General features: G+C 44.3%; 1 protein-coding gene across 1 annotated transcript; it reads right to left on the reverse strand.

Annotated features, from left to right (window-relative positions):
• Positions 1-17,753: 17,753 nt before the first annotated feature.
• Positions 17,754-118,971, reverse strand: LIMK1 (LIM domain kinase 1). The gene is made up of 16 exons (XM_066599733.1): positions 118,796-118,971; positions 91,710-91,806; positions 47,394-47,532; positions 47,105-47,214; positions 46,256-46,426; positions 40,775-40,880; positions 40,555-40,679; positions 37,801-37,984; positions 36,097-36,183; positions 33,359-33,490; positions 31,273-31,332; positions 30,771-30,836; positions 29,270-29,405; positions 27,358-27,413; positions 27,043-27,200; positions 17,754-25,256 (listed from the first exon to the last, which is right to left on the reverse strand). Exons 1-16 carry the CDS (start codon positions 118,851-118,853, stop codon positions 25,094-25,096), a joined length of 1,848 nt encoding a protein of 615 aa, XP_066455830.1. The 5' UTR covers positions 118,854-118,971; the 3' UTR covers positions 17,754-25,093.
• Positions 118,972-143,814: the final 24,843 nt, after the last annotated feature.

Here is a 143,814-nt window from a genome sequence, read left to right on the forward strand (position 1 = left end):
CCTTAGATTGCTGAGTCTATTGCTTGGCTCTGGGTCACTGGCAGCTGCTCTTTATCGCCTCTTTCTCTCTTTCCATGTCTATTGTTTCTCCTCATCTCCTGGTTTCTTTCCTCCTGTTCCCCTCTCCCAGGATACTGCAGATCATGCAGCATACTGCCTTATAGAAACTCTGTACCGGATGGTGACCATAAAAGTATGACCAATACCCTTCAGAATAATGCACTGTCTTTACTTCAAATGCAAACACTGGAAAGGGTCTTAAGGGGATAGATATGTGCTAAAAAAAATATTGCAGATGGCTTGGGTCAAGGGTGTTGTAAATGTCACCCTGACCAAGTGTCCCGGAGATTGTCCCTGTTTGTTTGTCAGTATGAACGTAATAGAGAATACAGCATTCTGCAAGTTCAATGCAGCTTTTCAATCAGGGGCATACATAGAAGTCATGGGGCCCCATAGCAAAATTTAGAATCCCCCCTCAACCCATCCTTCCTTCTCAAAAAAAATAAGAATGATATCAGAGGCAGAATATCTGTGAGCATATTTACGGCAGGTTTAGATACCGCAGCTCATCTCTGGTATATATATAAAATAAATGCAGTCACCATATAATAGTCACATATTGGTGCTACAAAGTCTCCCCACTATGGCCCCACATGGTATTATTGCCCCCTCTCTGTGGCCCCACAAGGTACTAGGATCTCCTCTCTTTGGCACCACATGTTATTAGTGTCTCCTTTCTCTGGCCCCACATGGTATTAGTTTGCCCTCTCTGTAGCCCCATGAAGTACTAGTTACCCCTCTATGTCCCCATGAGGTACTAGTATCCCCATTCTGGCCCCCATGAGGTGCTAGTGTCCCTTCCCTGTGTCTCCCCGTCCTTTGAATATCTGGCCAGCAGCACAAGTATCTTACAGTACTGCTGCTGGGGACACTTCTCTCTCAGTCAGTGCAGGCTGCTCTTCCCCCTCCTCCTTGCTCTCAGTGTAGTACTGCTGAGAGAGGGGAAGAGGCAGCCTGCACTGACAGAGAGAGAAGCATCCCAAGCAGCAGTACTGTAAGATACTGAGACACTTGGCCGGGCATTCAGGGTAATGGGAAGATGAGTCAGTGGTTGGACAGGGGGTGGAGCCTTGTCCAATGGGCCCCATAACAGTCGTGTTGTCTGCCTACTGTCATCAACCCTCTATGTCCATACTGAAGTAAATGATTAAAGGGGTTGTCTAATGTTAGAAAAACAAAGATGCTTCCTTCCAAGCACAGTGCCATCCTTGTCCATAGTGTTGAATGGGGTACTACAACACAACTCTAATGAAGTGAATGAAAGCTGAGCTGCAATACCAGACACAACCCACGGACAAGGGTGGTGCTCTGTTTGAAGGAAAGCAATCATGATTTTCTAATGGTGGACAACTGCTTTAAGTTATCAGTAATATTATCACAGGGCATGGATGAGACTGTAGTGTGTACATGGTATAGCTGGGAAGAATGATATATTGCCACATACCCAGAGGTGCAACTTAAAGCTTCTAGGCCCCAATGTAAAACCTGTAACAGGGCCCCCAACTATAGAGCTTTGTTAATTGTACTCTGCTTCCTATATAGAGAATAGAGGCATTATGGGCCCCCTAAGGCTGCTGTGCCCGGGTGCAACCACATCCCCTAAAGTTACGACAGGGCACATACCCCAGACTACATATCTGTTCTTGATTGCTGATTAGTGCCATACTGGCTAAATGGGTTGCTTTCTAAATGGGTGGTGGGTGTAGGGGGTGGAGTCAAGATTGACTGGGGGGGGGGGGGTGACGCCCCCTGTACCTGATTGGCTGGAGTGCTTCTTTGCCTTCAGGTCCTGCAAGGCCACTACACTTATTTAGACAAGGCATACAGCGGGTGCCGCCGCTGCATCCCCACAGGCCGAGCTGTGTGCAAGTGCGTTCCCTGGCAGCGCGAGGTGCAAGTGTGCTCCCTGGCGGCGGCACAGAAGCGACGGCACTTTCCTTCTTAGCTATCAGCAGGGGATCGGCCGTCAGGGATGACACAGGCGGCTGCCGTCACTGAACACACAAAGGCGGCTGGCGCGATGGAGCACACAGGCCAGCGCCGGCACGGAGCATGCAGCCACCGGGCTGGATGGAGCCATGAACCGCCGGGCAGGACACAGGCGTTCGGCGGCTCAAGGCAAGGAGGCAGAAGGTGGTGGGTGGGTGGCAAGCATAGCTGAAATCCTGGGGCGGACAGAGCACACCAACACGCTGCAGCCGCTGGATTGAATTGTTGCTGCCCTGGAAGGTTAGGCAGACAGTTCCTTGGCTTCTTACCCTTACTTCATTACATGTAAATACTGCCGTGTTACAGCATTTACATGTATTCATGTAAGGTTAACCCTTTCCAATCCACTGTCTGACCTCTGAAGACATTATGATTTAAGGCTGCACAGCTCCGCTGTTGGTAGACATCCATCAGGGTTCTCTTACTGTATATTGCCAGCCTCTCTGCTGTCAGAGCCTATCCAATGTGTCACCTCATGCAGTACTGGCTTTAGCCAGCAGATAGCGCTGTTGTATAACCGCAGAAAAAGAGTAAGCCCCCTTGGAAAACAAGGATATAAATTGGATTGGAAAGGGTTGAGAAGCGAAGGAACCTTCAGCCTAAGCCTGCAGCGCTGCCACTAATCAATCCACAGTGTGCAGCTAGGACCTTCCACACTTGACCCTATCAGGGAATGGGAGCGTGAGAGGGGCGTTCCTCCTGTCAAACCCCTAGCTTCCGGTGGCGTCAGATACGCTAATATCTAGGGGGTGTTCTTCTGAGGGTTTACCAGAGGAGACAAAGGAGGTTCACGCTCATCTGCTGGAATGTGATTAAGTGGTCTTAGTTATAGGTGCCCCTTTTTTGTGGCAGAACTACTTACATCAAAATTATGGAAACTTTTTTAAAACAGTGATGTTTGATGGCTCATAGCTCCAGTTTATTTTGGAATATATCTGTAGTGGCCCGAAGTCTATATTTCTGGCCCCTCCATAAATGTCATCGTTGTCATGTCTTCAATGTGGATGCACTGTGCAAAGTGTCTTGTCTGCTCTTATATGTATTGCACAGTTGCAGCATGTGAGATGTTAATCTCTGAAAGTGCCTGAGATATATCTGGAAACGTATCCAATTATGTCCTATCATGTGGTATGTTAACCCCTTAAGGACATGGCCTATTTTGGGCTTAAGAACACAACGATTTTTGGCGGATTTTCATCTCCATTTTTCAAAAGCCATAACTTTTTTACTTTTGTGTCGACACAGCCGTGTAAGGGCTTGTTTTTTGCGTGCCGAACTGTAGTTTTTAATGGTGCCATTTTTGGGTACATTGACTATATTGTAAAACTTTTTTTTTTTTTTATCATAACAGGGAGAGAAAACGCATCAATTCTGCCATAGATTTATTTTATTTTATTTTTTTACAGCGTTAATCATGCAGCATAAATGATACAATACATTTTTTCTGCGGGCTGCTACGATTACAACGATACCAAAATTCTTATATTTTTTTAGGTTTTTCCACTTTTCTGCAATAAAAATCCTTTTTTCGGAAATCTTTTTTTTTTCTATATCGCTGCATTCAAAGTCCTGTAACTTTTTTATTTTTTTATGTAAAGAGCTCTATGAGGGCTTATTTTTTGCGAGACGAGCTGTAGTTTTTATTGGTACCATTTTGGGGAATATACGGCTTTTTTGATCAGTTTTATTGCATTTTTTTGGGAGGCAAAATGCTAAAATTTAGCTTTTGGCCTCTGTTTTTTTAGCTTTTTTTACGCTTTTTGTCGTACAAAACAAGAAGTGTGTTCAACATTTTGTACACGTCATTACGGACGCATCAATACCAAATATGTGCCATTTTAATTTTTTTTTACCTTTTTTATGCTAATATGAGAAAAAGCACAAAAAAGGTGTTTTTTTTTACATTTTTCTTTTTTGCACATTTTTATTAGCTTTTTTTTACACCATCTATGCCCCTCTGGGGACTTAAAGCACAGCACTGATGATCGCTGTGATAAGGCATGGCAGGACTTCTGTCCTGCCATGCCTTATCGCTTATACAGAGATCCCAGGCACTGGCAACACAGGAAGGCCGGGCTCTCTGCGATTATATCGCGAGAGCCCGGCAACTTCACAGAGGGAGCGCGCTCCCTCTGTGAACCTTTCCCATGCCGCGATCTATATAGATCGTGGCAGGGAAGGGGTTAACAGCAGGGGGCGCATCTCCGATGCACCCTCGCTGCTGCAGCGAGAGGCCAGCTATGACTGACAGACAGTTCCCACTGCGGGATAGAGCGAGATCAGTCATGATCTTGCGCTATTCCTATAACGTAAGGGTACGTCATGGGGAGGGAAGGGGTTAAACCCTATAAATGTGAGTGTCTGAGTGCGAGAAAGGGCTTCTGTCATCTACTACGGTTGAATGTGGAGTGCTGGCCACATGTGGGTAACTTCGACCCTCATGTGGTGAAGTGATGGAGGAAGAGGAGAGGTATCCTGAGGCCTTCTATTCCAGGTACCACCTCTAAAGAGCGACTGAAGTGAAGAGTCCACTGCGCAGAGCTGCTTGCAAATACTCAGTGAGTGCCTCTACTCCCATCCTCCTCCGGAGTGTTCCCTTTCCAGGAGTGGTACCTTACAGATAACGTGGCCACTAGGACCGGTGTCATCCTGTGTCTTCTCCCTGACCTCACATTCTTCTTAGACCAGGGATGATCAACCATGACCTGCAGGCCACATTCGACTCAGGATTGCTATGAATGCATCCCAGAGGAGCGCATTGGCCATTTACTGGACCAGGAAAATTCCTGGTGGGTTGACCGTTCTGTAGACCGGCTGCTGCGTTTCATTATATACAGGGCCAGCCACTGTCAGTTACAACTACTACTGTGTGCGACTATGAAGTAATGGAATACAGGGACACTGCCATGCAATGGGGAGGAGCCTCAGGTGGGTATTATTTGATTTAGAACCTAAGGATACGTTTGAATGGTGGAATTTTAACATGTGCGAATTCCGCCCCCCAAAATTGTGCAAAATATGTGGTTTTTCTACTGTGGTTTTTGCAATGGATCCACACATGGATTTAGCCCTGTCAATGCGCAAAATCATGTGCAAAATTCAGACACGTTTCATTAGTGTTTGTATATTTAATATGTGGACCAAGACAACTCTTCTTCTGTGGCCCAGAAATGCAGTAAGGTTCAAACCCCTGATTATGACCATATTCTTTCAGTCTGCACCAAACTCAACTTCATGCCACCTTGAAACAGTTCACTGAATGGCTGTGATTGGTGCATCAAGCGCTGGCTCTGAGTGGCTGAATGTGGTGCTTGAGAGCCAATCAGAGCAATCTCTTGCTGGAGGCGAGGTTTTCAACCCTGTTACCAGCAAGAGATGTTTCCTTCAGCGCTGACAACTGCAAGCAAGCCTGCCCGAAGCTCCGGAGACCAGCGGGAGGGACCTGGACAGCGCCTGATAGGTGAGTGTAAGACACCCCCCCAAAAATAAGACCGTGCGCCTCTTTTAGGGCAAAAATATATACAATACAGGGTCTTATTTTCAGGGAAACGTGGTAGGTAAGAAAAATTAGGTTGAAAGATGCCTAAAGTGACGATCTAGGGTTTGCCACATTTAAAGGGGTTGTCCAACTGTAAACTATTGATTGTCTATCCTCAGGATAGGCTATCGACAGTAGATCCTGCTGCCCAGGACGTCCAGCAATCAGTTGTTGGTCAGGCCAGTGTGCTGGAGCTCTGTCTCGTGGGTTGGCTTGGTATTACAGCCTAAAATCCCATACACTTCAGTGGAAACTTTCCTATAATCCAAAGCTGGGCCATTACAGTGAGAATGGAGCTGTCTGCAGAAATCAGCTTGGCGCACTGGCCCAAAGAACAGCTCATTGGTGAAGGTCCCATGCGGCAGACCCCCACCAATCTACTATTGACTGCCTATCCTGAGGAAAGGTCATCAATACTTTGAACTGGACAACCCCTTTAATGTGGCTTTTTTTTACAAGTTTTGGGCCAAAACAATATAAAAGCAATGTACTTACCATGGGGCCAGAGAGCGGTTTCGGCATTCAGGCTCCACAGCATCTGACAGGTGACATCGCTGGGCCAGAAGACCAAGTGACATCATATAAACCTGTCACATGGGCTTCTAATACAGTTGACCCTGGCAGGTTTATGGGACATCACTGATGACATCCCTGGCCTTCTATTGGTTGCAGCTGTCACATGAGTAAACAACTACACGATCGCCAGCCAAAGTAAACAGAAGACCGGACCAGTGGAAGGAGAGCATTTAGGCAGTGAAGGGGTGAGTAAATATGTTTTTCTTTTTTTACTATACTTTTTTCCCCCACTATCACCAATGTAGTATTAACCTGGGAAACCTGGAAAACCCCTATAAGCGATGGCATGAAATATTTTTATTACATTTGGGCTACACAACCAAAACTCATTACACTATCTGAGCCAGATTAAGGTTGGTGGGGTTGAGGTCCCAGAGATCTGATCCCCCCACCCCCTATCATATATACATATAGGGGATGTGGTCACACCTGCACATGGCTTCCTCCACTGACATCTATAGGAAATACCATATGGGGACAGCTGAACCATTGGCTTCCCGAGTGCGACTTCCCACGGGCGTATGTGCAAAAACGCTCGCGATAGTGTGACTTTTGGCACTACGAAGGATATACTATCACACGCGTTTTAGTGCTTTTTACTGCACTTTTTGCACTGACAGGGATTGCTCACATCAGTGTGAATGATTTAGAAAGCTGTGCAGCCTAATTAGCGCCCGGTGTTTTCAATTACCTGCAAAATTGCGTAGCTCATTGCGCAATGTTGTAGGAATTGACTGCGCATTTTCTCACCCCTATAGACTCCTATGGTGCCTTAGGTGGCCAACGCATACAAAAATAATGCATGTTGCGTTTCTTTCTGTGCATGAGCCAAAGTGAGGATAAACCATTGAAAACAATGGATTCTATTCTCTGTGCATGGTGCGAGCATATTTTGCATGCACAAATGTGCCTGTATGAGCCCGCCCTTAGGGCTTCTTCAGATGGGCATATGTGCAACGAAGCTCGCTGCTATGGGGCATAGTTGCGCATGAACCATCTTTTTTTTCTCAGACTATTCAAACTCTGTGCTATTGCGTGCAAGTTTGCAAAAAAAGCAGAATATAGGTCCTACATAGAGATGAGCGAGCATACTCGCTAAGGCACATTACTCGAGCGAGTAGTACCTTAGCCGAGTATCTCCCCACTCGTCTCTAAAGATTCGGGGGCCGGCGCCGGTGACAGGTGAGTTGCGGCGGGGAGCGGGGGAAAGGGGGATCTCCCCTCCGTTCCTCCCCACTCTCCCCCGTCGGCCCCCGAATCTTTAGAGATGAGCGTGGAGATACTCGGCTAAGGCACTACTCGCTCGAGTAATGTGCCTTAGCGAGTATACTCGCTCATCTCTAGTCCTACACTTTCTTTCTCACATGTAGGATAAACTACATGCGAGAAAGATAAGGCAAGTCCTATCTTTTCTCGCCTGTACTATGAACGGGCGGAAGTACCGCTAGTGAAGACGAAATGGGACAAAATCTCGCCAATCTGTTTAAGCCTTCAGACTTTGAAAGAGAGAGCGAAATACATTGCCGACTTTTCACCTCTTCTGGGCTAGATAGGATCACTGAACCACCATCATGGAGAATAGGAGGTGGAGACCCAATAGTTCCACAAGATGATAAAGACCCAATGGCGTGAGTCTCGTGTCCACGTGATAAACAGTTTGCACTGTGAAGTATTTTCAGACTTACCTCATTTCCTTTGGAACAAGTTCACAAATGATGTCATAAAAGAGAAAACAAAGAGTTAATACAACATGAGTTATCTAGCCTAAAAGTCTTATGTCCTGCAAGAAAGATTCATTGTCTACCATGTTTCCCCCAAAATAAGGCCCACCTCTAAAAAAAGCTGTATCCAGATTTTTGGGAGGGGAATGCTTGAAATATAAGCCCTACCCTGAAAATCAGCCCTAGCTACACTACATGAAGGGGAAAAATAGCAATACTTAACTAGTAGGCGCCATCAGGGTCCCTCCCGCTGGTCTCCACAGTTCTAGCACGCTTCCTTGCAGGTCTCAGCCGCTGACTGCAGTGCTCGATGAACCAATCACAGTCATTCAATGCAATGGCTGTGATTGGTTCATCGAGCGCCACAGTGATTGGCTGAGCCGCGGTGCTCGAGAACCAATCAGAGCAATCGCTTGCTAGTGGCGGGGTTTACAAACCCTATTACCATCAAGCGATCTTCTCTCTGTGCTGAAAACTGCAAGAAAGCCTGCCGGAACTGCGGATTCCAGCGGGAGGGACACTGATGGTGCCTGCTAGGTAAGTATAATACAGCCCACAAAAATAGGACCCTGTGCCTCTTTTGGGAAAAAATTAATATAAGACAGGGTCTTATTTTCAGGGAAACACGGTATGCTTTAATTTCAAAGCATCACGGTAATCACAGCAGAACGTTCCTATTGATTGCAATGGGGCCTCGCAGACCCGCGCTCGAATGGAGCATTTTTAATGCCATGATTTTCGGGTGCTGTGTACTTTATTTTCCCGCGTTTTCTTGCTTTTTAATGCGCCTTATCATCCATCGCACCAGTAAGATCGCAGGATAACGCCGCAATCAAAATTGAGTCGTTTTGCCGACGCTGTGTGTGAGAATGGCCTTAGGGTATGGCCACATGGAATGGAAATGCTGTGGATTTCTCACAGTGGGATAGGGGCGGCTTCAGACACCTGTATTGGTAAAGCATACGCACACAATGCGCAAAAAATTGAACGCATTGATTTCAATGGGTGCGTTCTAATGAACGGCTTTTGTGCACACATTCCCTCCATGCGCAAAAGAATAGGCCCTGCTCTGTCTTTAAGCATATCGCACAGCAGAGGCCCTCATAGAAGTCCATGGGAGGGGTGGAAATGCGTAATAAGCAGTACAATTCCATAAAAAACGTCTTCCATCATAGTACGGACGTTCCTGGCTCGAATGCTGTTTTCCTGTTTCCATGACACAACAAGTGGAAACTCCGGATGTGATATATACATGACTAAACCGAGCTGTCTGCGGCCACCAGTAGGGGGAGCTCAAACCCTCACTGCATATGGATTTATGCAACTTTCATTGCAGCCTTTAATACAACTATGACTCCTATGAATTTGCTGTGAATTTTGAGCACGTTTTACTGTATGACTTACCTTTTAACCACCAAACAACAGGAGAGGCCGCTTCACTTTCAAAACCTAAAAGATATGAAAATGCTGAAGAGCCATCTAAATAGAGAACTGCAACTTCTAGCACAGTAACGTTCCTTTAATGGACTTTTCCAACACTTTTATTGATGACTGAGGCCCCCTTGACACGTGCATTCTGCGCATTTGTGTGCGCCTGAGTGCTGCTTTATGTGGAATGAACAATGATTTTGTGAGCTAATCGACGTATTTTACGGTATTTTTTTTTTTTTGCGTGCACAGCAAAATACGCACCGACTGAAGTGGCTAATTAGTCTAATGAGTTCCACATGTGTTCTTTTTCTGCGCAATTACATTGAAATCAATAGGTTCTATTCTCAAATTTTGTGTGCGCAAATATGCCAGAGTGAAGCCGGCCTTATCCTCAGGATAAGTAATCAATATCACATCAGCGGAGTTATTTCCCACTGTGCAAAGTCTGGAAATGGTGCTGCTGGCTCCGTCCCATTCAAGTGAACAGGAGAGAGCTGCAGTACAATTTTGAGCCACAGCACAGCAGTTCCTGCAAAAAGCTGATCAGCAGGGGTGCCGGGTGTCAGACCCGCAGGTCTGATATTGCTAACCTACCGTGAGGGTAGCTCATGAATAAAAGAGTGCTGGAAAACAGAATATAGCTGGGTGTCTGGTCACTTTTCTGCATCTTCATCCCTCATTGTAGTGTAGCTGCTCTGTACAGAACAGGACAGAGTCACAAGGGTTTTGTAGATAGCTATCTATGGTCAGCAACTCATCTAATCCACTTACAAGTCTGCTACTTCCAGTTCTCTACCCCTTTTAAGAAATTGTGCCTCTGTTGAGTATAACCATCAAGGCTTGTGCCTGCTTGTAAATAAATATTTTGGTTGTCTTCTCGCTCAGTTTCTGCAGTATTTTGTCAGGAAATCTACATCTCATAGCGCACAAAGTCACACCCTGCACACACAGATAGTAGACAGGTAAAGGGGTTATCAGGATTAACCCTTTCCAAACCAATATGTATCCTGGTTTTCCTAGGGGGCTTACTCTTTTTCTGCTACTATACAATGGTGCTATCTGCTGGCTAAAGCCAGTACTGCATGAGGTGACACGTTGGATAGGCTCCAACAGCAGAGAGGCTGGCAATGTACAGTAAGAGAACCCCGATGGATGTCTTCCAACATTGGAGCTGTACAGCTTTAAATCATAACATCTTCAGAGGTCAGACAGTGGATTGGAAAGGGTTAAACTAATGAGGATGTATCCTCAGGATAGGTCATCAATAGTTTATCAGCAAGGATCCACCACTCAGGATCCCTACCGATCACTGTGGGTTTTCTTTAAGCACTCTGTTTTCTATCAATTGTGACAAAACTGACATCACTTGTGCCTTCCCGCAGCACCTATCTTCCCGCAGTTTTTTCAAGCTCTTGCACTATGGTTCGGAGTTTGAATGGCTGTCAAGTCAGAAAAAAACCTTGTTCATGCGCAACTACACTCCGTAACAGTTGTGCATACGGCTGCCTAAAACTGCCCTCAACATGCACATAGCACAGACATATGACTCACACACGCACCAAAAACACATTGAGGGCGGTTGTGCATGAACAAGGTTTTTTGCCAGTCGCTCAAACTCTGCACCATAGCGCAAGAGTTTGGGACGAAAAACGCAGAAGATAGGTTCTGCCCTGTCTTTCTGGCATGTAGCTAATACTACATGCATTAACCCCTTAAGGACGCGACTCCATTTTTTTCCATTTTCGTTTTTTCCTCCTCCCTTTTAAAAAATCGTAACGCCTTTATTTATACATTGACGTCGCTGTATGAGGGCTTAATGTACCATATAAAGTACTGAAAAACTTTTTAAAAATTCCAAGTGGAGTGAAATTAAAAAAAAAACTACATTCCACTATCTTTGAGTGCGTCTTGTTTCTACGGCGTACAACGTGCAACAAAAATGAACTGATAACTTTATTCTAAGGGTCAATACAATTGCTACTATACCAAATACATATAGGGTTTTTATTAGATGTACTACTTTTATTTTTTTTCAAAGGTTTTTAACTTCTTTAAATTATTTTCTGTCACCATTTTCTGACAGCCATAATTTTTTTATTTCTCTGACTACATAGTTGGGCGAGGGCTCATTTTGTGCGGGAAGTCCTGTAGTTTCTGCTGGTATCATTTTGAAACACATCTGACTTTTTAATTGCTTTTTATTGCATTTTGCTTGGAGACGTGGTGATCCAAAAAAGCGCAATTCTTACCCCATGCGGGGTAAATAATGCGTTACTTTGATAGATCAAACTTTTACGGACGCAGCCTTTCCAAATATGTATGTTTGTTTTATTTTTTATATTCTTTTATTATAAATATGGCAAGGCGATCTCATCGCAGGGGGCCGTACCAGAACCCCAGACATTGGTCGGGGCATTTAAATGCTGCTGTCAGAATTGACTGTGTGATTTAAAGGGTTAACAGCTTCGATGATCCGCCCTGCCTATTGGAGCTCTTGTGGGCAGGTCACAGCTGTAAGAAACAGCATGGTGTTGACCCATGTTGTATGGAGCGAGATCGACCTGCGATCTCCCTCCAGACACGCTTTACAGCTGCAGGATGTAACTGTACGTCCTGTAGTGTAAAGGGGTTAAAAATACGGCAGGTCCTATCTTTTCTCAATTGTCACCCCATGTACACCGTATCAGCCAATGAAAGCCAGCGCTCGATTAACCAATCACAGCCATTCATTGAATAAAAAAGATAGGTCTTGCCCTAACTTTTGGCCACTATCAGCTAACAGCTCCCATAAAAGCCTATGGGAGCTGCCAGCAAGGGGAGGGTCTTTAGCTTCTCTGGGAGTTTTTATTGCCATGATCAGCTGGCAAAGGGAGAGGAAGAGAGTTTAACATTGCTAAACTCTTTCTCACCGACCGATGGAATTCCGAGCTGTGGCGTATACAACGTATGCGTCATATACGCCGCACCTGGCCATGTGAATGGGTGAGAAAACACACAAGATTGGTGGTGGATTTTTCTTATTCATGCAAATTTCGGCCATGATGCGGGCAGCCAAAAATCGCAATGCCCATGTGAAAGAGGCCTAAGTTTTGCTCTTCACTTGACAGCAGAAACGTAGTGGTCAATTCAATGTGACATTCTGGTATATTACTTAACTTTTACTGACCTACGAAGATCTGTTCTTGTTCTTCCAACTCAGGACTTGTTGAAGATGTTCCTCTATTGAATGGGCTGTCTCTGAGCAATGTATATCTTCCTTCCTCACCTTCATGTTGTTGACAGTCCTCCATTGTGTCAGGGATTGCACTCACCCTATGAATTGTTTGGAGTGGCCCACTTAGTGGGACATCAGCTAGGGTTCTTCGATCCAGTCTGACTACTTCCACATTGTTTTGTGTCTGCATAGAACTATCAGTTATAACTGGTTTGGTAGAAACTGCCCCCAGAGCACTACGGCGGCATAGAGCAGAGCTGCCATGAAGAATTGCACAACTTGGATCTACTGGAGATCCGTCCTTTGATCTTGGTGTCACCCTGGATGATGCATACTGTTTCTCCAGTAACTGTTTTCTCCATTCAGTAGCCTTCATCTCAGTTTGGTTACTTTGTTGTATAGCACACACTAGCAAACTTGATCTTGGGGTTTGAACAGAAGCATTAACGTTCCTGTGTACTTGTACAAAGTTATGTGCTTGTGTTTCTTCTTGTGTTGGAGTTTTTGCTAGGTTTGGCTGGACTGACGCACATTTGTCTTTAAGCTCCCCTTTAGTGTTTGACGACATGTTTCTGTCTTTGTCCTGAGCATCCATGATGAGGAAACTCCAATTCTGAGAATCAATGAAATAATGCTTTGATTACTACAATATAGCATCTTAATAATGGGTTGTGGCAAGTCATAAAGTTATCCATTATCCACAGGATAGGGAATAACTTTATGATGGGCGGGGGTCGGACATCTTGACCCTAGAACATTCGCAGAGGTGACTAACACAGGGGGCTGATGTCACTTACACATCGTCTAATACGCAGCCAGCAACTTCAAAATAGACCCACGACTGGCATGGCAGCAGCAATGCGCCTGAGTAACTGTGAAATAACTGTCCAAACCAGGGGCGTAACTATAGAGGATGCAGGGGATGCAGTTAGGAGCCTTAGGGGGCCCATAAGGCCTCTATTCTACATATAGAGAGCCCACTACTATGAATAAAGCATTATAGTTGGGGGCCCTGTTACAGGTTTTGCATTGAGGCCCAGGAGCTTCAAGTTACGCCTCTGGTCCAAACATATGTACAAACTCCCCTGGAAAATGCTGTATTTGGTCTATTCCAACTGTTTTAACAGTTTCTTGTGTCTTCCATATTTGCTACAACTGTAATGGGGTGCAGGTTATACAGGATTAAAAAAAATACACGGTTACTCAGAAACATTGCCACACCTATCCACAGGTTGTGTGTAGCATTTAGTTCATCTTTAGAGTGCAATCACATGGGCAAGAGCGGGTCACCCTGACATTCTACATCGAGCCCTCGTTTTTACATCCACAATGTTAGGGCATGCCTTGTACAATGGCTAAATGTCCATGTACAGCGAAGCCTCACCTTCCAGTAGGGGCATAACTATAGGGTTGTGGTTGAACCCGAGCCCAGGAGCCTTAGGGGGCCATAAGGCCTCTCGTCCCCATACAGGGAGCCCAGTACTATGAATAGAGCATTATAGTTGGGGGCCCTGTTACAGATTTTGCATTTGGGCCCAAGAGCTTTATGTTATGCCACTACACAATAGGGGATCAGCAACCCAAACATATGTACTGTGTGTTTTAGACACTTTGGGTGCCTCACTAGATAGTTTTGAACAGTATAGAAAAAAGCAGCGTGGTTTAAAAGGCATCACATTGCACCAAAATTTGACACAAAATATCGGTCAAAGTAATGCAAGCAATTGGTGGCATAAGCAAAAGTATCCGCCATGTCTAGCAAAATATGCCACATCTATCACAAAGTGTGCAAAACTGGTATCATTTGCCTGTCTGCCTAGTTTAAGGGCGCCTTCACACTGGACGATTGCAGCTATTGCCCGCGGGTGTCAGCTGTAATCTCCCTCCATACATGTCCTGCAATGGCAGGACGTAAAAACACTATTGGGCCGTCACTAAGGGGTTAAAATGCCTACCTTTCCTATGTGGGAGTGGAAGACAGCGCACATAACCATGGTTTGTAATTACTAGCGCACTGGACATGGAAGCTGCATCTGAGGGCCCCTTATTATGTGAGTGGTCCGCCTTCACTTATATTGGGGAGTCACAGATGATTGTAAGTTTCTATCAATTACTGTGGAAGAGCAGAGAAAAAAGTAGGGATACACAAGGAGGGAAAGCCAACCAATAAAAAAGTAATCTTTCCATTTTTGGAACATTTGTGAACATACCGTAGTAGATTGGGGACCCATTCACAGTCTTGCACTGGTGGCCCATTGTTATTAGTTAAACTCTTACCTCTACAGAAGTATAGACTATCCACGAATACTATTTTCCTTTTATGTATTTTTCTGTCCCTCGGGTTGTCCATTGTCTTTTTCTTCGGTTCTGTTATTTGCTTGTCTCTCTTATTCCAGTGATCTTCCCTTCTTCCGAAGTACTTACTTCGCCCGCACTATTATTTGTGTGTACTTTCTTCTTTCTACGTTTTTTTCTTTGATGTGCACCATCGTATATTATATGTTTCATTTCGTTCTTGATTGCTACGGATTTGTGTAGCCAAATGAATAGAGATGAGCGAACGTGCTCGTTTAGGGCAATTACTCGAATAAGCATCGCTTTTTTTCGAGTAACTGCCTACTCGGGGGGCGCCGGGCGGGGGGGGGGGGGAGGTTGCGGGGGGAAGAGAGAGAGCTCCCCCCTGCTACCACCCGCTCCACCCCCCCCCCCCCCCCCGGCACCCCCCAAATCTTTTCGCCCGAGTAGGCAGTTACTCGAAAAAAGCGATACTCGTTCGAGTAATTGCTCTAAACGGGTACGTTTGCTCATCTCTAAAAATGAACTTTGGAAACAAGTGTGCAGATCCATATAAGGTAAGGATCGATACAAACGCAACAATCGAAGATTGTTCCTTACATCCTGTTCCTAACCCTACAAAAGACCATGCTAAACAGGGGTGACCACTCTGGGAAAGGTGATCTCACTCCACAATCTGTAACTCTAATCAGGGCTGCCAAGCATCCATCCATCCAGACTGATAGTCCGTATAAATAGTGTTTTTTCACTCTAACCTCGCATCACAAAGAAGAATGTGCGATATCGCCATTGTTTTCAATGGGGCCGGCAGCTATTATTTTCAATGGAGCCCGTCCCTCTCTAGCCAACCAAGAGTGCCAGCAGTGTGGGAGAAGCCCTAGCTGAGAGTAAGATACATGCAGTGTGTACCCAAATACTGAGTGACATCCTTGAAGTTGAGATGTCCAAGTCAATAGACTAAGTTAGCCCAATGCTTCTTCTGCCACCCCGAGTGACTGTCTGTTTGCAACAGTTCCTATTTTGACTTTTCTATAAGTTGAAGAGCCATTGTTCTGCCTCAAGAATGTGGCCTTGGCTTATTTCTTGGTCCACCCATCTAGAGAACCTGCACCGACGCATCCCAGTCCACAGTTGTACCTGTCCGCTCATGTGAAGCTGTTGTAGTCCCTTCTCCATTTGGGGTCTTACCAAAACCTTTAAAAATGAACTACATTTATTTTCAAAATGTGGTATTATCTTGTATTTTTTTGTCACAATTAAAATACAGATCAGTTGACTTGACATATAATCTCTAGCTTTAAAAATATATATTTTATTGTGATTTTTGGTGGAGTTGTACTGAAAAAAACTGAAACACGAGGTTTGCAAACCTCCCCTTCATGATTCCTAAAGTTCATTTCTAGCTTATTTCTTCAGTGCAGATTGATACGCCTTTCAGAGGATAGGGAAAGCTTCAAGACAATGGCTTCTAGTGGCTGTTGGTTGTCAGCCAGGATCTGTAACCTCTCCAGAGGACCAAGGTGACAACCAATAGTTTATATAGAAAAGCTAGTACTGGGGCTGGTTCATCAGTATGGCTTTGTTCATATGGTACATTTTTTGTTGCATTTAGCCAAAACTGATATTGCATAACAAAAAGATGAGAACTATAAAGAGTTGGGCTGTGTTCACACGATAATTGGGATTTGCATAAGGCAAATATGTCAGGAAATTCTATTAACCCTTTGCAATCCAATTTTGGATTCAGGGTTTCCTAGGGGGTTTTCTCTTTCTGCCATTATACAATGGCACCATCTGCTGGCTAGAGCCAGTACTGCAGCATGTGACATGCTGGAGAGGCCCCCAAAAACAGAGCGGCCGGCAATATACAGTAAGAATACCCTGACGGACGTCTTCCGACATCAGAGCTGCACAGGCTTCAATCAGAATTTAGGAAGATGTCAGACAGTGGAATGAAGAAGGGTAATGTATAGAGTAGCATAGATTTCTATTGGCAACCCTGTTGGTGGTGGGGTTGGTGCATTACCAGACTGAATTGCACCCCTATACCTACATACCTAATGATAATTTGGCATTAAAAGCGTTATGATAACCTAACTGCAATGTACTACAATGCTGCAAATTAAATTATCACGAGGCACCAGTCATGTTAATGATTGCTACATCTGGACATGGCTGTGACTATCTACTGAACTGCAATGGTTGGGTAACCTCAGTGAGCAATCAGACTGCCAGGACTGGGGAAGACCACCACGGCTGACCTTGTTTCTGGAGAACGTTTGGATAGGAGCTCCATAGCTGACCGTTGGGTTTATGCCCTTAAACTGCTGATGTAGAATGCACCAATGATCAGGGGATGTTCTGAAGGAAAAGTAGAGACCCCGCTATACACCAACACCAGCAGAGGGTACAGGTAATCAGTGATGGTCCCGACAAAGTGGCAAGGCTGGAGTGCAAGATGCAAAGCATTTTTCAGCACTTTTTGAAGTGCGTTGAACCCACTAGGTTGTGGAGCTCCAGAATTAAAGATAGTACTACAAGCATACGTTGGCAGCACCTATGGTACGTGGGGCAGTTATGTTTGTGTAGGTATGAGGACGGAGATGCATTGATGCTAGAGTTTTTTGTGTGCCTTGCCATTCCAAAAACGCTATATATTGTAAGTATGATTTCTGGTCAAAGTTAACATGGAGTGACAAACAACCATTGTTTAGTAAAGTTCCAGTTTTTATATCTACTAGCTCCGCCTTCATCTGTTAACGCCGCGCCACACAGAACACCACCACCTGATTCACCACCAAGCTCACAGAATCCTAGCATCTGGTCGGTTTACCTGTGTGCGCCAGCCCTGGCACCAGCAGCACATACCTTGCCTTTAATGCATTTTTCCCCTCCAAAGGACAAAGAAATACACAGAACGCAGAGCAGATACCGGGACAACTTCATGTATTCAGATTCATTTTTTTGCAGCAAAATTGAACATAAAATTAACAAGTTCTTAGTGAAAAAGAACAACTTAAAAGTTTTTCTAAAAGCAGTGTAGTTTCTGAGAGCAACAGTTTACAGTACAAAAATGTGCAATATCATCTGCATACAACCTGCTATTAGCTGCAGAGGAATTATTCACTTCTTCACATTGTGACTCTGGTTTGTGGTGGTACAAAAGAATCCTCAGGAGAATTTAAAGAGAGTCCGTTGGGTCCTCTAAGCCAGGGGTCCCCAACTCCAGTCCTCAGGGACCACCAACAGGTCATGTTTTCAGGATTTCCTCAGTGTTGCACAGGTGATGTAATTATTATCAGCGCCTCAGACATTGCCACAGGTGTTCTTACTATAGGATATCCTGAAAACATGACCTGTTGGTGGTCCCTGAGGACTGGAGTTGGGGAACACTGCTCTAAGCTGCCGGGCAGCAGGATATAGTGATTCCCAGTGATTTCAGCAATGGAGATGATTCCAGTGAAGCTCATGTATATTCATATAAACAAACTCCATCCTACCCCCCTCCATATGCTGATTGGCAGGACCCTTTGTATGCACAGTAAAGGTGCTTTTACACTGGAGCGATAGTAATTCAGCAAATAGAGGCAGAGCGTGCTGGTGATCGCTTCCAGCTGCCCACCCCCATTCACCAGGAACAGGCAGTTGTAATTAGATGAACGACTGCCTGTTTACCCTGAGTGAGAAGTTGCTCATTAGTCGCTTTGTTTTCAGCTCACAGAAACAAAGGGTCTAGCGACTAATGAGCAATTTCTCGCCCAGCTCCCTGTCAGGTCCCGCTTTTACATGGGACGACTATTGGTCAAAATCACTCACTTGAGAGATATTCCAGCCGATAGTTGGCCTATGTTAAAACACCCTAAGGGCTTATTCAGACAACCGTATATCGGCTGGGTTTTCACGTCCGGCCGATATACGGTTTCCCTCTCTGCAGGGGGAGGAGGCTGGAAGAGCCGGGAGCAGAGCACTGAGCTTCCGCCCCTCACCACTATTTGCAATAGAAGGGGGCGGGGCAGAGCTAAGTTCTGGAACTTAGCTCTGCCCCTGTCCCATCCCCTCCCACTGCAAATAGTGGTGAGGAAGCTCACTGCATTGCTTCCGTCTCTTTCAGCCTCCTTACCCTGCAGAGAGGAACACCGTATATCTGCCGGGCGTGAAAACCCGGCCGATATACGGTCGTCTGAAGCAGCCCTAACACAGAAGAACCTGTCAATCAGGATTTGGAGGGAGGAGGTGGGTGGGAGGAGTGTGCATATTCATGAGCTTCATAGGACTACTGTCCAGCTCTTCAAAGTTTCAAAACTAAGATTGCAAAACCACTAAACCAATCCGTATAACTGAGAGACTGCTGAAATCAGCATATCTGTATACCCTGCTGCCTTCAGCCCAGACTGCTAGGGGCCCTGACAGCTTCCCTTTAAAGTGACTGTCCACCTTGTATCATCATGTTATTTTAAGGCCAGCATTCAGGTCAGAGCTGCGTTTTCTCAGATACAGAGCTCCAAAATCCCTGTATACACATTCAATTAAATGGTATAATTCTGGCAGCCTCCATCTACCTTTAGGGGGAGCTTACTGAATACTGTTTTATTACTGATTACAATGTGTAAGTTTCCATTCCATTAGCTGAAGGAGGCCAGAATTTTAGAATTCAACTTCATGTTTGTGCAGACGTCTGTATCATTAAGACAATGCTCTGACTCCATATCAATATGCATTAATTGAATTTTGAACCAAATCAGATGAAAAATCAAAGTGATCTTCAAAGTGGACATTCACCTTAAAGCTGCCGCAGTAAAACCCTCTCACCTGCACATAATAAAGGTAAAAATGTTGTGGCCTCAACAAATAAAACGTATTAATACCAATGACCCACATTATGCTGGGAATTGTTATTTCACAACTGCTGGAGAGTCCCAGGTTGCAGACCACTGGTGTAATATAAAGAGGACCACAGCATCTGCATTCAAGTGAGAAGAGATAGAAATGTACAGTAACTGAAAAATTTTGCTATTCAGTTCTGTATAGTAGATCAAGACTTAAGAACAATAACTGATATGAAGTCTGGCTTGTTTCAATGGTTGGCATTTGGTTGCGTGCTGATGACCCATTGAGTACAACTGGAACTTGATGGCTATAGACATGAAACCTTCATTAGACAGATATCTATTTTCCCAAGTTTCCCTTTAAAAGTGTCTGTTTGGCTCTTCCAAATAGATATGTGATTGAAAGGAGATAAGGGGTTGCCAGATACCGTACATCTCACACCCCTCAGGCTTAGACATGTTAAAATCATGGAGATGCTGGGCATGGTCAGGCTTCTCCATATATACGATTGTCTACAATCTGCCAAATAAAGCTCTCATGTCAATAACTAGCTTGATATAGTGAAATCAAAGCGATTCCGGAAATCATTATTTTTGAGAGCTGTGCACACAATGTATTGTCGGTCAGTAGGAATTCTTAGAACCACCAAAAATCAGAGTTCTGGAGATACACATGACGGGAGGTCACTATACGGTGGTACACGTACGCATAACCCAGGTGCGACAGATACACAATGTAACAAAACCTTCTACGTAGCAACAAAAATCATATATTTCTTAAAGGGTACAACACTAGTGATTGGACAGCTGCTTCAGAATGTATGACAAAATATCGGTCTCTATTACAGACTGTGATGGTCAGTGGGTTTCTCTATATGTGCTTAAGTGTCTTCTAAGTGGAAACTGTGACTTCATGGCGTGTTGTTACATGGCATCCATACAAGTATCATGGCTATTACCTGTGATTGTCCTGTAGAAATCATTGATTGTTGTCAAACTTCAAACTGTCATCTACCCTCTTTTATGGATGTTGGGGAAAGTCAAGACGTTACTGTGTACAGTCTTAAAGGGTACATCTTCTGAACATCTCACGAAGAGGTATTCCAAGATATTATCAGTGGGAAGTTGTGAGGTATAACCTTTAAATGGGTTGTCCAGTTGTAAATATCTAAGGATAGGTCATCATTAGTGGATTGGCAAGAATCAATCACATGGGACTGCAGCTGTTTGCTGGGTTGGTGCACTCATGCACTGAGCTGATTTCTGAAGGAAGCAGACAGCTCCGTTCTCTCTGCAGTGGCCAGGCTCAGTACGGCAGGCCAAATTACCATTAATTTCAACGGAACTTGGCTTGCAGTACCAAGTCGTGCCACTGCAGTGGAAACTGAGCTGCTTGCTTCTTGCAGAAACTAGGTTGCTGCACAAGTGAACTCTCTACATATGATTATCAAGGTTCTCATGGGGATGGATCCCTGTCAATTTACTATTGATGACATAGCCTGAAGATAGGCCATCAATAACGGTAGTTTACAACTAGACAATCCATTTAACTGCTAGCATAAAAGACAGAGGCCCATTTGGCTTTAGTCAGCTGTACCTAAAGGAAGTGTGTCAAGTCTTTTATGGTTACTAAATAAAACACAGAATTGGGGACTATTAGGGTAGACTTAGCCTGAACCACAAGATGCAGTATATTTCGCACCAGAATCTGCACGGCTCTGTATGGATTCTGATGCGGAATTGAAAATTACTTACTGTAATTCTGCTGATAATTCCACATCAAAATCCACAATGAGACTTGTGGGATTTGGTGCAGAATTCATAGCAGCGGATTAAGGTGCAGATTTGGGTGTGTAATGTGGACTAATTCCACCCATATGAAAGGTCCCTAACACATATTCCAACAGACCTTTGTAGTAGCAGATAGACTATTCTTTGCAAACAAAAAGTAATTTTATACTTTATGCTAATGAGGTTGCAAGTCCTAAACCTGGTAAGTGCTCCAGCTCTCAGTAAACGCAGCCCAACACTATCTCCTTGGCTTTGATTGACAGCTCCACCATTCAGCTATGTCACTGTTCTCAGCACTGAAAACCCTGGCACATGTGGGTGATAGAGGTGGCGCATGTATAGTCTGTCAGTGTGGCTGTTCTCCATAGCAAGAGTACCACGCATGTGCTGAGCAGGGATGTAGCTGAATGTTGGAGCCATCAATCAAGGCCATGGGAGCAGTATTGGGCAGTGTTTACTGAGGAGAATTGGAGCACTTGACAATGCCCTTGAAGCACAAATTAGTATAATCTATCAAAGTACTTTTTGTCTGCAAGGAACAATCTATCTGCTCCTACAAACGTATATTTGAACATGTTAAAGTCCCCTATGAGGCTCTGTTATTCATTTAGTAGCCATAAAGGACCTGACGGAGTCCCTTTAATTTCTACATCTGTTGATGGAGGTGCATCATGGTTCCACTTCAATGGGAATCTTACCAGCTTCACTCATGGACAAGGAAATGTTTAAATGAAGCCACATGAAGCTGAAGAGGTAAGACGCGATCTTCATTTTAGCAATACAGGGTTCTTAGCATGCAGCTTCCCATTGATAATACTACTGGGATCATATCATTGAGATATCAGAAGATGTTCAGAGGTCCACACACCCTCAAAGCTGACCATAGACAGAAATAATTGTTGGCAAAACGTTCTTTTGCTCACAATTAAAATGGATGATTGCCCTATTACCATGGTCAATTGTTTCATGAGGGGGCAGACGATTTCAGCAGCCCTTCTCTTGTGGGAGGCAATACTGCTGCACAGAAAAAGTTCTAACTTTCCGAACTACTTCCCAGACGTCAGTCCTTAAAAGAGGGTCAACTGTCCACATGGTCATTAGATTGTTAGTAGATCCATACAAAATGTATAGGATATCATGAAAGATATCAAATATATACATATGGGTCATTTCAGGGTCTATTCACGCATAGCAGATGTGTTGCAGAAACATTTTATATTGGAAAATCTCTTCCATCCATCTGAAGGGGTTGTTTCTGCAGCATGTGCCTGGATTTCTGCAAACTCCATACAGGTGAATAGGATATTTCTGCGACACTCTGCCATGTGGGAATTCACAACCGCTGGGGAGTCCCAGGTCCGCATAACATTCTGCGTCAAAATCTGCATCATTGATTTGGGCTTTGATGCAGATTTGTAGCAGACTTCACCCCTTCAATTAATAGGATGAGATCAGCTGAGGATCCCCATCAGAAACCATGTCAAAATGCACACCAAATGGTGCAGATTTTGATTCGGATCCACATCAAAATCCGTTATGTGTTAACGTACCTTCAGACAGTTTGATGAACTAGTTATGAAAGTGAATTGTTCTGAACAGGAAGCTAAATAAGACAGTTGACATTTGTCTAGGAGGCTCCTCCATTGCAGATTATCACAATCGACTAAAACAATAGGGTAGCATGTAGCGCTACTTTTTCCAGTAACAAGACATACATCCACACCTCAACCAATGGATCCCATTATAAGTTAAAGGGGTTGTACCAGAATCACACGTTATCACCTATTCACAGGATAGGGAATAACTTGCTGATCTGTGACAGTCCCCACCAATCCCGAAATGGGGGTCCTTCTTCCCCTGTCCTCCTCGCTGCTGGATTACTGCATCCTCTGCAGTAAGGAAGAAAATGCATGGAGCGCTGGTCATGCAAGGGTGCTGGCGCTTTATTCATTTTCAATGCCACTGCTGGAGATATCCTAGTTGCAAGTACTTGGGTATTTCTTTCAGCTCTATTGAAATGAATGGAGTGCCAACCACACATATTGGGCCAGATCTTCATTTATTCTGACGTCACTGTGGAGGGAGAAGCAATCCCAGAGTGACAGATAGAGGGAGACACGGGTCCCCCATTCTCAAGATTGGTGGTGGTGGGGGGGTGAGCTCAGTAGCGAGACTCCCACAGATCAGCAAGTTATTCCCTATCCTGTGAATAGGGGATAACTTATGATTTTGGTACTGACCCTTCAATGGTGTCCATGTTGTCTGTCGTGTGATGTCACAGTCTTATGGCCACTGCACAGATGTGAACAGAGCCTAAGATGCTGAAACACTGCCCTCGTTATGTATCCTAGGAGCTTGGGCTGCAAAATCCTTCATCTTCAGATTCTGCAAACCTACATTCACTATGATAGAAAATGCATGTGTACGTTTAGTTCACTCTGCGGTGAGGAGGAAATGGAACATTGTCAATAACTTAATTGCAAATTCTAAGGCCAAAATTGCATCAGAGAAATTACATTAATTAAAAAAAAAACATTTTCCTCATACATAATATAAGGCAAAAATGTGGATTATTTTCAAATGTGCAAAACTGCTGCACTGAGGAAAAATGCACACTAGGGGGTGCTGCACACAAAATGGAAATGACTATGAAGTGCACTTACAGAACGCTGCAAACATAGAAAATGAGAAATGGAGGAAGCCTGGAAAAGCTTCCCTGCAGCTACGTTGTTTCATCCCTAACAGCTGAACATCTATGACATAAGATGTGTGCATCATACTGGCCTTTCTATACTACACCTAACTGTAACTATATTGTCACATCAGAACGGTCGGCGTCCTTTTAAGCTATAGCGAAACGAACACAGAAGAGGCCAGTATATAAGTCATCTTAGCACTAGGGTGTATATAGTCGCCTACGGGTGCTGCATATATCAACAGTAATGACGTGTAGACATAAGAATGCTGGTGGTTTATAAAAGCTGAGAACCAATCTAGAAGTGCTAAATGTGTAGACGAAGAACATTAAATAAAAGTAGAAGATGTCTTTTGTGTGTGTAAGACAGGGAGATCTACTTCACAGATTCTTCACCGTTCTCTGCCCAAGTGCAGAGACCGAGCCTGACTCGGGCCGACGGCAAAAAAAGTAGTAGTCCCTTCTTGGCAACAAGAACAAGTAGTCAAAGACAACAGGCTAAAGTCACAGACATTGGGAGGATATGTACAGAAAGCTATGCACAGTCTAAATATACAGATGGGTATTTACACAAGGTGCAGAATGCTCCTTCGCATAAAAAGGTTGACAGAAAAGGACGTCATGCAGGGAGGATGTGATGCGATGACGCCCTGAAGGACAACATATATTCACTACCAGAGCTGAAATAGTTTGGAAAGTGCCACATTAAAAAGCCAGCTTCACCCTTGCCAGTCCAAGACCCATTACCAGCTTACTTAACGCAGTAGGCACCCAGTGGAACTACATCGTCTTTGGATTCCCCTCGACGCTCACAGTCAGTGGCAACAACTTCTGGCACAGCAGGACCCATTCTTAAACCAAGGATCCCCCAATCCGTGCAAGGTAAGCAGTATGAGCGCCCCGCCAACACACGCAAGGTGCCATGTCTCCTGGGTTTCTTCATCCTTCAAGCTGAGGTTATTCGGGGACTTCAGCGTGTGCATGCAAGGTGCTATCTCCTCTTCTGTAAATCTCCCAAAAACCTTTCTCCAGCTGCTCAAGATGGGAGCTAAGAGGCAACTGCAAATTCAAGTGCCTGAGGAGGGAATCCAACCAGAGTTGTAGCTGCGAGAAGCTTGGCCTGTAAGAGAGTTGAAGGTGAAATAAGACGTGAAGTTCCGGACAAGAGCTGCATTCACAGCACCGCAGCTTTCTTATTGCGCCATTGATTGGGCTTATTTTTGTGTGATGAGCTGTAGTTTTTATTGGTACTATTTTTTGGCAGATATGGCTGCCTGTCCACAGACGTTGCGATATTCCCCGGCGGATCTCCGCTGTAGGAGCCGCCCGGGAGCAGGAGATTCGCAGCATGCTACGACTTGCCGCTCACGAGCGGAGAATCGCTATGATTTGGACGTTAACCCATGATCATATGATCGCTATGATAATACATTGCAGTATGTTTGTGCTGCAATGTATTAACACTGTTGCTAGCAATCAGAAGCCATGGCAGACCCGGACACCACGCAATGGCGTCCAGTTGCCACGGCAACCCATCATTCTGCTGCGATAACATCATGGTGGGCCGATGACGTCACAGAAATTGAAATTTTACACGCTGCATTCAACATGGAGAGCGGCATGTAAGGAGTCAACGGCAGGGATCTGTTATCTCACCAAACTTCTGCTGGTGCAGCAGCAGGCCAGCTGTCAGTCACAGCTTCTGTACCTGTGCCCTGCACTAGACATTAGTTTCCCTTAAATACCATCTGCCCAGGACGTAAACTTTTGCGCAGTGAACGAGGTTAATTTGCGCTTATATCGGCACACAGTACTGTACTTTTTGTGCACACTTTAAGCGTATTGCACATTTGCACAGCTATTGAGTGCGCAAATGCAAACTTCTCATAGACTTCTATGGGGACCTTGGTGCGCAAATACACAGGAAAATGGACCAGGTCCTATTTTTTTCACACGTACAAACTGTGAATGCTAAAAGGGTTCATGAGAACAAACCCATTGACATCAATGGGTTCTATTCTCTGCTCATTGCACGCAAATACGGTCGTTCGATAAAGCCCTTGGAAGAAGATGTATGCGTCATCATTCAGCCACCCCAATCATATAGCAAGAAGGTAAGTACTGAGATGCCTAAATCAGAATACAAAGCTCAACCTAAGGACTTATTCACATGAGCATGCTTTTAGGCCACTATAGGCACGTAAAAAGATTGTGGCTATACTGCACTAAAAATGGCGTGAACGGGCGATTTCCAGCTATTAAGTCCCGAGCTTAATCAGCAGTGAAATTGCCCGTTCACAGATTGGGAGCTGCTTGTTGCGTGTTCTCCAGCTCCCATAGGAGAATATGAACACTCCAGAGCAGTATGCACCAAAGATAGGTCCGGTTCTATCTTTTCACACACCACGGACCTTAGCTGCCAGCATTGCAGTCACATGTCTTTTCTTTGTTAGGAGCAAGCTTTTTCCTTCATCTGAACGGTTCTGTAGGAAACCATTGGTTCTATTAGACGCGATCCTTTCATGCGCCTACATTGCGCTAAAACCACGCTCGTCTGAACGAGGTCTAATTTTTAGCTGGACTTGAAAATAGTTGTTTCCATATGCAACCTGGAGTTTACACAGTTTTCAAAAATACTGTCCTCACAATTAAGGCCTCATTTACACTGAATATAAATTTGGGTCCACAACACAGTGCCGAATGTGGAGGTATATTGCGTATTTGGTGAATTACGCTCGTGTGCGCCCAAGCTTACATATAGAAAATGGAGGCAGTGAATGCAAGTGTGAATGGCGCATAAAGATGTAAATTCCTGTTAAAGTTGCTTCCACTAAATGCCAGATGTTGAATTTCTGCATATTGACGTCAAAATGTGACCATGTAGTTACAAATGGGTTGTAACCTACCTTTTCTCGGGGTCTAAATCACAGCATAATACTGCACTGGGAAAGAATCCCGGTGGGCAGCTTGAGGGACAAAACCGATCCAAGAAGGCGCGAACATTCAGCCCAAAATCCATGGTGCGAGGGAGATAATCAGGGTCTGCATTCACAAGGCCAATAATCTAAAGAGATCGGAGAAAAGATGGTTAAATCCTTAATTGTACAGGTTACTACAGAAACTGTGATATATCAGCAACATCTATTAAGATCAGTTGAGAGTCAAAACCAAATAAAAAGCAAGGTAAGGGAGTCGAAAAGCAAAAATGTATATATGATTACCTCACAAAGGACAATCCCAAAGGAGAAAACATCTACAGATTCATCGTAACTTCTTCCTGCAAAAAAGGAAGGAAAAGCAGATGAGACGACGTCATGGCCGACTTGTTGGTTCATATTACTATCTAAGCATGTTATACAGAGATATGTCTACATTTACATGCAGTATAATGTATTATCTTTTTCTATATAAGCCTATTGGGTTTCTATAGACATCGGGGTTGGACTGGCCCAATAGTGGGTTCTCCAGTGTACCCATGATCTGACCTGTGTCCCATCAGCAGCAGGGTGCTTATCAACTTGTGGGGTTAGTGCACAATTACCTATCAATCCTAATAGCTGATATGGCCTGTCGGCAATGATAACAGCATGATATATAAAAAGGGGGTATGACATTGATTTGTATTACTAAACTGTGCTCCCTCTGGCACTCTAATTTACACTGCAGGCAATAAAAATGTAAAGAATTTCTAACTTTTCAGAATAAACTGCCATGTGCGTACATGAGGAATAACACGTTTTCTGGCCATTATACGAGTTGTATCCCATATTTTCCCCTCTGCAGGGTGTATATCTCATTCTCCATCCTCTCAGAATTGGTGGAACTAGCCTGGCTGCTGTGTATTGTTCTGTAGACTGTACACAATGAACTGCCAGTTCTGCTCTCTAACTGTCTGTAGCACACACACATATCATGTTGTAGGACAGTATACATCAAGAGTGAGCAGTGGAAATCCAATTTCTGTAGCTAAAAGACTGTGAAGACTAACTTACTATTAGCTTACAGGCGGGGTCTGTGTGAGTATTTCCTTCCCTCCTCCACTCTGCTCTGAGTCTGCTCTCTATATAATTCAATGACTAGGATGACTCCTCCTTCTCCTTGACCCTGTCCTAACTTCCTAGGGTCTCCTATCAATTATTAGACAACTGACTGAACAGCAAAGTAAATACTAGTTTTGCCATTTATCACACTGGCTATCATATACATACAAGTTTTGTGAAAAGCTAGTGACCATTTAAAGAGGTTGTCCAGATTGAAATATCCCTACTTGTCAAAAGGGTCCCTGGACAGCAAGCTAATACCCCAGCAATCAGCTGTAATCTGTGCGGAAATATGGTAGTGTTCAATTTGCCTGCAGCCCCATCGAGGGGAAATTAATTATTACACAGTGTCCAATAAAATATATGGGTTCTCTATATAAAAGATGACCTGACAGTTGCTCCAGAGTGAGAGACACTCTTTGCAACCGCTCTACTCATACTGTGTGAGGATCCTGAACGGGGGACCCATTTTCTATTAAAGAAGTACTCCGGGTTTTTTGGTCCTTGAGAGATCCATCCCAGTATCAATGACTCCTGCTGTGAAGAATCCAGTTCTGTAGGTCGTATTCTCCATGCTGTGTGTTCTGCACTTTCCTTCCAGCCTCCAGGTCACATGAGCAGCACTCTGACAACACTCTGTGTCCTGCAGTTAATGGGGCAGATTTATGACAACTGCCTAAAAGAAGAGCTGTCTTTCTTGCCCACAGCAACCAATCACAGTGAAATTTTCATTCTGCAAGAGCTGCACTGTGATTGGTTGCTATGGGCAAGAAAGATCGTTTTTCTTTTAGACAGTTGTCATAAAACTGCCCCATTAATTGCAGGCTACAGAGTGTTGGCAGAGTGCTGGTCATGTGACCTGGAGGCAGGAAGAGAATTACAGAATAGACAGCCTGGAGAGGACGAGCTACAGAACTGGGTTCTTCACAGCAGAGGTCACAGATACTGGGATGGATTTCTCAAAAAGAGAAAACCCAGAGTCCTTCTTTAACTCAGAACTCTATAATAGGATATATGAAACTGGACAAACTCATTAATATGCAGCGTGAGATTTAATACATGAACATCATATTAGCTTGGAATTCTTTGTCACCATTTATCATTTCAGGTGCCATCCAATATGGATTCCCCACCACAGTGTAGCGTTTCCTTCGATCTTTCCGAAGGTCTCGAGCTTCTTCTGAGATTAGTCGGGCCAAACCAAAATCTGCCACCACCAAGCTACCATCCTGTAGGTCAAAGATATGTACATGATAATTAGCACATTCTCTATACATTGATATACTGTAGATGGAAAGTATATTCATGGCTATGTTGTAATAACTATATTCTACAGCTTTCAGTTGCCAAATGTACTCTTGGGTCTGTTCCTTGGTTATGGGACAAAAGATCACAATTTTTCAAATATTTTAATGGGACATGTAACATTTTACAATTAATTGTCTATGTGAAAAGTAAATAAAAACAAATTATTTCCTACTTTCTATTAATTATTCTATAGAAAAAAACATCTTAGCTATACTAACAGTAAGGGCAAATCCAGGTGGATGTTTGAATTTGGATGACAAAGGCATAGTGGACCCTCTATCTACCCCACTGAGCTTGACAAGTGTAGACAAAGTTTACCCATATTGTAATGCCCCTGTCCTTAAGCCCACTGGGCTTTAGCATTTGTACAGCCCTGCTTCCTAGGAGAGACATGGTGCCTTTTGTGAGGAAGATGAAACTTTGGCATCATTGGACTTTCCAACAGGACAGTGATCCTAAGCATATTAGTGAACTGGAGGCCATTCCCCACAAGGAGTGGACTACGATTCCTGACTTGCTGCCAGAAATTGGTGTCTGGTTATGCATCATGTTTGCAGTAGGCCATAACAGCAAAAGGGCGCTCTAAGTACTAAAGATGTTTGCTAAGAAGGGGTTGAATAATTCTGAGACTGAAGTAGTTATTCAGTAGGTATTTTGTGTTGAATGTGGAAAAAACACTAGTTATATAAGGCTGGGGTCACACTAGGCATATTCCCGCCGGAAATACCGCGGTTTGGCCGCAGCCGAAACCGCGAGATCTCCGCTGGGAGAACCGCCGCGGGAAGACCCGCGGCGGCTTTGAAGCGGCCCGGCCGCTCGCTCTTCCGCTGTGGCCGGCGCTCCCATAGAGGAGAGCGCGGCCGCAATAAACAATAAATAGACATGCTGCATCTTCTGAAGCCGCAGCTGTGGTCGCCGCAGCCGCGGCTTCAGCCAGACTTACCGCAGCAGATTGGCCGTCCCGTGTGGACGAGATTTCTGAGAAATCTTGTCCACATGGCTGGCTAAATCCGAGATTAGCGGCCACAGGCGGATTTGCCGCGGCGTAATTCCGCGCGGAATTTCCGCGGCAAATCCGCCCTGTGTCAATGCAGCCTTAGTTGTGTTGAGCTATTTAAATTGCTCTTGTTTGATTGCTTTTTTGCAAACAGCTGAAAGTTTGTAAATTTGGAAAATAAACCTAATTTGCAATAGAGTCTGAATAACTTTGATTGTAGCTGCTAGAGCATGTACAATACAATTTTCGTTCTGTGTGCAGTTTGTATGGGCAGCTTTGGCTGTCTTACCTCTCGTACAAGGCAGTTGTGAGAATTCAAGTCCCGATGAATTATATTCATTGAGTGGAGGTAGGTCTAGAAGTAATTGTGTACATATATTAGAAATATTGGATACATCGTTCCTGCAAAGAGACTAGATAGATAGATAGATAGATAGATAGATAGGAGATAGATAGATATGAGATAGATAGATATGAGATAGATAGATAGATAGATAGATAGATAGATATGAGATAGATAGATAGATATGAGATAGATAGATAGATAGATATGAAATAGATAGATAGATGAGATAGATAGATATGAGATAGATAGATATGAGATAGATAGATCGATAGATATGAGATAGATAGATAGATAGATATGAGATAGATAGATAGATATGAAATAGATAGATAGATATGAGATAGATATGAGACAGATAGATAGATAGATAGATAGATAGATAGATAGATAGATAGATAGATAGATAGATAGATAGATAGATAGCTATGAGATAGATAGATCTCACCATTCCAGCTGCAATATCTCTTGCAAGACGGACTCTCTGGTTCCAGGGATATTGAGCATCCTAAAAGTACATAGAAAGCTAAATAAGTTGGGTGCTATATCACATATACCATGACATTTTCTTAAGCAATTAAAGAATGATATTTCAAAATGTACAATATAGTAATTTATTTCCAAATGCCGGCCTAAGCCCTTTGGTGTCTACAAATCTAAATATTGCCATGGATACAAGATTATTGGTTAGCTGGCACTTATTGGCTGGCAATTTGGCAGTGCTGAATATGGATGCTTTTTCTATGGAGGGAGTAAGAGCTACTGGAGGCCAGAAATCTTGGAAAACTATAGATGATCAACTGAAGAGTCATCAGCCTGAGTGGTCTGGTGTTCAATGATATTAGACCGTAATCATAGTGAAACAAAAACATCAAGGTCAGTGAGGAGCGACTCCTCTGGCCCCAAAAATATATATTACTTTTTTAATGAAGAAAGCTACCTCCCAGCCCCAGTTGACACCTGCGGGCAATAGCCACGATCGGGCGTTCGGCCGATCGTGGCTAGTAACCCTTTAAAGGCATTTAAAGTCCCCGAACGCTGTTGGGGGGTCCTGCTGTGAGATCAGGGGAGCCGTGCAGGTGTCATGGCTGCCGGGGGCCTTCTGAAAGGCCCCAGGGCTGCCTTGAGAGACTGCCTATCAAGCCATCCCTGTGGGGTGGCTTGATAGGCTGACTGTCAGAATGCAGTATGACGTAATGCTATAGCATATGTCATACTGCAGGAGCGATCAAAGTATCGCATACTGTAGTCCCCCAGGGGGACTTAAAGGTAAAGTGAAAAAAAAAAACATTAAAGTTTTTTTAATTGTAAAAAAAAAAAAGTAACAAAAGTTTAAAATACCCCCCTTTTGCCATATCTATAATTAAAACGTCTAAATATTAAAATAAAAAAACATATTTGGTATCACAGCATCTGTAAAAGTCCGATCTATCAAAGTAGTGCATTATTTACTCCACACGGTGAACGTCGTCCGAAATAAAAAAATAAAGAAAGCCAGAAATGCACTTTTTCAGTCACCCTGTCTCCCAGACAAAACGCAATAACAAGCAATCAAAAAGTCGTACGTATTCCGAAGTAGTACTAACGGAAACTACAGGACATTCAGTAAAAAATGAGCCATCGCTGAACTACGTCGATGAAAAAATAAAAATGTTATTGCGCGGACAAGATGATTGCAGAAAATAATTGAAAAAAATTAAATGTCCTTGAAAAAAAAAAGAGTAGTATAGTAAAAAAAAAACAATACAAGTTTGGTATCGTAGTAATCGTACCGACCCATAGAATAAAGTCACCATGTCATTTTTGTTGCAGTTTGTGCGCCGTAGAAACAAGACGCACTGAAAGATGGCGGAATGTCATTTTTTTTTTGTTTTACTCCCCTTAGAATTTTTTAAAAGTTTTTCAGTACATTACATGGTACATTAAATGGCCCCATTGAAAAATACCACTCGCCCCGCAAGAAACAAGCGCTCATACAGCGACGTCGATGGATAAATAACGCAGTTATGATTTTTTTAAAGGGGGGAGAAAAAAAGAAAATGGGAAGAAAAAAAACGTTTTCATCGCTGTTTATTCCATTTATTTAGGCAAGGACTAGTCATGTACAAAGATGGCAGAGCTTGGTCCTTCACTAGACCGCCAGCTGCCATAACAAGCCATCGGCACCCCATAATCGTGTTGCAGTGTGGTGGCGGATAAGCCCTCTCCCATTAACCACTTAGATGTAGCTATTGGCTATGGCATCTAAGGGGTTAAACATCTGGGATCTAAGTTATTTCTAATCCTGGTCATTGCTGCAGTGTCATGTGTAATATACAGCTGACATCTGCTGTGGATTGAACATGCTCAGCTCCTGACCCGACATTATCACAGTACTGTGCACATATGACAGATTGTAGGAAGAATGTACGGTATATGGCAGGTGTTGGAAAGAGTTTATTAAAGGAGTGACACAATGTAGGATATAGTGCATAACCTCACAGAATGTTGTAAGCAAATGCCTGCTGAAATGCAAGGAATTAGAAATCACGCACCATCCCCTTTATCACCCGGCGCAGGGTCCCTCCAGGGATGTACTCTGTGATGAAATTCAATCTCTTGTCCTTATAAAGTACGCCTATAAACCTCAGGACATTGGGGTGCTCCAGACACCGCATTACTTTCACCTGCAGGGCAACACAAAATAAACAATTGATTACCTAAATGATATTATATTGTTACCCAAAGATAATTATATGTCCCTGAAGACCACCAGATGATGTCTCCAGGGCAAGGACTTGGGCCTTTGCGATGTCCCACCTATGGTGTTGACTGGATATTCCCGTCTCGGGCAACCTTGACTAAGATGAGAATAGCCATCTGTATGCCGTGGCTACTGGTGGTTAGGATTACAGAAACAGCTAAACTGACTGTTATACACAAAAGGGAAAGGTGATATCTCTGGTGATGTCATCACATGCACTGGTGCCCTATAGTGTAACTACCTGTCCATGTCCCTGACACTTTCGCCCCTGTTGTCATCAGTACTGGTGTCACTAAGTCAATGACAACCTATTATGGACCTTAAATAGATTGTCCGAGTTATATAAAGTTTCTCTGAATCATGAAGTGTAACAAACAACTAACTGCTCCCTGCTGACTCTCCGCCACCAGCTCTTGTCTCCACTGTGACATCCCGGAAACCTGTCATTGGCTGCAGAAGCTTGTTTTTACATGGCTCAAGGTTGCTAGCAGCCTGTAAAGAGGACAGTAGAATGGAGAATTGAGCCAGCGGGGAGAGCGAACAGGGGAGCGGCGAGTATTAGCTGTTGACATTTTTCATGATGAGGAAGCCGTTTAGAGCAAGTTTATATAACTCGGACAATCCCTTTAAAGAAGCACCATACTTTAGGCATGGGCCAGCCTTGCTCCTGTGTGTGGCCATCAGGACTGTCTCCTCCTGTATTCTTTTTTCCTTTTTCTCCAAGCAGTACAGCCCTGTCAAAATCACATTCTCTTTTTCTTCTTCCCTGGAAGCACATTCCCCCCACTCACTGCAGCAGCACTTCCTTCCCGCTCCTAACAACTGTAGCAGCACTTCCTCTCTACTTCCACCAATTGCAGCAGCACATCCTTCCCACTCCCACCAACTGTAGCAGCACTTCCTCTCTACTCCCACCAACTGCAGCAGCACATCCTTCCCGCTCCCACCAACTGTAGCAGCACTTCCTCTTTACTTCCACCAACTGCAGCAGCACATCCTTCTCGCTCCCACCAACTGTAGCAGCACTTCCTCTCTATTTCCACCAACTGCAGCAGCACATCCTTCCCGCTCCCACCAACTGTAGCAGCACTTCCTCTCTACTTCCACCAACTGCAGCAGCACATCCTTCCCGCTCCCACCAACTGTAGCAGCACCTCCTTTCTACTTTCACCAACTGCAGCAGCAGATCCTTCTCGCTCCCACCAACTGTAGCAGCACTTCCTCTCTACTTCCACTAACTGCAGCAGCACATCCTTCCCGCTCCCACCAACTGTAGCAGCACTTCCTCTTTACTTCCACCAACTGCAGCAGCACATCCTTCTCGCTCCCACCAACTGTAGTAGCAGTTCCTCTCTACTCCCACCAACTGCAGCAGCACATCCTTCCCGCTCCCACCAACTGTAGCAGCACTTCCTCTTTACTTCCACCAACTGCAGCAGCACATCCTTCTCGCTCCCACCAACTGTAGCAGCACTTCCTCTCTATTTCCACCAACTGCAGCAGCACATCCTTCCCGCTCCCACCAACTGTAGCAGCACTTCCTCTCTACTTCCACCAACTGCAGCAGCACATCCTTCCCGCTCCCACCAACTGTAGCAGCACCTCCTTTCTACTTTCACCAACTGCAGCAGCAGATCCTTCTCGCTCCCACCAACTGTAGCAGCACTTCCTCTCTACTTCCACTAACTGCAGCAGCACATCCTTCCCGCTCCCAGCAACTGTAGCAGCACTTCCTCTTTACTTCCACCAACTGCAGCAGCACATCCTTCTCGCTCCCACCAACTGTAGTAGCAGTTCCTCTCTACTCCCACCAACTGCAGCAGCACATCCTTCCCGCTCCCACCAACTGTAGCAGCACTTCCTCTCTACGTCCACCAACTGCAGCAGCACATCCTTCCCGCTCCCACCAACTGTAGCAGCACTTCCTCTCTATGTCCACCAACTGCAGCAGCACATCCTTCCCGCTCCCACCAACTGTAGCAGCATCTCCTGTCTACTTCCACCAACTGCAGCAGCACATCCTTCTCGCTCCCACCAACTGTAGCAGCAGTTCCTCTCTACTTCCACCAACTGCAGCAGCACATCCTTCCCGCTCCCACCAACTGTAGCAGCACTTCCTCTCTACTTCCACCAACTGCAGCAGCACATCCTTCCCGCTCCCACCAACTGTAGCAGCACTTCCTCTCTACTTCCACCAACTGCAGCAGCACATCCTTCCCGCTCCCACCAACTGTAGCAGCACTTCCTCTCTACCTCCACCAACTGCAGTAGCACATCCTTCCTGCTCCCACCAACAGTAGCAGTACTTACTCTCTTCTTCCACCAACTGCAGCAGCACATCCTTCCCACTCCCACCAACTGTAGCAGCACTTCCTCTCTACTTCCACCCACTGCAGCAGCACATCCTTCCCACTCTCACCAACTGTAGCAGCACTTACTCTCTTCTTCCACCAACTGCAGCAGCACATCCTTCCCGCACCCACCAACTGCAGCAGCACATCCTTCTCGCTCCCACTACAAAATACTTGCCTCTTTCAAAAAGGTTCTTTGCGTTTCTTCATCAAATCTAATTAACTCCTTCATCACCATCACTTCACCAGTCTGACGATGGGTAACCTGAACACGAAAATAATCAGTACATGTCATTACACCAAATTCATGGACATAAGAGAAAATAGTGAAAGGGTCAGGCTTCAACAACTGTGTTAATTAGGGCAGGGGGATTTTGGCCAAAAATGTAAAAATAATTTTTTTTCAAACTCTTTATTAAGTTAAAAAAACAATAAAACAACATTTGAGATCCTGAGAACAAGTGACCGGGCAGTTATGTCACATTTTAGACATAAACCGTCGCCACATCAACCCTGTAATCCGAGATTATACAAAATATATATCAAAACGTCCGAAACAAAATAACAAACCCATCTCTGTATAGGATAAAGCTTGTCTATGGGACGGAGTCTCTGTATAGGATAAAGCTTGTCTATGGGACAGAGTCTCTGTATAGGATAAAGCTTGTCTATGGTCGGAGTCTCTGTATAGGATAAAGCTTGTCTATGGGACGGAGTCTCTGTATAGGATAAAGCTTGTCTATGGGACGGAGTCTCCGTATAGGATAAAGCTTGTCTATGGGACGGAGTCTCTCTATAGGATAAAGCTTGTCTATGGGATGGAGTCTCCGTATAGGATAAAGCTTGTCTATGGGACGGAGTCTCCATATAGGATAAAGCTTGTCTATGGGACGGAGTCTCTGTATGAGACAAAGCTTGTCTATGGGACGGAGTCTCTGTATAGGATAAAGCTTGTCTATGGGACGGAGTCTCTATATAGGATAAAGCTTGTCTATGGGACGGAGTCTCTGTATAGGATAAAGCTTGTCTATGGGACGGAGTCTCTGTATAGGATAAAGCTTGTCTATGGAACGGAGTCTCTGTATGAGACAAAGCTTGTCTATGGGACGGAGTCTCTGTATAGGATAAAGCTTGTCTATGGGATGGAGTCTCTGTATAGGATAAAGCTTGTCTATGGGATGGAGTCTCTGTATAGGATAAAGCTTGTCTATGGGACGGAGTCTCTGTATAGGATAAAGCTTGTCTATGGGACACAGTCTCTGTATAGGATAAAGCTTGTCTATGGGACGGAGTCTCTGTATAGGATAAAGCTTGTCCTTGGTCGGAGTCTCTGTATAGGATAAAGCTTGTCTATGGGACGGAGTCTCTGTATAGGATAAAGCTTGTCTATGGGACGGAGTCTCTGTATGGGATAAAGCTTGTCTATGGGACGGAGGCTCTGTATAGGATAAAGCTTGTCTATGGGACGGAGTCTCTGTATGGGATAAAGCTTGTCTATGGGACGGAGTCTCTGTATAGGATAAAGCTTGTCTATGGGACGGAGTCTCTGTATAGGATAAAGCTTGTCTATGGGATGGAGTCTCTGTATAGGATAAAGCTTGTCTATGGGACGGAGTCTCTGTATAGGATAAAGCTTGTCTATGGGACGGAGTCTCTGTATGGGATAAAGCTTGTCTATGGGACGGAGACTCTGTATAGGATAAAGCTTGTCTATTGGACGGAGTCTCTATATAGGATAAAGCTTGTCTATGGGACGGAGTCTCCATATAGGATAAAGCTTGTCTATGGGACAGAGTCTCTGTATAGGATAAAGCTTGTCTATGGGACGGAGTCTCTGTATAGGATAAAGCTTGTCTATGGGACGGCGTCTCTGTGTATTCACCTTGATTGCCTGTCCAAAGCAGCCTCTTCCCAGAACTTCTCCAGGGATTAGATCTGAGGGCCGGAATATTCGATGTGATCCAGTAACACCACGGACAGATTCAGAGCGACACATATCTCTTCTGGAGCAGGATGGGGAACCCACACAGCTAGATCCGGGGGATCTGTCTATGCTGCAGCTTCGCCTTCACATTAGAGAAGAAAGACACTAGGTGTCAGTATAAAGACCTCATATACTGTCTAGAAGTAGCGGCTCTGGATAAGATGGAGGAGAGCTTTGTGTTTGGTGTAAACCCTCATGAATAGTTCTGATAATATTGCATTAAAATCCAAGTGTTCACAAGAAACACTATTTACAGTTTTTCCATGTGGTAAGATAACTTTAAGAAGTTTTTTTGCCTTAGGCTACGGTCAGAAGAGCGATTTTTTTAAGCGCATGTATAGGCACTAGAGATGAGCGAGCATACTCGATAAGGCAAACTACTTGAGCGAGTAGTGCCTTATTCAAGTACCTGCCCGCTCAACTCTATAGATTTGGCTGCCGGCGGCGGGCGGGGAGGAACGGAGGGGAGATCTCTCTCTAACTCTCCCCCCCCTGCTCCCCCCTGCTCACTCCCGCAACCCACCGCTCACCCGCGCCGGCAGCCGAATCTTTACAGCTCATCTCTAATAGGCACGCTAAAAAAAATCGTCTCTGTTAGAACCAATGCTCTTTTAATGAAAGCAGTCACGTGTCCGTTTTTCAGAAGCGCTACAAAAAAAAAAATCTCACCTGCAAAAGATAGGACATTGTGAGTGCAAATGCACCCAGTCACGCGATGTTTCTACACATGATGTGCAATTTCTTTTTTTTTTTAGTACGCCTATACATGCGCTTTAAAAAAAAAAAAAAATTGACCGAGCCCTTAGAAAAAACATGGCTGATTTGGTTCTGAAACAGCACCGAATCTGCCCATGGGTTGTTTCTCATATTGCAGTTCAGCAGTACAGAAATGAATAGGGATGAGTTGCGACACAAACTGCGGACAAGAGTGATACGGTTTTCTGGAAGAAAGCAGCAATGTTTTTCTAACCCTGTACAGCCATTTTAATGTGTCTACTTGTCCATGCATCCTATTCAGAAGTGCTCAAGGAAAGACGGTACAGCTCAGTCTAATATTACTGCCCCATAGTATTCAGTTTGTAGTCACTGTGGCATCAAGCTGTGCCTATAAAGCCAACTCATCTACATTGGCTGTCAGAATGACATTCTCATTTTCCCCTTCTGCAGCAGCACATGTTTCCCCCAACATCTTGATGTGTATTCAGTGGCGTTTTTGGTGTTTTTTTGTTTTTTTTACAGCACTTCACTCCCCCCCCCCTCCTCCCATTAACCCCTTTGATTTTTCTATCGATGTAGCTGTCTGAGGGCTTGTCTTTTTGTGTAACGAGTTGTATTCCCCAATGGTACTATTTAGGGCTCAGTCACACGGGCGCATCGGCACCCGTACACAGAACTGAGCCCTTCCTGCAGGAAGAGGACGGCCGTGCTTCAAGACGGACGACTCCACGCAGAGCTGAAGAAAGAACACATGACCGGCAATGAAGCCGGTCACATGTTCTTTCTCCCGCAGCTGCAGAGAGACGTCCGTCTTGGGGTACGGCCGTCTTCCTCCTGCAGTAACATGGGCGCCGATGCGCCCGTGTGACTGAGCCCTTAATGTAACATATAATGTTCTGCTAAAACATTAAACATTAGAACTGGAATAAAATGGGTGAGAAAGCGCAATCGTGCCATCTTTGGGGTGGGTCTTGTTTTCCCAGAAGACAAACTGCAGCAAAAATGACCTAACTTAATTCTGTATCTTAGTACGAATCCGAAGATAACAAATTTCAGTTTTTTATTTGCTGTACTACTTTTATAAAATTAAAATCTCCTTAATGAAAATTATTTTCTGCCAGCATCTTCTGACTGCCATCATTTTTTATCTTTCCATTGATGTTGTTGAGTGAGGGCTTGTTCCTTGAAGGATGACCTGTGATTGCTATTGGTGCTATTTTTGAGTACGTCCGACTTTTTGATCACTTTTTATTAAATTTATTCTTGGAGACGGGGTGACCAAAAAAAAAAAACACAAGCTGTCATTCAATCAATGACTGAGCGCTGCCTCTGATTGGTCATAGCGGTTAGCCAATCAGAGGCAGCGCTTTTTCGAGGCAGGGATTTTTCAATTCCCAGCCAGAAGAATACAGAAGAAGACTGGGGAGAAGAGACAGACAGCGCTTCTAGGTGAGTTAGCTGTTTTTTTTATTTTCTACAGCTAGGGATGATTTTCAAGCCCCCCACCGAAAATCATTGCTACGGGGGTTGCCTTCATTCCATTGCTTTTAATAGAGCGTCAGCAGCTGTGGCAGGGGATTCTTTCATCCCTGTGGGGAATCCCATCATCACTGAACACTGTGACAGTGCTGTCACAGTGTTCATTAATGAGGAGACTCCCCTCATTGGGGAAGCTATTCCCAGCACAGGAGTTTCAATTAACTCCTGCTCCCATAGGAATCATTGGAAAATCCTGCAAAATGCGTACCTAGGTCCTATCTTTATGAGGTGTGCACTGCTTTGCGCTTCAAATTCACCGCATATGAACACTTCTAAAGGAACCCATTGGTTCTTTTAAAAGCGTTCATTATGCGCGCGCAAAACACACGCTCGTCTGAATGAGGCCTTAATGCAGTAGGATACAGTTTGATCACATTGTTACATCTATAGACGTACGTGACAGGCCTCTGGCGTCTGATTCCAGGCTCTGTGCAGGGGGTGGGCAAGGGGGTATTTTCATGTGGGTCATGCTCAATGGTTAACTGTAAGAGTCGGCTGGTCTCTTGTATTAATATATCAATCTGGAAAAAAAGAAGAAAACAAACAAACAATAGATTTACTAAAAGATAGAAAATATTAGGCGTAAACAGCAACGAGGGCAAGTATAGTGGCTCACCTCATCAAGGGGAACACTGCGAATAGGAGTGCCATTGATCTCCAGTATTCGATCTCCGACGTGAATTGAGCCTTGAATGTCAGGACTGAGACAATCAGCATCCACTCTACAACAAATGGCAGATGGTTGACACATTTTATATATATATATATATATATATATATATATACACACATATATATGATATCATAGCCCTGCTATTATTTGATACATTCTAGCATACAAATGCGTTTGACACTAATGTTAATATATGCACTCGTATTCTGCAAATGACATGTTTTAACATCTAGCGCCAGTTCCCCAATCGTGGAACGTAAACCATGTCAGTAACAAAAGTAGACATGTGGTTTATGTTTGCTAAGCTAAGTAATTAAAATGAGATTCTTTTTTCCCCTTCTAACGGACAGTTCCAAAATGTTGTGAAAACAAAGTCATTTTAATAAACAATGTTAATGACCTGGAAACAAGTAATATGTAAAATATTGCTCATTCCTGAACCTCACCATAAGATGTCATTATTTAGCTCAGCAGACTCATAAGTCACATTAGTCAATTATTCTACTTTTACTCCTCAGTGACTATTCTCCACTACATTTGTATATGGCTTTCGTGGAGCTTTCTGGCTCTATGTAAAAAAGTGTCATCATTGTATAAATGAAAAGTTTTCATTTATTTTGTTTTAATTCCTCAACATTTTTCAAAATCTGTTTTCTGTCGGTGAATGGAAAAGTTTTTAACCTCTTAGTACCGAAGCCTGTATGCACCTTAAGGCTGCGGTCAGGCGAGCAATTTTTTTTGGACGTCTATGTGCGCAAAACAAAAGCGCTTCACGGATGTGCAAAATGCGCATGACCGAAGCTCCATGCATTTTTTTACATGTGCGTAAAAAAAGTGTGTGGAGCAGCTGTGCTTGCAGAAGTGCAGCTGCTCCACAAAGGTCTCCTCCTCACTGAACACTGTGACAGCACTGTCACAGTGTTCAGTGACAAGGGGACTCCCCGCAGGGATGAAGGAATCCCCTGTCACAGCTGTGGCAGAGGACCGCCATGCTATCCCATGGCTGCTGCCGCCCCATTGAAAGCAATAGGATGAAGGCAACCCCTGCAGTGATGACATTCTGCGGCTGGCTTGAAAGCCCTACCCCAAAAATCATCCCTAATTGTAAAAAATTTTTTTTTTACTTACCTAGAAGTGCGGTCCAGCTCTTCTCCCAATCCCCGTCAGTCTTCATCTGTATTCTGGTGACTGGGGATTGAAAAATCACCTCCTCCAGAAAGCGCTGCCTCTGATTGGCTGAGCGCTGTGACCAATCAGAGGCAGCGTTTAACCATTCATTGAATTCAGTTAATGGCTGTGACCAATAAGAGGCAGCGCTTAGCTGTCATTCAATGAATGGCTGAGCACTGCCTCTGATTGGTCACAGAGCTCAGGTGAGTAAAATTTTTTAAATTTTTTTTTAACAGCTAGGGATGATTTTCGGGGTAGGGCTTATGTTTCCAGAACCCCCTTCCCCCCAAAAAAATTAATCGCTGCAGGGGTTGCCTTCATCCCACTGCTTCCAATGGGGTGGCAGCAGCGCAGGTCCCATTCAAAGCAATAGGATAGCATAATGGTCCTTTGTGACAGCTGTGGCAGGGGATTCTTTCGTCCCCGCTGCAGTCCCCTCATAGCTAAACACTGTCACAGTGCTCGTAATGTTTTCAGTGATGAGGGGGCTCTCAGCGGGGATTACCAGAACCCTCCGGGAGTCCCCTCATCCCTGCAGGGACTAAGTGGTTAACAACGGGACAGTTAAAAGGTGCTTCTGGCCAGAAGCACCTTTTAAGGGCCCTGCTGTAAGCAGCAGGGAAGCTATTGGCAGTGCAGGAGTTTCCATTAACTCCTGCTCCCTATCCATAGAAATTAATAGAAAATCCTCCAAAATCCGCACCTAATTTTGCACTTCAAATTCCGTACATGTGAACGCTTCTATATGAACCATTGGTTCTTTTAGAAGCGTGCATTATGTGTGCGCAAAACACACGCTCGTCTGAGTGAGGCCTGGGGGCTTGTTTTTGTGGTATGTACTATAATATTAATTTATCCCATTTTTGGGAACATATAACATTTTTATCACATATTCTATTTTTTCTAAAGGCAGAATTCACAAAATCTGCACTTCTGACATGGTTTCTTTTAACGGCGTTCACCATGTGGTATCAATAATAGGTTACACTAATTCTGCAGGTCATTACTTTTACGTCAATACCAAATTTATATAGCTTTTCTTGTGTTTACATGTTTTCACACAGTGTTGTGTGAGTTGTACTTTTAATGGTACTGTTTGATGATCCATATGACTAGTTGATTGCTTTCTATTCTGTTTTATTTTCAGGAGAGATATGAAAAATTAGCTATTTTTGCCAGTTTTTTTTTTCACAGCATGCACCATATGGGTTAAATAATGTAGTAACATTTTTATGTGGGTCATTATGAAAGCCATTATATCAAATTTGTAGTGTTTTTTCTTTTACATATGAAGGGAAAAAGGCAGGGTTTTGACATTTCTATTTTTTTTTTTCTTTTACACTTTCTTAACTTTTTTTGTCCCACTAGGGAAGATGAATATCACTACCTTTGTGTGCTCTTATAATACACTGCTATACTTCAGTATAGCAGTGTATTATATTGCGTATGAAGCTCAGACGGAGGTTGGACCTCATAAGCCACCTTAGCTAAATGACAGACCCAGATTTCATCTTCAAAGCCTCTGGGTGCCATCGCAACCCATCAGGACCTAGTGATCAAATCACGGTGTTCTAATGGTTGATAGAGGGAGCCCCCTCCTTCTCTTACCCTTTTACATGAAGCAGTCACCTTGACCATAGCATGTAAAGTGTTAAAAGGTGGTAATCAGAAAAACGTCTGGCCATTCCCACTGTTGGAGCAAGTTCTGGGCTGTCATCTGACAGCTTAGTACCCGCTTCCCTTGGCACACGAGACCCATGCCAGGCAGTAAAGGTGCATGCATCAGAGTAAGGACCCTTAACTACTGCTGTAAAAAAGTGTATTGGCGGTCGTTAAGAGTTTAAACTGAATAATTTCTCTAAAGGGAATCTGTCAGCTACTTTGAGCCTTATAAGCTAAGCTTATGGGCTTAAAGTAGTTGACAAGCTATGCTCAGGGACGTAAGTCTTCTACTGCAATTCCCTTGGTGTCAGCTTTTAAACCCACTACTGAATGCTTCCAGTGGACTACTTAGTTTTGGACATAGAAAGAGAGGACTGCATAGCATGCTCCTTTACAGTCCATGGACTGCATTGCAATGCACTGCAGCATCAGGTTTGAGACCCGACAGCAAGGGAATGGCAGGGAAGGAAAGTATAAACCTTGTGTGAAGTTATAAAGTTTTTCCCTATCCACAGGATAGGGAATAACTTTCTGATCGATGGGGATCCCACTGCTAGGATTCTTACAGATCCCAGGAACGGGGATGCCAAAGGTCTTTGCATGAATAGAGAGAAGGTTATGCATGCATGCAGCCACTCTATTCACTTTAATGCCAGGGCTGGAGATTGCAGAGCATTTGTACTTGGCAATATCCTGCACTCCCTTTAAGGTGTGCAAGCATGACCTCCACTCCATTCATACAAAGACCTTCAAAATTCCCACTTTAGGTATTGGTGCAGACTAGAGATGAGCGAGTATACTTGCTAAGGCTAACTACTTGAGCGAGTAGTGCCTTAGCCGAGTATCCTCCCGCTTGTCTGTAAAGATTCGGGGGCCGGCGCGGGTAACAGGTGAGTTGCGGTGGTGAGCAGGGGGGGAGAGATGGAGAGAGAGATCTCCCCTCCATTCCTCCCCGCTCTCCCCCGCTGCTCCCCACCCCCTGCCGGCCCCCGAATCTTTAGAGACGAGCGGGAGGATACTCACTCATCTCTAGTGCAGACCCCCATCAATCATGTGGATAGAGTATAACTTTATATCTTAGCTCAACCCCTCCAAAGTGCCACAAATTCACTGCTGTTACACTATAAAATCTAGAAGCAGATAGATGACCAGAGCGCCTCCCATCCCCACACCTTGGAAGCCAGTCTGTTAAACTATTTCTTAGGGAAAAAAATTATACCGGCACCAGACTGGGTCAAAATGACCTAATCTGCAAGCATGCAAGAAAGAAAGGAAGGTTTCCTTGGAAACAGCTGATAAAATGAGAAGCATTTGTTGTTTTTGGAACAGTCTGATTTCTATGTGTCCATCATGTATACATTCAGAGCTATGCAGTTTGGGGAAATTGTCTTTTGTAGATTTAAATGTCTTTGTCCCTTATAATCTCCGATCATTCCTTATCTTTAGAAATACCAAAACTACCTGTTTACAATTCCAGATGTTCAAAGCGGACTTGTCACCCCTCCTGGCAGGTCTATGTCGGTAAATACTTGTTTTTCCCATGAAATACAAATTCTGAGGTATCTTTTCTTATCACTCTGTATTGTGCTGTTCCTCTGTTACTCCTCCTAGAAATTTACGCATAAATTATCTGCTGGGTGTTATCATTAGGAGGCGTGTTACTGTACAGCCAGCACTGATTGGACAATGTGTAGTAACACACCCCCAACTGGTAACCTGCAGCTGTCAATTTATTCATAGACTTCTCAGAGGGATAACAGAGGAACAGCACAATGCAAAGTTCTACAAATGTAGCAATCATTACCATTACAGCCAGTGTGCTACTCTATTAACATTCTAATCAAAATACTAATGACCACCTGTTTCTGAGTGACTGAGTGAGTTATATGTGATGATGTCACCATCATGTGATCAGTCACCCGGGCTCTGAGCACCACCCCTGATGACATGACTGTGACATCATCATAGGTCCTAAAACATGCAGAGCCTCAAAGCAGCCATGTGCTTACAGGACCTGTGATGATGTCACCATCAGATGATCAGTCATGTGTGTGATGTGCATGTAGCAGAGCTGTGGTGTACGTGAGATATGCATGTTGCAGAGCTGTGTGTGCGTGACATGCATGTAGCAGAGCTGTGTGTATGATGTGCGTCTGACGTGCATGTAGCACAGCTGTGTGTGTGTGACATGCATGTAGGAGAGTGGCCTCTTCTACCCTGTCCAAGATCATTGATAGCGCCTACAAGTTTCTAATGCTTGGTATAGAAATATTTGGATAATATATCTTTATACTATTTGAAAGGAACTGAACAGCACAGAACGGACCCCAATGACTATAATGGGTCCATTTGCTTTACGCTCAGCGGCCCGGCTTTTAGCCGGAAGAAAAAGCGATGCATCCAGCGCTTTTTCTTCTGATGCGTTGTGACGGATTTGTGACGGAACCTCGCAATTGGGACCTAGACTCTGACCCATAGTGATCAGCAGCTGCAAACTGAAATACTTCAAGAACGATTTTCATGATGCACACATTATGAGAAAACCAACTATACTCCGATAAAACAATTGATGCAGACTGAAGAAATACTCACTCACGGACCCTCACAGTGTGCGAGTGCTCGGCACATGATGGAGTGATGGAAACAGACAGACCACGTCTACCTTCTGATGCAGGAAGAGACACCAGGGTCACTGTGTGAGGAGATCGAGAGACTGGGGAGTCAATCACTGGCGTCAGGGTGATCTGGTAGTAGCATGGCCCACTGTGAAGAGGAATCATTAGATTAAATGTCTGACACTATGAATGAGATACCATAGGATTTATAAAACATCTTCATGAGCATATCCTCTGCGATTACATAGCCGAGGGGGGATGACATTACAAAAAGAGTGTGCTATATTTATTGCAGCATGTAAGGGATTAACAGCGGGGATCGATGTTCTCACCGATCCCTGCTTTTGCAGTGGGAGGCCAGGTGTCAGCTACTGACGAACCCCATTGCAGGATGCCATGGGCTCACTTCTGCACCTGTGCCTTTCACAGGATGTAAGTTTGCATAGCATGCTCTGTCACATGTGCAAGGAGGTGGAGGAAGTGAGCAGTGTCATCTGCTGGCGGACCAGACGGCTTTCACCGACTTCAAAGGAAGCCGTCTGTGCAGGAACCGCAGCAAAATGGAGCATGCTGGGATTTGTTTTCCTGACCAGAAGGTCCGCAAAACAAATCTGCATGCTTTAATTAAGCATTAATTAAGGGACTGAATGGTTCTGAACGATTCTCTTTTGAACGAGCCAACAATGCATTTGCTTGTCTAAAGAGGCTGCAGGAGTGCCAACAAGTTAGCGGTGACGTCACTTGCTCGTTCCAATAAGAATCGTCTCGTCTAAAAGCACGTGGAGCACCAGTCAATCAAGACCAGTTTCTTGGGTGTAACTCTTACCAGTATAACTTGGACCGCTCCACCAATGCATAGGTCTCTCCATCACCAATAAAAGAGGAGCAGCGAGAACACACAAAGCATTCTGGGTGATATTTGTGCTCTCCTGCTACCTATCAAGGTAAAAACATCAATGTCATACAGTCAGTCATTAACAAAAATCTGCATATCTAAAACCAATGACCAATAGAAGACAACAATTTAACATTTCTCCGGTGTCCCTTTGGTAGGACAATGACTGATCTACTCCAACAGACAGACAAGTAACCAAAAAAGGCTTTTTCTTTCTTACCATAACTAATCCTTTGGTAATATGCTCTGAGCAGCCTTGGCACATCCCGCCGAAGCGTGCCCAGTAGTGCTTTTTACAGAACAGTCTGCCATCTTTTTCATAGTAGCGGTGGGATAAGGACACTCCACAATCACTGCACCTGAAAAATACAACAGAAGGTTTCCAGAACTAGAAGTCTCTGAGCTGGCCCCAAACTCACATAATATATCATTTTATGATTTCATCTCACATGTGCTTATTTCACACAAAGTTACATTGTGTTAACATTAAAGAAGATCCTTCTTCAATAGGAAGAATAATTTACTGATGTCCCAGCCTAGTGGCATGTATTTAAGCCTTTCATGACCAAGGGTCCCTGATGCGCCTGCCTCCAGGTCACAGTCTGCAGTTCTGATATTCCCACTCTCAAACACAAATCATATTTTTTTAAAATTTTCCAAAGACATATCTACAATGAGTTGTATTCTTCAATAGTACCATGTAAGATCCCATATAATGTATTGGAAGACTTTTAAAAATGTATCTAAGTGGGGCGAAATGTGAAAAAAGCCACAATTGCACCATTTGGGGAGGGGGTTATTTTTCCGGCGTTCATGGTGCTGTAAAATGATGTGTTATCTTTATTCTGTGGGTCAATATTATTAGTTTTCTTTATATAGTAACTATAGATGAGCGAGTATACTCGCTAAAGGCAATTGCTTGAGCGAGCATTGCCTTTAGCGGGTATCTCTCCCGCTCGAGACTGCAGGTTCGGGTGCCGACAGCGGGCACGGAGCTGCGGGGGAGAGCAGGGCGGAACGGAGGGGAGATCTCTCTCTCCCTCTCTCCCCCCCGCTCCCTCCTGCTGACAGCCGCTACTCATCGCTCCCTCGCGACAGCACCCGAACATTCGGTCTCGAGCGGGGGAGATACTCGCTAAAGGCAATGCTCGCTCGAGCAATTGCTTTTAGCGAGTATACTCACTCATCTCTAATAGTAACATTTAAAAACAAAACAACCTTTTATTAAAAAAAGGACTTTTTGTCGCCATATTTTGACTCCCATAACTTCATTTTTCTGTTGATGGGGCTGTGTGGGGGCTCATTTTTGCGTGGCAATCTGTAGTTTGTATTGTTACCATTTTGGGGAATATACAACTTTTTGATCGCTTTTTATTCACTTAATTCTTGGAGACGGAGTGACCAAAAAAGCCTAATTCTGCTATTACAGTTTTTTTTTACAGAGTTATTTCTGCACTATTAATAATATGCTATTTTATTCAATCAGATCTTTAGGACTCAGTCAGACTAGCGTGGTTTACACGCTGCTACATCAGCGTGCAAACCACTCTGCTATAGGAACCAATAGGTTGCTATGGAAGTGGTCCCAAGTGCAGAAGATGTGCTCCCAAAAAAGAATGGACGGTGAGTGCCGACTTGCCTGTCAGCTCTGTGGTGCGCAGTGGTGCAGGGTGCTCTCCATAGGCTCCTATGGGAGCCATGGAAGCACGCAGCCCGCACCACGGATGTGGGACCTGGCTGCTTCACGAAGCTAGAGGCAGCCCAGTCACAATCTTTTTCAGGATGACAGCAGCGTGGTTTACACGTTGCTTAGCAGCGTGTAAACCACGTTTGTTTGACTGAGCCCTTATGGATGCAGCAATACCAATCTTTAGATTGTTTTTAGTTTTTAGATGCAACAGCTAGTAAAAGTTTTTTTTTGAACTTTTAATATTTGTTTAGTTCTATAAGGATTAATAATCTTTGTTTTACTTATTTTAGCTTTTTAAAATAGTATGGGGACTTGACTTGCGATCGCTTCATTGCTTCTACGGTATAATGTAATATAATGGTGTTTTAACAGACTTCCTATTGAAGACATGCCACAGGCACATCATTAATAGGCAAACCATCATGGTAGCCCTCAGGGCCTTCAGAAGGCCCCAAGCTGCCATGACACCTGGATGACACCCAGGGTCGTTTGGGACATTTAAATCCTGATTGATCAAGGCAATTATTTGCCTTTGTCAGAACAGACAGCAGCATTTAAAGGTTAACCGCCACAATCAGAGTTATCTCCAGTCGTGGCTGTTGCGGGTGGATGTTACCTTTCAGACCTCCGATATCTGTCACGTATGGAGCCGGCTCCATATACAGCATATGCTGTGGTTGGCTATAGACATCCTAACTGCACGGGGTATGACAGGAAAGGGTTAAAGAGGAATCCTCAGCTCTCCTGATATATCTGTAGAGTATTTCCAATAAATAACAATTTTGTAGTATTTTTTCTTAGAACTCTGCATTGTGTGATTTGTTATTACTCCTGGAAAATGAAGCATAAATTGAACACTGAATGTCACCATTCTGGTTGTTAGTAGGACGCATCCCTTCCCAGTCTGGCACTGTGACCACTGATTGGACAATTCCTTTGACAAGATAAATGGTAACACCTATTTGTCAATTTATTCATACATTTCCAGGAGGAATAGCAGAGGAACAGCACAACTAGGTGAATATGCTCCAAAAATGGAGAAATACAAGCATTTACTAAAACAGGCATGTCAGGAGATACTACAGATCCTATTTATATTTTCAAAATCAAGGCAATATAACCCCTTTCTGTCCAATGACGTACATGTATGCCATGGGAGGGAAATGGTTAGCACAAAATGCCATACGTGTATGGCATATGGATGGCATGGGCTTAGGAGCTGAGCCCGCACCATCCACTGCATGAGCAGGCTGCAGTGTATTATCTGAGCAATCATAGGATCGCAGGTTCAAGTCCCACACAGGGTCATAAAAAATGGTAAAGGAATAAGATAAAAACAGTAAGAAAAATACTTAATTAAAAAAAATCTTTATGTGCACTTCTCAGGGTTTTTTCAGTAAAACAATAACTAACAAAATACATGTTTGTTATTGCTGAAACCGTAGTAACCCATACAATAACTCAAACACACTTTATATCTTGCAAGTGTTATAAATAAAGTGGAAAACAACCATTTTTTCCACTTTGTTCATTTTGTCTCCCAAAAAACAAATTAACAGTGATCAAAAAGTCATATGTACCCCAAAATGGTACTACTTAAAACTACAGATCACCTCGTAATAAATAAGCCCTCATATATTGACGAAAACTAAAAAAAGGTTTAGCTTCTGAAATGCGGAGATGAAAATCTGAAAAAATTGTCGCACCCTTAAGTACCAAACTAGGCCACGTCCTTAAAGGGTTAAACATTATTCCACATCCTTTGGTTGACTATAACCCAATACAGACAGCGGTAATTACAGATTCTTACACTAGATGGCGCCAAATATATCAAATTGTCACATAAAGAGCAAAGCTGGCAGTGCCTCGTAGGGCAGATGGCATAATAATTAACATCACAGTCGGATTAACTGAAATGATGGACTTTTTAGTTGCATATGTCTGACAGATAACAGGGTCATATAAAAATGAATGGTGCCATTCTACAGGTCACAGATGTCCTTCTCCGTACACAATGGAATTAGTAAACATCACATGGCCGTGGGAATCGACGAGTTAATGGGGTATTCCCATATTATAAAACTAGTGGCTTATCCATAAATACTGCATATCCATAAATGCAGGGCGGGTGTTGTCATCATCTCTGGGACCTTCACCTGTTTGGAGAGTTTGGAGAATTCTTATGGAAATCTACAGATGATGCATCGAAATATCCTCCACATGACAAACTCAATTCTGCTGCATTGACAAGCTCAGCTAAGATAGTAAAGTAAATAAGTAAAAAGTGCAGAACTGCTTCGGATGACCCCATTCTAACAATTTATGGTCTAATCCTTGAGGTCACTTAAAAGGTTCAATACAAAATGACAGATGATTGTGCCGGAGTCCAGGTGTCTGATGAATGGTGCGCAGCAGGATATTCCTTCCTCTACTATTACACAAAGGAGGAAAGGGATCAATTTATCACAAGGTAAATTATACCCTTTCCCTGTATGTTTCATGCAGAAGTGCTACATTACAGCGGACATCTGTTGCCGGTGATAGTAAACAGCACAGGTTACAGACCAGAGAGGAACAAGAAAAAGGAAACTTTTATTTTAAAACAAATAACTGTAACATAGTATGTTAGGCCAAAAAAAGACACATGTCCATCCAGCTCAGCCTATTACCCCCAAATGTGGATCCAGAAGAAGGCAAAAAACAAACAAACAATGAGGTAGAAGGGGAAAGATTCCTTCCTGACTCTAATCTGGCAATCGGAATAATCCACGGATCAACTGTAAACGAACAATGGTACGATGTTAGGAAAGAAACCAACTTTACCGATACCACTGTTCAATCCTGACGATGGCTAACTAGCTATTAACCCTTTGCCATCCAATTTTGGATTCAGAGTTTCCTAGGGGGCTTTCTCTTTCTGCCATTTTACATTGGCACCATCTGCTGGCTAGAGCCATTACTGCGGTATTTGACATGCCAGAGAGGCCCCCCGACAACAGAGCAGCCAGTAATATACAGTAAGAATACCTTGTCGGATGTCTTCTGACATCGGAGCTGTATAGCCTTCAATCAAAATGTCTTTGGATGTCAGACAGTGGATTGGAAAGGGTTAATATTGTTACCTTGAGCACAACAGAAAATAATAATGTTTGACACTTCGTATAAAAAAAGTTACAATAACAGCAACACACAATTTTACTAAGACAACCTGAACTTTACCACTGGCCAACAGAATAGTAAATCGCAGCTTAATGTACACAGTTTGTGAAAACACTCTCCATGCCTGCCGGGGTTCTCAGGCAGTTTGCGGTAACGCTGATACTAGTGTCCGTAAGATCATTCTCAATAGAAGTCACAGTAACAGTTCGTTGTTAATTATTTGAGCCTTCTTTTAATTAGATGTGTCCCCAAAGAATAGTGATCGTATTCCTACACTGAGAGCAAGACTGCTGATTAACTAATGAGTCACTAATGATGCACACATCATACAGCTTTTAACGAGGTCGGCCTCACTGACAGCCCAATGATGATGGTTTCCTCTATGTCCTCCTGTGGGTCTTGATTCGTTAGCTCCGTAAGTTCTGAACTCTCTCTTTCACAGATCGTTGCTCCTATGCAAGCTTTGGCACTCTCTGTTGTGATCCCTTGACAGATCCTGGCAATCTCCAATAGCACAATGATAGGTTTCAGGGTCCCTACAGCAGCTCCTGCTGCTCAGCCTGCCATCCTGAGGTTTTTCTGCAGGCTATAGTGCCCAACTGTCCTCTCTTACACATAGCACCTCTGTTACCAGTACATCTCCATGCCTTCTCTCCTATGGTGCAGCTTAAATTCCTTTTTTCATGCCATTGGTACCACTGAGTACATTACGAGCGTTTGGGGTAGGGCGACCGCCTAGTGCTCAGAGCACCCAAATCTTTGCCGGTGCGTTCACACGGGTCATCTATTAATCATCTACTTCGGGATAGTAAAACTGGCTGTGGCTGGGATGCTTTGCCCTAAATCTAAAAGACCATTCTGATCATCTGAACGCTTGTTGGTAAAGACCAAACATGCAAATCTATTTGAGGCTTCTTTCCCACTAGCCCTTTTCATAGCTGGCTGATTTACGCTACCATCTGTAGCGTAAAAGTTTGTGAAGGGGCGCACAAATCTAACGTTTGTGCGCCCGTTCAGATGGCATGGCCCCGGCACATATATGCCGAGGCTGCCATGCCCTCGCCCCTTCCCTCCCCGCCTTACCTCCTCTCTCTCCTCCTCTCTGGCTGATCGCAATGGGAGGGGACGGGACACAGGTGGAGCAAAGCGCTGCCCTGCTCCGTCTCCTCTCATTGCTTGTTGTGGACAAGTGGCGGGATGGGCCGGCGCTTAGCTCTGCCCCATCCCGCCCCCTCCCTTCTCCGACCGCTGTCATTGGCCCCCATAGGAGCTCATGCAGCGGCCGATGTATTCCGACCCAAAAGATAGTTCCAGGACTATCTTTTGGGCCCGATTTAAAAACGCCCGGCACTATAGTGGCCGGCTGGGCGCTTTTACGTCACGGGAATATGGCCATGTGATCTGATGCATTGGAATCCAATGCATCAGATCACAGCGTATATCGGCTAACCGATATAAGCTCGTGGGAAAGAAGCCTGAAACTGTGATAACTATCTTCTATGTGGAAACTTGTTCCTGACGCAGCAAATATCGCTCATATACTTAGCTGCAAATGTATTTCCTCAGGCGATTGCTGATTAAATGCTGCGTTTCCCATTAAACACTAATGAGTGAGAACAATCTCCCATCAGGTCCAATGCTTGTTCGGATAGACTAACGCCCCCTTGCAGTTGCCAGTGATTTCGGTAGCATTCACTCTTGCTGGTTTTGCAGAAATTTTGTAATGCAGTTTTTAAATTAAAAAGTATTTTACAGCATTTTTTTTTTATATAAAAAACACATTAAAACTTGTGGCAAAAATTCTATGTTTGAATACCGCATCACTGACACGCATATTCCTTAGAGGGGATTACAGGATTTGGGAAGGGGTTCACCAGGGCTTTTACTGTAGAAGATAGGTGATCAATAGTTGATCAGCTCTGGATCCCTGCCAATCAGCTAATCACTGGCCCGCTGTCAGTACTGACAACATTGCAGCGGCCCAGTTTGGTACTACAGGAGCAGCTCCATTGACCCCATTTATTGCTGAGTCGGCAGTACCAAACTGGCGCACTGCAATACAAACTGCGTTATCTGCTTCCAGTGCTGTCCGCACTGACATTGGGCCGGGCATCAGTGGTTCTTCCAATTTCTGCTCAGTCTACAGTTCCTGGACGCTTCTAAATGAGCAGGAGTTAATTTGGTTGTGAGGGAGGCTGATTATGATGGACATCTAAGTGTTCAGGAGGGAGCACTACTCCTCCTCCTACTCCATGTACAGACTTGGGGTTATTGGGTTTTTATCTTTACATTGCTGATTGCATGAAATGTGTGAAATTACAGCTCTCACAGGGGGTGTTATGCCTCATGCCCACAGCCGTGACGGAGTCCACCAGCGGAATATCGTAGCAGAGTCCGTCACGGCGCCCCCCAAAGAGCCCATACTCACCTCTTTGAATCCACCGTGCGTATCCCGCCTGCGAGCTGGCACACATGCGCAGTGTGAGATGACGCAGCCGGCGGTGGGCGGGGACGTGTAATCACGCGATACTCCTGCTGTGCTCACAGCAATGGAAGCCGGCGGCGCGGTTTTCCGCAGCAATTAGAGCATGCATCTTTCACGCTGCGGGATTCCGCTGTAGAATTCCACAGCGTGAACATTGAGGTATCAGGTTCAATAAAAACTAATAGCTGCAGCATAACGCCGCGAATTGAAATCCGGCCGTGGGAATTAGCCCTTAGGCCGAACTCGCACCATGTTCGCTGTTTATACTCTGTAGGACTGTATGAAATAGTCATGTCATACTTAGGCCTCATTCACAGCAGCGTGGTTTTAGTGCAGTATAAGCGCACAAAAAACCTATCCTGTACTAAAAATCACGTGAATGGGCAATTTTTCACATGCAGAAGACCCGAGCGTCATGCGAGTGAAAATCGCCCATTCACTTGAGCAGTGTGTTGCTTAAAAATAGCGCAGTTGCTCCAGGAGAAGATCGCGATCCCCTGCTGCGGCTGTGACAGCTGCGGCAGGGGATTCCTTCAGCCCCACAGGGATGCAAAACTGTCTCATCCAGGGTTTCCAGATGTTTGCAATGGGGCTGGCGGCGCAGCATCGGCCCCACTTAAAACAGTGGGAGAACATTGCGATCCCCTGCCACAGCAGGATGAAGGGTACCTTTTAAATGTCCTGCTGTAAATTTCTGTTAGTCTCTGTTGGGATTAAGGGAACCCTCGGGGAGTGCTTCTGGGTGTAGCCATGCTGCTGCAGTTGGGAATTACCTCGGTTGGTAGAAATCCTCCTAATGACTTGTAATCTTCATTTCCCGTGCAGGAGTTTCCATAGACTCCTGCTCCCATAGGACTCAATGGAAACTCCTGCGCAGCTCGCACCAAAGATAGGTCAGGTCCTATCTTTTCACGCTACACGGACTTTAGATGCGGGAAATGTAGCCACGCATGTCCTATCTTTTGAAGGTGCAAGTTTTTTGCGCGTTTAAATCCCTTCATCTGCACGCTTCTATAGGAAACTATTGGTTCTATTAGAAGCTATTTTTTCACGCGCCTATTATACATTAAAGAGACGCCCGTGTGAATGAGGTCTTAGGGCTTATTTACACCAGCGTATATCGGCCGGCGTTTTCACAATCGGCCAATATATACGTTTTCATCTAAGCAGTTCCCCTCTTCCCTCCCCCTCACCTGCTCTCTGCCCCTCTCCTCCACTCCAGCATTTGCAATGGGAGGGGGCAAACCGCTGGGAGGGGAGGAGAGAGGCAGAGAGCAGGTGAGAGCGAGGGAAGGAGGGGGACTGCTCAGATGGAAGCGTGAAAACGCTGGCCGATATACGCTCGTGTAAATAAGCCCTTATAGTCAGACGTGTGGAACTGTATGTCTATACAGCTGCATACACCGACCGCTAAGAGCAAAAACAGCTGGCTATGTGCACAAGTATGCACACAGCTACAAAGCATTGTTGCGCACCAACATTTTTTTTTCTTTTCGGACTTTTCAAAATCTGCGCTATAGCGCGCGAGTTTGAAAAAAACTAATTATCACAACCACGTAATGGGCCAAAAACACACCCATGTGAAGAATCCCTAACTGACATAACCAAAAACAGTACGACTTAGGGCTCCTTCCTTCTCTGCGTATTGGGTACGTTTTGAGTGCGATATACAGAGAAAAGAACCCATTGATTTCAATGGGTTTATTCATATTTCCTTTTTTTGCGTGCACACAAAAAAAAGAACATGTTCTATTTTGAGCGCATTTGCACCAAAGGGCCCCATAGAAGTCCATGGGGAGGTGCGAAATGCACACGCAATACGCAAGGAGATGTGTGAAAAAAAGCACAAAACTACGGGGAAAAGAACAAATCTGGACCTCATTAGGCTGAATAGCTATTTAAATCAGGGTGTGGTTGCAGCGTCCGAGGAGTGGGCCCACAGCCAAGGTGACAGCGGGGTAGAATTTGGGCCTTGTCACAGGGCTCTACCTCCTCCCCTGAGACGAACACATAGGAGTATGCTGCATTTTTTAACATGCGCAAAAACGTCTGGTGAGAATCAACGCAATGAAATCAATGGATTCTATTCTCTGGTATTGCACGTGCAAATCGCTTGTGTAAAGCCACCCTATGCGTTTGTACGTTCGCCCGTACGCACCGTATAATCACATGAATGAAAAATTGACGCAATCGAATCCCGATCTTTAGTCATGTATTTCAAGCCATTCACACAAGCCGCTGCTACATGACTGTTAAAAGCAATCCAAACCAACGATCGGCAGTAATCTTCAGAATGATCAATAATTGGGCCAGCTGTCTTACCCTGCGTGGTACACACGGTAACTCCCTCCCCTCCCTTTTTTCATGCTGCCATCGAAGTCTTTGGCAGCTTGCTGCGTATCACATCAAAAGATAGGGCAAGACCTGTCTTTGCATGCAGCAAATAAAACCGGAGACCAAAACCAGTCGTGTAGATGCTATTTTTCCCGTTTTCTCAAAAACGCAGCGTACAGCTGGTTTCACACATGGCGGTAATTTATGAAGCTAAAACAGGCTTTAAAAATGTTGGCATAAGACCCACTTGCATAGAAAATTGAAGCTTTTCGGATTTACGGCGAGCTGTGCCACTTTAAAAAAAAAAAGGTGGTGTGGCTTATCTAGAGGGGCACGGCCGTCCCAGGCTGGCAGATTGCTATATAGTTTACAGTTATCAGTGTGGGCCCAGCAGACCAAGATGCACCCGTACATGCCTCGCAGTTTTGTGTGCCTGCAGGGATCACGTTCAGACTGGCGTTTCAAATGCCAGCGTCATAAATTACCCAGAGAGAAGCACTGCGCATTTTGCAGCATTTTCTTTGGCGCTCTTATGTCATTTTTTTTTTTGCTGTATGGCAACAGGGAGTTGTGAAATGCACTACGAACAGGGCGTTTTTTTGTGAGATTTTCACCTGATTTTTCTGCATGAATTTTGCAATTTATGCCCATGAAAAAAAAAATCCCTGATGGTTTCCATGGTGACACACAAGTAAAACGCATCGCAAACGTATAAAATGAGTGCAATCCATTTTTTAAAATTCACCTAAAAACTTGAATGGATGATTTTTGTCTGAAAATCGCAACAAGTAAATGCGGCGATTTTTTTTCCGCTTGGAGTATCTGTCCAATTTTTAAAAAAATCACGTGTGAATAAAAACCATTACAAATAATATATTAATTTCTGTCCAACTTCAGTCTGTTTTTTTCGGTCCAAAAATCGGATGTAAAATCGTTTGCGTGAATATATCCTTACGGCGGGATATGTTAATTGCAGGATAAGTGTTGAAAAATATAGTTTTAGAAACAAACTATTTTGTATCACGCAGAGAGTCCGGTATAATCAACACGAAGTTCAGCAATGTCCCAGTCTGCCCAATACATGCTTGCATTACCAGGAAATGCTTCCCTCAGTAGCTCTGAAGCGTACTGTGTCTTTAAGAAAAAGCCCTGTCATTCTATTGTCATGGTCCTTGCGAGGCGACTGTTGGACAACCATGATCAACCATGGGAAACTGCATTACGGCAGCCTGCAGCAGCGCTGTGTATGTGGGCTGCATCCCAACCACAGCCTGTGTGTGCGTACAGATAACTACAGCCACGCCAAGCCTTCTAGAAAGGAAGTGCCAAGTCACAGATGCCACCAGTCAGATAGTTGCAGTTATTTTCGGGCCACATCTATGGTATAGAGCTAGAAATAGGACTATACATAGGGCAGAGTATTCTTGTGTACAGTGCAAGACGCGAGTCTATAGTGAGTCCACATACAGATCCGTCATCTGGCGTGAATTCTTGGTCGTTACATGTATAAATGCAACAGCAACAATATTACAAAACATGTTACAAAGTTAGAACTCCCCTGCAGCACGCACGGGGTTAACCTCGCCTGCGCAAAAGAAATTATGGGGAAATAATTCATCTTTCTATAGGAGAAGTGTCACGGTATATCGGAAGTGGTGTACGGAAGGTAAATAGAAGCATCTGCCGTGTCCCTTGTGCCTCCGCCAGATGACACAATGACATCATTGTTCTGCAGATTCTGATTATTAATGAGGAAGGAAATCCAATTGCTCCATTTAAATCCTCCCCGGAGAAGAGCAACCAATGAAAACCCACAATGCAAAGCAGAAGCTTCCCTTAACCCCTAAGGAGCCGCGGCTCTGTAAAGTGGGAAGTAATGGAGATTATGTTTACAGGCGTTAAAATGCAAACCTCCAAATAGTAACATTCTGTGATTATACGTAAAGCCATACCGAGTCCGTGAGCCGGGGGGGAATACTTCACACATAACTACTAATCCCACTCACAAGCCGCCCTGTCAGCACCTCTTTGTTCCATCCGGCAGCTGTCATCATGCTTGAGTAATGGTGGTTAATACATTTAGGCTAAGGCATAAATTATTCATTTTAGTTAGAAAGTATTGGGATTTCTAAACTTCTTCTCACTTGTGACTTTGCTGCTCGGTGAAAATTGCCTAAATTTGTTATGTCATGAAAAAAACCCTTCTCCATATGCCCTATACGTCATGGAGAGGGTCCCGACTCAGAAGCTTCCTGCATGAGCCAGAATGAAGAGCTGCACTGGAAGGCAGAGACTATAAAGGGGTGATCTGAAAACAGAAGACCCTCCCAAAAAGCAGCACCACTCTTATCCATGGCCTGTGAATGATATTGAAGCTGAGCTGAACTTACATGAATAGGCCTGAGCTGCAATACCAGGCATAACCACTTGGGCAAGAGCAGCGCTGTTTCTGGAAAATAAAGGCAGATTCTTTTACAGTCAGATATAACTATGGGCAGGGGTGTCACTATAGGGGATGCGGTTGCACCCGGGCCCAGGAGCCTTAGGGGTCCCATTAGGCCTCTCTTCTCTATACAGGGATCCCTGTACTATAAATAAAGCATTATATATGGGGGCCCTGTTACAGATTTTGCATTGGGGCCCATAAACATCAACATACGCCTCTGATTATTGGTATATTCTAAAAATAGGTTTGTATGAAGCGGACAACTGGGAATAGTAAAAATGAAATAGTTTTCTGCCAACAGGAATAAGGGATGTTTACATTATTGTACATAAGGGTGCCTAGCCACTAGCGTTTGTTTTCCGCTGCGAATCCGCTGCGTTTTTTTTTTCCAATTGTCAATGGGACTTCCTAATGTTAAAAACGCAATGCGACGCAACTTTGCGTTTTTAACATTAGAAAGTCCCATTGTCAATTGGAACAAAAACGCAGTGAATTCGCAGCGAAAAAAAAAACGCTAGTGGGTAGTCACCCTAAGGCCGGCTATCCACGGGCGTTGCGAAGTCTTGCGGCAGATCTCCGCTGCGGGAGCTGCCGCTTAGGAGCAGGAGATAGGCTGACCTAATAGATAGGCTGACTGCAGAAAATCTAGGCAATTCACAGCATGCTGCGAATTGCCCGCCGCGAGCGGAGAATCGCAATGATTCTCCACTCATGGACAGGGGGCCTTAGTCTGGTATTTACCCTCTTCAACACTCAACAATTGTGACCAACCACTACCGTCCCAGCCAACCGCCCCCAACTTCTCACTAATAAGCGGTTTAATACCCCTCTTAAGAGCTCCTTCACACGGGTGTATTTATGCAAGCATTTGTGCGCAATATGCAGAGGATAAATCCTATTGAGGTCAATGGATTTGTATACATTTTGCGTGATACGCTGTGTAATCCCGCACACCTCCAGAACTCTTGAGATGAATTAGCCATTTCAAGTGGTGTGTCCGTGAACATGCCCAGCGGATGGAAAAAGTATAACAAAATACGTGCATGAAAAAGCATCATTCAGTGTGCAAAAAATCTGCAAGATGCACATGCAAATATGCATACGCTCGTGTGAATGAGCCCTTAGGGTAGCTTTACATGAGACTACTTTCGGCTGAAAAGTCGGTCAAATGAGCAATATCTATCTTTTCTCGAGCGTAGTATTAATGCACAAGAATCCAGCTAGTAAAAACGAATCATAGAATCATAGAATGGTAAAGTTGGAAGGGACCTCCAGGGTCATCGGGTCCAACCCCCTGCTCAGTGCAGGATTCACTAAATCATCCAAAGTCAGATATTTGTCCAGCCATTGTTTGAACACTATCATTGAAGGAGAACTCACCACCTCCTGTGGCAACCTGTTCCACTCATTCATCACCCTCACTGTCAGAAAGTTTTTTCTAATATCTAATCTGTCTCCTCGCTTTCAGTTTCATCCGATTGCTTCTAGTCTCTCCTTGTGCAAATGAGAATAGGGCTGATCCCTCTGCACTGTGACAGCTCATCAGATATTGAAATCCATTGAAAACAATGCTTTTGTTTCGGCCCGTTTTGTGCCATCACCTGCGTGAGCAGAGAATGAGGTGAGCCTTTGGTTCCGACCCTTCCTGCAGAATTAGACCCTACAGTCCCCGATCCTCCCGGCCCGTTACCGAACAACACATTGCAAAGTTATAAGACAAGATATTTGGAAATCGTTGTTTTATGGGGATGCGAGACAGTAATGCCAATCGTAAAACTAACAGTAAAGGTTTTGTATAAGTACCTGAGCACTATAGTAATTCTGCGCCCACATCCTCTGACGGCTGGATCTATTACTCGCAGCCATAGCTACGTCTATAAATTTATAAGTACACTTTTAAAATGATTACGCCGTTAAAATATAATTGCTGTTTGACCCAGAATCTAAAACCACCACTTAGATCTCTTCTGTTTTTACGGCTGTGGAATCTTGTAATATGGTAAATACGCTCGGAAAGTGAGCGAATATTTAAGGCCATTAAGATTAATCAAGACCAGAGTGTTGTAACAATCCATGAAACGGAGAGCGATTCTGGGTACATGACAGAACCCAATGCAGAGGCCACAGAGCAAGGGTGGAAACATACAAAGGAAAATCCTGGGTCTAATTGCTGGGCTGCGCACAGTGTTCCCCCTTCTCAGCGGGAGTCCACCACATGTCACTGTGCTCAGATGATGGGAAGTCTTACTAATTCCCATCATTTAGCCAAACTGTACATAACGAAGCCAGAATATCACATCACACCAATCTGTTTGTCATTATATTGCAAAATGATTTGCTAAGAAAATCCATCTTTTTTTGACACTTTAAAAATAAATTTGTGGGCTTCAACATTAAAGGGGTTTCCCAACCAAAGAGCTTTCTGACTCAATGGGGTATGACATAAAGCACTGATCGTGGGGGTGCGAGTGGGATCAGTCAGCAGCAGTGATGGGCATATATGACAGAGTAGACCTAGCAAAAATCAAAATTGGATCCTCTGTTGGCATTGGTCCATGGCATTACATCCACAACTAGTGATGAGCGAGCATACTCGCTAAGGGCAATTCCTCGAGCGAGCATTGCCCTTAGCGAGTACCTGCCCGCTCGAGAGAAAAGCTTCGGCTGCCGGCGGCGGGCAGGGAGCGGCGGGGGAGAGCGGGGAGGAATGGAGGGGAGATCTCTCTCTCCCTCTCCCCCCCCCCCCCCCCCCCCGGCTCCCATTGCTCACTGCCGCAACTCACCTGTCACCCGCGCCGGTAGCCGAACCTTTTCTCTGAAGCGCGCAGGTACTCGCTAAGGGCAATGCTCGTTAGAGCAATTGCCCTTAGCGAGTATGCTCGCTCATCTCTATCCACAACTTAAAGTGGGTCCGGAAAGTCTTCAAACCCTTTCCCTTTTTTTTTTTTTTTACAATTTTTTATGTTGTAGCTTTTGTAAATAAAAATAAATTCAAGTTTCCCCCCATCATTCTGTAATCAATACCCCATAATGACAAAGTGAAAACAGAATGATAGAGATCTTTGTAAATTAAAAAAAAAAACTAACATTTTGTATTGATATAAGTATTCAGACCCTTTGGTATGGCACTTGAAATTTAAATTTTGAGACTCCCATTTCTATTGATTATCTTTGAGATGTTTCTACACCTTGATTGGAGTAACCAGTGGTAAATTCAGTTGATTTGACATTGTTTTAAAAAAGACACCCCCCCTGTCTATATATGGGGTCACAGCTCACAATGCATATCAGAGCCAAAGGAGGAGGAAAGAACAGCCTGTAGAGCTCAGAGAGAGGATTGTGTGGAGGCACAGATCTGGAGAAGGCTACAAAAAATTCTGCTGCACTGAACGTTCTCAAGAGTGCAGTGGCCTCCATAGTTCTTAAATGGAAGAGGTTTGCCACAACCAGGACTCTTCCTAGAACTGGCTGACTAACCAATCTAAGTAATCGTGGGAGAAGGGCATTGATAAGAGTGGAGACAAAGAATCCAATGGTCACTGTGGTTGAGCTCTAAAGATCCTGTGTGCAGATGGGAGGAACCTCTAGAAGGTCAACCATCACTGCAGTACTTCATCAATTTGGGCTTTATGGCAGAGCGGCCAGAAAGAAGTCTCTTCTTAGTAAAATAAACATGAAAATCCCTGGAATTTGCTAAAAAGTACCTAAAAGACTCACAGACTGTGAGAAACAAGATTCTCTGGTCTAATGAAACCAAGATTTAATTTTTTGGCCTCAAATCTAAGCGTTATGTCTGGAGGAAACCAAGCATTGTTCATTACCTGCCCGATACCATCCCTACAGTGAAGCAGTATGGTGGCAGCAGCAGGCTGTGGGGGTGTTTTTCAGTGGCTAGAGACAGGGAGACTGGTCAGGGTTCATGGAAAGCTAAATGGAGTACAGAAATATTCTTAATGAAAACCTGATCCAGTGCACAAGAGACTTCAGACTGGGCAGAAGGTTCACCTTCCCACAAGACAATGACCCTAAGCACACAGCCAAGACAACACAGGCTCAGGGACCTCTCTGTGAATGTCCTTAATTGGTTCAGCCAAAGCCATGACTTGAGCCCAATCAAACATCTCTGGAGAGACCTAAAAATGGATGTTGCGGCGTCCAAGGCGGGACGTGCCAAAGTGGGGGAGACCAAGGGGAAACAAGATGGATGTCACAGGTGGCTCTGTGATCTCTCCTGGCAATGGCAGCAAAGAGCCTGGCTCGGTCGCACACAGTGGCAAAGGGTTTCTAACTTTTATAATTATTAACGGTGGTTTGCCATGTGACGCCAGCACCTCTTTTTCAGGTACTCCAAGGGTTAATGATGATGACATAACTTACACTAGTCCTTTTAGCTTTGATTTGCAAACTGGAGGTACACAGTTTACTTCAGCTTTTATAATATTCAGAAACAACAGGTACAATCTTGCGTGCAAAAAAATAGAACATGCTTTTGTGCAGCAAGGGGCGTCATAGAAGCCTATGGGAAGTGCGCAAATGCGCACGCAATACACAAGGGGATGCGTGAAAAACAGCGCAGGAAAAAGACCACATCTGGACCTCATTAGGCTAAATAACCTTTTAAATCAGGGCGAGAGCATGTTGAAAAAAGTATGTACTGTACAGACACACGTGCACAAATCAACCTTGTTCATAGCACTAATATGTGGTGCTGAAGAGTGTGCATTTGCGCATACGCTCGTGAGCAGGAGCCCTAACAGTAATAAACCAATAATGAACTTAGAGTCCCTCAGGCAGATCCCAGCAAATAAAAACTGCAATTCACATTGTGAAACTACTGGTGAAGAGTAAAAACAGCCCTGGAAAGCCTCTATAATGTACATTGATGCAGATGTATCGCCTGTTCACCGCATGACTTAAAGCAGGTCATTCTTGAGATAGTGGGGGTCCCAGAATTTGGACCTCTTTTATAAATGTTTAATGAAATGACACCAGCCATACATTAGTGGAAAAGCCCCTTCAAATATCAATCTTAGGCTGGGTTCACATGAGGCGGAATTTCTGCCGGCACTTTTAAACCTGAGGCTAAGCAGCAAAGTGGACGAGATTTGCAAAAATCTTGTTCACACGTTGCTGACAGTCTGCTGCGGACAAACCGCGTGGAAACTGACATGCGCCGCGGAATTCAAATCTGCAACATGTCAATTGTATTGCCATTTCCGCTGCGGGCTCTCTTCTCTCTATGGGGAGAGATTTCCGCAGCGGAATACAGGTGGACAAAACAGTTCAAACCTGCACCATATAGCGCGGTTTTTGAAGCAGCCTTTCCACTGCGGAAATCCTGTGAAATTTCCGTGGGTTCCGCTGCGGACCTTCCATGATATTTCCATTGGGATTTCCGTCTTGTGGGAACCTAGCCTTAGAAGTCTATGGTAAGGTCAAAAAATCAAGGGGAATGGTGTGACCCTGCGGACCTAAGGGAAAAGAAGACAACCAGCCCTTATTAGGTTGCGACGAGCGTATATGCGTATGCGCTCATCTGTCTAAGCCCTTTCGTTGCATTCACATGTAGCTGAATTGCTGCGCATTGTGTTGTGGATTTTGGTTCAGCAGATCAGCAGCAGATTTCACCCCTTCAATTTGAATTAAAATTGAGGGTTTTGTCAGACGGGTCTCCATAAAAGTTCATGGGTGGTACGCAGATGCGCGCACAAATGTGCAATACGCTGCGCAGTTCATTAGGACTTTATTAGGCTAAGTAGCCTTTTAAATCACGGCGGGGTGGTGTCCGGTGTCCATGTGAACATGCCCAGCGCGTGCAATAAAATACAGTAAAATGCGAAGATACATATGCAGAAGTGCCTCGTCACAGCGCAAATGTGTTGTGCTGAAGCGTGCGCAATTGTTCATACGTCCGTGTAAAGGAGTCCTGAAGAAGTGAAATCTGCTGCAGATCTATACCAAAATCCACAGCAAAATCTGCAGTAAATCTGTGACTTGTGAATGTATTGTATGTTTTCCTGCAGACGAGCGAATGCATAGATGTGCTGGCTAATAGCGTGACACAATTGCGCTATGTAAGCAGCACTCTTGTGGGTGTATCTGCGCATTTTATTGTAGTTTTCTTAGCTGCCGGACCCATTCACATTGGCGCAAGAAACACCCATGGCGAGATTAAACTGGCTGGGCAGCCTAATTAGTCATGTTATTGATTTAACATCACAAAATTGCGCAGTTCAAATTCAGATTTGGTGCCCGGGGTGCTCAAATCGTGAGTTTGATTAGTCAAAAAAAACCCTGGTTCATGCGCTAATATGCTCTGTAGCGGCAAGCGTATTAGCACATGAGCCCATGTATTTTTGCCCTCATACGTTGTATTAAGGCGTGCGCAATTGTGTATATGAAGGAGCACGTACAGCCAAAGGGCCGGCCCAAATGAGTGTATGTGTAAATCGCTGAGTGCATAACGCAGTGTTTTACCGTTGTGTGAGCTGGCGGTGAGCAGGCATATCGCTGCGTAGGGCAGCGTATCTCACACACGCAGTCATGCGCAGTCTTACTTGTTTCTATTTAATCCGCCACTCTGTCACTTAGCAACGTTGCATATAAACGCCGCGCATATGCAGGGTAATTCCGTATGTACGGCGTTTATTATGTGCCCATAGAGAACAATAGGGCTCTACTGCGCGTAATACACCGTAAAATAGAACATGCTGCGTTTTTTTATTATACGCAATAAAAAATGCTCGTGTGAGTGGGCCAATGAGAAGCAATGTACTTTCTTTGACTCCATTCACCACACATTAGGTCTTAAATAGAGATGAGCGAATATACTCGTTTCGAGTAATTACTCGATCGAGCACCGCGATTTTCGGGTACTTCCGTACTCGGGTGAAAAGATTCGGGGGGCGCCGGGGGGCGGGGGGAGGCGTGGCGGAGCCGGGAGTAGCAGCGGGGAACAGGGGGGAGCCCTCTCTCTTTCCCTCTCCCCCCCACTCCCCGCTGCAACCCCCCACTCACCCACAGCGCCCCCCGAATCTTTTCGCCCGAGTACGGAAGTACTCGAAAATCGCGGTGCTCGGGCGGAAAAGGGGCGTGGCCGAGTAGGCTCGCTCATCCCTAGTCGTAAACAGATAGCCATGTTTGCAGAACGTTTTGCGGGTGTGAAAATCATACCTGCATAACGTGACGCAGCAAAGCTATTGATTTCAATGGTTTCGTTTTCATGGGCGTGTTTCCCACACGATAAAAAAATAGTCCTTGTCCTTTCTTTCTTGCACATAGGTCTTGCCCTATCTTTCGGCTTTTCTTATTTTTTCCGCACACAGTAGCGCAAAGTTTGAACAATTAAAAAAAAAGACTTTTGACTGGTTCATGGGCAGATACGCCCTGTAGCAGCGAGCGTATTTGCGCATGCGCTCATCTGTCGAAGCCCTTATGTGTGAAATAGGCAATGAAATTACGCTCGTGTGAGCCTGCTCGTACCCAGAATGTCCCTGCGAAATAAGCAGGTCATACAGTTCACACTCACCCAGTAGAGTCCTTAAAGGGGTTGTACATTGTTAAGAAATAGCGCTACGTTTACGGAAAGTTATGCAACTTTGTAAGATGTAGAGTTTCAAAATTTGGTGTCTGAGTTAAGATTTCAGAGACTGAAAGAATAAATATTACTAAGTTGGGAAACCGCTAGCTTTTAGTTAACGGAACGCTTTCTCTTGTCGGTGCAGACCCTGTAAGTAGGGCAGCAGAAGATATAAAGCCGCCCTCTTGTCACTGCTAGGTAATTCTATGCTGAAAAAATGTACCTCGTTAATTAACAGAGCCGCTTCCTCTTTCTGGATATATTCAGTAGCACAGCAGACGCTGGAAATAGTGTCAACAGCTGACAGGGCCGGATGTGGCTGTGACATTAGCAGCACCTTGGTGTCTACGTATTGCAGAAAAATCCCCAATATCAACACTTTTTCTGCATAGGAAATAACAGTCGAAGACCTATTAATCTTACATCCCCTCTCTATACGTCAGGTGTACCAAGAACTGCTATATTGGTTGGTCACATTGCAGCATTTATTTACTGGACAATGTTATGACATAAAAATATTATGGAATGTTTGATACATATAATCAAAATAATAACGACGACCTGTCCGTCCGTGCGTGAGTGAGTGGGTTTGTGCGTGACTTACTTGCTCCGACCCTGATCACATGACAGTGACTTCATCAAAGGTCCTTCAACCCCAGTGAGGGAGTTAGATGCTCCGCCCCATATTACATGACAGTGACATCATCACAGGTCCTGTATGCACATGGCTGCAGTCCGGCTAGGTGTTCATTAGTATTCCATAGCAACTGAAGCCACAGGGGGTTTGTACTCCACCCTTAATCTGCACAAGGATGCAGGACCTTTGATGACACCACCATCATGTGATGAAGGGCGGAGCATGACGATGACATCATCACAGGTTCTTCATCTCCACTGCTGTGCTGCTTCAGATCCCTGTTGTATGGGATGAACAATGTATGTAGCAGAGCTGTGTGTGTGTGTGATGTGCATGTAGTAGAGCTGTGTGGCGCATTCAGTCGGGTCAATCTACATGCAGATATCCTGGTGTGGATTCTGCATCAAGAAACAATGTGACTTTTTTTTTCTGTGATGCAGATTTAGAAAGCAAATAAGGAAGATGAAACAATACCTCTGCAGTGCCACCTATTGGATGGCAGCATTCCTGCAAATCAATGTCATACCCTTTATAGAAGTGTTTAGAACAATGATTGGGAATTCACCAAAAGCCAGAATCCATACACAGACAGCTGTTTCGGGGTTTTTGCCCCTCATCAGTGTGCAGTAGGTTTCTGGCTTGGCTAGTAAGAGGCCTGTGATGTGGGTTGGGAAGGGTATCATCTCTACTTAGGCTGACTTCACACGGGTGAGAAAATCGCACAAGACTTGTGCCTTGCGAGACACAGAAATCTCACACAAATATGGACCTGATTATTTTGAATGGGGTCATACACATGAGCGATGTTTTCTTGCATGGCACCGCGATGTGATGACATGCTGGAAACAAATCGTGGCATGTTCTATTTTTGTGCGTGCTCGCGCATCGCACCATGTGCTGGGTGCACGCGATGCGAGGTCTGCCACTGAAAACAATGGGAGAAACTCTGCAGCGGCTGAGAACAAGAAGGCCAGATACGCAGGGAATAATCTGTGTTTCAGTCCCTCCGCCGTGGCGGAGTATTGCTGTATCCATGAAGTGATGCCAGGTTGTTTTGACATAAAAATGCTTCGAATCCGCGAGGAAATTCACATGGTGGGGAGCGAGATATGGGACCATCATTCACAACCCCATATCGTGCTTGCCCATGTGAAGTTTCCCTTAAGTAGAGCACCTAGGAGAAGAAGTATAAGGGTGAGAAGACTTATAAGGCCATGCAAGCTCCTCTGGGAAAAATATACAAATAAGGAAGATGGAACAATACCTCTGCAGCGCCACCTATTTGGAATTGATGTGTGGAAAAATCCATGCTGTATAAGCCATATAAACCATATGGGATATGGATTTAACATAGAATCTGCATGGAATAGGTGAGGAATCTGCATGGAATTCCACGCAAATTCTGCTTCAAATTACACTACAGAGAGTATTAGGCCTCATGTCCACGGGGAAAATCAGATCCGCTGCAGATTCTCCATGGAGAATCTGCAGCGGGTCCCTCCTGCCCCGCGGACATGAGCGCCGAAAATAGCAATTTAAAAGAATTTACCTATCCGGCGCGGGCGACGAAGGTCAGCTGTTCCTCACGGCCGGATCTTCATTTTCGGCCGGCGGATGAATTCCTGACGCCGGCGGCACGTCGCCGGCACGTCGTCGACGTGCCGCGCGCATGCGCCGGGCACATCCGCCGAGCCGAAGCAAGGGAGATGCGGCCGTGAGGAAGAGAAGAGCTTCGCGGTCCGCTGCGGGTGAGTAAATGCTTTAAATTCCTATTTTAGGTCTCCCGCGGATCCGGACGGCTTCCATAGGCTTCAATAGAAGCCCGCGGGAGCCGTCCCCGCGGGAGAGCCGCATGAAAATGGAGCATGGTCCAGATTTTTTCATGCTCCATTTTTTTTTAAATCACTTTTATTGACGATCCGCGGGTATTTATGTACCCGCGGGTGGTCAATGCATCCCTATGGGATGCGGATCCGCATGCAGGAAATCCGCTGCGGATCCTAAATCCTATTTTCCCCGTGGACATGAGCCCTTAGCGCATGAACCAGGTTTTTTTTCCTGGATTATTCAAGCTCTGTGCTATTACGCACCAATCTGAAAACAAAAGCAGCAGGATAGGTCCTGCTCTATCTTTCTTGCATGCAGTATTAACGCGTGGAAATCCTGAAAGTGGGAAGGAAACCATTGAAATCAATGGTTTTGTTTTGTCCCGTTATGAGTCCTAGGGTGTAGTCGTTGCTATTTCTATAAATTGGTGCAGAGTTTTTTTCTTGCTCCAGTGCTATTTCTCATAAATCATATGACCAAAATACACTGTAATTGGTAATTGTTTTAATTATTAAAAACAGTAACAAAAACTGGCCTGTCTATGGCCGAACTTGTCATTAATGAATTGTGTCCCAGGCAGGACAGGCTCATTATCTACCGCATAATAGATTAGTGACACAGCCTTGTCCACAATCAGGCCAGCACTTATAGCAAATGGCAGGGAATGACAGTGCTTGGGAGCGGGCCAGGGATGCACAGCACACAGGAGGAGGCACATCACTCTAGAAACAATTCCTAGACTGCTGACGGCATGAAAACAGCGCACAATGCACCACAATATGTTTCCCACAGCACAGCATTAATATCCAGGAATGACCTTGTGCTAAATTGGTCGTCTGCACCGCTCAACTATTTGTTTGGAGGAGGGGGAGATCTGATTACTCAGATATCAGAGTAAGTGCTTTACGAGGTCCCACTGTACTGCTATACAATGAGTGCATGAAGTATAGCTACTACCCGTCTATCTGCGTAACTTGAAGCTCCTGAGCCCAATGCAATATCAGTAACAGGCCCCCCAACTATAATACTTTATTCATAGTACTGGGCTCCATATACAGAGAAGAAGGGCCCTATGGCCTCCCTAAAGCTCCTGGGCCCGGGTGCAACTGCATCCCCTATAGTTACGCCCTATCTATCCATCCATCCATATCCATATCTATCTAGCCATCCATCCATCCATCCATCTATCAATCCATCCATTTATCTATCTTTCTGACTCATATCTATCTATTGATCCATCTATCAATCCATCCATTTATCTATCTTTCTGACTCATATCTATCTATTGATCCATCCATCAATCCATCTCGTATCTATTAATCCATATATCCATTGATCGATCCATCTATTTATCCATCTATCTCATATCCATCTATCTATCTATCTATCCATGTCATATCCATCCGTCCGCCATGTAATTCCTAATAATTATAGAACACACATAACTCACTTTCACATCCCAACATAATTTCTTCTTCTTTTATTACTGGCTCACAACTTCTCCATCGTACAATACAGAATGGCAGGAGTATGGAGCTGTATAGCCATACAGGTGTATATGCTTGGGGCATACATTCTGCAGACCAAAGTGAAGCACTGTTCCCATCTGCGTTGGAGGCTCTATCGGGAAATCTAGTAAAAGTCTCAGACAGAATATTACAGCGTGCTGCACTATTTTGTCCAGGAAATTGTTGAGCGTCATGACGGTAGTTATTCTAGTCAAATGACGATCATTTCCATCATGTCCGTCCCAGTTGGCATTCTGTTGTCTTCTTCCTAGGAGCGCTGAAGCTGCTAACATCAACTGCAGATCCACCAGTAGTGCAGATTTTAACAAGGCTTGTTTATGCTGAAAAGCTTCAGCATTTCCGCTACATGAGAGCGTACCCTACAGGCGTCTAGTTGTGATTCGCTTTGCTGCTTTGCCCTGATGGCATCTATACTTGACTCTAAATGGATAGCTCCTGTACATACCACAGCGATGGTAGTCTCATGGCATTTCATAATGACCCATATCTGGTAGAAAAACAATTCCCACAATCAGGAGCATAGCTAAAGGCTCATGGGCCCGAGTGCAAATGTTTATCTTGGGGCCCCCGACTTAACCCCTTAATGCAGAGGTGTAACTTGAAGCTCCTGGGCCCCAATGCAAAACCTGTAACAGGGGCCCCAACTATAATGCCTTATTCATAGTACTGGGCTTACTATATGTAGAGGAGAGGCTTTATGGGCGCCTAAGGTTCCTGGGCCCAGGTGCAACCGCTTCCCCTGGAACACTTTATAGTTACGCCAGTGCCCATAGTCTATCCTCTTGTAGTTAATGGATACTGCACAAGAATGAGGCATGAGATAGTTATAATGCTTATATCACAGTGTCTTTACTCATCAGTTGTCATGATAGGGCAATTATCTGCCTAAACAATGAGTATATCAATGTGTGCCGTTGCCTGGCTACAGACCCTCTGTATGTCCATGACATTGCCATCTCATCGCTATATTGGAGACTGGAGATGTGATTCTGTAATCTACAGAAGAGTAGTCAGCATATATTCATCACGTATCTCAAGCACTCAGGTTGAGAGCAATAGGAGACAGATATCGGCTAACCAAGGTGCAACGAGGACCTAATGTGAAATCTGTACCAGGAACCCCAACTCCCGGGGGTGCTGCTAGGGTCTTAAAAGCTTAGGGTCAAAAGTCCTAAGGCCACTCTCAAACATGCGCCTTTTACTGCGATTACCATGGCGTTAGAACGCTCGGATTGATTTCAATGGGGCTTTGCAGACCTGCGCTTAATCGCAGCATTTTCTAATTGCAGTACAAAGAGCATTTAGAGTGCTGTCTACTCTATTTTGCTACATTTTTAACGCACCTCATCACCTATCACAATGATGGAGCGCGTTAAGTAACCTGCATACGACAACGGCGGTAAAATCGCAGCACAATGCTGCAATTTTGATTGCGACATTTTGCCGATGCTCTGTGTGAGAGTGGCCTTAGGCATATATTGTGCACCAAATCCTACCCCCAAAAAATAAATAAATAAAAAATTATATACATAGTTACCAAATAACTAGAGATGAGCGAGCGTACTCGCTAAGGCAAACTACTCAAGCGAGTAGTGCTTTACGTGAGTACCTGCCCGCTCGTCTCAAAAAATTCGGCTGCCGGCGGGGAAGAACGGTGAGTTGCGGGAGTGAGCAGGGGGGAGCGGGGGGGGGGGGGGGGGGAGAGAATGAGAGAGAGATCTTCCCCCCGTTCCTCCCTGCTGCTCCCCGCCCCCCGCCGCCACCCGAATCTTTTGAGACGAGCGGGCAAGTACTCGCATAAGGCACTACTCGCTCGAGTAGTTTGCCTTAGCGAGTACACTCGCTCATCTCTACATATAACATTACGTTGTATGACTCTACAGTAATTAAATAATGTTCACATGATCAGCATGGTGTGCTGTTTTGCACTGGAACTGCTGAAGACCTCGGGACTGGGAGGCTGGGAACCTTTAGAACCCTCTCTGGGACTGTGGCTAGGGTGAATGGCGTATTTCTACACTGAAGCGTGCAGTCACACTGCAGCGCACACTAATAGAGTACAGTCACTACACAGAACAGTGCCTGTCAGGACATTGAAAAATAAGCACCCTCTACAGCTCTGAGGATGAGAAACAGCCAGGATCGGCATCAGCCCAAGCGGGAAGAGGGTAGAAGGACTTGGGAGGGGGAGTCTGCCAAGAAACCCGCACCGCTTGGAGCGCTACTCAGAATGAGGCAGCCCTATGCCCAGTCATGAGTAAGAGTGATGATACTGTCACAGACTGTGTCAATGACATACTGCTGTGTTTCTGGCACCATTTAAAATGCTACTTTAAAATTAAAACAATGTGGACAGCGCTGGGGGAGCTACACAAAGGTTCAGGGCACTGCACTCATATTCTGCTTGTCTTCTGCATCCAGCTGTTCTCTGCTCGGAGTGCCCGGCTGTTATACAGCCAAGCGCTCCGAGCGGGGTATGCAGAACACAGCTGGAGCGCTGTGCTCTTCATACCCTGGCTGTTCACAGAGTGCTCAGCTCTAATACAGCTGTGCGCTCCATGTGGAGTATGAAGAACACAGCTGGACCGCTGTTTTCTTCATACCCCGCCTCTGTTCAGGGAGCAGGATACAGCTGAAACAATAGTATCAGCTGTATCCCACTGTAAATTCCAGATAAGGCTGATCGTTGTCTTTCAGCATGCTGAAAGACAACGATCAACAACTGCTTAATGAAAACTGCACGATGTCAGTGCAGTTACACACAACGACGGCTTTTGAGCGAAGTTTGAGCGATAATTGTTATGTCTAAATGGGCCTTTAAGTTTCAGAATGCAATAAGTGTATGTATTTCTTATCTGATTGGACTATTGGCTCTTATATAGAAGGCTAAACCTATGCTTTGGAGTGTTGGTAACAAGAATTAAAAGATAAGGAGTCAATAGGAAAAATAGCAATACTAAATTATGTTAACATAGCTGCAGCTATTTCCTTGTCTAGATGAAGTTTAAGAGCTTTGAGACTAATTTGTAGATGTCAATAAGCCCTATGATCAATAATTATAATCTTTGTAACCTTTGTAATAGTAACCTTTGTATGATAACGCCCTCTTTCTTTCTGTATAAAAACTGTAAATCTCTTCAATTAAACAGAATTCTCTCTTGAGTTCTCATGGGATGCATCTTGTTGTAATACGAAGTGTTTCGTGTTATTCATAGATATTGCTAGCAATCTTCCCATCACGGGCTTCCATATCTACCAATTTGGCACCTGGCAATGAGGTCACATTGGTACCGGTGTGGTCCAATAACAGCTCCTTCAGGCGAACATATTTTAGTGCGTTTTTGGGCACGTCAAAATCCCACGTGCAAAACACAGAGGATAGAAGGAATTGGCACAGAGAGGTTCAATGAGAGCTATGGGAGATGCACAAATGTGCATATATGTACGTGCGAGTATGCACAAAATGCTGTGCATACCAGCGAACAGCTACACCTCATTTCCCTTAATAGGCATTTAAATCAGGGTGGGGCAATTCCTCTGCCCATGTGAAATAGCGGTGTCTGCACAAATATGAGTGCAACTGACACTTTCTCTGCGCAAGACCGAGCGTATTTTGCAATATGTTCGTGTAAAGCTGCAATTCTTGCTTTTGTATATACTGCAAAATGTGTTCTGTGACTTTTGTCTCAAGCACCAAAGCAACTTGCCCATCTTAGCTGCGCAAATCCCATTAAGAAAGCTCCAATTTTTAATGGCAGTAGCAGTGAGGTCACATTCTGAAAGGATGTGGCTTGTGGTGGTACGTATACAGTTTGCATCGGAGCTGTGCCCAGATTTCTGAATATTGGATTTTCCATTCATGAAAAAAAAAAATTTGGTAAAGGGACACTTATCGAGCCGGAGAAAGTAAAATTTATTACGTTTATTGATATATTAATTCTGTGGATTAGTGCTCTTCAGCCTGTTGGTGGCCTACTCCTGTGAAACTAACATCACCACAGATTAGGGGATAACTTTATGATCAGTGGGGATCCCTGGGAGAACAGGGGACCCTGAAGGTCCCCGCATGAATGGAGCAGAGGTGGCACATTCCCATCGCCACTCTATTCATGTCTACGTGAGCATTAGAAATTGACGAGTACAAGCGCTTGGTAATTTCCAGGGCTTCCATGTAAAAAGAATGGAGTAGGAGTGCCCATGTGTGACTTCTACTCCATTCATGCGGGGACTTTCAGGACCACTACTGCTCTGTACCTGTAACTCCATTACATGACCTGCAATTTTTTTAAAACATCGCAGGTCAAAAATGTCTCTAAAAACCTCACTCTACTCAAGCCCCAAACCTAAAGATTTTTGAAAAGGGAAGTGAGAAGCATAAGATCAGTTTTTCTTCTCAGAAATGGAGCAGAGAGATCGAAACCCTAAACTAAGCCCTACGCAGGTATGAAAGGAGCCTTATACTGTCCTTTTTAGGCTCCGTTGACTCTAGGGTCTTTATAACAGAAGTCATGACACTGCTGCAGAGTCGTCTTACAATGGTAAACTCGGTGACAAATGGACCCTACTGACTTGTATAACGGGGTCCATCCATTGGACTCTGTTAAGGTTTTATGAACTTTTATGTTTATGAACTTCATCTTTAGAGGTTTCAGGAAGTAAGAGTCACAGAGTTCTGAGCAAGTTCAGTAATGGGTGGGATGATTGTGAAAACCCAGGCATGCATTGTCATAGGATTCTAATAAGTCAGCTCTTCTAGCGTTCTCCTCTTACTATGTCCAGTAACCCATGTATGACCGTGACTCATGGAAACCAACAGAAATTCCTCTCAGCAGATAAGGACAAAGGAGACCACATCAGCCCTTCTTTACATTACCTATCCTGAAACCTTTAACCGTAAATTCCATTACATCGACATCATCTATCATTTGTTGACATGTTGACATGCATTCATGTAATTAGCCTCGAACTAGAGGAAGCCATAGTGAAGGATCAATCAATTTTCAACAGGAAGTCACATAGACTCGAGGCAATTCATTTCTAAAGGCTACGAATCTCATTGTCCTCTGGAATCAGTTTTCTATTATGCAGAATATCAGTTGGAAGCGATACATTGTATAAGATAGAAGACCATATAGTTCAATATCAAAATAACAGGTTCACTATAGATTCTGTAGAACAGATGTGTGTTTAGCTTTATTTACTAAAGTCTCATACACACGGTTGGCAAATTGAATTGCGGATCTCGCGCCTGTCATCGGAGCGGACGAGCCGCTGTTCAATTTGCCGATAGATGTGCCGAAAATAAAATCTCAGCATGCCATATTTTAGAGCGTTCTCCGCACGGACGGTTTCCATTGAAGTCAATAGAAGCCAACCGATCCACGGTCTAACCGGAATGACAATTCCGGAAAGGCCTCGGATTCTGTGTCATCGTCTAGCGATGGAGCAGGAAGAACTGTACTGTGCATGTGTGCCGGTGGCCCATTCGCAGTACAGCAGAAAGAAGAAAAGACAGGTCCGCAGGGTTGCGGACACTGGCGGATTCCGAGCGGGAATCCATGCGTGCCTGTGTACAGGCGGCCTAACCCTGAGTTCATATTCATTACCTTCTTAATAAAGAGCAAATCTCTTGAGATGAATGAGCACTATCTGTATTTTATAATGTATGTACTATGGCGGTGCTACACTGTTTCCGTAACACCCACTCACTTCACTGGTAGTCATGTAAAGAGTAAGGATGCCACATTGGGTGTTTCCGTTACACCCATCGAGGTGGTCAGGAAGCCAACCGCAAGTTTCTCATCTCAGTCAAGAAGTGCTGAGTGGGAATACCCCGTTAATGACTCTCTAAAGTTACAGCAACTTTCACTGGAGAACTAGAGCTTTGTTAGCTAGAACTGTATTGTAATAACTTTAACCCTTTCCAATCCAATTTATATCCTGGTTTTCCTAGGGGGCTTACTCTTTTTCTGCCATTATGCAACGGCGCTATACGCTGGCTAAAGCCAGTACTGCATGAGGTGACACGTTGGATAGGCTCCGACAGCAAAGAGGCTGGCAATATACAGTAAGAGAACCCCGACGGATGTCTTCCAATATCGGAGCTGTACAGCCTTAAATCATAATGTCTTTAGAAGTCAGACTGTGGATTGGAAAGGGTTAACAATGTGCTGGAAAAAGTAGTGGAGGGAACTCTAGAAGTGTAAACTTCTCAAATATATTTTTTATTGAAGAACTTCATTAATTAATTTGTCGCCATTTGCTGATCACAGGCTCAGGATCAAAGGGAAAGGACGTGAATACTATTTGGGTAACATTTATGTATCAAACTGCTCCTAAAATACTTTATTCATTTTGGGACTTAAATGGTTTTAGGGAACAGATTAAACGTAGTTAGATTAGTCCCCTGAGACTTTCGGCCCAAAGAGACCTACAGTAGAGTCAAGAGTATTTATACGACACGCTGTAAGAAAGTGCCCATTGTTGTCCCTTGATTGGCAGCCTTCATACTTCCTATTATTCCATCTAAATATAGAATTACATAAGGAAGGGAGAGAAGGTTTGAGTCCTAAAGAACCAGACACATTTTAGGGGTATTATCCATGTGGAGGTTTTACTGCCCTATTTTTTTTTTCAGCGACCAAAATTATTTTTGATGTTTGTTTTTACATATAGGGCTATTTTTTATAATTTTTTTACTGACTTTTCATGTTTTTTAATTTTTTGGGGGGTAAAAAGCTAAAAAATATAGTTTTTAATTTATAGTTTATTTTTAATATTAGTATATTTATGCTAAAATAAAGTATGGGAATGGGTTCCTCATTTTTTGGGGATGGTTTGATATATAATTTGTATAGTTTTGGATAACAGGGCGCAGACGGCAACGGTTTTGATTGGTGTCGCCAGTGGGACATTTTTTTTTTTATGTATATATTTTTATTTTATTCTGTAATTTTTTTAAACTTATTTTTGCAACTATCTTTTTTACCATTTATGTCCCTTCATACTTTTCCACTGTATCTGGGGCATCAATAGGAGCCCCAGTTACAGGGAAAAACATCCCCCTGTAGTGACAATAATCACTGGCAGAGCTGGCCAGGATCTGCAAGGACCCTGCAGCTCTGCCGTGACAAAATCCACCCGGTAGTTATGTGATCGGCGGGTAGCATAGTGGAAGTAATACTTCCACTTTTAATCTTTAGTACATAGCGCTCATTGAGCGCTATGTAACCTGGAAAGGAGAAGACAGAAGCGGTTAAAAACTGATTCTCTCTTCTCCTCCAGGTCCTCAGCTGTGTCTGACAGCCAAGGACCCGACCTGATCCCACTTGATTGCAAGACCTGAGGCTTTAATCCTGCGCCGTATATATCTGCTATCAACTGGGATTAAAGTCCAGGACCAAGCACTGTATATTTATCGCACTTAGTCCTTAAGGGTTTAAAGTATGTAATCGCACGTATGTATAAAAATCATAAGCAGCATAAAAATAAAAAGACATGGTAAGAGACTACTCAACATATAGATTCCCCATATAGTTAAATATCAACCAAACCTTTTTGTTAACTTTAATAAACTCAAACTACATAGATGCAGCAAAGTTTAACTTGTTAGTGATAACTTTTTGTGACAAGTTGTCTTTTCTTCAATCATTAGTAAGTAAGCTGTTGTTCTCTTACTTTAACATAATAAAGGTCATTGAAATAAATTGTGTCACTGAAAGTTACCATAAAGTGTTAAAAATCATGGTAAACTATTGTATCTGCAAATTACAAACATACTTGTCAGAATATAGTAGCGTGGAGCAATTACTTTGGATACAATAGAACACCTGAAGTTGCTCTGTGTCAATGATCTAACCTCTATGGGGCCAGTGGGTCTTCTACTGAGACCTGATCGTTGGGGGCAGTAGATTGCAAAAGATTGCCTCCAGAGGTATTATGTATCCACTTATCTGCCCCAACCTCTATGATTCAGTCAAAAATTAATGAATGTCTATGGCTAGCTATTAATGGATTCTGTAACTAATTTTGCCATGGTGTCCATAGAATTAAACTATTAAGCAAAAGTATAATGTGTAAGGTACATCATTTAGTAAAAAATGCAGGAGACCGGTTGCTACTCATACAGGTAATGATGCTGTCAAACTTACTGCTTCTTTCCTGCCAGTAGCTTTTGCTCCATCCTCGCTGCAGTCGGTTCTCACAGCTGTCTGCCCTGTCTGCTATCCCCTGTTTTCTTTCCCCAGCCCCCTGTGAGTAATATAGAAGAACAGGAAGTTCTGAACACACAGCTGTTTTAACAGCAGAGACAACATCCCCCTCCACCAAATCATCACAGTAGTTAACTTCCGCAGAGCGAGCACCAGATATAGTGCTCAGATAAATGATTATGCTTTAGAGCCGTGATGAATTGAAGCTACTAGAAATTCTAGCCTTTTTTTGTGGATTTCGGGGATGTGTGTGTTCATTTTTCTATTCGTAGTCTAAAAAGATTTACCTATCTCAAGGCTACATTTAAAATAGATGTCTAATTTAGAAGACACATTTTTATATATCCCATTAGGTAATTCTGAATTAAAAGTAGGGGTCCTGTGAGAGCCTCATGCGGCGCAGAGAGTTAGGGCAGCAGAAATACAGTCTTAAGCTCTTGCTCACAACCTGAAGGTTGTGGGTTGAATCCCTGCATGGTTCAGGGCTGACTCCTTCCGAGGTCAGTAAAATTATCCTCCAGGTTGCTGGAGGGTAAAAGATGCCTGGGGAAGGCAATGGCAAACCACCCTGCAAAAACAGTCTGCCAAGAAAAGGTCACAATGTGACGTCACCCTCAGTCATGGCTCAGTGCTTGCACTAGGGGACTTTACAAGCTTTTGGAAAAAGTGGTGAGGGGTTACAATTAGAGATGAGCGAGCATACTCACTAATGGCAATTGCTCGAGCGGGCATTGCCCTTAGCGAGTAACTGCCCGCTCGAGAGACAAGGTTCGGGTGCCAGCGCGGGGGAGTGGTGAGTAGCGGCAGTCAGCGGGGGGAGAGAGGAAGAGAAAGATCTCCCCTCCGTTCCTCCCCGCTCTCCCCCTCAGCTCACTGCGCGCCGCCAGCCCCCGAACCTTGTCTCTCGAGCGGGCCGGTACTCGCTAAGGGCAATGCTCGCTCGAGCAATTGCCCTTAGCGAGTTTGCTCGCTCATCACTAGTTACAATGACTATTTCTCACCTATTCTGTTCAGCAATATACTGACAACCCACTGATTTGACTGGACACTATGTAATACCTAATTTCCCCTGTCGTGCTGTAGAGAAATTACACACTTACTGGCAGGTTTTTCCACAGATTACAGCGGGTCACAGCAAGAGGAAATTTTGTGATGTGCTCATTGTCAAGGTGTTCTTCTAAGAAGTAGGAACACAACAATTAAAGCAGAGAATCCCTTTAAAGTAGATTTCAGAGGTGATGGAATTTCCGACAGAGGCTCCAATGGAAATGGGAACAGAGCCATAGACGTTGTAGCACTACCTATTATGATAGAATTTTTACAGTATTTTACTTTTTCAAAGACTTGCTAAAAATGTAAAACAACTTGAAAATCTAAGATGACATTTTTTGACTTGCACTAATTTTACCTATAGTCCTACCATAGTTGTGGCACTGCCCAATGAAATGGAAAAACTTTTTAAAAAGTAGAGCAATGATACAGATACAAAATGGAGATGATGTGATATGGTAGAAGAGTGTCTTGTTCATATGAGCGTACATTCTGAAGTCTCTAGAATCAGAGAGCTGAAGAGCATGTGCAATACAAGCAAAGGCTGGAGGAGTAACCTTCCGTCAGGCGCAACCGATCTATCAGGCACAGCACGCATTTAAAGGGGTTGTCCCGCGGCAGCAAGTGGGGTTAAGCACTTCTGTATGGCCATATTAATGCACTTTGTAATATACATCGTGTATTAAATATGAGCCATACAGAAGTTATTCACTTACCTGCTCCGTTGCTAGCGTTCACGTCTCCATGGCTCCGTCTAATTTCGCTGTCTGCTTGCTTTTTTAGACGTGCCGTCTTCTTCTTCTGTTTCATCCGGGCACGAGCAGGGTTCTGGCTCCGCCCCCTTCTACGCGTCATCGCGTAGCTCCGCCCCGACACGTGTGCCGATTCCAGCCAATCAGGAGGCTGGAATCGGCAATGGAACGCACAGAGCCCATGGTGCACCATGGGAGAAGACCCGCGGTGCACCATGGGAGAAAACCGCAGTGCATCCTTGGGAAAAGAACCGGCGGCCATCTTTGGGAAACGTTTTATAAGTTGCTGAAACACAAGAACTGTGAGTAGAAACCTGCTTTAAAAGCCATTTACACTGGTGCATAGTAATGTATGCTTAAGAAGGGGGACTGGGCAAAGAAAAAAAATCACTGTTGCCTCGAGACAACCCCTTTAAGTTTTGTCTTCCCACGCTAGGCAGCGTTGGCGTCTGTTGCGTCCCTTTTTACTTGCTGTTTATAACCATGTTCACCAGTTTGCTCTCAGTCTTTCCCAGGAGAAGTTATTCGAGTTTTGATCTGACCATTTTCTTAACTTAAATTCTTATTTTTTACATGACAGTGGTATTTGGTATTGAGAATCAGATTTACTTACAATTTTCTAATAATTAAATGAATTATTAGTTTTTTAATTTGGAATTTACCTCAAAATGTTGTTGATTAGTTTCAGGTTGCTTGAATTAACAATTTAGGTTTTAATTACCTTTATTTGCTGTCTGCTTTCAGCACTGTCCGTACTAGCAGTGGGTATAAAGATCAGTTGATAGTCGGAGATCCCAAGTGGTAGACCCCAATGATCAACTAATGACCTATCCTGAGGTCATCAAGATCATCAATAGTAAAAGTCTCAGATAACCCCTTTAATATAGATGATGTATCATTGGATTTTCAAAAATCTAGGCAATACAAACACTATCTCCATCTCCAGTAAACTGATAGTCTTGACTAATAGATCCATGAGTAGAATCTTCTCTTTACTATTAGAATGCCTTCATATCACAATATGAATCATAGAATGGTAGAGTTGGAAGGGACCTCCAGGGTCATCTGGTCCAACCCTCTGCTCAGTGCAGGATTTACTAAATCATCCCAGCCAGATGTCTGTCCAGCCTTTGTTTGAACACTTCCACTGAAGGAGAACTCACCACCTCCCGTGGTAACCTGTTCCACTCATTGATCACCCTCAATGTCAGAAAATGTTTTCTAATATCTAATTTGTGTCTCCTCCCTTTCAGTTTCATCCCATTGCTTCTAGCCTTTCCTTGTGCAAATCAGAATATGGCACTGTGACAATCCTTCAGTTATTTGTAGACAGCTATTAAGTCTCCTCTCAGCCTTCTTTTTTGCAAGCTAAACATTCCCAGATCCTTTAACCAATCCTTATAGGACATGATTTGCAGACCGCTCACCATCTTGGTAACTCTTCTCTGAACTTGTTCCAGTTTGTCTATGTCTTTTTTAAAGTGGGGTGCTCAGAACTGGACACAGTATTCCAGATGAGGTCTGACTAAGGAAGAGTAGAGGGGGATAATTACCTCTCATGATCTAGACTCTATATCTAATACACCCCAGAATTGTGTTTGCCTTTTTGGCTGCTGCATCACATTGTTGACTCATGTTCAGTCTATGATCTATTAGTATACCCAAGTCTTTTTCACATATGCTGCTGCTTAGCTTAATTCCTCCCATTCTGTATGTGCTTTCTTCATTTTTCTTGCCCAGATGTAGGACTTTGCATTTCTCCTTGTTAAATACCATTCTGTTAGTCGCTGTCCACTGTGCAAGCTTTTCTAGATCTTTTTGAATACTCTCTCCCTCTTCCCTAGTGTTAGCTATCCCTCCTAGCTTTGTTTCGTCAGCAAATTTGATCAGTTTCCCATCAATTCCCTCCTCCAGATCATTTATAAAAATATTGAACAACACTGGGCCTAGGACAGAGCCTTGTGGTACCCCACTTGATACATTCTTCCACTTGGATGTGCAGCCATTTATGACCACTCTTTCAGTACAATCACTCAGCCAGTTGTGAACCCACCTAACAGTTGCCTTGTCAATCCCATATTAGGTCATTTTTTTCAATAAGTATGGTATGGAATACTTTGTCAAATGCTTTACTAAGGTCAAGATCAACTATATCCACCGCATTTCCCTGATCAACCCTGTTAGTGATATTGTCATAGAAGGAAATTAGATTAGTCTGGCATGACTTGTTTGTTACAAACCCACGCTGACTCTGGTTAAATACTCCATTTTCATCCAAGTACTTGCATACATGCTGTTTAATAATTTGTTCAAAGATCTTCCCCGGTATAGAAGTCAGGCTCACAGGCCTGTAGTTCCTGAATCTACCTTCTTCCCTTTTTTGAAGATAGGGACAACATTTGCCCTTATCCAATCTTCTGGGACTTCTGTTCTCTGGGAATTTTCAAAGATTATGGCAAGTGGTTCAGCAATTACCTCCGCTGCTTCCTTTAGTATCCTAGGATGTAATTCAGGCTTGAATTCATTTAAGTTAGTTAAGTGTTCCCTCACCATCTCTCTGCTTACAGATAGCCTGCATTCTTTTATTCCCCCAATAGCACAGGGAAGATCAGTTGATGTTCCACCTACTTTCTGAGAGAAAACAGATACAAAATAGGAATAGGAATTTAAAATATGGACCACGTGGCTTGAGGAAAGAAGTAGTATGCTGCAGAAATGCCTAGCCTATTACAATAATTTTCAAATTCAGCCCATGAATGCAGCCAGAAGTGCTCTTCATGCCCCATATTTCCACCCTTATACACCCATCTATCATAATATGGACCACATCTGCCGATATGGTCAGTGGGTGAGCAGCAGTGAAGAACAGACTCAGTCTACCAAGTCTATATCTATATGTGTTTCTCCAGTGTTGTGCTGATAAAACCACACAACGTGCGCACACACCTGCACTCTTCCTCAGACAGTCCCTTACCCCAGTGATACCTCCGCTTTCAGGTTGCTAATCTCCCCTTTTACTCTTCTATTATTAGGCTTCTTATGAAATTGATCCTAGCGCGTGTTTGGGAAATTAATCTGTGAACCCTTCTGAGGACAAGGACTGTACTTTAAGTCTTTTTCTGTCTGGTGCTGTGGAATACATTGGCAATAACTGAATAAATATTGAATAAAGAGCATTTTGTTTAGATGCATCTCCACGCTTCACCATGCTATTCCGAATTACTACCTGTTTTGCTACTGGCTGTAAAAGTTGCAGCATCATTCATTAGACTAAGTGCTGTTTACAATGCCAACTTTGGAACAGGACGTCTATTCTACTTTACTGTCTGAAGGACAGCCTTAGCAGCAAATCTGTGTTTATGGTAATGTTATTTTCTGATGCGGATGCTTGTTCTTCAGAAGTCATACAGAATATATTACACCATATCATATAGGCTGCCTGCACACGGCAGATTTTTGCTGCGGAATCTGGGGCGGGCGTTCGCTTCCGGGTTCGCAGCAAAAACCTTCCATAGCATGCTATGGTAAAGTGAATCTTCCTGCACACAAGTAGAAACCAATTGCCGTTTCCACACGCGGAGGAAAAATTGCAGAATGCTCCATTTTCCTGCGGTGTTCCCACAGATGGCTTCCATTGTAGTCAATAGAAGCCACACCGGCTGCGGATTCTTCGGGAGAAAGCAGGAGTTAAAAAAACATAAATTTGTACTGTGCATGTCCAACAGCAGCTCGCCACGGCCACCCGCAGTACAGAAAAGAAGAAGAATGACAGGTACAAGGGTCACCGACCGTGGTCAGAGCCGGAATCCGCTGGAGAAACCCGCATGCGGAACCCTGCATGCGGAATCCGTCTCTGCCATGTGCAGGCGGCCATAGTTACATAATCCCCTGTCATCTGGAGATATTTGATCATATAGACAGATTAGCCATAACATTAGACACTGACAGATGAAGTAAATAACAGAGATAATGACACCATCATGGGATGGGAAGTAGGAAAATAGGCAGGTGTAGGGACCTGAGTGACTTTGACAAGGGCCAAATTGTGATGTCTAGATGACTTAGCATCTTCAAAATGGCAGGTCTTGTGGGGTGTTCCCAGTATGCAAGGGTTAATACCCAACAAAAGTGGTCCCAAGATAGATGACAGAAGGTGATCTGATCTGATGAATCACATTTTCTATCATGTAGATAGTCAGATGTCTGTGTCTCTACCTGAAGAAGAGATGGCACCAGAATGCACCATTGGAAGAAGACGATCTGTTGGAAGCAATGTGATGATCTGGAAAACCTTGGATCCAAGCATTCATGTGGATGTTACCATGATGCGTACCCACTACCTAAACATTGTTGCAGAGTACGTACAGCCCTCCATGGCAGCGGTCTTCCCTAATGACAGTAACCCCTTTCAGCAGAAAAAAATGCATCCTGCCACCCTACAAAAATTGTTCGGAAATGGTTTGAGGAGCATGAAAAAAAGCTCACTCAAGGTGTTGACTTGGCCTCCAAATTCATTAATACCCTCATCAATCTAATTAATCATCTGAGATTTGCTGAAACAGGAAATCTAATCAATGGAGGTCTCACTTTACAACATACATAAAGAACATGAAGGATCTGCTGCTAATGCTTTGGCGCCAGAAACCACAAGACTTTTTCAGAGGTCTTATGGAGTCCATATCTTGATGGGTCGAAGCTGTTTTGGCATCACAACGAAGACCCAAATAATATTAGGTAAATGGTTTTAATGTTGTGGCCAATGGCTCTATTTCCTGTATTTCTTTAAATTTGTGTTTTGATCCATAAAGTCATCTGACTTTATCAGATGACACACATACAGCTGGGATGTGACTTACTAAAGATTCCTCTAATTTCAACATTCATTCTTTGATACAATTTTGTTCTCTCAAGTAATTGCTTTTATATAAAATTATATCAGTAGCCTCGCCCAATTTAAAATGCTATGTGAAGACCAGACTCGTGATTCTTACTTAAGGTCGCTTTCATACGGTCTAAGAAGATTGAATGAGATTTGTGTGCTGCGAGATGCACAAATCTTGCACCAATATGAACCCCGTTCTTTTGAATGGGGTCATATACATGAGCGATTTTTTTTTCTGTCCTGCATCGCGGTGGAGGCAGAAATCGCAGCATAACCTATGTTTGGGCGTTCCTTGGAATGCTGCGCCCATTGTTTTCAATGGGGCCGACACAAAAATATCAGACTGCGTGCGAGATGGGAAAACAATGAGAAACACTTGGCGATGCTTGCTGAAAGCCATGCTTGGAGATCGCTACTTCCCTGAAGCGATGCAAGGTGTTTTTGACACAAAACAGAAAGGTGCACAGGTTTTTTTTTTACAGTATTTTAATTTTTTTGATACTATAGGGGACTAGAACCATAAAAGCTATGGTCACTATTATAAAACTACAATGCATTATCGCTCACAATAACAATCACATGCTATGGCAGGCCTGGACACCAGTGTATGGCATCCAGTTGGCATGGCAATCCATCGTCTCTTCGCGATTGCATCATGAGAGTGCTGATCATATCATAGAGGGAGCATGCTCCCTCTGTGAACCCATTATATGCAATATGTACTTGGCATGTAAGGGGTTAACAGCGGGGATCACTGTTCTCATCGATCCCCACTGTTGCAGCGGCTATCACTTCTGAACCCGCGCCATGTACAGGACGTAAGTTTACGTCCTATTGTGTTAATTACAACTCTGCCAGGACGTTAACATGTATCTTATAGCGTTAAGGGGTTAACAGCACTCACTGATAAGTATAGGCATCAAAACTAAATTAACGGAAACTCTGTATTTTTTATGAAACAATAAAACTAATTAACATGAGAGCTTTAATACGGTATGAATACATAATTTAACATGATAAAGACATCCTGTTTTGGGAGCCAGAATATAACTATCAGAATCTAAAGGGTATTCAAAAGGCTTCAAAGGGAATCTATCAGCAGGTGTATACTGCAACATAGTAGCGTCAGACATCAGCGCTCTGTCACTTACATTTTTATTTGGAGTAGTTTTCATAAAATCACTGATTATATCAGCTGCAGCTTGGATTCTCGTATTCATGAGTAGCAGGGCTCTTCCACCAGTAAGAAGCTGATTGGCATCTTCTGCCCTTCACTCTTCATAGGGAGAAAGCTGTCAATCAGCAGCAGGTGGGAGGCGGCACTCATGAATATTGTGGGCTCCAGAGCGCACCCATCATTGTAAGGATTTCAGCACTGAACAGTGATGTTACGAAAGCTACTGCAACAATAGTAGCTGTGAAGTCGGGGTCTATCACTAAATTATGTTGCCGTCAGAGCAGCTGAAATCTGGTGACAAATTCACTTTAAACTCAAGAAAGGGTCTGTAGCATCCAATATACAACCATTTTCTGATACAGTATACTGTGTTATAACTCTCCGTTTTTAAGAGCTCTGTTTGCAGTTGGTTGCACTTAATTGGATTTATTTTGGTCTGTCAATCATTTTTTCAACAGGACTTTCTACCTATCATGCTTGCACAAGCGCATTAGCGCTCCGCTCACTGTCAATGGGATTACCGAAATAGCTGAGTGGCACCTGCTTGAGTATTTCTATTAGCTTAAATGAATGGAATGCTGACCATGCATGCTTGGCTAGCGCTCGATGGTACTGGTGCATTATGTCTCCACTGGAACTATGGGTGGAGACATGTGTTGCCCTGACTCAGTGACAGGGAACAGGCAGGTAATGCCCCCAGCTGTGGATTGGCTGCTCCCCGCACACAGCATCCCAGGTCCTGGCTGTATTACCTTTTACGTTCGTCTTTCCCCCACAGACAGCATGTCAAGTCCCACGTGTTCTTCGCCGCAGGTTGTAAACAAGCCGCTGCTCCGGCCAAACAGCAGCTGTCACAGACGACCAGAAAAGTGTGCTGTAGGTAAGCCGCCGCTCCTCCGGCCGAAAAGCAGCTGTCAGTCCTCGGCAGAGCTGGCCAACAATAGCACCATGGACAGTGAGAGCGGGGTTGGTGGTGGCTGCGACAGTGCCAGCGATGTACGGGAGCGGAGCCCACCCCGGAGACTGACAGTGGGGCCGGCTGCTGCGGCTGCAGGTGGACAGGAGCTGGAAGCTTGCAGGGCAGTCCGGCAGATAGCTGTGTGAGCGTGGAGGGACAGGAGCGGAGATGGCAGTGAGCAGCAGCAGGGGAGACGGGAGTCGGAAACTGACAGGGCAGTCCAGGAGGGAAGTTGTGTGAGCGCACCTCCGGGGAGTCCGCCTGGGAGATGAGTGAGCTTGGCAGGGGGATGGGCGGTACATGTGGGGAGGTGTGTGTGCGGCAGCCAATCCGCAGCTGTGCCCATCACGCAGGTGTACCCTGTAACTCAGGGCTCCCAACCCATGTCTCCACCCATACATCTGGTGGAGACATAATGCAGCAGTACCAAGCTCCATTACCAGTGATGTCACTGCAGGAGAAGAAGTAATCCCCGCAGTGACAGGGGACATGGAAGTCCCATTCTGGTGTTTGGCCGGGTCTCAGAAATGAGACCCCCCAACTATCTGTAAGTTATTCCCTATCCACAGGCAATTTTGGTGCAACCCCTTTAAGCTCCTTTGACATTGGCCAATCGGGCCTGAATGTTCCTACAAGTGCCAAAAATTTGAATGTTTAAAAGGATGAACAGTCAACTTATGAACTAGCAAACGTTCATTCATCAGCCGATCGTGTCATTTAGATGAGCATAAAAATGCTCACTGGCCAGCACCCCCTGTATATGGGTGCAACTAATCAGTGACAGCTGTATGGGGATGAACGATTGTGCAGTCTTGCAGAGGTTGTCCCACTTCTAGCTGTTTTGCTGCAGGAAGCATTGGCCAGGGTTGATACTGCAGGCTGAGTCCTATTCACTTTAATATATTCAGCCTGCAGTATCAACCCAGGCCACTGCGCAGTGTACGGAGCTGTCTGCTTCCTGCAGAAAAACATCTAGAACTGGGACACCCCTTTTAAGGTCCCTTTAAATAGATAGCTAATCTACCATTGCTGACAACCACTGACTGACAATGAGCATGTTGGTCATTGCTTGTTCCCTCTGTTTACACAGGCAGATTATCCGTTCTATGGGGACGACCAATTTTTTTATACAATCCTTCATACAGCTGTCACTGATTAGTTGCACCAATATACAGGGGGTGCTGACCAGCGAGCATTTTTGTGCTCCTCTAAATGACACGATCAGCTGAAGCATGAGTTTGCTCGTTCATAAGTTGAATGTTCATCTTTTACACATCCAGATTTTGGGGTGAAGGAGAACTTGTAGGAACACCCATAGCGAATCCTGTCCTCAGCTGAGAAGTGGATACAGCTATTCAGTCTAGGCAATGTCTGTGAGCTAAACTCATTAGCAGCAACTCTACAAATCCCTCAGGTAGTTCGCTACAATGCATCAGTCTGGAGTCCAGACCGGTTAGCTCACAGAGCATCCTGACAATGGAAAGGAAATGAAATATAAAGTACATTAGAAAGCTGAAGAACTTCGAATCCCTACATTTATAAAGCCTTATTTATATAAAATTGGAAAGCCCCTTCAATGTATTAGAGCTCCCTTCGCTTTTTGAAAGGAGGAGAAGGTAAACTCACTCTGAATAATCAGGCTACGAGTGGAAGATGAAAAAATACAGCTATTAATGCCGGTCTCACACAGGCAGATCGAATTCTGCATGCGGGAGCCTGCAGGGGAATCCGCCCCTGACTATATCTGGCATCCGCGCGTACCTGTCATCTTTAGATTTCTTCTGTACTGCGTATGGACGCGGCGAGCCGCTGTAGATCATGCGCAGTACAATTTTTTTTCAAAACCGTTTTTCCTGTGCCGCAGCAAGGTCAATTGTGGATGGGCCGTGGATCGGACGGCTTCTATTGACTTCCATGAAAGCCGTCCGTGTGGAATCTGCACTAAAATAGAGCATGCTGCAATTTTTTTCTACGTTTGTGGAAAACACAATCGTTGTCAGCTCATGTGAGCGGACATGCGAATGTTCTATTGTTCGAATGTGTGCGGAATACCGCGGATCGACCAGGTGGGTGAGGATTTTGGATTCCGCAATTCAAAGCTGGTCATGTAAGACCGGCCTAAAGCATTACAAAGAGGGGTACCATGCCCTGTGCAAACACTACAGAACGCCTAAATAGTGCCACCATAGTACCACCTAAGAAATCTATATAATGCCATAATAATACTGACTTTCAGTGCCTAAATAATAGTGCTACTCAATTCCATGATAACAGTACTTAGGCCACGGAATTTCAAACCAAGAATCCGAGAATGATAGTTAAATCCAGCTGTGAATCTTCCTGAATAGAGCGCAGGATGTCCCAGGCATGTCCCTACAATCCAGCCCTGATGAAACACATATGCTGAAGCCCCTACAGAATACCCCCATAGTCTGCACTACTGTATATGACTAATAACATGTCAGACTACAGTTATAGCAGATTGGACAAATATTCTAGAGCTCTGCAGCATTGGAGCTTGATTATACACACAGAACACATGGCATTATGTCTATGCATTGTAAACCATGGACAAACTGTGTAAAGGATCTCGTAGAGGAATCTGCATATCGTCCAGAATTCCCAATTGTCAATAGGAACCTGCAGTATACATGGTGTCCCAAAAAATATATATACACTTTAACCCTTTGCAATCCAATTTTGGATTCAGGGTTTCCTAGGGGTTTTTCTCTTTTTACCATTATACAATGTCGCCATCTGCTGGCTAGAGCCAGTACTTCGGTATGGGACATGCTGAAGAGGCCCCCGACAACAGAGCGGCCAGTAATATACAGTAAGGATACCCTGCTGGACGTCTTCCAACATCAGAGCTGTACAGCCTTCAATCAGAATGTCTTCAGACGTCAGACAGTGGATTGGAAAGGGTTAATAGTTTATAACTCAGTACCTCAAGGGGGGAAGATAAATCAAAACTGGTGCAAAGGAAAACTGGTTTAGCTGCCCATAGTAACCAATCAGATTTCAGCTCTTGAAAATGAAAGCAGAGACCCTTTGCATCAGTTTTGAGTTATCTCCTCCACCTAATTTCACAGGTCCAACCAATTAAAAATAATGGCTGAAGCCAGACTAAAGTTTGCCGAAAGGAAATTTACCCTAAAGTGCTAAAAGTTGCAAACAAATCCATCTACAAGACTTTCTAGTAGTGGAATAGGAGATAAGTTTGTGGCAGATGCAGCTGTGCAGAATATCCACAAGAAATGTTTCAGAAGACCCCAGACATCGATGAGTCCCACAAAACAAAAAAGGTTGATAGAAAAGTAGCTTCCGAGTCCAAGAAAATCCGTATGGCAAGGGTGATAGGGATTTCAAAATGAAGTGTCCATGGCATTAGAAAAGTTACATGCCAAGAAAAGTCCAAGCCCTCAATGAAGATGATCCAGACTGGGGAGTGCAGTCTTGTGGTCAAGTGGTACTTGGCAAGATGTGCAAAGGATGTGCTGTTTTCCAAGAAAGTTTGCTTGGAGCAAAGAGGCTTCAACGAAATGACTAAAATAACCACCACAAAGACCAAATGAAATGGTCCTTGATGTTTGTGACAATTAGACAAAAATAATTAGTAATTTGTGTATGAATTAATAAACACGGGCTTTATAAATATTCAAGGTGTGTATACATTTTTTGGGACCCCTGTATGTTTATTACAAACCTGGCTGGGAATGATATTGTTATAATGTAACGGGACAGTCCTGCTTTAGAATGGTGGCTTGTCCGAAGGCTCAAATGTTCTAGTTACACTAGTCTTTGGGAAAATGTAGCCATACCTGAAACAGTCAGTGTGCCAATCTGAATCCAATGCCTGCAGATAACGTCCATCATAGATACTTAGCCCACAACTGGCACATACTGGCAGTTCATTACCTGTAGAAAGAGAACACAGAGTGTAAACAGGGTGCCAACAGGAACACATTCTTAAAGGGCCACTCCAGCAAAAACACATTTTACTATCTCTTGACTCCCTCGCTTGATTACCTGTCACACTGTGGAGGTCTCTTCTGTGTATTGCAGCCACTTCCCTGCAGTGCAGCCCCCTGTTTGATGCAGTCAGGAGGATGAGCTGTGACCTTTTTTTTGAGCACGCATGAAATGCGCTTATGACAACGAACCTATCGAGATCAATAGGTTCAATACTCTGTGTTTTAGCGCAGACAGATTTTGTGTGCGACAATACCTGTGCAAAAGGGTCATGTGACTCTGCCTTAAGGCTTATTTCACTCGGGCTGTGCAACGTCCCGTGGATGCAAGACATTTTTGTGCTAAGTATTAAAGGGGTTTTCCAGTGAAATACTATTGATGACCTATAGGTCATTAATAGTTGATCAGCCGGGGTTCGTCGCTCGAGACCCCGACCGATCAACTGAGCGGGCGCATGCTATCAGCATAGCAAATACACAGAGGTCAGAGCCGAAGCCTCTGTGCCGACCTCTGTGTAGTAGCCAGCGCTTGTAACTGCAGGCACAGCTCTCATTGAAATCAACGTGTATTTGCGGCGCTCAGCTGATTGGTCGCGGTCCCGAGCGACGGACCCCAGCCGATCAACTATTGATGACCTACAGATCATTAATAGTATTTCACTGGAAAACCCCTTTAATACTTAGTGAGGCCTCCTTTGGCCCTAATGACATCAGATACTCTCCGTGGCATATCAAGGTAACCTCTGTGTTCATGGTTCTTGCTACTCCACCGATGTACCAAGACCAAGCCATGTAACACATCCCCAAACCATAAGGGAACCTCCGCCGTACTTAACTGCTGGCACAACACGCTCAGGCAAAAGGTGTTTCCCATCATCCTCCACATCTAGGTACGTCTATCTGATCTATAGATGAAGTAGTGCGATTTGTTACTCCATAGAAAGTTCTTCCACTGCTCAACTGTCTAATGATGGTCGGTGTGTATTCTTTGAGAGAACTCGACAGACGTTTATGGAATCAATGGAGGGAAACACCAGCTGACGTTATCAGACATTAGTGGAAAGTATACCACAGAGAGTATCCGATGTCATTGGGGCCAAAGGGGCCCAACTAAGTATTAACATATGTAAATAAATACTACTTTGGATTCTTGCTCAGGTCTCCAATTGTATTTGGTAGGATAGCGTACAGCTTCATGTACTGTACATGGCGCAATTTATCAAACTACCGAGAAAGAATTTGGCAGGTTTGAAAAAAAAAATCAATATTTAGGCAACTCTATGGCTCAGTGTTGGAGTCCTGGGTTTGCTTCTGTATGGAGTTTGCATGTTTTTCACATGGGTATCCTCTCATGTTTCAAAGCACCTCCTATTAGATAAATTGGTTTTAGTGAGTATACCCTATATAATAAACTGTAAGGGGACAGGGACTAATATGTGTGATGATAATCTCCTCTAGATAATATGATGGTGTTATATAAGCAACAGGAAATAAGTTACGAACAGTCGTTGGACGTTTACATAATTAAAATTATTGCACATGTACTGCCATTTTGAAACCCAAATTTAACTGCCATTTACTTTATACGGTAAAGTCAGATGACAAACATTTACGTTTTTTATGTGTGATATTTAATTAACAATATACAATATAGTTTTATCAATTACAGTGAAAAACTTTCAGAATTGAAAATAGGTATTTCTTAATCATTTCATCATGGAAGAAACTGAAATGACATTGAAAACTCTGAGTTAGCACTTGGCTCTGAGATGTAGCCCATTTAAGTTAATATATGTTCCTTTATTTAGATCCACAAGGTTAGAGGAGTGAAATCATTACATAAAAAAAGTATAGATAGTAAAATAGTTTAATAACTAAAATGTAAATCAGATACCGTAACGCTTGAATCTTAGAATTGGTATGTATGTATAACACTAAAAGATGCAAGTAATGGTTGATTTAGACACAACGATTATCACCCAAAATTCGCTCATAAGCCATCGTCTTAGCGATAATCGCTGTTTTCGTTAACGATTTGCTCATCGTTGTCTTTCAGTTCTCTTAAAATCCGACGTTCAGCTGTTTGCTTCTCGTTTGGTTAAAATAACATTCGTTCAGTCGTTCAGCGATTCAAGGGGAGTTTTTATTCGTTTGGCGGGGCGTACATATAGCCGGCTACAGGCCCAGCGATTGGCTGATGGGAGGACCAAGCTTTGCTTTACCCACGCCAACCTGGTGCTCAACCAAACTATCGCTCAATTATTGTTTATTTTTCGTTCAATGCAAACACAACGATAATACAACGACTGAAAAGCCCGGATGTTACGTCCATTTTCCGATTAATTATCATTAAAAGCAAAACCATCGCTCACTTTTAATCGTTATAACCAAAATTGGACGATAATCTATGGGTCTAGATGGGGCATAAGTGTTCTGCAACCAGTTTTTTTTCCGTAATTTCAGGTTAGAATCCAGGATGTAACGTACGGGAATTGTAAAAACTGTTCTTAATATTTTTGTCACGTGTGGTAAGGTTTTATGCCCAGAAACATTGAATTACTCCGATCCTAAAGACATATCACCAATATTTCGGAATCCAGTTAGGCGATCAGGACAAGCACTGGGCACCGCATATTGTCTGCAGTTCATGTGCTGTGAACCTACGTGATGCTTGAACAAAACAATACATTCAATGCCGTTTGCCGTCCCAATCATTTGGAGAGAGCCTTCAAATTATGTAAACTATTGCTACAGTGACAAGAGACGCCCCAGAGAAGGAGTACAAGCGACTAGCAAAGAGAATCCACAAAAAACATGCCCTGCAAGGGTAAAAAGTACAGTAAAATACGCCGATATGTCTGCAAAAAAGACTCATTCATTCCGCAAAAACAGCACCAAGGTTCACGAAAAATGCATACTTCCATGTGAAGGGGACCTAACAGGAAAATGTGTCAGACAAAAAGACATGCTTTGTTTCCAAGAACAGCGCCACTCTGGTGCAGGGGTTGTGTCTGGTATTGCAGTTCGTTTCCATTTAAGTGAAGGGCTGTTATTCCGTATCCGAGCTTCACTGAAAACTACTTTTTGATATTTCTTTCATTATCATACACAGGAGCTGGCATGCATAAAATATGTCCTCGTTCTCATTACCTTATACAGGAAACTCAGTTTACTGTCTGAAGATTAATAGGACACATTTTGGGCCCCAAGGTCGCCATTCAGAGCATTCCTATTATTGTAATGATTACCTGCCGCTCTCCTTAGATCACAGCTCCTTACAAGAATGGATGTGTTAAACATTCCCCTCCTCCTCCTTTCAGAATGGATGGCCTGTCCTACCGGCCCATCAGATCATGCAGATTTGGAATTATTTAAATGTTCTTCCAGATATTGTATTTGGGAATCGCTTTGCACCGTCCAAATGAGATGTGACATCCATCTAACAATCTGAAGGTTTCTCTATAGGAATGCAGCATGGATATTGATGGACTCACGAGGCCTGTGGCATTAAAGGGACACTGTGACCTCTGAACAGCAGCATAGACCCAGGTGATGTGACGGGGACTCAGGGATGTATTTTTGGGGTGGATGCATTTTTTATACTCACCACTCCCCGATTCCCGCAGTATTCCCCTAGTGAAGTCAGTGCATGGTCTGAGAATGTTACACTTTCAGACTGCTATGTGCGTGTATTCTCATAGACGTCCTGGAAAGTGGCATGGCTAGATAGGCAGTCATCCATGACAGTGCTGGAGGCCTTTAGAAGATTCCAATGGAGGCTGCAATGGACACCGAATGGCACCTTGTGATCAGTGTGGCATTTGGGACCTCTGAACCTCTAACAGGGTAGGTAAATGTCTGTGTCCAAACTAACAGCAGCATTTAAGAGGTTAACAGTCGCAATCAGTATTCACACTAATCGAGGCTGTTGCTGTCTGGTATCATCTGCAAAAAACAGCCGTAACCCACATTGTATGGAGCATAAAACCCTGAAAGCACAGGACATAACTGTACATCCTGTGTCATTGAGGGGTTAATTATTTTTAAGGATGGCCAGCAGGATTTTAGTTAAAAAATATATATATCTCAGAAAACACCTTTTAAGTCTTGTTTATGATTATGCTGATACCATGCTTCCCCCAAAAATAAGACCTACCCTGATTTTAGGGAGGGGTTGTGTGGGGGGTAGCTTGAAATATAAACTCTATATGTTTGTTCGGCTCTGATTGGTTCTCGAGCACCGCAGCTGAGCCAATCAATGCAGTGCTCGATGAACCAATGTCATGGCTGTGATTGGTTTCTTGAGAACCAATCAGAGCCATTGCTTCCTGAAGGCGGGGATTTCTGAACCCCACTACCAGGAAGCGATCTCCAGTCGGCAGCTGAGGACTGAAGCAAGAGCGCCAGAGCTCTGGAGACTAGCGGGAGAGCCAGACAGTGCCTAATAGGTAAGTACGATAAGACATCCCCCGGAAATATGACCCTGTGCCTCTTTTGGCTCAAAAATTAAGATAAGACAGGGTCTTATTTTCGGGGAAACACTGTATCTATAAAATAGAAACTCATTGCGGTTTACAAAGCCTCTGCTGTAATTCTACTTTTATCTTAAGCACATACAGTCAGGGCCATATTTGCCATTAGACACTGGATATCCAGTGCCCAACGTGTCTAGTTGTGAGGTGGCAGCCCAAAGGGCAGGGAAAACATTAAAAAAAATATAAACTTCCTCCCTGAGAGTTGACTTCTGTTTCCTATTGGACCAGGATAAGGTAGGGGGTCTGGTAAGCAAACCACTGCATGTAATTGTCACATTGTGAGAGTGGACTGACATCAATCAATTCTTTTCCTCTCCTGTCGGCAGTGAACCCCGCACTGACTGGTGGACTGGCAGTCAGTCTGCTGGGTAAGACTACCCGCAGCCACAAAGCACCGCAGAGGAAACCTCCGTCTTCTCACTTGGGACTTTCAGCATCCGATTAGTTGGCAGCAGCCTATGTTTTGGAAGTGAACCTGATGTTCTTGTCCTTGAATGTGGGGAGCCGGTGATATTGAACGTAGGAGGCGGTGGGTGGGAGGTGGAATGTCCAGCTTTTGTATTTTCCAATGTTTTTGTTGCAGGAGGTGGCGAATTAATAAAAGCATGCCACCCCTACATAGTTTAACAGATCACAATTTTTGTTCTGGCATGAAATTATAGAAACGATCAGTCAATTGCTGCTTCAAGTCCCAAGTGGACAAAAATAAAGAATAAAGTTTAATAAACAAGCTGCTGCCAGGGGTGTTTGGCATTAACTTCTTTTCTCCTCCCTGAGACCTCATTCCCATACAAGTGTTATAGCGTGGCTAAGTTGCGACCATCTGAAGCGTTGGTTTCCAATATATTCATTCAGGCGAACAATTGTTTTGGTGCGCAAAGATGTCAGATTGAATGATATCGCACATAGGCGTGTTATTTCAATGACTGAAATTTCTTTTTGTGGAAAAATATAGGTCTTGCCCTATCATTGGGGTGTCCGCCTATGGGAGTCTATATGAGACGTCAGAAAACGGAGGGGGAGGGAGTTTAGCAGCGGCTAGCACTGCTAAACACTGACAGGTGAGGCATTTAAAGTGATTACTAGTAGTTCTGCCGACCGAGGAATTCCCCTGCATTACACCGCAGCCAGCCATGTGAGTGGATGGAAAAATTGCAAATAGTAGCCGCCACTCGGTCGCGCCTATTCTTCATTCATGCGATTTTATGGTGCAAGCTGCGGAACATAAAATTGCAACGCTCATGTGAAGGAGGCCTAAGAAAAACTCATGTACTCTCAGCATGGGTGCATGTGAATGGTGGACTTGGGGATGGCTGTTGGTGTAAAGAGCAGTTATCTAAAGCATACGTCAAACACAAGGCCCGCCAGCCGAATCTGGCCCACCACTTTATTTTATGTGGCCCACCAGCCGAACAACAACCTAAGAAGCACTCCGCTCACCCAGCCTGCAACTCCAATCTGCCGGCAGCAGTGCAGAATCTGTGACTGCCGACCTGTCCCCCCTGATGTCTGCGTGCGCTAACCTAGTTCTACTGTGGCCACTATGGGGATGGGGTCACTATTACAATTACAATTGCCTCTTTGAAGTCAACCATAAGGTTGGTGTGGCCCTCAGTGAAAATGAGTTTGACACCCCTGAACTAAACTGTATAGGCAGCAACTTTTACCTGACTTACGGAGAAGAGGGCTTGAGTGATAAAAGTGCCTAGGGCAGCATGAACTCTAATCATCTAAGTACAAGGATATGGATAGGAACATCTTCTATGTCCCCAAGCTTCCTTCGCCATCTGCATGCTCATCACTATGCTTTCTTTCATGGGATCAATACTTTTGAGCTTTCATTTATCATCCACTGCTCATTTGATGCAAAAGAACAAAATGACAAATCAAACCTACATGAATAGCAAATATAGTAAGAAATCTGCAGGTACAGAAACCAACATAAGCCTTTAAAGGGACATTCAGTCTGATATATATATATATATATATATACATATATATATATATATATATATATACATGCTAGCTTTTCATTGTGTGCAAAAAAAAGGACCTACTCTACATTTCTGCGTATTTGTGCACCAAAGGGCCCAATAGAAGTCTACGGGAGGTGCGCAAATGCACAATATGCTGCGCAAGTCTTTGAAGAACAGAACACATCTGGACCTCATTAGGCTAAATAGCATTTTAAATAATGTCGGAGGAAGATGTGTTGTGCGTACATGTGAACAGGCTCTGCATGCACAAAAAGTACAGTACTATTTGCTAATACGTGCACAAATTAATCTAGTTTAGTGCGCAAATACGTTGCGCTGAGGGAAGCATATTTGCGCATGCGCTTGTCTGAAGCCGCGAATAATCTCACATCAGATTTTTGGGTATTCCTTATACTTTAAGTCCAGCTCTCAAGAGCCCTCAGTTTACTGCTTGCTACAACTCCCAAACTCAGTCCACAGCTCTGCAGGGCTGACCAAACCAGGCCACACTACAAACCTGACCAATCAGGCAATACTTCATACCTGGCAAACCAGGCCACTCTCCAAGACTTGGGATATCCAGACCTCAATATAGTTGCTTGCCTTCACCGCAAAGCAGATATCTCTCATAGCCCCAACCTGACCTAGTTACAAGCTTTCCCAGGAATGAACCCTCAGAGCTGATGTTATTCTCCACAGTGCCAGCAGAGCCTCCTAGACCTGACCGCACCCAGGCGGACAATACCCTCAGCCAATACAGCTTCACTGGCAACACACCCACAACACTAAAAGCCACCCTCTTCCATCTTTTGCTATCCAGATGACCTGTTACATAAAGACATCACATACAGTACAACATGAAGAACATATCAACAATGAATATATGACTCACATAACTATATGTCCCATTTAAAGGAGCTTGCAAACATTTATAAAGGATGCATGCTCAGTTCATGTGTTACAAGGGAGAACAGAGACTTCAACGCCTTATAGTGCAACATCTAATGTGTATGGGGGTATATTGATTCTCCCCCAATGGCAGATATCAGGGTAAACAATGATCAGGCATGTTAGGTATCAACATGCCTGGTCCTTTCTTCTCACAAGGGATGAGAACACATGCACACTTGGCTGAGCCGAGCAGGCATGTATATGGGGGTGGGCCGAGCAGGAGTGTATATGGGGGTGGGCCGAGCAGGAGTGTATATGGGGGTGAGCCGAGCAGGCGTGTATATGGGGGTGGGCCGAGCAGGAGTGTATATGGGGGTGAGCCGAGCAGGCGTGTACATGGGGGTGGGCCGAGCAGGAGTGTATATGGGGGTGAGCCGAGCAGGCGTGTATATTAGGGTGAGTCTAGCAGGAGTGTATATGGGGGTGAGCTGAGCAGGCGTGTATATGGGGGTGGGCCCAGCAAGCGTGTATATGGGGGTGGGCCGAGCGGACGTGTATATGGGGGTGAGTCTAGCAGGAGTGTATATGGGGGTGAGCCGAGCAGGCATGTATATGGGGGTGGGCCCAGCAGGAGTGTATATGGGCTGAGCCGAGCAGGCATGTATATGGGGGTGGGCCGAGCAGGAGTGTATATGGGGGTGGGCCGAGCAGGAGTGTATATGGGGGGAGCCGAGCAGGCGTGTATATGGGGGTGGGCCGAGCAGGAGTGTATATGGGGGTGAGCCGAGCAGGCGTGTATATGGGGGTGAGCCGAGCAGGCGTGTATATTAGGGTGAGTCTAGCAGGAGTGTATATGGGCGTGAGCTGAGCAGGCGTGTATATGGGGGTGGGCCCAGCAAGCGTGTATATGGGGGTGGGCCGAGCGGACGTGTATATGGGGGTGAGTCTAGCAGGAGTGTATATGGGGGTGAGCCGAGCAGGCATGTATATGGGGGTGGGCCCAGCAGGAGTGTATATGGGCTGAGCCGAGCAGGCATGTATATGGGGGTGGGCCGAGCAGGAGTGTATATGGGGGTGGGCCGAGCAGGAGTGTATATGGGGGTGAGCCGAGCAGGCGTATATATGGGGGTGGGCCGAGCAGGAGTGTATATGGGGGTGAGCCGAGCAGGCGTGTATATGGGGGTGGGCCGAGCAGGAGTGTATATGGGGGTGAGCCGAGCAGGCGTGTATATTAGGGTGAGTCTAGCAGGAGTGTATATGGGGGTGAGCTGAGCAGGCGTGTATATGGGGGTGGGCCCAGCAAGCGTGTATATGGGGGTGGGCCGAGCGGACGTGTATATGGGGGTGAGTCTAGCAGGAGTGTATATGGGGGTGAGCCGAGCAGGCATGTATATGGGGGTGGGCCCAGCAGGAGTGTATATGGGGTGAGCCGAGCAGGCGTGTATATGGGGGTGGGCCGAGCAGGAGTGTATATTAGAGTGAGCCGAGCGGGCGTGCATATAGCGGTGAACCGAGCAGGCGTGTATATGGGGATGAGCCGAGAAGGCGTCTATATGGGGGTGAGCCGAGCAGGCACGTATACGGGGGTGAGCCAAGCAGGCGTGTATATGGGGGTGGGCCGAGCAGGTGCGTATATGGGGGTGGGCCGACCAGGCTTGTATATGGGTGTGAGCCGAGCAGGCGCGTATATGAGGGTAGGCCGAGCAGGCGTGTATATGGGGGTGGGCCGAACAGGCGTGTATATGGAGGTGAACCGAGTAGGCATGTATATGGGAGTGAGCTGAGCAGGCGAGTATACGGGGGGTGGGCTGAGCAGGTGTGTATATGGGGGTGAACCGAGCAGCCGTGTATATGGGGGTGGGCCAAGCAGCTGTGTATATGGTGGTGAGCTGAGCAGGAGTGTATATGGGGGTGAGTCTAGCAGGCATATATATGGAGGTGGGCTGAGCAGCCATGTATATGGGGTGAGCCGAGCAGGTATGTATATGTAGGTGAACTCAGCAGGCGTGTATATGGGGGTGAGTCTAGCAGGCGTGTATATAGAGGTGGGCCGAGCAGCCATGTATATGGGGGTGAGCCGAGCAGGGGTGTATGTGGGGGTGAGCTGAGCAGGTATGTATATGTAGGTGAACCGAGCAGGCGTGTATATGGGGGTGAGTCTAGTAGCCGTGTATATGGGGGTGAGTCTAGTAGCCGTGTATATGGGGGTGAGCCGAGCAGGGGTGTATTTGGGGGTGAACTCAGCAGGCGTGTAAATGGGGGTGAGCCGAGCAGGTATGTATATGGGGGTGAACTGAGCAGGCGTGTATATGGGGGTGGGCCGAGCAGGTATGTATATGGGGGTGAGCATATCAGAAGGTGTAACTGTCAGCTGAACAAGTGTGTAAATAAAAAAGATTTCCCCTTTAAAGAATAACAATGCCATTTCCCACCAGTTGCTCTTCCCGTCTAGCTGGTGCATGTACCGGAGCACACCGTCAAAGCAAAGACGTGGTTTTAGGTAACTTGTCATGTATGATCATTGTCATGTGAATATGTCTCAGGCACACTCAGCTGGTTCCAGGGAAAACTACAACTGACATAAATAGTGCAACTAAAGAGACTGAAAACAATTCTCTAGCATCACTCATCAAGGCAGACGTGCATGGACAGGGGTGGATAGTTTGTGAACCCACCATTAGGCCAGTAATACGGATGAGTGCCCGACCGCTGCTTTACTGACCTGAAGGTAAGAATCATACATCCCCATAATGCTCTGGGTTTTGGTCAGTAGACCCATGATTGCACTGGGACACACTGGCATATTAATGCACCCGTGATACCCTTGTGTGAAGCTGGCCTATGGATGTTTTCATACACAGCAATTTTTGCTGTGATAGGGCTGGCCATTTGCCTCCTGCCCACGGCCATGTCAGACTCACCCAGCATAATATCGCAGCAGAGTCCAACATGGTGCCCCACAAAGACCCCATACCTCTCCGGATTTGCCATGAGAGTACCGTCCAGCGAGCCATCGTGAATGCGCAGTGCAGCGAATAACACACTGGTGGTGGGCAGTGACGCAAAATAGAACATGCCGCAATTTCTTTCAGTAGAATTACGCAGCGTGAACATTGCAAAGCGAAAAGCTATTAAGTTCAATCGAACCTAATAGCTGTGGAAATCCGTCCGTGGGCATTAGGCCTTAAGGCAATAATATACCAATCATATAAATTCCTATCTTCCTATCGATACACAGTAAAAGAGCTTCAAGGTGACCACAGAACCTATTCTACTCTACTTAGGACACACGGATGGTCATCCTACAAATCCCTGCTTTATAGGTGGTACACCTGGCATACAACAGTTTCATTTGCTTTAGCAATATCTCTAAATGCAGGGTAGATGTGTATTCTTTGGTTCACAGCACTAGAGAGCTGAACACATAATCAAGGGAGCCACAAATCTTCTATGCTGCCTACCTGTCTTCCTCTTCCCCTCCCTCTCTGGGTTTGCACACTGACTGAAAAGTGACAGCTGTAAATTTAATACTCCCAACCCCACTTCAAGTGGTTGCAGGTTCTGTAAGCAGTACCGACATACTTTTGGTGTCACTTAAAGCCAGGAATCTTGGCTTTAAATGACACCTAAAACATGTTGGTAGCTCTGATAGAACCTGGGAATGCATCCGTTTGAAGTAGAACAATCCTTCTCATTCACTTATACAGTGAATGTATAAGACTGATCGATTTCTCGTTGAATGAGCCAACCATCTGTATAAACAGGCTGCATGAGTGAGTGAGCGAACTCTGACGTTGTTCGCTGGTTCAAATGATAAATCGGCTTGTCCAAACGGACCCTTAGCCTCTGTTCACACATAAGTCATGACTTCTGTTTATAACAGAGCCATAGTGGTTGTGCCAGATCCATTTACAAATGTACGCCAATGAATCCTGACAGACCCCACTGACTTTATACAGTAATTCCTTTGGAGTTCTGATATTTTGGATGTCAAGAACCGCACTGCAGATTGCACTGGGCATTTACTTTATACCCTGGAGGGCTGCCAAAATAGTAATAAGAGCAAAGTGAAGAAATATAGTAATCGAATACATGTTTGCCAAAAACTACACTGCAAATACTGAAAAATAGGAGAATGTAAAACAGAGTGACGAACTTAAAGGGGTTGTCTGGGACTTTTACTATTAATGACCTATCCTTGGGATAGTTCATAAATAGTTAATTGGTGGGGGTCTGTTCAGCAGAGGGAAAGTTTTGAACCAATTAGCTGTATCACCGTGCATGGGGTTGTATTAGGCCTTATGCACATGGCTGTGACGGGCTCCGCAAGCGGAATATCGCAGCGGAGTCCGTCACGGTGCCCCCTTAAAGACCCCATACTTACCTCCGGATCCGTTGCCCGAAGTCCCGTATGATGCTTCAGCGCGCATGCACACTGTTATATGACACGCCGGTGGTGTCACATGACCCGTCAGCAGCGTCATATGAAGCGGCCGAGGGTGTGCAGAGCGTTTATTCACGCTATACTTCCGCTGTGCTACAGTGTAAGTATAGCGTGATGGGCGGCTTTCATTGACTACAATGGAAACCGTCCATGCGTATACCCACAGCAAATAGGACATGCCGCGGGTAATTTCATGCTGCGGAATTCCGCAGCATGTACATTGAGCTATTAGTTTCAGTAGAACATAATAGCTGCAGTGAAATGCCACGGATTTCTAACGCGGATTTTCGACGCGTCTTACGCGGCGGAAATCTGGCCGTGTGCATTAGACCTTAATGAGGTTATCTAGGACTTTTATTATTGATTTCCTATCCTCAGGAGAGGTCATCAATAGTTGATTGGTGGGAGTCGAAAGCAGATAGCACTGTCAACATTGCACAAACCTGGTTTGCTACTACAGGCACAGATCCCATTGATTTCAATTGGAGCTGTACCTGTAATACCAATCCGGCCTGGCGATACAGTCCACTGAAAACAGGCCTAGAATCAATGGATCGGTGGGGATCCGGAGTGACGGACCTCCACCAATGAACTATTGATGGCCTCTCCTGAGGATAAAAAAGCAGTTGTAAAAGTCCTAGAAAAGCCCTCTTAATATTATACAACCACATGCACTGTGATACATCTCATTGGTTCAAAAGTTTCTCTCTGCTAGTTACCATTTTCTGGGCTTTTAATGGAATTTAAAGGGATCGTTTTATAAAGATAACCTCTAACCATATATCCTATTAGGTCAAATAATTATCATAGAGGTGGTGCCCACCCAGGCCCTCCATGAGCCATAGCATAGAGTCACTTTGTAAGAGCGCCTTTCTACCTGGTGGATTTGGGCGATCGATGTATTAGTGATGAGTGATGATCACTGATGACGCTACCACTTTAATCACAGACCATTTAGAATAACTAAGGGTCTTTTAGATGAGCCGATTTATTGTTTTAATAAGCTAGTGAGATCACTGCTAGCTTTGTTCGCTTGTGCAGCCTGTTTATACAGGCAGATACATTGTTGGCTCGTTCAAACAAGAAATTGTTCAGAATCGTTCAGTCTTACACATTCGCTGACTAAGTGACTGAATGAGCGCTGATTAAACCGAACGATATGTGATTATTTATGCCTTGACCTATCTTTGGCAGGAAATCTCAGAAGCCTCCATAGACTCCTACGGGAGACTATAAGAGGCTGTCGTCAAAGGGAGATTAATTCCTCAGCAGTGCAATGCTGGGTTACCCTTCAGGGGAGAATAAGGAAATCCGCAGCAGCGCGATACCAGGGTTCCCCTGTAGGGGAGAATATAAAATACCCAGCAGCTGGGGAATTCCTTATTCATCCCTGTAGGGGAACCCCAGCATCCCATTGCTGGGGAATCCCTTATTCTCCCCTGCAGGGGAACCCCAGCATTGTGCTCCTGGGGAAACCCTTATCCTCTCCTGCAGGGAACCCCAACATCTAGCTGAGATGAAGGGAGTCCCCAGCGATGAAGGGAAGCCCCTTCATCTCTGTGGCGGGGCTTCCCTTCACTGGAGAGAGAGATGATGGGGGTTCCCCTGGGGACTCCTCCCATCTCTCTCTCTTCAGCAGCACATATTTTGGTCAGTCCCAGCCATGTGAATGGTCCTGTCCCTCGCAATGAGTGCTGCAGAAGATCTCCCGCTTAGACGATTTTCTGCGGTGCCAGCTACAATTTTTTTCACACAGCTATCAGCTGTGTGATTTTGTAGCCTACGTGAATGAGCCCTGAGCAAGTGCTATGCTAATTTCTATCACTTATTCTAGGTGTTGGTATGTAATGTAATGTACTATTAAAACATGACACATAGTGTACATTACCCATATCACAACGTACTTTGCACACCCGCACCAGACATGTATGCACAATGCCTCCTTTCTCTTCTAATCTCTGTTTCTAGAATGCCCCTCGTGATCACTACGGCGTTACACCAATATCCCCATCCCATTCATTGTATCTAGAGTAACTCATTAGGTGCAGTTACAGTAATTAACGCTTGCTTCAGCCATCTGTCACCATTCATTACCAGATAACATCTGTCAAGATCTACGTACGAGCACCATCCACTGTAGCAATGGCCACAGCACCTGTCAGCATTTTGAACCTGAAACGAAGGCCACAGTCACACTTGAAGTTTTTGGTGCGTTTCTGAAACACAGCAAAAATAACCCATATTAAAAAATGAATGTGGTTTTCCAGAATTCCTGTTTTTATCTCATGCTTCCCATTGCATTGCCTTTTTTGGAAATGCAATAAAAGCTACATTTTATCTATGAGGGCTTAGTCACACGGGCAGTTTTTTGCGCGATTTGCGCACAAAAAATCGTGTGACCAAAGCCAGCGTCGCGGCTTAAAAAAATGCTGCTAGCAGCGTTTATCAGCCCAAAGGGCTCGGTCACACGGGCGTTTTACGCTCAAAAAGAGCGCTGCCCGCTATCCTCTGCCACAGCTCTATTGCCGGCTCCATTGAATTCAATAGGAGAACATCGTTCTCCTCTGTCACAGCTATGACAGCTGTGGCAGAGGAGAATGATCTTTAGTATATGTTCTCAATGGGGTCGGCGCTGCTGCCGCCGGCCCCATTGAGCGCACATACAAGAACACCGATTTGCGCAGAATCGTTGTGTCATATAATTTTCGGCACATCCGCATAAAAAAACAGACATGTGACCAATCCCATTGCAAAGCATTGGGTATATATAGATGCGGATCGCAAGCGCATCTGCAAATCGGGCAAAAAACGTCCATGTGAATGAGCCCTGAGTGTGCTGTAAGTCCTGCTTTTCCTGTAAACTGTTTTTAAAAACTTCATGTGGCTTTTAAAACTGCATGTATTTTTTTAAAGATATTTTTCTACTACTTTTTTTGCTGCTGAAACACACAAAAAATGCACCCGAACTGTCAAATGTGAACGCCACCTAAGTCCCCTACAGCCATTATTTCCTCCTAGTCCTAAGCCGGACTAGCAACACTAAGGCCGGCTTCACGCTGGTAAGGGCGATATCGGGCTGTGATTCACGACCCTATATCGCCCTCACAATCCTTCTGAAAACTGCAGACTTTCTCCACTGCAAATTCATGCTCAGAACCAACAACCTCGCCCTCCATCATGCCAAACAAGTCTTCTTCACCTCTCTCATCTCCTCACTATCTCACAACCCTAAAAGACTCTTTGACACTTTTCACTCCATTCTCAGCCCTAAACTACAGCTCCCAGTGACGGATCTCAGTGCTGAAGAGCTGGCTGCTTACTTCAAAAAGAAAATCATGACATCAGGCAGGAAATCATCTCCCGATCCCAGATTAGCCCCGACCCTAGTCTCTTCAGTACTGCATCTAGCTCCTGTTCATTGTATGTACTCAGACCAATGACAGAGGAAAAAGTCTCCAGATTGCTCTCCTCTCCTCGCCCCACCACCTGCGCTAGCGCCCCCCTCCCCTCACCCATCCTCCGGTCCCTCTCCCCGGTGGTCATCCCCCATCTCACTGCTATATTTAACCTCTGCCTGACCTCTGGCATCTTCCCCTCCTCATTCAAACATGCCATCATATCCCCACTGCTAAAGCAACTGACCCTTGACTTGACCGATGCTGCCAACTACCAACCCATCTCAAATATCCCCTTCATCTCCAAACTATTAGAATGCCTGGTTTACTCCTACCTTGTAAGCTATCTATCAGAAAACTCTATTCTTAACCCCCTACAGTCTTGCTTCCGCCCCCTACACTCGACAGAAACCGCCGACTAAAGTGTCAAACGACCTCCTGATGGCCAAATTGAGTACGACTACTCCCTACTGATCGTCCTTAATCTATCCATAGTATTTGACACTGTTGACCACAAACTCCTCCGCAATATGCTTCGCTTCATCGGCCTAAAGGACATTGCTCTGTCCTGGTTCTCCTCCTACCTATCTGACCGCTCTTTCAGTGTCTCCTTTGCTGGCTCTACCCCCCTCCTCTTCCTCTTGCTGTTGGGGTTCCCCAGGGCTCGGTCCTCGGCCCCCTCCTCTTCTCCATCTACACAGCCCTTATTGGACAAACCGTCAGGAGATTTGGCCTTCAGTACCATCTCTATACTGACGACAACCAGTTATACACCTCTTCCAGTGACATCTCTACACCTTTCCTCCAAAACAACATTGACTGTCTGTCCGCTGTCTCTAACACTATGTCATTTCTCTTCCTAAAACTGAATCTCTCAAAAACTGACCTACTGGTGTATCCGCTCTCTTCCAACCAGCCTCATCCTGACATCTCCATCTCAGTGTGTGCCACCACTATAACTCCCAGATGCCCGCTGCCTTGTGGTGATATTCAACCCCGATCTCTCCTTTACCCCCTATATCCAATCTCTCGCCCAAACATGTCAGCCGCACCTCAAGAACATCACAAGAATCCGCTCTTTTCTTACCTTGGACTCGCTAAAAATGCTCACTGTTGTCCTCATCTACTTTTGGCTCGATTATTGCAACTTGCTGCTGATAGGCCTGCCCCACACCAGTATCTCCCCTTTCCAATCCATCCTTAATGCAGCAGCCAGGCTCATCTTCCTGTCCAGCCGCTACTCGGACGCCTTTGCCCTGTGCCAGTCACATCACTGGATGCCTATCAAATATAGAATTCAATTCAAACTCACTACCTTCATCCATAAAGCTCTCCATAGCACCGTGCTGCCTTACATCACCTCCCTCATCTCAATCCACCACCCAGCCCGCGCCCTCTGCTCTGAGGTCAGACTAAGGCCTCCTTCCCACGAGCGTGACGGGCTCCGCCGCGTAATATTCCGCAGTGAAGCCCGTCACGGCGCCCCCCAGAGACCCCATACTTACCAGCGGAAGATAGCGTGAAGACGCTTCCCCACCCACCGCCGTCGCGTCATGTGGCACGCCCACCGCGTCACATGACGCGGCCGGCCGTGTCACGTGACGCGCCGGCCGTGTCATATGACGCGCGGCGGTAGGCGGGGAAGCGTTTTTTCACGCTATCTTCCGCTGGTTGCAGCGGGAGATAGCGTGAACGGACGGCTTCCATTGACTGCAATGGAAGCCGTCAGCGCGTACACCCGCGGCAAATAGAACATGCTGCGGGTGAGGACGGGAGTTTTCACGGTGCGTAATTCCGCGGTGGAATTACGCATCCTGAGCATTGTGCTATTAGGTTCAATAGAACCTAATAGCATGGGGCAACGCAGCGGATTTTTGCCGCGGATTTACGCGGCGTAAATCCGTTCGTGGTAAGGAGGCCTAAGTGACTCTTTAATTTGAACCTCTCTCTCCCACCTCCAAGAATTCTCCAGATCCGCACCAATTCTCTGGAATGCACAACCCCCAAACTATCCGGGTAATCTCTGACATGCACAACTTCAGGCGTGCTCTAAAAATGCACCTCTTCAGGGAGGCATACCACATCCCCTAAACTAAACCCCTTTGTACTCCGCCTGATAATATGCTCCCTGTTCTACTGACTGCAATCCCTGCTAGCCGCAATCATCCACTCCCTGCAGTCATACCGATTCAGCCACTATACTGCCTAAGCCCCATTTAGACACAACAATTGTCGCTCAAAATTGGCTCAAAAGCCGTCTTTTGAGCGATAATCTTTGTGTCTAAATGGGCCCATCTTTCAGTTTTCTGCCGAACTACGGTTTTCAGTTCTGCTTGAAAAACGGTGTTCACCAGAGTAGCTGATAAGCAGGACCACAGGCTGTGTCTGCTGTCCATGGTGCTGAATTCTTCAAGGGAGACTGTGGCTGAACAATACAGCTAATTACAGAGCTCAGACCTCCTGCTGAGTTCTGTAACACCTCCCAGAAGCTCATTTGCATGCAAATGAAGCTGATAAGTACTAAAAGCAATTAGTGCGTATTAGTACTTTTATGCAAAACGATCACTGATCTTTCAATCTTTTGAAAGATATCTGTGTGTTAAATGCTTCTAGTCTCTCTTTGTGCAAATGAGAATAGAGCTGATCCCTCTGCACTTCAGATACTTGTAGACAGCTATTAAGTCTTTTCTCAACCTCAAAGGACATGGTTTGCAGACCGCTCACCATCGAGGTAGCTATTCTCTGAATTTGCTCCAGTTTGTCTATGTCTTTTTTAAATTTAGTTGCCCAGAACTGGACACATTATTCCAGATGAGGTCTGACTAAGGAAGAGTAGAGGGGGATAATGACCTCACGTGATCTAGACTCTATGCTTCTCTTAATTCATCCCAGAATTATTTGCCTTTTTTTGCTGCTGCTTCACATTATTGACCCATGTTCAGTCTATGATCTATTGGTATACCCAAGTCTTTTTCACATGTGCTGCTGCTTAGCCCAATTCCTCCCATTCTGTATGTACTTTTTTCATTTTTCTCGCCCAGATGTAAGACTTTGCATTTCTCCATGTTAAATACCAGTGTGTTAGTTGCTGCCTACTGTTAAAGCTTGTCTAGATCTTTTCCAATCCTCTCTCTTTCCTAGTGTTAGCTATCCCTCCTAGCTTTGTGTCGTCAGCAAATTTCATCAGTTTCCACTCAATTCTCTCATCTAGATAGTTTAAAAAACTGTTGAATAACACTGGGCCTAGGACAGAGCCTTGTGTTACCCCACTTCATACATTCTTCCACCTGGCTGTGCAGCCATTTATGACCACTCTTTGAGTACCATCGCTCAGCTAGTTGTGAACCCACCTAACAGTTGCCTTGTCAATCCCATATTTGGTCATTTTTCAATAACTATGGTATGAGATACTTTGTCAAATGCTTTACTAAAGTCAAGATATACTATATCTATCACATTGCCCTGATGAACCCAGTCAGTGATTCTGTCATAGAAGGAAATTAGATTCATCTGGCATGACTTGTTTGTTACAAACCCATGCTGGCTCTGGTTAATTGGTATTCCCATATATTAGTATTGTATATACAGTTGTTTTGCATAATGTATAAATGAATGCCCAGTAAAGTCTACTTTTCACACAAAGAGTCATCATTCTGGGTTCACATATTTCTAATGTAATTATTTTACTATTATTTTTACAATTTGTTTTTTTTTAATAAATGGGAATGCTTCCCAGACAGTGGAAAAGGATAAATCATTCCTTCCTCTTCCTCTATTGGGATTTGTTCTCACATTAAAAATACACATCCCTCTTTGGAGGTTTTTCCTGCTACATTTTACCAACAACTATATTGCTACAAATTGTATAAAACATCATGACAATCCTCAATTATCATCTCAACTGTACGTATTTTAACAGTGAACGTCACCCCCAAAACCACCATATATTGTGGTGACTGAAAAATAAATGCATATAATATATCCTAATACTAACTAATACTCTTACTACTGACCCTCACATTTTCTATCATTGCACTAATATACAGCGTGGGCCACAAAAAAGTAGCCGGCACTACACTGTTATGAAAGCTGTCTGAAAGAATATCTATCTTTGTGGCCTATACCAACCAATCACAGCAACAGCTTTCATTTCTTAATCTGCTGAAGTAAAATGAAAGCTGTGCTGTGATTGGTTCCTATGGGCAACAAAGATTTTCTTTTAGACAGCTTTCAGAAGAGTGTGGTGTCGGACTACTTTCCGTGGCCCCCTTTTTATAAGTTACAACTAAACTAGCACTAACCACCGGAAGAAAACCATGAAATATCAGTCCCCAGGCATAGTATCATGCTAAATTCAATCCTTTTACAACACCATAGAACGGTACATACTGTATGTTAGCATGTGTTATAAGAACACATACAGCTTACGCTACTGTAATTTTATGCAGCATCCACAGTGTCTAGTGGGAATCCCGAGCAGCGGACTTCTGCCGACTATTGTTGACCTATACGGAGGATACATCATCAACAGTAAAGGGCCGGGAGAAGCCCTCTCAGGCTCTGTTCACGTCAGGAACATCATTGGGAGCCTCTGGCACGAAATCCCAGATGAAATAGATGAATAGTGTAGTCAATGGGACCAATCGTGTGCCATTTGTTTGTCATTGGATGGATCTATCCCCGGGTGACATTCCATATTCCTTTTCCCATGATGGCACAGAAATGCAGAATGTCCAAATGCAAGTGTGAACTTAGCCTCAAAGGTACTAACTTGACTGAGACCCATCATCAGAGGTGTACCTTAAAGCTATAAAGTCCCAATGCAAAATCTGTAACAGGACGTTCCACCTACCATGTGCCAACTATAATACTGATGTCGCCAAGGCTGTGGAGTCGGTAAGCCAAACCCCTGACTTCTCTATGACTTATGATTTTCAAGTGATAAATTTGCTGTAATAAAATAGTAACATCAGGTCTTTTATAACCAATAGGCTGGGTTCACACGACCATATGTTCATTGTGTATTACCTGCACAGTTTTTGCAGTAGCAATTTGCCATACATTTTATGTGCCACTCACACGAGTCACGCAAAATACGCACGCAAAAAGAAAAAAATCTTGGCATGCAATATCTTGACGCGTATTACGCACGCATGCATGCCAACGTCATGCATAGGAATTGGCGGAACGCAGCCAGTGTCATCGTCTACTTGCTACTTGCTCACGGCGGCACACAGGCAAACCAGTTGTTTAAGCCCAGCCGTATGACTAAAGAATCAAGCTATTTAGATAAAACATAAAATATACTTATTAGTATACAGTTTCATAACACAAAACTTTAGTAAATTATAAATACCCAATAACTGTGCACAATTTGTTGCATATTCCCATTCACAAGAATTTAGGAAAGCTTTGAAATGTCCTATAAATACTTTGTTTAATGAATATATTTTTAGGCATTTCAAAACTTTCCTAAGTTCCTATGAAAGAAAATAAGCAACAAATTCTGCACTGAATTTATTATACTATATTTATAATTATATATATATATATTATTTTTTTTTTATGAGCCGGAATCTATATTTCTACTGACTAAGACTCCACCAAAATGAGTCTCTGACTCTGACTCCCCAGACATGGATGTTGCCTTTGGGCCCCCTCAGACATCAGAGATTAGGTGCAACTCTACCTCTGTTCCTCTATAGCTATACCTCACTAACATTAGCATTTACATAAATAACTTATTTACAACTCACTGGTCAGGGGTTCCATCAGATCCGTCTCAAAGTACTGGAAGAAAAACCACTGCGCATAGTGCTTTTTTCTTCTGTTGACAGGCCGGACAGCTGAATGAAAACCAAAGGGACCCCATTATAGTCAATGGAGTCCATACTGCGCTGTTTGGTTCCATCCTGAGATGGAGCAGTTCAGCCGTGAAGATTCCCTTTTCCTGTGTAGTAGCCCAGAACTAGTGGGGCCCCTCCAAATGTCTGTCTCGTGCCATTGTCTTGTCATGGTCTTATTTGTAGTGTGCATTTGGTATGTGTATTGCATCTCTGCAGCACTGAATGAGTTAATGTCTGGGTTATGTCTGAGAAATGTATCGTGCTGTAGGTCATGTGATTATGTCATATATAAGTGTTTGCGAGGATGCTATGCTAGCTAGTCTATGCAAGAGAGTCTGAAAGTAGTCAGAAAGAGGCAGTCCAAGAGTGCGAGTGCAGGAAGTTCCGCTCTCAAGTCCATGAGTGACCCCCGAAGACATTTATCTGTCTGTGTGTGGAGAATGGAGCAAGATGAGCGATTTCCTTCTTCTTGGCCTAGGCCTACCCTCCCCAGGATGTGTCAGTACTACCACTAAGCACTGAGAGAGAGAGAAAGAAGGACCACTGCTTAAGAGAGAAAGGGCACCAGAGTGTGAGTGTTTTCTGGTAAAATGTTGGAGAGAGAAAGTGAGTCACTGAGAGTGGGATCACGTAGATAACTAGGACTGTGGATTGTCCAGATTACACTGAGAGTCCTCCCTGTCACACCACCTTCTATGCGCGTAATTGTGCTAAAGTTACAGTAAACGGACATTACCGACCTTTCCCGGTTTGTCCAGAAAGTTTTCCTGTGTTGATTAAGTTATTTACTTCATCAAGATTCACCACAGAGGATGGAATGGTGGCGTCACGAGTGACAAAGAACTTTAAGGTAACTCCTGGTTACTTTTCCCTGTGACCTACCCCCAGCAGTAACTTGGACGGGTCCTGAGCTACCCCCAGGGAAGGAGATGGTAGAGCCACCGTGACATACTTATTCTCATTTACCCTGTCATCTCCTCGGCTGTGGGCCCACTCCTCGGATGCTGCACCTGCTCCCAGAATGCAGCAGGAAAGTGAAACCCAGAGACGCAGGTGTGAAACCACCCTAATATACCACAGCACTTCACTGTAGACTAAAACAACGGCCCCCACCTCTACTAAAACTCACAGCACCTACCACCCACACCCATAATACCTGTAATCACCAATCACTATACTAATCCTAAATATAACCATATGCTGGGCTAAACTATTAAGGACTTGCCAATGTCTTGTAACAAAGTACATTAAATCACATAATGAACACGTCCACAACCACAATCCACGTCTTCAAAACACCACAAACCTGACAACACCCAAAGCATCTATCAATTTACAGTATACACTCAGCTCATTGGACCGTCGTCAGCTGTGTTTAGAATTAAAAAACATTTGTTCAGCCTCAATACTAATGTGATATCTTACAATGATTTATAAAAACATATTGTACAAACATATTGTACGCGCTTGTTCACATCGGCACTTGCCGCCATCATAACTTTCCATTCTGTTGCAGTATAGGAAAAGAACAAGGAAAATATCGGCGCCGGATTGACCCCACTGAATTTAACGGGAACTGTCAGGTTTCCATTGTAGTGTCTGGCAATATACTGGAAATAAATAGTGCTGCATGTGGTGTGTTTTTTCCAGTAATTTAGTGGAAACTGCAATAGAGGCTCGGAATGTAACCTGTGGTACAGATGCGAACGAGCCTTAAGGGTTAATTTACATCAGTGTTTTGATTTTAGTTTTTTATTGGAACAGATACGGTAGTAAAGCAGAATTCAAATGGAAACAAACAGAAACCATGGATGCAGTAGACAGATCTGTAAATAAAAAACTAATGTTTCTAAGAGTTTTTCACCTACTTTCATTTAGATCCGTTTTTCAGGGATCTGTTTTTTAAGTTTACTTCACATGGGTGAGCGTGATATCAATCCATGAATCACAGCCCAATATCACGCTTGCCAACATGTGAATGAAGGCTCTAGTACCCTATTGTACCGCCTCTAGCTTGGATACAAGATGTGATACAGGCGGGCAAAGAGGGCCTAGTACCCTGTTGTACAGCCTCTAGCTTCGATACAAGATGTGAAACAGGTGGGTATGGAGGCTATAGTACCCTGTTGTGCCGCCTCTAACTTGTATACAAGATGTGACACGGGCAGCCATGGGGGCATACAGGTTCTGTATAGTATCCTGCAGCATATCACTCCACATTTGCTGTAATTGAGCCTCTAGATCGTGCAAACTGGTAGGCTATTGAAGTTGGTGTCCCAAATGGTCCCATACATGCTCTACTGGCAATAAATCTGGCGACCAGAGAGGCCATGGAAGTGTTGTGAGGACATTCCTGTAACCCCCTTGCTGTGGGCGGCCGAGCATTATACTGCTAGAAAATACCTCTTGGAAGCCACCATGAGAGGAACACATGTGGCTGCAGGATGTCCTGAACATATGGCTGAGCTGTCATTGTCCCTCATACCACTACTAGGGGTAACCAACTGTTGTATCCAATGGCCCCCAGACAATCCACCGTGTGCCGCTCCACAGCAAAGGCAGGATTAAGCGTTTTTCTGTAGTCCTCCAAACATGAAGGCAGCCGTTATCAGTACCCAAACTAAACCTACTTTCGTCGCTGAAGACAACTGGTTCCACTTTGTAGCAGTCCAGTTTTGTCTTTCACGGCACCGGTGCAAACAGAGGTGACAGTGGATGTTAAAGGCAAAACATGCAATGAGACCAAATATCCTTCAGCCAAGCACCTGGAAATGGTTTAGACAGACACAGGGGCTGTAATGATGGTGCTACCCGTTTCTGGATGGCGGACAACGAAACAGTTGGAGCTGCTCATGCTTGCCAGATGATCCTCTCTACTGGTGGTCTGTCGAGGGTGTCTTGATCCCGGTTGCCTTGTTTGCCATCACGCATCCACTGGTCCCAACAGCTCCTAACAGTTTGATTAGAATGGCCCAGGTGGTGGGCAATTCGTCAATACGACCATCCAGCTTCCCACATCCCAATAATGCGCCCCCTTGACTCTGTTAACAGGGTGAAATCTCTTCTCTGCGTCATAGAAGTGTCTGGTGGTCAACAAGCTCTACACAAGCGGAAGAAGAGGTCACTACACACAAGGAGCCTCTGAGAGCCTTTTTATAGGCCAAGGAGGGAACCATGTTTAGGGTCTCAGGTGACAAGACCGTTCATCTAGTAGAAGCAGAAACCAAAAATGGCAACAGCATGCAAAATAAATTTTACTATCAGGGGTATACATACCTATAATCAATACTCTAACCACATTAAATAAAGCAAGGTTCTTGGTATATAATTCGATCAAATTGCATTGACCATCTACCAACGTCCAGGTGACCAAGCTCTCAGATGGGTCCTAACGCTAATACCCGGTGGTAAATCTCAACCTGGGAGAGCTCGGTTCCTACTTCTCAGAATGCTCCTCTCTTGGGAATAAGCCTACAAATAAAACCAGGGAAGACCGTTCATCTAATCACAACTGTAATCATTTACATATATGCCTGAGATGTAACTGCATGCCGGGTTTTGCAGCACAATAACTCCTTCTAGATGATTGATCTTTTTTGCTAAAGAATGTGTAATGTTAAAAAAAACAGATGTTTGATTTCCGTTTTTGAAACAGAAATAATAGTGCAGACTGCTGCGCTATTGTGTCAGAGAAAAAAAAAACAGAAATCAAACACAATGGAATTAAATGGAGCATAGCTGAAGTTTAGAAAATCCTATTGGAATCAATAGGCCTTAAAACGAAACCAATGTCTTCTCTTTTTCAGCTCCTTTGGAGAAAAGCAAAACAGAAATCAAAAACGGTGCTGTGAATGAGCCAGTACTAATAAAGGTGCGACCATTCAGGACCAAAACATTGCATTGATTAGGACCCATTGGTGCATTGCATCCAATATCTTCCACCTATGTCTGCGTCATGCTTTTTAGGGCTCTTACACACTGGTGTATTTCCACACGTTTTTGCAGCACGCAGAGAATAGAACCCATTGACTTCAATGGATTCATTCACATCTCCTTTATCTGTATGCGAAAAAATAGGGCCTGCTCTATTTTTCTGTGCATTTACGCACCAAAAGTCTCCATAGAAGTCTATGGAAGGTGTGCAGATGTGCATGCAATGCAAACAAAAATGTGCAGTTGCGTGAAAAAAGAACACATTTTGACCTCATTAGTAGAGATGAGCGAGCATACTCGTTAAGGACAAATACTCAAGCGAGTATTGTCCTTTTCGAGTACCTGCCCGCTTGTGAGAAAAGATTTGGGTGCCGGCGGGGGTGAGCGCTGTGTTGCGGGAGTGAGCAGGAGGGAGCGGGGGAAGAGATCTCCCCTCCGTTCACCCCTGCCGCCCCCCACCGGCACCCGAATCTTTTCTCACGAGCGGACAGGTACTCGAAAAGGACAATACTCGCTTGAGTATTTGTCCTTAACGAGTATGCTCGCTCATCTCTACTCATTAGGAGGAATAGCCATTTAAATCAGGGCAAAGGTGCATTGCGCAGGCAAATACACATGCCCTGCATGCGCAAAAAAGTACAGTACAATGCGCAAACACGCTCGCAAATCAGCCTCATTCATAGCGCAAATACGTTGCGCTGAAACATCTGCATTGTGCATACGCTTGTGTGAGGGAGCCTTGAAGGGGTTTTCTGTGGAAACACTATTGATGACCTATCATCAGGATAGGTCATCCATAGTTGATCGTCCAGGGTCCGCCGCTCAGGACCCCGACTGATCAGCTGTGTGGGCGCAAGCTGTCAGCTCTGCAATGAAATCAATGGGGGCCGTGCCTGCAGTTACAAGAGCCAGCCACTACATGGGAGGTTGGCGCGGAGACTTCCGCTCCGACCTCTGTTATTGCGGTGCTGACAGCATACGCCTGCTAATCGGTCGGGGTCCTGAGCGGCAGACCCCGGCCGATAAACTATTGATGACCTATACTGATGATAGGTCATTAATAGTATTTCCACGCAAAACCCCTTTAACTCTTTCCTTTTAGAATATGACCCTTGCTTCCCCTTTCACCTTACCTCTCACTTTACTGCTTGCTGCAACTTCTACACTCCCATCTTGTTACATTGTTGCAATTACCAAATTCAACTTTTTAAATCAAACACATAACCTACCCAATCTAAATGAGAATATATACCGTACGCTAGTCTACCGTCACCATTCACCCCCAACTATACCGTACAGTATAAAGCTTAGTCTCCTGTATATACAGCAATATTCCAACTCAATCAAAAGCTCATCTCTGAATGGAACACCTGAGTATCTGTAACCCTGAGGAAGCCAAGCGATATAACGATATTAGATTCTGACTAATTTAAGATCTGAGTATCATAGCTCTTTTATATATATAGTGCAAACCAAACATACACAGCAGGCATGTTACGTAGCATTGTTTAGATAACAGATAGAAAATGAAACAAAAACATGAATTGCAACATTGTGATACATTTTGTATCTACTGTGACCTGAAAACCCATAACCTGTATATCCAGTATGCGTGACAGTAAAATATCCTATGTGACTACTCAGATAACCAAGTACTTGTCACAATTGCACGATTCCCACGAACATTTTCCTAAAAATTCAGTTGATCACACCCCATTATTTTGCTTTCATAGTGATCCCTGTTCACACCTGCAGAGTGCAGATCAACTACTACTACAGTGCTGTGCAGAATAACTGCATCCATTGCAGCAGTCCCTCCGCACCTAGAGCTGCAGGCACCTCCATGGGGCCACACATAGCCCCCGAGTCCAGCCGGTAGAGGTGCACCATGCTGCAGAATAGTCATCATGTCTCACCTTCCTCTTCTCCCATGTGTTCCTCACTCCAGGAGCAGCACAGTAACATCAACCTCATTCACCCCACGTGTGTGAGGCCTCAGCTCAGGGTGTCCCAGTGTGTATGTCCCTGTGCTCAGTGACTGAGTGTCCCGCCTCTAGCTGAGCTTCCCTGCTTGTCCCTTGCATGGGAAGCACTGCTATCCACAGATGCTACACAGCCGAATGGGAGGAGGATGGACAACCATGTAGATTTCCCTGGGAAAGATGCTCCTCTATAGAGAGGCTGGAAGCGTTATGTCACAGGCAGCCTTGCATCAGGCAGAAGCCATTCGCTGAGGATTCGCCACAATGCTGCGTCAAACCTGAGCACAGCAATTACCACGTTCTAGGATTACATCACCCCGTACGCAGCACTCCCCCAGACTCCACCTTGTCATATCATTATATGTTTATACCGCACAGGGCTAAAGAATCAGCACTATTGGTTCTGGGTCGCGGAAGATCCGCTATCACGTGGAATCATTTCCAACATGCGAGATAAAGTATGGATTACATGACACATCCAAAAATGATATTCGCATAAATATTTCATTTTGGTGTCAGAAGCTTGAGACAGAAGAGTAGCACGGGCGTAAGAGCATTTCTGCGTGCATTTGCGCAATGGGAGTTACATATTTGCACGCATGCTTTACTGTGTTTTTTGCGCACGCAAATCATGCGTATTTGCTTGCGCAAAAAAACATGCAACCATGGTCCCAGTCATTGAAATGGGCAATTAGTGTAATTAGTTCAATATGTGTTCTTTCTCTGCACAAATATACAGGACAATAGAATATGGTATATATATATATATATATATATATATATATATATATACCCTGTTTCCCTGAATATAAGACATACCCTGAAAATAAGACATAGCATGATTTTCCAGAATTTTTGAGGATGCAAAATGACTTTTCAGCCTTTTTGAGGATGCTTGAAATATAAGCCCTACTCCAAAATTAAGCCCTGCTAACAGTTCATTAAAAAAGTCAATTTAAATAGTGTCCAGGCAGCTATACATGTAAAAAAGTTAAACCTTTTTGAACAAAAATTAATATAAGACACTGTCTTATTTTTGGGGAAACACGGTGTGTGTGTGTATATATATATATATATATATATATATATATATATATATATATGTATATATATTACTGCACAAACAAAATGTGCGTGCAAAATACGCCTATGTTAACAAACTTGTTGAAATTAAAGGGTTCTACTGGCTGCGTATGTTTTGTGCATAATATGCTGCGTAAATACATTTATGTGAATGCAGCCTGATTTTTCAGCGTTGCGAAAGTGAGTGAAAACGCATGATTTTGAAACCAATGATTTCAATGGTTTCACTCACTTCAAGTTGCGATAAAAAACTGCGATATCGCCCATTGTTGTCAACGAGGCTGGCGGCAGCAGCAATGCCGGCCCCATTGAAATCAATGGGAGAAGATCGCGAAAGAGCTTTGGAATCTCCCAGAGAGAGGAGGATACATATCTCCCCACGATTGGGGAGATGGAGGGCAGGGCTTTTTTCCAGGGCTTCCCCGGAATATCAATGGAAACAGAAATGTTCAATGTGACCCCTTTGTCACATGGGGCCTGTAGTCAGGTTCCTGCTGTACACTTTGTAGGTATCATGACTGACTGATGCAATGGCTTCTGGGATGCGTCCTCACAGATCCTGCATGGTGGGTGGTGAGGGGGGCATGTAGACACTAACCCTTCCCTAGAGGAAAATACACAAAGAGTAAGGGGTCGAATGATTTTCGTTTATAGATGCAACCTTTTTTCTTAAAATTGGAGCACCATTTACAAATTGTGTGCTCACCGTGTGGATCTTCAGCAAACTGTGCTAAAAAATAACGCGCCAGTTTCATTTAATCTCAGCAGTATAAGAAATAACAACCAATCACAGCACAGCTTTCATTTTACCTCAGCAGTATAAGAAACAGCAACCAATCACAGCGCAGCTTCCATTTTACCTCAGCAGTATAAGAAACAGCAACCAATCACAGCTTTTCTTTTATCTCAGCAGTATAAGAAACAGCAACCAGTCACAGCGCAGCTTTCATGTTACCTCAGCAGTATAAGAAACAGCAACCAATCACAGCGCAGCTTTCATTTTACCTCAGCAGTATAAGAAACAGCAACCAATCACAGCGCAGCTTCCATTTTATCTCAGCAGTATAAGAAACAGCAACCAATCACAGCTTTTCTTTTATCTCAGCAGTATAAGAAACAGCAACCAGTCACAGTGCAGCTTTCATGTTACCTCAGCAGTATAAGAAACAGCAACCAATCACAGCACAGCTTTCATATTACCTCAGCAGTATAAGAAACAGCAACCAATCACAGCGCAGCTTTCATTTCACCTCAGCAGTATAAGAAACAGCAACCAATCACAGCGCAGCTTTCATGTTACCTCAGCAGTATAAGAAGTAGCAACCAATCACAGTGCAGCTTTCATTTTACCTCAGCAGTACAAGAAATAGCCACCAATCACAGCACAGCTTTCATGTTACCTCAGCAGTATAAGAAACAGCAACCAATCACAGAGCAGCTTTCATTTTACCTCGGCTGTTTAAGAAACAGCAACCAATCACAGCACAGCTTTTATTTTACCTCAGCTGTGTAAGAAATGGCAACCAATCACAGCCCAGCTTTCATTTTACCTCAGCAGTATAAGAAATAGCAACCAATCACATCGCAGCTTCACACTGGCGAGGGCTATATCAGTCCGTGATTCAAGGCCCAATAACACCCTTGCAATACATGTGAAACCCCTGGATGTGATGCCTTTCATGTGAAAACATCCTCGCATCACTGCGAGAAATTCCTTCATCACCCTGGGGAATCCCTTCATTACTGCGGAGAATCCCTTCATCACCCTGGGGAATCCCTTCATTACTGGGGGGAATCCCTTCATCCCCACAGTTATTCCCTTCACCCCTGTTGCAACTGAAGGGATTTGCTCGCCGCTTTTAAAGGGATTCCCCGCGTGGCTGAAGGAATTCCCTGCCACGGCTGTCACAGCCATGGCAGAGGATCGTGGAGTTCACGAAGATCTCCCATTGCTGCCACTGAAAACAATGGGTGATATCGCAAAAAGAAAGGAGATGTGAAAACATCGCAAATGTGAAGGAAACCATTAAAAATCATTGGTTTCATAATCATGCATTTTCACTCACTCTCGCATCATGCAAAAATCACGCAATTTTCTCACAAGTGTGGAGGCCCCCTTAAAGCTCCAGTACATGCAGGGGGTGATATCTCAGACCCCACCGATCAGCAAGTCATTCTCTCTCCTGTGGATGGAGGGTAACTGCTGAGATGAGAATCGCCCTTTAAATATCGCTGAAACTGGAAGCATTACCTGGGCTTAATATGCTGAAATACATCATTGATAAAATGTTCCTAAACACTATATTTGTCGCGGCACAATGTATTTGCGCTATGAACGAGGTTGGTTTGCTTGTGTATCAGCGCATTTTAATGTCCTTTTTCTGCGCACACAGCGCCTGCTCACAGCGGACGAACACAACCTGAATTAAATGGCTATGTAGCCTAATGTGTTCTTGCATTGCACAGTATATTGTGCGCGCATTGAGTGCACCTACCATAGACTTCTATGGGGATCTTAGTTGCAAATGGGCACAAAAAAAGGGCCTATTTTTTTGCGCGCGTAAAAACGAAATCTGTGTGCAAACGCATTTCTATCAATGAGTCCTATTCTCTGCGTGTTGTGTTGCATGCACAAATATGCACGCAAATACGTGGGAAGCCACTAATATAATAGTACATGGGGGAAATCAGTGGCTCATGGCTAGAAAATAGCGAGTCACTGCTGTGTGTTGTCATTGATCTCCATCCCTTCAGTTGTGAATGAAGAGGATACATAGTGTGAATGGAGGCAGGAAAGGCTGCTGTATCTGCTGGTAGTGATTGGATGCAGGTCCTGCCCGGGGTGGAGGATGTCTGCACTTATTAGGATTCATGAAGCAGTCACATCTCTGGCAGCTGCAGCCTTCCCCCATGTGGCGCTGCCCTGACCCCTCCTTATCAGCATTGCCCTTTGTATCTATTGTCACTGCCCCTCCCTGCATACTTTACACTGGTGACTTGGGATGGGTTCATGTGAATTCACATATATATATATAATTAGCAAAGCTCTGAGTAAGGGCTTCTTCACACATCCGTATTTGCACGTTATTGTGCGTGTAAAATATAAACATACAATGAGGAGCAAATAGAACTCATTGATGTCAATAGATTCGTTCTTATGAGCAATGCTTTGTGCACACACGAAATTTCACTGTGTATTGCGCAGCAAAGGCCCTCATGGATGTCTATGGGAGGTGCGCAAATATACAAGGGGATGCATGAAAGACTGTGCAAGACTGCAAGGAAAAGATCACATCTGGATCTCATTTGGCTAAATAACTTTTAAACCACAGTAGGGGGGTTTCACACTCACGCTGAACTGGCCTTGCGTGCGCAAAAAGTACAGTACTAGACGTAGACACGCACGCAAATCAACCACATCAACCTTGTTCATAGTGCAAATATGTTGTGCTGTGCTGAGGCGGAAAACTCAATACTTGAAGGGAGGCTCTGGTACCCTTCTATGCCCACCTCTAGCTTGGATACAAGGTGTCATACGAGCGGGCATGGAGGCTCTAGAATCCTGTTGGGCCGCCTCTAGCTTGCATGTAAAATGTGATATGGGCGGGCATGGAAGCTCTAGTACCCTGTTGTACCGCCTGTAGATTGGATATAGGATGTGATATGGGTGGGCATGGAGGCTATAGTACCCTGTTGTACCGCCAGTAGCTTGGATACAGGATGTGATACGGGTGGGCATGGAGGCTCTAGTACCCTGTTGTACCGCCTCTAGCTTGGATACAAGATGTGATATGGGTGGGCATGGAGGCTCTAGTACCCTGTTGTACCGCCTCTAGCTTGGATACAAGATGTGATACAGGTGGGCATGGAGGCTCTAGTACCTTGTTGTACTGCCTCTAGTTTGGATACAAGATGTGATATGGAAGGGCATGGAGGCTCTAGCACCCTGTTATACCACCTCTAGCTCAGATACAAGATGTGATATGAGTGGGCATGGAGGTTCTAGTACCCTGTTGTACCACCTCTAGCTTGGATACAAGATGTGATATGAATGGGCATGGAAGCTCTAGTACCCTGTTGTATCGTCTCTAGCTTGGATACAAGATGTGCTACGGGTGGGCATGGAGGCATACAGGTTCCATATGGTATCCTGCGGCATATCGGTCCAGATTTGCTGTACTTGACCTTCTAGATCGTGCAAACATGTAGGCTGTTGAAGTCGGTGTCCCAGATGATCCCATACATCTTCTATTGGTGAAAAATCTAGAAAACGGACAGGCCATGGACGTGTGACAATGTTGTGGGGACATTCCTGTGACACCCTTGCTGTGTGCGGCATGAGAGGAACACATGTGGCTGCAGGATGTCCTGAACATATTGCTGAGCTGTCATTGGCCCTCGTACCACCACTAGGGGTAGCCGACTGCCATATGTAATGCCCCCCCCCCCGACCATCCCACCAGCAGTGGGGGCAGTGTGCCAATCCACAGCAAAGGCAGGATTTAGGTGCTCACCCCTAGGTCGTCATCAGTGCTCAAACTAAACCTGGATTTGTTGCTGAAGACAACCCGGTGCCACTCTGTAGCAGTCCAGTTTTGTCATTCACAACACCACTGCAAATGGAGTGCCTCCTCCTTCTCTTCCTGTCCAAACTCCCACACTTTTCTCCAAACTCCTCCTCACATCCTGCCATGCCCTGCCACCGCTATTAATCAGGGATCTCATGACAAGCAGACGAGCAGCAGCAAGCTGTTTGCTGGGCAGATAGCTTAAGCCCGTAGAGGAAGGGGAAAGACATGGTCTTTCTCACGTACAACACCTTCTATGGCTCCACAGGAGCACATAGCCAGATACTTTAGGACTGATGACTGTGTGGCTATCCTGGAGGACCCTCTGGGCCACTACAAATGAAGTGATGGCTAAGCATACACCATACAATTCCATTTATCTGTATTGGATTGACTAATGGTTCATTTTCATTCAAACAAACAAATTTTAGCGATAAACTTTCAGTGTAAATGAAAAAAATCGCTCACTATTCGTTCACTTATCATTATCACTGACTTTCAGGCAGCGGAAAAACTGTCGCTAGCTTCTTGTTACATGTAAACGCTCCCTTCTCAGCGCTTCACATAAAAGGTGAAGCATTGAGCAAGCAGTCAGCGATTCAACGATGTCTGTCAGTGTAAAAACAATGCACTAGTGCAGTCATTGAAATGACTGTTGGCCCGTGTAAAGGGGCCATATGATAGCTGAGTAGAGCTGTCAGGAATCAAACTGGGGACCTCTTGTGCTCCTGTCGGTAGCTCTCACTATTGAGCCATCCAGCCTGTGGACAGTTCCCCTGCATGACTCTCAGCCTTATTTCTCTGATCCCAGTTATTTATTTCCTGCTTCCTGGTCCTGACCCCATCTCGGTTCCTGATTAGGCTCATTATAAAAGCCTGAAACTGCCACTGCACCAGTGTGTGATTATTGTGCTCCAAGCCTTAATCAAGCTCCAGTTCTGCCTGCTCCTCTGCAATTGTACTAAACCTTCTGATACCGACTCCTAGCTTCCTTTCTGACTACGCTATTTACCTCATCTACCTGTACTGCAAACTGAGACCTCCCGCTGCTGACTTCTGCCTTTCCTTTTGACTAAGCTACTCACCTCATCCACTTGTACTGCAAACTGAGACCTTTCACTGCTGACCCCTGGCTTCCCTTCTGACTATGCTACTCGCCTCATCCACTTGTACTGTAAACTGACACATTTCGATACTGACCCCTGCCTTCCCTTCTGACTACTTTCCAGACCTGCAACTATTACACCTGAGGCTACAATCCAGTGCTTGAAACCACTACAACAGTACTTGTCAATCTCTGGCAGTCCCTCAAAGATGAATGGAACAGAATAGTGCATGCTCAAATGCTATTATATTCATTCAGGCAACACAGGACCACTATACTCATGATAAGTGGAGGTTCCTGTGGTCAGACCCCCACTAATCAAACTTATCACCTATCCTTTAGATAGTGGGTAGGTTTTAAAGTTGGCACAACCCCATGAAGCTTCATATGGGGAACAAGCATACCTCCCAAGTGTTCTTCTTTTGATGGGACAGTCCCTAGTTTTGACCCAAGTCACTGAGTTTCTCTTTGGCCCTTAAATGTCCCTCTTTTTGACCTTGGAAATAGGTTTGCATTAATAACTTACTATATTGCACCATAAACTATCTGTACGTTCCTAGCTGACATATTATTCCATCATACGGTGCAATTTTGATCATAAACGTTTCTATATTTCTATGATTTTTGTGTTTGTATTTACATTTTAAGTGAATAGATATGGATAAAAAAAATGGATCTCTCACACAATGAACCCTAAGTCTCCATTTTTGACTATCCAAAAAGTTGGGAAATAAGAACAAGATAAAATTGCTTCTGCCATAAAAGGTACATTAGTGAAATTTTGGGCTAGATACCAGACACTACCAAGGGTCCGACATATCAGTGGCTTGATGTGAACTCCTTACAATAAGGCTATCGACCCACTTGCTGCTTGGGCAGGACTTGCTTCGGACACCGCAAGTGCAGCGTCCGAGGAGCGGGCCCCAGCCTAGGAGACGGTGGGATAGAGTTGTCACTTGTCACAGTGGCTCCACCGTCTCCCACCCGGAGGGTAACCAGGAACATGTTCAAGGGGCCATGGGCACTCTCTTAAAATGGGGGTAGTCCAACTGGTTTACCTTAAGTCCTTTTGTCACAGGTGACACCACCGTTGCATCCTGTGTGGTGAATCCAGTTGATGTTGTAAATAAATCAGTCCACTCACAGGGATAACTTTTAAGGAGCAGAAACAGGAATGGACGGAATGCTCGTTTATTGAATAAACAGTCCAAAAACACATTATATCCAGCAAAAATTGCATAAGAATATCAGTATGCGGTGATAGGGGTCAATCAATATTTTTAATAACCTAACATAAGAAAGATAAGGAAACAGTGTAATAAATGTGACATTAGTTATTTGGTTATATAATGTTATGTATTATATGTAAAACATTCCGGAAGTTGCTAGTAGAATATGGATATAGAATCATATGTAAAAAGGTATATTCAAGCGTTTATTTGAATATTGATTTTAGAATACTAAATGTATGATTAATTAGATTTTATTCAGCTATCTTACTGAATACCAACTTATCAACTTTGTGCTGACTCCCGAGTAGGTGGCTGAACCAGTTTTGTCTATGTGTAAACTAGAAACAATGTCCCCTCTTTTGATGTGCAAATTGTTGATGAACTTTGAAGATTACACTTCTAGTCAAACAAGAAATGTAATTAACAAAAGTACTCAGCCAGTAGACAGCCAGGAGTCAACCTTTATTATCACACTGTAACTGTTTTTATGTCTACTTCAAACAGTTTTGTTGATACCTTTTGTTTAGAAAGCTTTTTGATTTACAGTCACCAAAAGTACTTTGTAACTAGGCATCAGGTAACATTTGGAAATGCCTTCTTTACAACTTGCATATAAACTAGTAATGTACAACAATAAACAGAATTCATTCTGATCACTAGACGGTCTTATGTGTAGTGATTTATTATGGTTCTCTATGAGTACTCTATATAATATTTCCTCTTAATTTGGATACAGGCAACATTCGCATTTGGGTCTGCGTTCCAGACCCCCCACAGTTTATTTGGCGCCCATTGTGGGGCAGAAGCTAACTCCTTACCTGCAGCCGATACCTGACGACACTACCTGCCGACCAGCCGGACCAGAGGCCACGGGACCCCAGATCTACAAAACACCGGTATACGGTAAGCTCTTGACTTACCACTCAAGCTCTGGGCTCTCCTGGCTTCATTAAGTCTCGTGTCGACAGGGGGTGAGTTGCTGCATGTTATATAGGACGCTTCTGCCTGTTATTTACGGTGTTCTTAGTAACCGTGCTAGACGGAAGAACCCTTGTGTGTATATTGCCATGTTGCCTGTAGTAATTGTTGAAATCTGTACGTTGATAGTCTGTGTCATGTAAGCCATAATTTGCTTTTACTGAGTCTGTTATAATATCACCAGAAGTTCCCTTAGAAGAGAGGTCTGGTCTCCCCTAAACCCCCCCCCCCCCCTTAAGGAGTCCGTAAAACTATTCCAGGACCAGGGACCAGGGGTCCTTAGTGTACTGTGTGAAATAGAAGCCTGTGTGAAATAGAAGCCTGTGTGAAATAGAAGCCTGTGTGACAAATAGAAGCCTGTGTGACAAATAGAAGCCTGTGTGACAAATAAGGTTCTGTGTGCCATAAGCTATGTGAGAAAGGGAAGGGGGAGACGATTGCAGACAAGTGTATAAAATATAGAAAGATAGGACTTAGAAAAGCGGGAACCTTTAACTATGGGTTCTGGCAATAGTACGGGAAAAAGCATGAAAGATATCAGAAACGCCGGTCTAGAAAAAGGAGTAGAGGCCATAATAAGATATAGCAAAAAGGTAAATGTAGAACAATGGGATTGTGCACCGAGGGATGACGGCATACTTGTGTACTCACCCCCGGTGCCAAACCCGGCTAGGATGTACCCGGTCCTACCAACCGCGGACAGCTCCGACATTCTTCTTGACTGTCGGGATTGTCCCAGGTGCGGACAACAAAACCCTTTACGAAGACAAATGGCTTTAACTATGTGTAGACGGGAAAAGAATGAAACTATTGAATGTTATTTTGGTAGGCTGGGAACGAAGGCTAGGGACATTGGTTTCACCCTCTGTGCAGATGAAGTGTACTACCCAATGATGTGTGAGGTGTTCATGCAAGGCATCGGCCCATCATTGGCAGATAAAGTAAAGGCATGTACCCCCGGCTGGCGACAAGCCAAGCCCATGGACTTGTATAAAAAGGCAGTAGGGTTTGCTATGGATGAGAAGCACCCTGTAGCGGCAGTTAAATACTATAGCAACCAAGGGGGGAAGGTGCAGTTCCAGGACAGACCCAACAGAGGAATACGTAAGTGTTATAATTGCCGCAAGAATGGCCACCTGGCCAAGAATTGCCCTTGTCCCAAGAAACCTCGTGATCAGGAGACAGATCAGGGCACCACTCCCAGCGGCGACAACGCACCGCATCGCCCGAATCTGTCCCAATGAAAACCACTATTGTTTGTCTTGTAAGTCTTGTTGTTATGTAAACTAATCTTTGTTGTACGTCTTAGTGTTCTTGTAATGTCTAATTTCTAAGTGTAAGAAAGTTATACCCCACTCACATCTGTGGGGGTTCAAAAGAACAATGAAGTATATATATACTGTGTGTTTTTTTTTTTTTCCTGAGTGTAAAGAAGGTGTGAGCTATGGGGGGTTTGTATTGTCTCTGTAGTAGTGAATGGTGTGAGCAGACTGTGCAGGTTAATAGGGAACAAAGAAAGTGTAGTATAACTTGTTAAAAGAAAGAAAAAAAAGCAAGTCAATGAGTTAAGGAAAGGTAGAAGGTTTAACAATGAACGGTGATAATAGTTGCTATCTGGAGTGGTGAATATAAGTATGTGGGTGGAAATGGGCATAAGTTGTATTATGTTTGTCATTGGATAGCCTATTCTGAACAAAATATGTAAAAACCGTGGTACATAAGAGTTTTTCTTATATATATATACTTTGTTCAATATGGGAAGTTCTATGTACAGTAAATACAATCCCAGTTTCTACTTTACATGAGATACTTATCAGTCTGTATATGAGTGAATGAAAACCCCAGTGAGTGTGAATTTGTGTATTAATGAAGGGCCCGTATGAGAGTTAGATTGTGTTATATGGTATATACTGTCCGGGGGCTAGAAATAAAATGAGGCAAGAAAGACCAAACGCTGAGCCAGGCCACAGGGGGTGGAGCTAGGTGATGTAAGGAGATGGGAGGGAAGAACAATAGGAAGAGGTCTTCCTCCACCCTCAACACAGACCAGCCTAGGAGAGAAGTATACGTCTTGTAATTACTAATAATTAATGCTGTTTAAAGTCTGAATGTTTTAGTTGCTTATTAATATCTTAGCTATTGTTCTGTTTCATAGAGATAAAATTCAGTGTCATAGAAAGGAAGAAAGACGCTGATGAAATAAGAAACTTGTAATGAATTATGTGAATTATACGGTCTTAAAAATAGAGAACATAGGGATTTTAAGATATATATATTTTTGCTTTTTGGGTAAATGTCAGTTCTGTAATTGGTTGGACGTCTATATCACTGCTAAATGCTGTTAGTACTGCACTGTCTCTGAGAGAATGTTCTGTAGGAGAGACATGCAAACGACCAGCATCGAAGGAGTGGAGCTAGATAATGTAAAAGTAGGTAATGTTTCATCCTTCTTTTGTCTACAAAGGGAGGGGGTGAGGAGCTTGGGCAGTTAGGAAAAGTTTTTTTTTCTCTTCTCAAATTTGATGAGACATTGCAGGCAGGATCAGATTAATAATGAATTTGCTTAAAGAATATCATATTTTAATGTGGATAGATGTTTGTGGATTATTCTGCCTTGTTGTAATTTATGTCTCTGTTATTTGTATTGATATCTTATAAGCCTTATCTGCATCCATCAAATTTTCACCGGATGGATCAGTACGGGTTGAGACCTCAAGTTACAGTTCAGAGGAGGTTTGTAAACTAACTGCTCTCTTGGTAGATCCGGCTCATGTATTTGTCTTGATAACTACTGCAGAAACTCAGCTTTCCGCAGGTCCTGACAAATAGTAAGTCACCTCCAAGACAAACTCCAATTCCTGAGTCATTGCTTAGCCCAAGGAACTGGACATCTGACATAATTGATCCAGGTATTGCAGGTGAGCAATTTCTAAATTTTTAATTTTTTTTTTTGCAACAAGGTTCTGATCTATTTTAAACAGAATACCAGCCTGATTGTCTAGCAGTAATTGGTGCAAGGGGTTTCAGGAATGCCGATTCAGCTGGCAGAAACTGAACCGCTAGAGGTAATGTTTAAAGGGTCACGATGCCTCATGCGCTTCCTTGTGCTGGAAAGTCCTGAAAGCATATTGGGAACCGAAATGATGGGATCCTTGGGATGTTGTATCGAACTTCACTCGTCCGGTGAGACTCGTATACACCCCAGGTCTGAAAGTCACCCGACCTTCGGTCGGATGGCAGCAGACCTAGCGACACCTCTACCTGTCTTCACTCTTACGCACGCAGAGAAACAAGTTCTTAGTGTCATTCCTTTGAGCCTTGGGGCTACCAGTCAGACGGACCTCGACAGACTGTCTGTATTTGTTTGTATTTAATTTCAGAGGAAAGCAGTACTGTTGGATAGTGCTGCCACAAGGGGCACAGAATAGCCCAAAACCAGTTCACCAGATTCATGAAACTGGTATTAGACGCCTGACCAATTCCCGAGGGCACCGCCCTCTTGTAATATGTTGATGATTTGTTTTTAATTTTCTTTTGTGTACTGCTGACACAAATAGTTACTTCAATGCATCACTAAGCCTTTTGTGTTTCCTCCATCAGAGTAGAATGGCTGCAAAGCCAGCAAAGAGAAACTTCTTAGATCACACCATGGTGATCTACACCCCACATGACATACATGGTATCCGGACACAGGTAAGCCGTAGACATCTGTCCCTTGTTAGACAGATCAAAATGGAACTTACAGTACACTCTTCATCCAATGTCTCATTTCAACGTTGCACCACTTTGAATCCGGCCACCTTATTACCATTAGGTGACACTGATTCAAATGGGGGAGTAAGTACAGAGGACCAGCTTTTTGCAAATTCTCTGACTGATGAAGAGGAGGCCTTTGACGCAGAACACCAGCATGATTGTGCAGCGCTCATGGAGCAGGAGACAGCTGGGTGCGCACATGTCACTGACAAACCCCTCCTAAACCCCCACCTTGAAATGTTTGTGGATGGATCTAGATACCTGAATGACGAAGGAAGGTTTGTAACAGGTTTTGAAGTAGTCACACTGAATGAGATGCTTGTACAAAAACCACTGCCGCCACACATGTCAGCGCAGGAACTGAGGCCTGTACGATTGAAAAATATACCACTACTAATATCTACACTGATTCCAGGTACGCCTTTGGTACTGCACACGATTATGGACCCATCTGGCGGTCCAGGAGCTTTCTCACGGCACAAGGCAAGCCCATTAAGCTATCATGTTGCCAGGACAGGTGGCCATAATAAAGGTTAAAGCACACATGCAGGGGCAGTCACCAGAGAGCAAGGGATAGGGCAGCCAAGGCTGCAGCCCTCCTGGACAGGACGCAAGACCCCTTGTGCTGTAAGTTGGATCTTGGTCCCACCACTCTTGTTGATTTGGGATTTGGCGTCCTACGGGATGTAGATGATGTACCAGCGGCTGCCTACCCCCACCTCGCCGTCCTAGCTCACGGGAAAGTGCATGCCTCTCGGAACGCCAGGGTTTCTGTTATGGACAAGGTATGGTATGCTCCAGGGTTCGACAGGTTGGCAAAGGCATATGTGAAGGCATGTGAAGTGCACACCCAGACCACTGTATCCTATTCAGAGATTACAAATCGATTACATCCAGCTTCCCAAATCAGGCAGGTATGAGTACGTCCTTGTGTGCGTGGACCTGTTCAAAGCCACCGCACAATGTACAGTGACTAAACTTGTGTCAGAACTTGTATGTAGATTCGGGGTACTAGAGACAATTGAGAGTGACAGAGGTACACAATTTACAGGTGAAGTGATGCAAGAGGTGATGTCAGCCTTGGGGTGGAACAAGCGTTTTACACTCCATACCACCCGCAGAGTTTAGACAAAGTTGAAAGAACTAAAATGATATGCTTAAGTTAAAAGAAGTGTTGTTTGGCTCTATGCCAAGATTAGGCCTGTACCATCCACAGGCCCTGCAGTAGGGGTGTGATAAGGTTATTGAATATGTACAAGAACTATGTCGTAAACTGAAAATAACACCCGATCTAGTGTTTTCCCCAATTCCAGACCCTGACAACCTAGAGGGGACTCATTTCTTGCAGCCTGGAGACTGGGTGGTCGCAAAAAGACACGTAATAAAGGCCTTGGACCCAAGGTTTGACGACCATACCAAGTTCTGTTGTCAACGCCTACTTCTGTAAAAGTGGATACATGCCTCCCACTGCAAGAAAGTTCCCGAGCCAGAGGAAAAGTGATGGGTGGGATCCCGGCGTTGTTTGGGTGGGGGAGTTACTGGACATTCTGACTTTGACTTTTGCATTTTGTCTTATTGGACTGTCTTCTTATTGGGAAACACCACTACGAACGATCCACATGGAGAAGCGATGGACTGGATGGGCAAATATTTCCCACATGTGTATGCCCAACCTCAGGAGTGGAGAGGACATTTTGCGGACTTGTCTATTATCTGTCCCCACTCCTGTAGAGACTCTTCGAGACATACCCAAAAATACACCCCTTTAAGTGTCTAATATGACGATGACGATATTGATGTTGATAAATCTAAGATTACTGTATTGTAAACTTGATTGACTTGCAATATTTGATATTATGTCTTCATATCCTAGATGGACATAGAGTGCACCATTCCTACCTGGGAACCCGGCACTTAAGGGTGACAGAACCAGCAGATAATGGTGGCTCTGATGTCCAAATGGGGGAATGATAGGGGTCAATCAATATTTTTAATAACCTAACATAAGAAAGATAAGGAAACAGTGTAATAAATGTGACATTAGTTATTTGGTTATATAATGTTATGTATTATATGTAAAACATTCCGGAAGTTGCTAGTAGAATTTGGATATAGAATCATATGTAAAAAGGTATATTCAAGCGTTTATTTGAATATTGATTTTAGAATACTAAATGTATGATTAATTAGATTTTATTCAGCTATCTTACTGAATACCAACTTATCAACTTTGTGCTGACTCCCGAGTAGGTGGCTGAACCAGTTTTGTCTATGTGTAAACTAGAAACAATGTCCCCTCTTTTGATGTGCAAATTGTTGATGAACTTTGAAGATTACACTTCTAGTCAAACAAGAAATGTAATTAACAAAAGTACTCAGCCAGTAGACAGCCAGGAGTCAACCTTTATTATCACACTGTAACTGTTTTTATGTCTACTTCAAACAGTTTTGTTGATACCTTTTGTTTAGAAAGCTTTTTGATTTACAGTCACCAAAAGTACTTTGTAACTAGGCATCAGGTAACATTTGGAAACGCCTTCTTTACAACTTGCATATAAACTAGTAATGTACAACAATAAACAGAATTCATTCTGATCACTAGACGGTCTTATGTGTAGTGATTTATTATGGTTCTCTATGAGTACTCTATATAATATTTCCTCTTAATTTGGATACAGGCAACATTCGCATTTGGGTCTGCGTTCCAGACCCCCCACAGCGGTGTGACAGGGAGGATTCTCGAGCAGGCAGAAGAAACCACAGTCCCGTTATCTGTGGGTCCTGCTCCCGGCAACACTCTTCTTTCTCTTCAGCTCTTTACCGGCACACACTCACAAGTCCCGTTGCATTCTGTGTTGGCTGGCAACTCCTCTCATTCCTCTCTCTTTTTCTCTCTCTCTCTCTAGGCTACGAACTCCTGAGGGTAGTAGACTCCAAGCCGCCATTAGGCCATCCTCTCGGCCTCCTCCATTCTGGGCCTCAGTAAAGCAAGGCATGGTTTCTCCTAGAAAATAGCAGACTCGCTCATGCCCTCCTCTGCAGAACTCAAGACAGACTCTCCTTCTGACTCACTTGCTAAGTGACTTACACTCTCTCCACTCACATTGTGCAAACATTCATATATAGCATGGTCATGTGACCACAAACTCACAGCACAACATGATACATTTCCAGACAGAGTCAGCTCATTTGCAGACATTAACCCTTTTATTCCTGCAAACACAAATATACATTATGCTGAATCATACCACATTCAAAGACAATATACAAGACAATACAGACTACATATAGCATGCATTTTGAGGGGCCCCGTTGTTCTGGGCCACTACACAGGGACACCTAAGATACTTTATTGCTCCATAGGAATGTGCAACGTTTCGACTTGCTGAAGACTACCAAGTTGAAACATCGAACACATTCCGATGGAGGGATAAAGTATCTTTTTAACTTTTTTGCACCATTTATGCTGTCACACTATTTCTTTTGCTGCCTTTGGTGGATTCTTGATTTGGTGTCCTGTCTGTGACTGTGCATTTTTTTCTGCCTTGCTGGGAATAGCAATTCAGGTTGTGCTGCTGGCATTCGTTTTTGTTTCACAACAGGGACACCTGTCTGTTCGGTATATGGACGGCCGGCACATTGACATGCATTTGCATGTCCTAATTCTCATCTGTGATACGGACAAGATAGAATGTGCTGCCTCATGGAATAATCTGGGTCCGTATGCTCTCTGTGTGTCAGACGTTCTTTTCACGTCCAATACATGGATAAAAAACGTTTAGTGTATCGGAGACCTAAAGTAAAGGTTTGGCTGGAGTACAGGATTACAATTTAGGAACCAAGTGCGGCCCTTCTACATGAAGACACAATGGTCTGATTGACACATCACATTTGAGTTAGGGATGAGCGTGTATACTCACTAAGGCACTACTCGCTCGAGTTATGTGCCTTAGCCGAGTATCTCCACGCTCGTCCCGAAAGATTCGGGGGCCGGTGCGGGGCGGGGAGCTGCGGGGGAGAGCGGGAAGGAACGGAGGGGAGATCTCTCTCTCCCTCTCTCCCGCCCGCTCTCCCCTGCCCCCCGCCGCAACTCACCTGTCAGCTGCGGCGGCCCCCGAATCTTTAGGGACGAGCAGGGGGATACTCGGCTAAAGCACATTACTCGAGCGAGTAGTGCTTTAGCGAGTATACTCGCTCATCCCTAATTTGAGTACATGATTGGGTTTGAGAAGAAACTTTTGTTTGTAGGGTAGTTCAATCAATGCAGATGAATTTTTGGTGACAGGTGCACTTTACACTCAGGCCTCTATCAGATCTTTCACCTACTGGGAAATCCAAACTGCTCATTCCATTTTAATGAAGTGCAGTGTAAAAACACCGATGTGTGTTAATTTAGCTTTGATGTATAAATAAATCATGTCTAGCAGTATACTCATGGACAGAAGTCACATGGGACTGCGCCTGCCAGCTGTATTATGGCAAATCTAGTGTTAACCAAAGCACGGGTGTCGGTGCCCCCCTTAAAGCAAAAAAGCACTAGTGCTGACTGCTAACTATGGACTATTAGATGGAAAATAACCACAGCTTGTATCACCTCCCCGCCTGTCAGCTGTGAGATTCCCTATCACTGATTTACATTCCTTGCAATCCTCGTGATATGTATATATTTAACCACTCAGCTGCAAACATTTTCTCCATTTATGTTTATAATTAGAAATGCTCAGAATCATTTGGCTCTGAGTAATTTGGGAAATACTCCAGAAAGATACCTCTGACTCAGGGGCATAGCTAAAGTCTCATGGGCCCGGGTGCAAAAGTTAAGCTTGGGAACCCCAGCTACTCTGCATGGATCCAGGCCATGGTCAGCCCCCCCAAATGCATATATATGCACATTATATACATGTTATTGTTAGCCAATTAGTCGTTTCTGACCCTCGGTGGCCCTAAAGGCGAGCTCCCTCCTTGTTTTTCGGTTTTGCATGGCTTCTTTCAGTCATGTGATATCCATGCCAGTATCAGCTTTGACAGTATCAGCCATCATGTCCTTTGGCGGCTGGGTCATCATTTGCCGCTGATCTGTCAATAAATTTTTTTAGAGACTCTTATCGCATTACATGGTCAAAATACGTGAGTCTGAGCCCGGCCATCTTGTCCTCCAGTGATATATCGGGTGTTATACGATTCAGGACTTCTCTGTTTGTTACTCTCGCTGTCCCGGGCATACACAGCAGCTTTCGCCGGCACTACAGCGCCAATGCATCAATCCCCCTTCTATCAGGTTTTTTCACAGTCCAGCTTTCACATCCATACATGGCAATGGGGAAAAACAGTGGTCTGCACTATCCTGCGTTTAGTTATTATGCCAATGTCCCTACTTTTCCAGATTTTGTCCATGCTTAGCATTGCGCTTTGCCCTAATGCTATCCTACCTTTTGTCTCTGGCATAGATTCTCCAGCCTGGTCAATTTTCAAGCCAAGGTGAATGAAGTCTCGCACACATTCTACGGCCTTGTTATCTTATTTTGATTTGAATTTGGCAATTTTTTTGAAGCTGTCATAATTTTAAATTCAGGTAGAGGCCCATTTTTTCACTTTCAGTTTTAATCTTCCATATCAGCTGCTTCAGACCTGCTTCTGTTTCTGCAAGCAGAGTTGTGTCCACCACATAATGGAGATTGTTGATGTTTCTTCCACCTAATTTCACCCCAATTTCTAATTAATCTGTCTATTTTCCACATGAGCACTTTCGCATATAGGTTAAACTGGTTGATATACCTAGTTTCGCCCGAGTTAATTTGGTACAGCTGCTTCAGACCTGCTTCTGTTTCTGCAAGCAGAGTTGTGTCGACCACATAATGGAGATTGTTGATGTTTCTTCCACCTACTTTCCCCCCAATTTCTAATTAATCTAAATCTATTTTCCACATGAGCACTTTCGCATACAGGTTAAACTAGTTGATATACCTAGCTTCGCCCAAGTTAATTTGGTACAGCTACTTCAGAGCTGCTTCTGTTTCTGCAAGCAGAGTTGTGTCGACCACATAATGGAGATTGTTGATGTTTCTTCCACCTACTTTCACCCTGATTTCTAATTAATCTAAATCTATTTTCCACATGAGCACTTTTGCATATAGGTTAAACTAGTTGATATACCTAGCTTCGCCCGAGTTAATTTGGTACAGGTATTTACCTGTTATTCACATGAAAAATTTTCATGAAGTTATGGTTACTTCAGAGGAACCAAGGAATAAAATACGTATACACATAGAGGAGCTTTAAATTCTCCTCAGACTGCATGTACCAATGTCCCTTTGCAGAATGCACCACTGCTTCCATTCTCCTCATTTTTTACCCTTAACCCCCGTAAATGTATGTCTTGGCAGAGGGGTACTTAACACCACAGGATGTCCTGGTGATAGCGCGAGATCATAAGAGATCCTTCGATATCCACAAGTGGGAGGTAGCTGTCACCGATAGCCAGCCTCCCGCTGCAACAGTGGGAGTGCATCAGGACGCACTCCCTCTGTGACGTCATCAGACTCTTGTGATGAAATCGCGGAGAGCCCGATGTGTTGCCATGGCAATATGTGTTACTCACCCTGGTCCTCCGTGCTGTCCCACAGAGATCTGGTCCAGGCGGCATTACATCAGCCACATGCACAGAAGGCCCAGAGTCGCGGCAAATTTAAAATCTCCTGGTTCCCAGCTGTAAAGTAAAAAGGTGTAAAAAAAAAGTTTAAAAATTAAAATTTCATCTCCGCTTACATATCGTATGATAAAATTACATAACTAAGGTCCCCGGATTTGTCCCCTGATTGAATCTTTATTCACAGACCTTACCCCAGCTTTGGCGTACGCACCCGTCAGCATAATGGCGGACGCATGCGCAAAAGTCATGGATTGCCCAGGAAATTTAAGATCTCCCTGCTGCCGCCGACCAAAGGTAGCCAAGGGTCTAGAGATGTCGCGGGGAGAAATCTCATCCACTTGGCTCGCTAATCTCGGCATAAGCAGCTGCAAATCCGCCAAGTGTGAACCCAGCCTTACTGTCACCTTAGTCATCAGGACTACTTCTGCAAGGATGTATGCTCATGCCACCACCCTTTTTCTGTGTCATACATTATCCCTTCCTACTGCTAGGTGATATCCTGAACAAGGAAAATACATCACAACACATTACAGTCTTTAACAGTATTTTGGATAGACGGTTCTTAAAAGATTTATCTAGTTCCCAACATTTCTGCAGAGTTGAGCAACCCAACTTGTGCATATTGAATATAACAACATAAAGAAACACAGATAGTTATTATACTACATATAATTCCCATGAGGTGCAGAGGCCAGGACACGCTAAACCATGAGGCCAAAAAGCCAGTCAAACCAACCCTGATCCTTATCTTGCCTGAGGTTTTGCACAATTTTCCTAATATCCTAGATATTTTTATGTATAGATTCTGTTTTCCGTCAAACTAAAGGTGGCATTTCAGACTTTTGCCACATCACATGCTATTCTATTTATTACCCGACCATTGTATATTGCCAGACCCCAAACTCCTATATTGACACTCCTAAGGCTATAACTTCTGTGTTACTTAGAAGTGTAGGAGGGTCATTTCAGTCTTCATTTAACTCCACAGTATCCCTTTTCTGCCTAAAACTATAATCAGGTTTCTAATACATAAAAATACTCAGGTGAGACAATGCACAGGGTCCCCCTGTCATATTGGTGGGGATATACGAATATGTAGTATTCTTGCAAGAGAAAACCCAACCTGAACTATACCCCTCTTCATTGCAATATGTGAGGGTGCTAGCAGGGCAGTCTCATACTTAGTGAGTCTGGCAGCTGGAAGATGTTTAGTTTGTGCTCTATGCAGTATTATGACCAATTGAGGGAGCATGATGGTAAGGGGCCCACAACAGCTCTGGTACAAAAACTTGTTGCAAATAGGAGGGGGGGAAAATTGTCATTACAATCTGCAACCATAAGAACTGCACAAATGATGGTTAACTGCTGGTTCATTAAAGGCGTTGTCCCGCGCCTAAAGATAATTTTTTTTTTTGCCCAGTCCCCCAGTACCTGTAAAGGAATACTGCTGCCAGGTGTTATTAAAAAAAAAAATTCCCTTACCTGAATCCCCATTCAGCAACTTTAAAAAATCTTCTTTCCGAGATGGCTGCCGCTGGTCTTCCCCCACGGTGCACTCTGGGTCTTCTCCCATGGTGCACCGTGGATGTTCTTCCGCTGTCTGCGCTCCACTACCGATTCCAGCCACCTCATTGGCTGATCGGCACCATGTGACGGGGGCGGAGCTACGCGATGATGCTGAGAAGGGGGAGGAGCCAGGACGCAGCTCCTGAGCCCGGACCATCCAGAAGAGGATTCCTCTCTGCGCAAGCACGACTGTTGCGGCGACCAGAGGAGAAGTTTGGCCGCCGCCATGGAGACGGGGACGCCAGCACCGGGAGGGGGTAAGTATATAACTTCTGTATGGCCAATATTTAATGCACGATGTATATTACAAAGTGCATTAATATGGCCATACAGAAGTGCATAACTGCACTTGCTTCTGCGGGACAACCCCTTTAAGTGACTAGTAACTCTAATACCATTTTGGGGTATATTAAATTGCTGCCCTTACTAAATTGACTGGGCAGGTATCTGTTATCAAAAATCTGCTCATTTTTAAAATGTAACACACCTTAAGTAGAATCCTTGTTGTTAATTGAAAATGAGATACACTCTAAATAAAATCCTCATTATTAATTTGACTAATGTACTTATCAGGCTTGTCACAGACACAATTATTTCATTTTAGCATCATAATTAAAAACTATTCAAAATAATTAGAACTCAAAATTTTGAATTGCTCTAAATTCGCTCAAACAATGTCTTTTGAGCGATAATCGTTGCATGTAAATGCTACCATCATTTACTTTTTGCCGAACAATGATTTTCATCCAGAAAGCGTATAACTGGGACTGCACGCTGTGTTTCTCCATGGAAGCGCTGATAACATTGTTTTCAACTGCAGCTCCGCAGCAGAACGAAGGGGCTGTATGCAGATAACTGACCGCCTGCTGTTATCTACATACAGGGAAGGGAGCCTCATTTGCATTAGTGCCCATTAGCAGCTTATGTAAAGGATTGCTCAAACTGTCATTCTCACTATCTTTTGAACAAATTTTGAGTTATCAACTTTGCGTATAAATGGGCCTTAAGGCATCCAACATTTGTTCCATGTAAAGTCTCCCTAAGTTAATATTGCCTGTTTTGTAGTCATTTCTTTTGCAGCTTGTGCTGTGTACATGGCTGGGTAGTGTATACAATCCTTCCATAATCATTTGATGACAGAATTGGAAAGAACAAGGACACCTGCAGTATATTATAAACCTGCAGGAAGGAACACACCTTGGCCATTAGGTGATAAGAACCATTCAGTACCCCCTCCCCTTCCAAGGCACTTACCACTATCCATGTCCTGGACCAGGTGTATTACATTTCCTCATAGCAATAGGTCAATTAATAATTTTTTACTGTCTTTGGCATTGGAGGTGAGTTTTTGTCCTGGTATAGTTAGCACTTTTGTAGAGATAGCAAACTTTGGACTCCCATAATCCAATAAGCTGCACAGGACAGCTAGGATATAAGAAGGTGGCGCAATAGCGCATTGCTTTTAATATGGTGCTTTATTTCAGCGCTGTTTATAGGCGTATCGTAGATATTCTCTTTTTCATCCAGAAAGAGGGTAAGAGGTTGGAGGGTTGCAAGAGGGGTGGGGTTAGAACTCCATTTATTTCCCTCATGATGTAAGGATTGTGCATTATGTTTTGTTTCCAATGTTTATTTCTTAAATATATGTACCTATAAGAGGGACCTGGCTTAGTGAGCGTGTGCTGGTGAAGACCGGGTAACATGGGACCTAAGGTCTCGGAGTGCGCAGTAGTTTGGTGGTGGCTGAGGTGTGAGGAGTGTCCTAATCAGAGGCTGTATAATTATTAGCCCACTGATACCCAAACCTGTCTCAAGGACAGTGAAAAACTGTAATGAGTAAAGGGTATCAAATTCTACAACACCAGTACAGAACTAATTGAGTGTTTCACCAGGCCGCATCCTCTTCAAGTAAGAAACTTTTGTGTATACAGTTATTTGTTTGATCATTAGTGGGTAAAGACAATCAACAATTATGTGGTCCTCACCTTCCTTGGCTCCGGAGCTGCAGGATTTGAGACTGTGCTGCATTCCAGGCCAGATGGCCTACAGCCCTACATGTACCTTCCCACTCGATTCCAACCTGGGGTGTTTACTGATGGGCCTCTCAGGGAACTCTTTAGAGAGCCTAGCTTTAGGCATTGGTATACCTAACCTGGCCAAGGAGGCTCTTCGCCTGGAAGACTCTGGGGACCAATCTTTCCCCCTGTGGTAAACCTTATATGTAGTGTCACAAACCAACATGATTTCAGTACTGAGGCAGCAGCATCAGAAGCAGTACCCCAGTGCTAGGAGTTGTAACCCCTGTTGTGTCCCTTGGTTAGCGATGAATTTCCAGCCAAGATGACCCACATCAATGGGATGAAAGGCGGTGGTTGGTGAGCTTACTCCTAGGAGGGAGGCATCTGACTGGCATCAGGAAATTCCTATCCTGGAGGACAGTTGACCCCAGACTTCTGCTACCTAGACATAACTTGATAGAGGGTAAAACTATACACTATACGTGTATGCCAGGCTTGTGCGGGCCCTGGTGTGCAGAGGTCCACAGGCCTGAGGAGCCAGACGGACAACATCCTATGATAGAAGACTGGGGGGAAAAAAAGAGGATAGCCCTCTTGCTACTTTTGCACCTGAAGCAGAGGCGACCCTTGCCGTGGCTGCTCATACACTAGATTGGAACTTTCTCAGAAGAGAATTCATAGATGAGACATGGAGATCCCATGTCAGCCAGCCTCAACCTCAGGCCCAAGAACGATATTTAGTGTACAATTCCGCCCAGTTGTGGTGGTGGTGGGGAGGTAAAAGGGGACTCAGGTGAGGGGTTCCTCCAGTTACTCCTAAATCTTAGGATGTTTCAGCAAGAGAAAGAAATCTTTATTTGTTACTGAGTTCAAGTTCAGACTGTGATGGTTTATTGAGTTGTGTTGGCTGGGACTGCTCAACACAAATGGGGGGGGGGGGGGGAGATGTTTGTGGGGTGGGGTAGGACTCCCTTTATTTTCCCCATGATATAAAGGTTGTGCATTATGTTTTGTTAGCAACGTTTATTTCTCAAGTATATGTGCCCTTAAGGAGAACCTGGCCTGGTGAGCGTGTGCTGGTGAGGACCATATAACATGGACTAGACCTAAGGTCCCAAAGTGGGCAGTTTGGTGGTGGTTGAGGTGTGAGGAGCGTCCTAGCGAGAGGATGTATAGCAGGAGCGCCAGGGATTGAAGAAAGCACCACTCCTGGTCATCTATGAAATTACTAGCCCACTGCTACTCAAACCTGTCCCACGGACAGTGAGAAACTGTGACACGAAAAGGGAATCGAATTCCACAACACTGGAAATAAGCCAATTGAGCTTTTCACTAGGCCATAGCCTCTTGAAGTAAGACATGTATCCAGTTATTTATTTATCAAGTAAAGACAATCAGTGATGCAACTATATGGTCCTCTCATTGACTCGGGAGCTGCTGGATTTAAGACAGCTCTGCCCAAACTGGGCCGGATGGCTTATGGCCAGACACCTAGCTCTCTTTTGGATTCCAGCATGGGGCGTTTCCTGGTAGGTCCTCCCAGTAAACTCCTTAGAGAGCATAGCCTGGAAATCAGTTTGCCTAACCCAGCCAAAAAGGCCCTTCGACTGGAAGCCTCCTGGGACCGATCCTGTGTGTGACGCCAGATATAACGTTTACCACAGGGGAAGAATATTGGTTCCTGGAGGTAAACCTTATAGGAGCACACCACATTATCCAGTATTTGCTAAGGCTTGCACAGATATGGACCCTCTTAGTTTCTGTTCAGAGCCTCTATTGTAGATCCAGTCCACAACCCTAGACAAAATAGTGCATAATGCTGGCTATTTTTTCGGTGCAATGCAACCCAACAGACCCGTATACAGTTAGAGGGAACCTGTCACCACCAAACAGCATCATAAACCAAGTATTAATTACTCACCCCCTACCCCTTTCCCATGTTGTCAGCTGGTGAAATCTGTCAGTGGTCTCAAAATCTGACTCTTTTCAAACTGCTAT

The sequence above is a fragment of the Eleutherodactylus coqui genome, chromosome 4, assembly GCF_035609145.1.
Source record: "Eleutherodactylus coqui strain aEleCoq1 chromosome 4, aEleCoq1.hap1, whole genome shotgun sequence".
Lineage (NCBI taxonomy): Eukaryota > Metazoa > Chordata > Amphibia > Anura > Eleutherodactylidae > Eleutherodactylus > Eleutherodactylus coqui.

What these genes read in the sequence shown, in the direction of transcription:
- LIMK1 (XM_066599733.1), bottom strand. Translation starts at nt 118,853, where the DNA reads ATGAGGTTGATGTTACTGTGCTGCTCCTGGAGTGAGGAACACATGGGA. An exon ending in GCCGGGTGATAAAGGGGATG is followed by an intron (nt 31,333 to 33,358) that starts GTGCGTGATTTC and finishes ATGTACTTTTAG; the next exon opens with GATGCTCAATATCCCTGGAA. An exon ending in ACAACTGCCTTGTACGAGAG is followed by an intron (nt 29,406 to 30,770) that starts GTAAGACAGCCA and finishes TTTGACCTACAG; the next exon opens with GATGGTAGCTTGGTGGTGGC.